This window comes from Vulpes vulpes, chromosome 3, assembly GCF_048418805.1.
Source record: "Vulpes vulpes isolate BD-2025 chromosome 3, VulVul3, whole genome shotgun sequence".
Taxonomy (NCBI): Eukaryota; Metazoa; Chordata; class Mammalia; order Carnivora; family Canidae; genus Vulpes; species Vulpes vulpes.
The window spans coordinates 100,908,923-101,053,101 of record NC_132782.1 but is presented as its reverse complement, the minus strand read 5'-3'; the positions used below and the strand labels follow the sequence as shown (position 1 = coordinate 101,053,101).

The 144,179-nt window shown below is 47.1% G+C and overlaps 1 protein-coding gene across 13 annotated transcripts; it reads right to left on the bottom strand.

The window, feature by feature from the left end:
* Positions 1–29,099: 29,099 nt before the first annotated feature.
* On the bottom strand, positions 29,100–131,575 carry SYT17 (synaptotagmin 17). Of its 13 annotated transcripts, none has more exons than XM_072753760.1 (11): positions 131,282–131,575; positions 127,596–127,613; positions 126,779–126,927; positions 120,264–120,412; positions 116,745–117,364; positions 87,245–87,365; positions 85,525–85,680; positions 40,046–40,211; positions 33,517–33,610; positions 30,639–30,771; positions 29,100–29,415 (listed from the first exon to the last, which is right to left on the bottom strand). In XM_072753760.1, the coding sequence occupies exons 1-11, from the start codon at positions 131,294–131,296 to the stop codon at positions 29,336–29,338; spliced, it is 1,701 nt and encodes a 566-aa protein (XP_072609861.1). In that variant the 5' UTR covers positions 131,297–131,575; the 3' UTR covers positions 29,100–29,335. The 13 variants fall into 13 exon arrangements, with proteins under 13 accessions (XP_072609861.1, XP_072609858.1, XP_072609859.1 ...); XM_072753757.1 differs by having other exon boundaries at positions 127,596–127,618; positions 131,282–131,512; XM_072753758.1 differs by lacking the exon at positions 131,282–131,575 and adding an exon at positions 128,099–128,146.
* Between the last annotated feature and the right edge of the window lie 12,604 nt (positions 131,576–144,179).

The following is a 144,179-nucleotide window of genomic DNA, read 5'->3' as shown; positions in this document are numbered from 1 at the left end:
AAGAAATGAAAGATAGCCTCCCTTTTTCCCATTCCATCGTTTTTGACTTTCAAGACTATTCTTATTTGTGCTGACATGGATAGACACTTCAAGGGAAATATTAAATGAGTTAATCTCTAAATAAGTCAAGCTGAGTATAGGTATTTGGGGCAAGATGATTTAAAAATCTAATTTGGGGGTTAAAAAGCACAGCACTAGGGGTTCAGATAGACCTGAGGTCTCTCCTGGATCTTCTATTCACTAGCTGTGTGACCAAAGAGAAGTTACTCAACCTCTCTGGGCCTCAGTACTTCTTCACTAAAATGGGAATAGTAATAAAATCTACCTTATTGAGATGTAGTGAGAATTAGATGAGACGATGCATGTAAAACACCTAGTACAGATTCTGGGGCATAGGAGGTCATCAATACACCATGGTTTGTCTGTTCCTGGTGACTCTAGTGACATCATTTAATCTCTTGGGGTTTCTGGATTTGGTTGTGTGGAGAGATTGATACAAAGGATGAGAAATTGGGGATCCCTGGGTGGTGCAGCGGTTTGGCACCTGCCTTTGGCCCAGGGCGTGATCCTGGAGACCCGGGATCGAATCCCACGTCGGGCTCCCTGCATGGAGCCTGCTTCTCCCTCTGCCGTGTCTCTGCCTCTCTCTCTCTGTGTGACTATCATAAAAAAAACAAAACAACAACAACAACAAAAAAAACAAAGGATGGGAAATTGCCTTGAACGTTAAAAAAGCACTGGTATCCCTGGGTGGCTCAGTGGTTTAGCATCACCTTCAGCCCAGGGCATGATCCTGGAGGCCCGGGATCGAGTCCTGCGTCCAGCTCCCTGCATGGAGCCTGCTTCTCCCTCTGTCTGTGTCTCTGCCTCTCTCTCTCTTTCTCTCCCTCTGTGTCTTTCATGAATAAATAAATCAATAAAATCTTTAAAAAAATAAAAATGTACTTAAAAAACAGATATATATTTTTTTAATTTTAAATCATTCAAGAATATATAAATAAAGAGCTGAAGGGATTTTGCTGGTTACGTTGAAAGCCAGGGTCCTGGGGGCCACCCAGAGGCAGCAGACATCCATGTTGACAGAAGCTAAGATCTTATTCATGACCAGCTTGGAGTCTCCCAATGGCCTGATTACTGGAAATTGTGTGTAGGATATCATGGTAGATACTCTTAGTTACTTACCTAGGAGACAATTTCCCTTCTTATAAACCATATTCTGGTTTTGTTCAGATATTCTGCAGTCATGAGCTTTAAGGAATGCTGGTCACCTCCCCAGTCCCATTGAATGGGGAGAGTAAATCCTGAATATTTCAAGGCAATCATAGTAATTCTCTGCCTTGGCCAGTGATGGTTCATAAATACACATGTGACACCATTCTGGCCAATGAAGGAAAGACTTGGGGAAGGGGTGGGACTTTGTGAAAGTTTCCACATCTTATCGGTGGACACAAGGAGGAAGTATGTCCTCTTTTCTTTCTCTGTCCTTCGGATGTTGCTTTGTGGAGATGTGATTTGTGGACCTGTGTCAGTCATTGTGCATCCATAAGAGACAACGCTGTATTTGGCAATGTGGAAAGCTCTCAAGAACTTAGGTATTTGATGATATTGTTGAACAATTAGGGACATCTCCCCTCCTCAGGCATCTTGTTACAGGATTATTTTGTATATTGATCCTATTCTGCAACCTCGTTAAACTTATTTGTTCTAGTAGTTGTTGTGTGGATTCTTCAGGCTCTTCTGGGTAAATAATTATGTCATCTACAAAGAGGGATTGTTTTACTTCTCTTCTGGTCTCTCTCTCTCTCTTTTTAAGATTTTATTTATTTGAGGGAGAGAGAGAGACAGAAAGAGAGCATGAGCAGGGGAAGGAGCAGAGGGAGAGGGAGATGCAGACTCCCTGCTGAGCAGAGAGCCTGACTTGGGACTCTATCCCAGGACTCTAGGATCATGACCTGAGCCAAAAGCATATGCCTAACCGACTGAGCCAACCAGGTGCCCCTCCTTTTTGATCTTTATTCTTTTATTTCTTTTTCTTGTCTTACTGCAGTGTCAAGAAGTGCTAGTACAATGTTGAAAAGAAGTGGTGAGAATAAGCATTCTTGCCTTGTTTATGATTTCATCCTGTTATATGAGATTACACCTTTATCATTGCTTAACCTAGTTAAATTGGGTTTTCTGCAAGCTTTGATGCTTCCAGCTGAAAGCACTGTAGCTAATACTGTTATTAAAGGAAATATTGAGGGCCACCTCAAGCCCCACGTTGGCCTCCCAACTTAGTAGGGAGTCTCCTTCTCCCTTTCCTTCTGCCTCTCCCCCTGCTTGTGTTCTTTCTCTCTCTCAAATGAATAAATTTTAAAATCCTTTATTTTTTTTTAAAAGATTTTATTTATTTATTCACGAGAGACACACAGAGAGAGGCAGAGACACAGGCAGAGGGAGAAGCAGGCCCCATGCAGGAAACCTGATGTGGGACTCAATCCCAGGACCCTGGGATCACACCCTGAGCCAAAGGCAGATGGTCAACTGCTGAACCACCCAGGGATCCCTAAAAATCCTTTAAAAAAATAAAGGAAAGAATGAGCCCAGAAGACTTGGTTGTATTATAGATTGGAGTTACCAGTGATATGGTTAAAATAATAATAACTCAAGTTACTTCAAACTGCAGGTCAGTTGGGTTCCATTTGAAAATATAGCTTCTTTGCTCCTGGGGAGCCCTGCTGTTCCCAGTGATGCTGAGAACTGGATTTGAAATGGGGGTGACCTGATAAGGCCAAGATCTATGTCTCAGGGAGAAGCCTGGCTGCATTCCCCACAGAATCAAGAAAGTACTATTACGGCTACATATTCCACTCTCCTAGGAGGAAGGCTGGAATTTGAGCTCACTGATGCCAATTATCCAAAGAGGATGTGATCCAAGAGCAAGATAGGGATCAACAGGGCTCAGCTGGGATTTGGCCTTCTCTAAGTGGAAGGAATAAAATCTTCGGTTGGTTCTGAAAATAAAAACTAAACAAAATCTCAGGCAATCACAGACGCAGTTCTTTGCTATCTGTAAGCTTTTTTTTTTTTTTAATTTAGATAAATGTTAAGATTTTCCTGCATGGATCTTGACTCTAGCTTTTACACTGAAACCCAGCATCACATTCAAAGCACCTGCAAGCCATATGTGCTTCAGCAAGGGCTTTGGGAATGTCAGGTGGTGCCAGTGGGCACGTTTGGTCCCCACCTGCTACCACCTGAATGCCCAGACCCATGGACTGCCAGTGCCTTTCCGAACAGTCACGCAGAAGCCTTGCCAAAATATAATGATGCCAAGTAAGATGAGCAGAGGGCACTTGGCTTTTAGTCGCAGCGGCCACCTTTCTAATACCAGAGGCCTTGAGGTTTTCAGTTCCAAAAGCCATACGGCAGCTCTTAACCTGGAGAGAAAGCACATGGGACAAGTGGCATTCTTCCAAAGCCTTTATTTTGGTCATTTTGGATAACTGGGTGTTAAAATGCTGGTGCCTGTCATATTCTTTCCAGCCTGACATTTTGGAGGAGGCATGTCTAACTTTATAAATTTATGATGCATCATGAACCGTGGAGAAATCATTTCAAAAATGTATTCAGGCGGCTTCTAAGGGGCCACTCCCACGGCTGCTGACACAGGTCGTTGATGGTGCTTGGGTGGGGGTTGTGAACAGTCGCACCGTTTTTGGTTTGCTCTGGTTCTGAGCAGAGCTGAGCTCTCCCTGGCTGTATTTCCTTACGGCTCCGATGTCAGGCTAATAGGGCAATTTCACGAGACTGCGGCCTGAGACAACTGCTCTCTTCTTTGCTTGTTCAAAAACCTCTCTATGGACAGCAATAGCCTTTGAATAAAATAATAATACAGGACTCACAGATCACTTCTCATCTGTCCAAAATAGTTCAGACTTCGTGCCACTGTTAGGATGAACAAATGGATACTTTTTTTTTATTGTGGTAAATCATGCAACATAGAATTTGCCATTTTATACTCAATGCCACTGAATTATACTCAAAATATCCACTGTATTACCGATTGCTCTGTAGCATAGGATTTGGTTAAAAGTAATTCATTTAGCAGAATCTGAATTTCCAGCTGCCCAAGCCAAGGTCAAGGTCGAATGGACATGCAACCTCTCTGTTATTACAATTTTAAATATTATGAGTATTTAGTGTGCATATATAAACCTTTATATATGTTAACAAATTAAAATGTGGGTATTATCAGTATCCCCTTTACAGAGATGAGATCTCAGAGGTTAACTAACAAATCTGAAGGACTATACAGCTTTAAACCCAGACCGGCTCTAGAGTCTGGGTGCTTAACCCGTAGGCAAAATTGGCAGCAATTACTGCTGTGTCACTTCTGGCAGTGTCATTGATTGAGGATTGACTGTGTGCCTTTTAATTAATTAATTAGTTAATTAATTAATTAGAGCAAGTGAGGAGGGACAGAGGGAGAGGGAATCTCCAGCAGACTCCCCACTGAGCAGCAGCCCAATGCAGGGCTCGATCTCACGATCCTGAGATCATGATCTGAGTCAAAACCAAGAGGCAGATTTTTTTTTTAAGATTTTATTTATCTATTCATGAGAGACACAGAGAGAGAGAGGCAGAGACAGAAGCAGGCTCCACGCAGGGAACCTGATGTGGGACTCCATCCCGGGGCTCTAGGATCATGCCCTGAGCCAAAGGCAGACGCTTAACCACTGAGCCACACAGGCATCCCATGAGGCAGATGCTTAGCTGATTGAGCCACCCAGGTGCCCCTGACTGTATGCCTTTATATATATGGTGTGTGTGTGTGTGTGTGTGTGTGTGTAGAGAGGGGGGTTGGTCACCTGGGTGGCTCAGTGGTTGAGCATCTGCCTTCGGCTCAGGGTGTGATCCCGGGGTCCCGGGATCGAGTCCCACATCAGGCTCCCCACAGGGACCCTGCTTCTCCTTCTGCCTGTGTCTCTGCCTCTCTCTGTGTGTCTCTCATGAATAAATAAACAAAATTTAAAAAAAAAGAGAGAGAGAGAGAAGTGCCCAAGATCATAGGCATTGGCAAAGTCAGTATTTGAACTTGGCTCCTCTGCTCTGGCTTTTTCTGTTACTTTATGCTGCCTCTGTTGATGGAATTAGCAAGTGGAAAGAAGCACCTGGAGCCCTCTAAGGGAATCAGGAAGATGGGTGGACCTGGTTTGAAGCCCAGCATTACTACCCACTTGGGGACCAATTCAAATCTGATTCCAGAGAGGAAAAGATGTAAACTGACTTACTGTTTGTTTTTTTTTTTTCCTTCTGTGGATGCTATCACCAGGGTTGGACTGACCAAGACATGTGAGCACCTGAATGGGAAAATGATGAGGTGTCCTGTTGAGTCAGGTGGTCAGGCTTAAAAATCTGGCCCCATCACCTACTAGGTTTGTGACCTTGAGCAAGTTACTTTGGAGCTCTGTGCCTCAGTTTTCCCATCTGTATGACAGTAACAATAAATTGCACCTGCCTCGTAGGGTTGTAATGAAGTCATCTGTATACATGTAAGAGCCCTGTGAGTCATTCTAAAAGATAATGACAATTTTTTCTCTCTGGTTGAATTTCCAGGGATGTATTAGCACCATGATTTGGCACCTACTGTCCCATCCCTTAATTCAGTTTGGACCCTCTGGACCCTCTCCAAGCCCCAGCCACTTTGCTAATCAGAATCTTATCACATCTCAGTCTGGGCTCTCCCAGACCAGGAAGGGAGCCCCTGGGTCCTGCCGGCCTCCTGCCACTGTCTGCATGGCCCTTAGCTGGGGAGACAGAAACCAAATCCTTCCCAAAGATGCTGGGAAATTAGTTTAGTACCGTCTGCCGGTGTGCGGTGACTCAGAGGCTGCCAGCGTGGTGGGGCTCGTGGGCTCTGGGATTTGAACAAGATTGATGTTGTCGTGAATGCAAAGCAGGGTGAGGTTGCTGGAGGCAGGGAGAGCCAGGGCCTTCTGTTTGCTTCTTGATCCCCTTCTAGGTGAGCTGAGGTTTCCGGCAGCAGGGCTGTCTTGGCAGCTCACTACGATGGCAGAGAAACCACAGGGCCCTGCTCTCCCTGAGAAGAGGCATTGGGGTACAGAGGAAAGCTAGCAGTTGGTTGGACTAATGTGAGTGGGCCCCCATCCTGGTTCCTTACTGTGTGACCTTGGTAAGTGGCTTAACCTTTCTGAGCCCCCAGCTCCTTGTCAGTCAGGTAGGTATAATAATAGCAACTGGGGTTGCTGGGAGGATGAGTGAGATCATGGATGTAAAGAGCATAGCTTTAGCACAGCACACAGTAAATGCTCAGTCATCACACCCATCACTAAGGTTGGGCTTTATATATTCCTTGTCTGTTTCTTTTTTTATTTTATTATTTTAAAAAAAAGATTTTATTTATTTATTCATGAGAGATGAGAGACACACACAGAGAGAGGCAGAGACACAGGCAGAGGCAGAAGCAGGCTCCATGCAGGGAGCCCGAAATGGGACTCGATCCCGGGCCTCCAGGATCACGCCCTGGACTGCAGGCAGGTGCTAAACCTCTGAGCCACCCAGGGATCCCTTCCCTGTCTCTTTTTTTCTTCAAACATTCCCATCCCTTTGGACCCTTCAAAACGGACTCTCTGAAGGCAAACGTTCACCAAAAGGATAGAGAAGGAAAGGGCTGGGGGAGGTGTTGTGAGTGAGTGTGCATATATGTGTGTGAATATGTGTAAGAGAGAGAGGAAAGGAAAAAGAGCTAGACACACACACATGGACATACACACACACACACACACACACACACACACACACGCAGAAAGAGAAATGGGGGAGGGGACCAAAGTCTGGCTCTGCCACTCACTAGCTGTGTGACCATAGTCACTCAACACCTTGGTGCCTCACCCTGCTCATCAGTACAACAGGGACAGCCTCCTTTGTAGGAGTGTGTGGAAATTTTTTTTTTTAAGATTTTATTTATTCATGAGAGACACACACAGAGAGAGAGAGAGAGGCAGAGACACAGGCAGAGGGAGAAGCAGGCTCCATGCAGGAGCCTGATGTGGGACTCGATCCTGGGGCTCCAGGATCACACCCTGGGCTGAAGGCAGCTGCTCAACCACTGAGCCACCCAGGTGTCCTGAGTGTGTGGAAATTAAATGCGTCCATAGAAAGCAGTTAGGAGAGAGCCTAGTACATAGGAAGCACTCAGTGAGTTGTGGGCAGGACTCCAGGTGGCACCCCGGTGTGCACCGCCCCCCCCACCCCGGGTCCCCTTCCCTGGAGTGTGGCCTGGATCTGGGCAGATGGTGAGGCATCACTCTGCTTGCTGATTAGGTTACATTATTCGGCAAAGTGAAAGGATGTTGCAGATGTAATTAAGGTCTCTAATAAGTTCAGTTTACCAAAAGAGATTATCCTGAGTGAGCCTGATTTAATCACAGGAACCCTTGGAATCTGGGCCTAGAGGTCAGAGACAGAAGAAATGAGGAAATGCAAAGCCTGGGCGATGCTCTCCAGGTGGCCTCGAAGAAGCAAACAGCCGTGTGTGTGTGTGTGTGTGTGTGTGTGTGTGTGTGTGTGTGTGTGTAGAGGACCAGGGGGCCGGGCGCACAGCTAGGAGGCTCTGACCTCTGTCAACAGCCAGTGAGGCCTGGAAGAGGACCCCAGCCTCAGGGAGACCTCGGCCCCAGTTGGCACCTTGGCCTCAGCCAGGTGAGACCCCGAACCGTTATGGAATTAAGATATTTACCCATTCTACCATTGATAGACATTTGCATCATTTTCAGTTCCAGCTGACACATCTACATTGCAAACTTTAAAATATATATGCACATATATATATATATATTTTTTTTAAAGAAATTCTTTTTTTTTAAAGATTTTATTTATTTATCTATGAGAGACAGAGAGAGACGCAGAGACATGGCAGAGGGAGAAGCAGGCTCCCTGCGGGGACCCTGATGTGGGACTCGATCCCAGGATCTTGGGATCACGACCTGAGCCAACGGCAGATGCTCAACCACTGAGCCACCCAGACGTCCCACATATATATTTTTAAATATATAAATGTTTTTTTATATTTATTGCTGACCTAAAGGAGGCTGCCCTGAGATAGCCCGCCACACAGTGTTCATGTTATGGTTTGGTTCTACTTGGGTAGGAGCTTCAGCTGAACTTACACTGTGGCCCCTGCCGTGAACATGGAGCTGGAAGGAGAGATTAGCACCTAGACCGGCTGCACCCCTGTTGTGTTTGCACAGAGTGGGGAGGTGCCTTCCCTGAGATCACAGAGGAATACACTTACAAGGTAAGTTCATGGTTGAGCTGGCATGAGATCTAGGTGTTCTGGAAAGAGCATGAGCTTTGGAGTTTGGAGGACATAGGTTCCAACCATGCACTAGCTGCACACGATCTGGGGAAATTCCTATAAGCCCTCTGAGCCTCAGTTTCCTCATCTGTAAAATGGGGGATCTAGTAACACCTTGCAGGAAGGATTAATGAGCTGATACTTGTATTTGGGCAGCACAGTGCCAGGCCCTCCGAAAGCAATCAGGGAAGGGGTTCCGATCCACACCCCCACCCCAGTCTGGTGTGCTTGTCATGCCCCCCTTGCGGTCTCCACAATAACATGGAAGGGATCCCACAGTCTTAAAAGCTTTCGGCAGAACTTCATGAGAGCCAGACTCCTCTCAGCCACTTCCCAGAGATAACTATCTATTCATCTGGAAAGATCTATCTAGACTTAGCTACAATGAAGAGCAAATTATGCTCCTTTAACATCTGCCCTTGCCGGAGTGCAGGCAGGAGATGGTTTTTCGCAGGACGGGGAAGGAATGCCCCAGAGAAAGGAAAATCCGGAGCTCTCCCCACCCCATCCCCGATCACTTTGTCTTCTCTTTTCTCTCCGTCTGTAGTCTCTTTCTTTCTTTAAGTCTTCTTAGGCCAAATAATAATACTCTTTTAGCATCTGGGAAAACACTCGAATTTTCAGATCTCTTCACATCCTACCCCATTTTAACTTCACAGCAATTTAGCACTTAGCACAGAGCTATGACATGCTAATAGCTGGTCGGATAATATTTGTGATAAGTGATATAATTATATGACAATATTAATAATGGCTAATATTTGTTGATCATTTATAAAATGCCTGGCACTGTTTTAAGTGCTTTTATGGGTATGAATATTGCTTTTTTTTTTTAAGATTTATTTATTTGAAAGAGAGAATGAGAGAGAGAGAGAGAGAGAGAGAGCAGATGCTTGGGTGCCAGTGGAGGGAGGGGAAGAGGGAGAGAATCCCCAAGCAGACTCCTCACTGAGCGTGGAGCCCGACGCTGGGCTCAATCTCAGGACCCTGAGATCATGACCTGAGCCGAAACCAAGAATAGGATGTAACCAACTGAGCCGCCAGGTGCCCCAATGGGTGTTAATCTTCACAACAACCCTAGGAGGTAGATGCTAATACTGATATCAAACTATAGATGAGGAAACTGAAGCACAGACAGGCTAAGCAACGCACCCAAAGTTGCACAGCTAGTAGAGGAGCTGGGTGTTGAATCCAGGAGGGCAGATTTTCTCCATTTGTCTCCTTGCATCCAAGGCTGCCTTCCTTGCTCTACTCTGTGCTCCCGGACTCTGACCTCCATGACTGGTTTCCCTGTTCTCTGGTTTCCAGTTGGGCTGAGCCAGTGGGAAGTTTGGGGGACAGGAAGAGATCTGGCTGTTTCTCGCCTTCTTGCCCTCCACCCCCCACCCTGGCTGCTGTTTTGTACAACCACGGCCATGGCTCTGTCATGTCTCTTCTTCCCCGATCCTGGCTCTCCTCTGGCTCTGGTGACACATCCTCTCTTCTTGTACAGATGGAGGTGGGTACAGCTCCCTGTGTCTGCTCGTCCTGCCTGCTGTACCACCGAGTCTTTAAATTCTTTTTAAAGTAAACACTGTAGCATGTGCCATATGCTTTTCTGGCTGAGACACCAGGTAATCCAGCCTCAGAACTTGAACACTCAGCCACCACCTGACATTGCCTTAACCCAGAGAGGAAGCTTTAGGATTCCCCATGAAGAGGGAAATGAGAGAGATTCTATAGTCTAATTATCTCATTTCACAAATGAGAATACCTTAGGAGGTGCTGCATGAGGAAATACCTGCCTCCGATTGTAACAGATGCTGGTGTGGCCCTGGGCTCTCAGCACCCTGTACAGACTCACAGCTTCTTACTGCAAAGTGACTTTCTGTCTGGGCCACTCTGTGGCCTCAAGAATCTGTTCTCTAATCACTCCAGCCAAGCATCTTCCAGCAGTGACAGAGGCTGGTGGATAAATGCCCCAACTCCCTCACACCTTCGGTGAGTTTTACACAGTCGCTCAGAAGTCCCCCGCTGGATTGGGTCCCAATTGTCCTAAGCAGTAACCCACTCATGAATGCACCCTGTACTGGCTTCCTCCCCTTCTCTGTCTCACTTCTCATGCCTTGCTGGTGCTTCCTGGGGTTACCTCTCACATAAACTACTTGCATCAAATTCTTGTTTCTGGGATATGATTCTAGAGAACCCAAAGTAAGGTAGGGACCACTTAGGGGGTTCTCTCATCCTATACCTTCTTTCTGTTCCGGGAAGCAGCCATCATGCTCCCACTCCATGGCTTGGATGGGATAGATCCTACTCCCCAGCTCTGAGGATTGGAAGCCTCATATATCACACAGTCAGAATACCCCGTCTGCCTGACTACAGTGATTGGTTCAAGGCTGGGTATATGTGATATTGTGATTTATAATAAGAAATAAATATGTGTTCTTCATCTACAGGTTCCCAGCTTACAGCTGCTAAAACCCTTGGACATTCCTGTGATGGGATCAATTGTTATGCTAATGAGGGACTTTGGCAAGCACCTAAGGATGGAGGCAGGCTGCCAGTGGAGCCGACCTTGGGAATAGAGTTTAAATTTTCAGTGGTTCCCCCATTGAAGTCTCACCCTGTCTCTGGGGAGGGTAGAGCGAGGCTGGAGACTGAGCTCAATGACCAAGGCCAATGATTTCATCAATCATGCCTATGTAATGAAGCCTCCATACAAACCCCAAAGGATGGGGTTCAGAGAGCTCCCAGGTTGGTGAACATGTGGCGATTTGGAGAGAGGGGTGCTCAGAGAGCATGGAAACTCCACTCCCCTTCCTACCTACCTTGCCCTAGGCATCTCTTCCATCTGGCTGCTCCTGGTGGAAGGAGGAGCTTTTATAATAAACCAGTGATCTAACACATGTTTTCCTGAATTCAGTGAGCCTCTCTAGCAACTTCATCAAACCTGCAAAGGGAGTCACGGAAACCTGCAATTTAGAGCTGATTGGTTAGAAGTACAGGTGAGAACCTGGATTTGCAATTGCCATCTGAAGTCAGGTGAGGAGGTGGAGGGTCAGTCTTGAAGGACTGAGCCCTTAACCGGTGAGATGTGATGCTGTCTCCAGGTAGACAGTGTCAGAATTGACCAGAACTGTGGCTGGTGATAGAATCTTAGTGTGTCACTCAAAGCTAGGCTAATAGAAATCAGTAGAAGACTACTACTGGTGGCAAGAGAAGCCCTCCTTCCATGGGGGTCATTGAACTCTACGAAGAGAGCAGTGGGACTGCCAGCAGACCTCTGTCACCTTTTCTTGTCTATGAATGATGCCAGCACCAAGGAAAGAGAGAGAGGAGAGAGACTTTCTGATGACAGTCTGCATCCCTGTTCTTTTTTTTTAGATTCATTTATTTATTTATTTATTTATTTATTTATTTATTTATTCATGATAGACATAGAGAGAGAGAGAGAGAGAGAGGCAGAGACACAGACAGAGGGAGAAGCAGGGTCCATGCCGGGAGCCCGACGCGTGACTCGATCCCAGGACCCCAGGACCACAACCCTGGGTCAAAGGCAGGCGCCAAACCACTGAGCCACCCAGGTATCCCCTGCATCCCTGTTTTATAGGCTTTATTATTATTTGGATGTGGCAAGGTCCGCAGATGAGATGAGTGCCATTAAAAAGATAACTTGTTATGCTCACAGATCTTGAGAGTACATGTCACATGATGGGGGACACCCTGGATGGGGAAGCACCAGGGTCAGTCACCAGGCAGGGCTGGGTGAGGGTCTGTGGATAAGAGCCTTATTGTGGTTTCTGCAGGAAGGAACAGGTGAGGCAGGGTAAGCAGGTTCGAATAACTGCAATGGACTCTGGGCCACTGGGCCTGTCTCTGTTACGTGGCCCTGGAGTGATCAGAGTAGGTTTATGGTGGCCCCCAGGTGTGAGAGCCTGATAAGGGAGGTATTAGGGTGGTTTGTACCTGCAAGGCAATCTGGAGGAGTTCTCCTGAGGAGTGAGGGTGACCAAAGAGGCAGGAGGCCAAGGCAAGGTGACTCAGAGCTGAGGCCTATTATCCGATTGTCTAGAACAAGGTGTGTCCAGCATACGAATGCAGTGCAGACAGACGGTAAAGCAACAAATTTATGAGATACAGAAACACAGTGAATCTAGTCCCTGGCTCCAGCCATGTCTTGATTTGGACTTTGTCACAAGAGCCAATACATTCCCTATTCTTTTGCCAAAGCCAGTTGAAGTGTTGTCACTTGCAAACAGAATCACACAGCTAGTTGAATGCAGGTTAGGGACTAAGAAACCACGCATCTCAATATCCAGGCCAGGCTTTTTTTTTTTCTCCACTGCACCTCTGAATGTGTTCAGTGTGTCCCAGACACATGCCATGTGGCCCCTGGACTGCGAGACACAGTATGGGTGACCTAACTCCGTGGAGATCATTAGGACATCTGGGTGATCGGCCACAGCCTTGCATCGCGGCTTGACGGGAGATGTGCTCAGCAGGGGCAGCAAACCCAGCAGCAGAGGCTGGGCACCTACCCCTGCATTTCAGGGCCCCCCAGGATGACAGATCAAAATTCCAGATGTGCACCTGTTCTGTATTCCAGAGATTGTTTTTGTGCATAGAGAGACCACTTGAGGCCCTGTAAGCAAAGACTTAATGGAGCGGAGTCAAAGTCTGGGAATGTGATGAACTGATGTCCTGGGATAGAGAGGACTTGTGGGCATAAACTAACCGAGCAAATGCTACGGGGTGGTGATGACACTGCAGTTCAAAAGCGCTTTCCCGACCTTTGGGGTCTGCTACCAAAACAAAGCTGATACTCGACCAGAACCAGAAGTTCTCTGAATGCGGAAGAGAGAGGGAGGTATTACGTTGTGTTGGCTAGTACGAGGGTTTGACAGCTGTAACCCAAAGTCAAAATAATCATGGCTCTAACAAGATGAAGGTTTGTCTTTCTCTCTCAGGTGAAAGTCCCAGCTAGTGTGGTGGCTCAGTCTGTGACATCATAGGGGGTGCAGGGGCCTCCCATTCCATTGGCCTGCCTTCCTCTAGATGCTATCCCATCTCTCAGTTCCAAGATAGCCACCACCATGTCCAAATTCCAGACATCAGGGAGTGGGGGGAAGAGGAAGAGGAGGGCATACTTCTTCCTTTAAGGGCATGGTGCAGAAGTCCCTCATAGTACATTGGCCAGAACTTGGTCACACGTGGTCATTATTCCAGGCAGCCCTATGTCCAGCTAAAAATTGAGACAGTGTACCTGTAGAGCTTGGTTCCCCAGCCTTGGCACCATTGACACTTGGGCCATTGACACTTGGGCCAAGTGGGGCGGCTTGGGGTGGCTAGCCTCTATGTTATAGGGTGGTTAGCAATGTTCCTGGGTTCTACCGACTAGACGCCAGTAGTCCTCCTCCTCCACATTGTGATGACCCAAATATTATATGTCCAGACATTACCCAAAGTCCCCTTGGAGACCAAACTGTCTCTGCTTGAGAATCCAACTAATAGTGCTTTATAAAGATAAAGCATGGTCTCTCCCATGAAAAAAATCTGGAGGCAGGTGTCCCGAGTTGGAAAGACAACTTGGCATTGTCAGCAGAGATCCAGGTTCCTCTGGCTTTGTGCCCCACCCTCATCAGCAGATGCCTTTCATTCTCAAGGTCATCTCATGGTTATGAGTGGTCAACTGCTCTCCCACCCACATGTCAAGTGGCAGGAAGGAAGAGATTGGAGCAGAAGCAAGACTTTCACCTGAGCCAGCCTCTTTTCAGAGAGCTTTACCAGAAAACTTATCCAGCAACTTCTACTTCTACTTCCATCTCATTGGCCAGAATTCTCCCTGAGAGGGAATCTGGGAAATATAGTTTTGTAGCCAGGCATAGTGGCTCTCCTGGCATTATCAGAGTTCTTTTGGAAGGAAAAAGGGGTGAATTGATGTTGCGTAGGCAGCCAGAAGTTTCTGCCTCACTTTCCAAGATGGGAATCTGTGAGTGGCCAAAGGAGAGGGTGATAGGGAAGAGTGAGAGAAAAAGAGAAAAAGGAGAGAGAAATCATTGCTGAGTCAAATTCTGAGAGGAGGTACCATTCCCGGGGGCTCCTGGGTCTAGGTTGAGGAGACACAGGTCAGTGTAGAAGCTGGCTTCTCACTCTGAGGCTCTGCTCTTTTGGCTCTTGGCTACTGGAGAGGCTAACTGTGTGGGAGGACTCTTGGCCAGTTAGCTCTTCTTGGGTACACATGACTGACCCATCAACTTGAGCTCAGCTGGGCAGTTCTCAGGGGTGTGGATGCCTGTGGCCTTGGGGATGGGTAAGGGTATCTGGAGCTCTGGATCCTGTAGCCACTTTGTTGGGAGGGCGCAGAGGTCAAGGCGGTAGAATCAAATATCCATGATGACTAAACAGAACAGAGAGGGGATCCCTGGGTAGCTCAGTGGTTGTATGCCAGCCTTCAGCCCAGGGCGTAATCCTGGAGACCCGGGATCGAGTCCCACATCAGGCTCCCTGCATGGAGCCTGCTTCTCCCTCTCCCTGTGTCTCTGCCTCTCTCTCTCTCTCTCTCTCTCTCTCTCTCTGTGTCTCTCATGAATAAATAAATAAAATCTTAAAACAGAGGCTCCTTGGTGGATAAGACCTCTCGCTTTGAAAGGTACCTTAGTGGGGCATGTCTCGTTATTTGATCATGACCTTTGAGGAAAGGGCATGGTGTGGTCTCCTCCCAAAACATCACTGTGTTTTACCTAAATATAGTCAAATTTTATCAAAATGAATCTCTTTCCAATATAAATACAGGAAAATAAAGATGAAATTTCCCACCAGCTCCTGAGGCTTTAACAAAGAGCCCCATCCCCCGCCACCATGCCAGACACCATTCTAAGTGCTTCACAAACATTAACTCATTTAGTTCGCCAAAACCTGCTATTTGTTGGTAACTAAGGCACAGAGAGGTTAAGTAACATGCCCAAGGTCTCCCAGCTAGTAAATGGGAGCTGAGATTCAAACCCTGGCAGGCTGGCCCTGGAGCCTATATGCTTAACCACTACGTCATCTCCCTTTCCATCATTCTGAAGGAAGGAATAAATAAACAGGGATTCCTCGTGTGCTTGCTCTCCATAGGATGCCTTTGCATTTTGAGTGATGTACAAACACATAAAATAGGGAGGGCTCTGCCTCCAGACAGTGGCTTCTCGGGGTTGCTCTAAGGAAGTTCTCAGAATTTGGGCACCTCGGTGAGAAAGCCCCTGAGAACAGCGATGTTATCATGGGAGGGGGACTGGTTTGGGAGGCAGCCAACGTGTGGCCAGAATCTTGACTCGGCCAATCACTAGTCATGAGACTCTGGCCGAGCTACTTAAGTTCTTCATAGCTCAGTTTTCATATCAGTAGGATGGGAATAATATCACTTAACCCCCTGAGTTATTCTTAGAAGGCTTAGCTGAGATCATGCAAACGGAATGCTGGGCACACAGCCCGACCTCAATAAACACTGGCTCCTGGTGTCATCCCCCTATTACAGTATGTGTCCCACTCTGCTGCGAGTCCCTTATTTTTGGGTAAGCACTTGTCTTTCATACTGGATGATAAGTCCCTCAAGGGTGGAGGCTCGGTAGATTCCAGTGTTTTCTGAGGCATACCTGGCAGGGACAAGAGGAGGGTGATAAAACACTTAGCAAACAACATTTCTCAGGATCTGTCCCATCTCGTGCTATAGAAGATCCAGATTATCAATTCCTTCATGACTTGTACTGGGAGGCCCAAGGCGCGTGTGCTCAGAACACAGACCTCTGGATTTTTATGCTGCTTCCTCCATTTGCCTCTTTCTTTAGTGATGGGCTCTTGGAAGGAAATGACTGGATCAAAAGTCATTGAACAACATCCCAACTCTCGACAGAAACTGCCAAATTGCCTGCACCAAAGCATTACAGTCTAAACTACCCAACAGTGTGTGAGGGTGTCCATTTCACCATAACATCCCAGACATTGAATCTTTCCTGTTTTTTAGCTTTTTGCCTATCTGAAGGATGAAACGTGGCATTTTGCTGCTGTTTTGGTTCTCTTTATGATGGAGTCTGAGCATTATTTCATACGGTTACTGGCCATGTGGTTTTCTATGAGACACCTTTCAGCAGTGGGGGACATGTAGCTCGGATGACCACACTGGGACCCCTTTTTCATGTTTTCAAATCTCTGTGCTCCCAAAGCCTACCACAGGGTATGGGACAAGGCTGGCATTCATGTGTGACTGTTGAAGGGCACTGAATCTTTTTGCAGTCGGCAATGGTCTAACTAAGCTGTTCCCTGGGGTTAGAAACCCTCCAGCTCAAGAAATCATACAAGAACAAATTGTAGAGAGTGAGTGGAATAAATATTTGAGCATTTCAGAGCTATGGTGGCTTTGATTGTTAAGCTGAGAGTCTTGCTGAGGGGCAGGTATGGAGATTGACAGATCACAGGCTGTGGAGCCCTTTGTGGGCTAGACCCGCTGTGCTATTTGTCAAGTCTGTCCCCAAAGATTCATTTGGAAGCTACACAGTGAATAGTGCAAGGCTACTGCAGGAAGCGCTGCCTCTGGGGGGTGTGTTGGATGTGACCTTCCCTGTGAGTCAGAGGCTTCTTGGCTGCAAGGAATCCAGAGGGACCAACATGAGCCTCCCCTGATCACCAGCCTCCACGTCATGCCCTTCGCGACAGCCAAACAGCCCATAAGATTGCCCACTTGTCCCTGAGCCTGGCCCTCTGGCCCTGGAAACGGGCCCTGGAGTCTGGTCCCTCCTTCCTTTCCACCCTCTCCTCCATCGAGTCTCATCTACTGTTGTTTCCATTCCCTGCATCTTGAGCACAGGTGTCTCCAATTCCTTGGCTCTGAGCACAAAGTTTGAAATCAGAGACCTCTGCATTCAAACACTGGTTTCACCATCATATCCTGAGTGCTGAGCACGATGCCGGGGGTGTAAGAAGAACTCAATCATTAGCTTAAAAATAAATGATTCCTTACCACTCAGAGTATGGTCCCTGGATCCATGGCAAAGGCATTGCCTTGGAGCCTCTTAGAAATACAGCATCTCAAAAAAAAAAAAAAAAAAAGAAATACAGCATCTCAAGGGCAGCCCTGGTGGCACAGCGGTTTGGCGCCGCCTGCAGCCTGGGGTGTGATCCTGGAGACCCTGGATGGAGTCCCACATCGGGCTCCCTGCATGGAGCCTGCTTCTCCCTCTGCCTGTGTCTCTGCCTCTCTCTCTATGAATAAATGGATAAAATCTTTTTTTTTTTTTTAAAAAAGAAAGAAATACAGCATCTCGGGGCCCTGCTCCAGATCTACTGAAACAGGATATGCATGGGAACAAGCCCCCCAGGTGACTCATATGCACCTTTGAATTTGAGAAGCACTGGCCTAGTTCATATACTTGTCCTGAAAATCAGTGACATCCGGTGTGTACGTGCCTGGCAAACAGCTTGGTATATTACAGATGTTCAATAACATGAGTCATTTCTTTCTCTGTCCCTTCTGCCCTAGAATGCAAAATCTTTGAAGAGAGGGGCCATGTCTCATTTCTCTTGAGGTCTCTAGTCAAGTCTAGCACCTGGCTTGTAGTCATGCTCAGTAAGTTTTTAAGTGCCAAAGACTTAACACAGCTTAGTACGGTGAGTTTTCAAAGTGCAGTTTGCAATCCATTAGTAGATGGGGAAATAAATTTAGTGGGTTGTAACCATTTAGAAAAATAATTAGGGGGTGCCTGGTTGGCTCAGTCAGTAGAGCATGGAGGTCTTGATCTCAGGTTTGTGAGTTCGAGCCCCATGGTGGGTATAGAGATTACTTAACAAATAAATTTTAAAAAATTAAAATAGAAGAGAATAGAAAATATCAAAGTGCATCCCATTTAATAAGGGTAAGTTTTATTTTGTGAGATATTGTTTTTTCTCCGATGTGCATGTGTGGGCACATGGGTATGTACTGGGTCACTATGTCAAAGGTATTTCTTCCTGAGAGTCACAGTCTAACTTGGTCAAGCTGGCCACCCTCAGCAATTCTGTGTGCAGGTTCTGGAATCAGACAAAGATGGATCCTAATCCCAGTTTTCCTATTTACTGACTGTGTGACCTTGGGCAAGTTACTTAACCTCTCAGTTGCTTCCAACTATGAATAAAGTTGTTACAAACATCCATGTGAGGTTTTTGTGTAGACATAAGTTTTCAAACCTTTTAGGTAATGTATGGTAAGAGTATCCTTAGTTTGTGGGGTTTTTAAAAAAGTTTTTATTAAGATTTATTTATTTATTTATTTATTTATTTATTTATTTATGATAGAGAGAGAGGCAGAGACACAGGAGGAGGGAGAAGCAGGCTCCATGCCGGGAGCCTGAAGTGGGACTAGATCCCAGGACTCCAGGATCGTGCCCTAGGCCAAAGGCAGGTGCTAAACTGCTGAGCCACCCAGGGATCCCCTTAATTTTTTTTTTTAATTTTTTATTTATTTATGATAGTCACACAGAGAGAGAGAGAGAGAGAGAGAGGCAGAGACACAGGCAGAGGGAGAAGCAGGCTCCATGCACCGGGAGCCCGACGTGGGACTCGATCCCGGGTCTCCAGGATCGCACCCTGGGCCAAAGGCAGGCGCTAAACCGCTGCGCCACCCAGGGATCCCTGTCTGTATATATTGATATGTTTAAGCCCCTGACTTACCCACAGTGAAAAAAAAACAACAGTCCACTTACCTAGGGATAGGGGCTTGGGGGTGATGGTTAAGGAGTATGTGTTTCCTTTTGGGAGTAATTAAAATATTCTTAAAGTGATTATGATGATGAGTGTACAAATCTGTGAATGTTCTAAAAGCCGCTACACACTTTAAATGAATGAATTTTATGGTGTGTGCTACAGACTGAATGTTTTGTCTCCACCCCCACCCCCAACTCATATATTGAAATTTATCTCCAGTGTAATGGTATTTGGAGGTGGGGTCTTTGGGAGGTGATTAGGTCATGAGGTGGAACTCTCATGAATGGAATTAGTACACATAACAGAGACCCCTGAGAGTTCTCTCGCCCTTTCCATCATGTAAAGACATCATGGGAAGCTGGCCATCTGCGGACCGGGAAGCAGGTTCTCACCAGACACTAAGTCTGCTGGTGCCTTGATCTTAGATTTCACCTCCAGGGGTATGAGAAAGAAACTGCTTTTGTTTATACACTACCTGGCCTATGCTACTCTGTTACAGCAACGGGAACTAAGACAGCATGTGAATTGTATCTCAGAAAGCTTTTTGAAGAAGAAAGCCACCCAGATTTATTTCTGGCACACTCCAGTGGTGGCAGCAGTGCTGGTGTGCAGTGTGGGTCCCATACCCTTGAGTGTGTGGGGTTCACAGCCAGGAATAAATGATGAGGAGCACAATGTGTCCTCAATCTATTGGAGAATGGCTCCTAAGTCGAGGGAAGTCACTTTTACCAATAATAATCAAAATGCCACCCAATTTCCAACATAGTCCCAAGCCATCTTGGCTGCTACTTTGGGCTTTGCCCCTATCTAACCCCCCTGGCCTCCTCCCACACCCTATTCCATCTAGGCTGACATACAGCAACCTACAAGGTAGACCAGCAGGCCAGTTCCTCCTATCTTCACCAGGTCTGGTGGTTGTCCGCTCTCTGCTCAGAGAGACCTCCTCATTCCCTGGGCTTTGTGAAAGGGCTTTCAGATCTTCAATTCTGAGAACTCCTGAGAAGGAAGTGAGTTGTTGATCATTATAAATCACCGAGTCCCTATTATTAATGATCTTTTGGTTCCAAGTGTTAAGAACAATTATCCACACATTTGGAAGAAAAGTAAAAAGACCGCTGTATAACTTTTCAAAATTAAATTTGAACACCATCTGCTTAAAGGTTATCTGATTTTTGAGGGGATGTAACTGACTCTGTTATTGATTGGGCCCCAATTCTATAAAGGTGTTAACTGGTAGAAAATTGACAAGTTGCAAATGATTTTTGTCCCGTGGAGATGCAACTGATTTTTGCCCAGTAGAGATGGTAATCTCAAAGATTATTGACAAGTTATTATCTTATAGCAGGGGTCAGCAAACTTCTTCCGTAAAGGGTCAGGAGATAAATATTTCAGGCTTTGCGGGCCATATATCCTCTGTTGCAACTATTCCAGTCTGCCATTGCGGTGTGAAAGCCTCCATGGACTGCTGTGAACAAGCATGGCTGCATTCCAATAAAACTTTATTTATAAACCTGGAAATTTGAATTGTATGTCATTTTCATGTTACGGAATATTGTTCTTTCTTTTTCCAGCTGTGTAAAAATGTAAAAAAACATACAAATAAAGGTGGTGGGTTTGCTCCCCAGGTCATAGTTTGCTAACTCTTGGCCTAAAGGTTTTATTGTGCTGCTGGTCATTAACTAGTTTCCTATTTAACTTAGAAATATATTTCAACATTCTTTTTTTTTAAAGATTTTATTTTTTTAAGTAATCCCTACACCCAGTGTGGGGCTCAAACTCACAACCCGGAGATCAAGAGTCACACGTTCCACCTGGCATTCCTTTTTCCTACAAACTGTATTGTGGGTGTATATGCGGTGGCAGTGTGTATATATTAGTTTCTTCTATCCTCTGAACCATTTTTGCCATCTAGCTGGTTCCTTCATTAATGAATTAAATACATCTTTGTTTTTTTGTTTTTAAAGATGTATTTATTTATTTATTCATAAGAGGCACACAGAGAGAGGCAGAGACATAGGCAGAAGGAGAAGCAGGTTCCCTGCAGGAAGCCCGATGAGGGACTCGATCCCAGGACCCCGGGATCATGACCGGAGCCAAAGGCAGACGCTCAACCACTGAGGCACCCAGGTGCCCTTAAATACATCTTTGACACATGTTCACCATGTATTTCCAATTCATTTCGAATGTGGAATAGTTGGGTTATCTCTTTTGTTAGCTGGGCTCCTCTCTTCTCCAAGTACTTTATCAAAATATTTTTCTAAAAAAAGTCAAGTCTGTCCCTACAAGAAATTCTGATGCCTACAATTTTTCCCCATCCCTCTATTATTACTATGAGGCCCTTTTTGCAACCACGCCCTCCTTCAAGGAGCCAATGGCTGGGACTGGCAATGGGCTGGCCTGCATGGATGAGAGATAATGAGTTAATGATACTGATAGTGGCAAATGCACAGCGGGGCTTGACAATGAGCGACCAGTGAACGTCAAGCTGCCAGGGCCCACGTGGAGGCCAGCAGGGCGTGTAGAGCCTCTGAGGGCTCCTGCACGGCTTTGCCTGCATCTCCCCCATCTACCCCTTGTACCCATGCTTATGGCACAGCTGGGGACTCATTCCTGTGGTATCATTATAATAGGAACCAGAGCTCCCTAGATGACTTGGCTCTGACAGCCCAGCGTTACCACTGGAGACTTTCTATTGTAAGACAAATAGCATTGACTCCAGTGGGCGTGGGGAGCAGCATGACTCCTGCTGAGGGCAAGTTCACTGGAAGCTTGGTTGTTATTTGGTTCTATGGGGGGTAGGTGTTAATTAAATAGTCCCTGGGTGCTGGGAGGGGGCATCTCCCAGCTGAGGAAGACTCTAGAAACTGGCAGTTCTCCTCCCAATTCAAGATGGCTGAGACCACTATGAACAAATGCTCATCCTCAGCGGTAACCAAAGAATTATTGTTTGGGGGCATCCGAGTGGCTCAGTTGGTTAAGTGTCTGCCTTCAGCTCAGGTCATGATCCCAGGGTCCTGGGATTGAGCCCCACATCAGGCTCCCTGCTCTGTGGGGAGCCTGTTTCTTCCTCTCCCTCTGCCTGCCGCTCCCCCGCTTGTGCTCTCTCTCTCTGTCAAATAAATAAAATCTTTAAAAAGCCCAATTATTGTTTAAAATCAGTACCAGCAATGAATGTTATTATTTTTGTCATCTTTGCATAGATTAGGGTGGAAATTGGTATTCCCTTCTTGAAAGGATTTGGCAATAAATATATTAAACATATTAGCATTTTGTCCTGGTCACTGCGGTTGGTCCTGGGTGCTTGGCCAAGTCGAACCTAGCCTTAGGGGTTATGAGAGAGAATGGGCTGAATTCATCATATTTTAAAAGTAGCTATATAGGGATCCCTGGGTGGCTCAGCAGTTTAGTGCCACCTTCAGCCCAGGGTGTGATCCTGGAGTCCCTGGATCGAGTCCCACATCAGGCTCCCTGCATGGAGCCTGCTTCTCCCTCTGCCAATCTCTCTCTCTCTCTCTCTCTCTCTCTCTCTTTCTGCCTTTCATGAATAAATAAATAAAATCTTAAAAAAATAAAAAAATTAAAGTAGCTATATATATATTTTAAAAGATTTACTTATTTGAGGGAGAGAGAGTGAGTGTCAGGGATGGGCAGAGGAAGAGGGAGAAAGAGAATCTTAAGCAGGCTCCACACCCAGTGCAGAACCCGATGTGTGGCCGGAATCACGACCTGAGCAGAAACCAAGAGTCAGATGCTTAACCTATTGTGCCACCCAGGAACCCCTAAATTATATATTTCATCCATTTTTCTACAACTTGCCTTTAGCACCCAACAATATGCCTTACACATATTTTGTGTCTGTACACAGAGGCTGCACAATGTTCCACTGTCATGTGCCATAGTTTATTTAACTGATGATTTCTTTTAGGGCAATAATTCTCAACCCTGTTTATCCCCCATCTCCCATGCCATAGATAACGGAAAATGTTCACATTTATAACACATTGTTCCAGAAATGCACAGTAATATGTAATAGCCTGGGAACCTCTGCCCTCACTCTGTCTCTTCCTTTCCATTTTGAAGAATGCATATTGGAATGAAAGCCAAGGGTGAGTGTGCTAGAACTGGGGTATAATCTTGAACTCAGTCTTAAAAAATGAGTAAATCCCTGTCAGACCTTCCATTTTAATTATTATGACTATCAAATAGTTTGGGACACCTCACAACTGGTCTCCATATGCTTCCTTAGTCCCAGTTAGTTGGAAAGGGAGAAAAACCTCTCCTCCCACCATGAAACTGAATGCTTCCTTACATAACAGGCCACTTGGTTATTCGAATGTAAGACTGTAGGCTCTCTCGGTATAGAGGAAAAAACAGCTTTTCCAGTGGCCCCATCCTAGCTCCTGGAAGCCATAGGAGGAGGGAATGAGGCATAATTCTGCTTTTGGTGTCTGCACATCAAGAGAGAGGAGAAGGGGTGTTCTGGGCACAGGAGGTGGCCAAGACTGATGAACCTGTTAGGACCCAACCACTTTGGCACGTGTCCCAAGTTGAAATGCGGAGCTGCAGTAACTCAGGCATGACTGAGGGGGCCCCACGTGGGCAAAGTGCTCCGTGTCATTCACTGCACCAAGTGCCTGCACAGGGGGCTCTGTCTCAGGTGAGCAGACTGCTATCCTGATGCCAGGTTTCAGCAGAGGTGTGCACCTGCGTCCCCACCAGTGGTCTGGCAGTGGGGAAGGAGGATGGCTCAGGATTGCCTGTGTTGCAGCAGTACACGAGCCAAGAGGACCAGGACCTGGGTGCTGCCCACGTGGGTTGAAAGGTTTCTTCCTTTGAGGAGATAAACTGGAATGAACATCGCCCAGGGATGTTGAAGTGTCACAGAAAGAAGGATCTGTGGCAACAAGGACATTCTCAAGTACACGCAACAGGTGCCGAGTCATCCTGGTTCAATACTAAATGGGCGGTGTCCTGTCCTTGGCCTAGCTGATGAAGTGGGCATGGGAGTACCAATCAGCATAATGACAGCGGATGTTTATTGAGTGTCTACTATGTGCCAGCCACTGTGTAAGCACTTTTCATGGAGCATCTCACTCTGTCCTCACAGCCTCATTCCCATTTGCATTTCCAAGTGGAAGCCTGGCGAGGTGAAGCAGCTTGCCCCGGGTTAGACCTTGCAAGTGCCGCGGCTGGGCTCTGAGCCACGACTCTGACTCCAAGCTCACGATCCTCACCTTGAGGCTCAGCAGAGCCCCTGTAGTGGGCTTGTTGAGAGGACTGCACCAGTTTCCATGGCTAAGGTCCCTGACAGTCAGTAGATTTTGTTTTTTTGTTTTTTTGGGTTTTTTTTTTTTCAGTCAGTAGATTTTGGCAAGAAGTGCTGTTGCAGCCTAACCTGGATAGAAAAGAAAGCCCTGGATTCTTCTAACATGGCATATTTGTGAGGACGGGCTTCCTCAAGAGAATTCCCCAGCTGGTCCGAGCCTCCTTAAAAGGATGGATGCCTGGCTGTTGGCTCTGAAATTCACTTCAAAATAACAGGTTTGATTTCTCTGTTGTTGTTGTTTTGTTTTTTTAATATATTATTGTTATCCTTTGAATTGGGTAAACCACTTAACTATGCCCCTTGTGTTTATTTTGACAGCTAATAACAGCTCCTGGTTCCCTTTTGCAGCCCTACAGAGAATATGCTACTTGTTACAAGCTGAGAATAGGAAGAAAAAACACTCCCTCCAAAGACTTTTCACGGGCGTGAGATGTGGTCTTGCCCTTCTCTGGGAAGACTGCCCTGAGGCTGCAGTTAGCTTTCTGTGTTCTCATCTTCCTTCCCAATTTGAAATATTTTTTATTTTTTTATTTTTTAAATGATTTTATGTATTTATTCATGAGAGACACAGAGGGAGAGAGGCAGAGACACAGGCAGAGGGAGAAACAGGCTCCACACAGGAAGCCGGATGTGGGACTCGATCCCTGATCTCCAGCATCAGGCCCTGGGCTGAAGGCAGTGCTAAACCACTGAGCCACCTGGGCTGCCCACCAGTTTGAAATTTAGAGTTGGTTTCTCACTGCCTTCTGGTACTAGAGATATTTTTGTTGTTGTTGTTTTCAATATGGCTTCCATCAGCTCTTTTTTGACAAAACATACCTCCAATTCCTTTTGGAAAGCCACATGTCTTCAGCTCTCAGGCTTGATTGCATGGATCCTGCAAGACTGATTGACTTAAGCAATCAATCTTTTCTCCTCCTGGCCATGATGATGGGTTGAATTGGCCAAACAACCCAGGTACAGCCAATGATATGATAAGAGATGGTTGCCAGGGCTTCTGAGAGACACCCCTCCTTCTCTTGAAGGATATGAGCTGTAGAATTAAACTGGCCATTTTTGTTTTCCCAAGTGGAGAGACTGGAGCTTCAGGATCAAGCAGACACCATAGCGGCAGAACAGGGAGACAAATATCTTTGACAATATCATTTAAGCCCCTGGATCGAGCTGCGACTGAAGCTAGATACCTCTGGGCTTTTCAGCTTAATGAGTAAATCAAAGTCTTCTTGGGTTTAATGCCGTTTGGGTTGGGTTTTCTGTCACCAGCAATCAAAACAGTCTCAGTGATGCACTTGCCTCTGAGGACTGGCAAGGGAGCAAAAGGAGCATCCATCTGCTAACTGGGGGCTCAGTCTGAAGGTGGGCCAATGTGTTGGCAAAAGTGCAGGTAAAGAGGGACTCTATACACTGCAGGTATGAATATAAATTAGAACGGACTTTTGGGGGGAGTGTCTCATTGTATTTGAGGTGTATGTGTTAATCTGGGTCCCCTGAGAAGCAGGCACCAGGATGGATTAACTGTGCAAGGATTTTATTGGAGGAAATGACTGTGAAACAAAATACGAAGAGAGCCAGGGAAGGCTGGGAGAGGTGTCAGCCTGTGATGCAAGTCTGGCCCCCCAGGGAAGGACAGAGGGTAGAGGTGTCCTAGACTGGCCTGTGGTCTAAGGCAAGTTCAGCAAGGCCATCTGGTGTCCCTGAGCCAAAGTCCACCAACAAAGGAATGCTGCCCCCTCCCTCCCCAGGAACAGGGCTGCTCAGTCATTGCCTGGGAGCAGCCTATAGGTAGTAAGGCCTCGGAGAAAACAAAACGATGGATTTCAGCCACAAAAGCCAGGGCCCTCAGTCAATTATTTCCCTGGGAGTAGGAGGCCCTCAAGGTGAATTCTCATGGTGCTCACAGTACATAAGCCCAGAAAACACCATCAAAAGGTCAATAGTGGCTAACTCTGGCTGGTGGGATTATGGGAGATACACACGAGGCACGCTGCATATGTTTTTGCAGTCTGCATGCACATTTTTGTAATAAAAAAGTAATCCTATTTCTTAAATGTGCATACACTTTGAACTGGTAATTCCACTTCTAGGAATATATCCCCAGGAAAATAATTGAGGATGTATATACAGAGATATACACAGCTTATTACTGTGTTATCTGTAATAGGGAAAAATTAGATGCAGCTAAAAGATTAACAATAGAAGGAGTGTTAAATACATTTTGATATGTCTGCATGCTGGGACTGTATGCTTCACTTACGACCATCCTATGGGTGATATATATTTATTATCTTGAGTGCCAGCCTCCCTGTCTGTCTGCCCATCTATCCACGTCTAGGTCTCTCTAAAAATATCTCTTGATTGTTTCCACCCTTTCTTCCATGCATGCATCCATCCATCCATCTATCTGCCCATCTATCTACCCATCCATCCATCCATCCATGCATTCATGCATGCATCCACCCATCTACCCATCCATCCATTCATCTATCTGCCCATCTATCTACCCATCCATTCCATCCATGCATGCATTCATGCATGCATCCACCCATCCTTCCACCTATCCACCCGTCCATCCATTCATCCATCTGCCCATCTATCCATCCATCCATCCATCCATCCATGCACCCATGCATCTGTTCATCCACCCATCTGCCCATCCATCCATCCATGCATCCATCACTTATCTATCTCCCCTGCTTTCCCCCCACCCTCTCTCTCTCACTTTCTCTCTCATGGGTTATTCTCAGGCTTGGTTGCCTGGCTTCCCTGCCCACAGCATCTCAGCAGCAACAGTCTAGAAAAGATGGGAGATTCTGTGGGCTGTCAGAGACTGGCACACTGACACCCAGATATGATGACAGGCGACAAAAATACCTGAAGTAGATGAAGCGCACATGACCCTGAATCATCGAGAAAAGACTAATCTTGTTGAATATCATCTGTTTAGGGAAGCAGGGAAATGTATAACACTGTTTAGAAGATTCCTATTCAAAGTAGAAAAAATAGAGTTAGTTGTGATGCTTGCGGAATGAGTTTTAGTTTTCAGGAAAAGTCACCTATGGTAGCTCCTCATTACCCAGAGCTTCCTGATAAATCACAGTCAGAGCTGGAGGGGAATGCATCTCCATTTTTCCAAGGAGAAAACTGACACTCAGAGAGGTTAAGTCACTTAAATGGGGTCACATGGTAAGTGGAAATGGTGGGATTTGAATCTATGTCTTTTTTTAAAAGATATATTTTATTTATTATTTGAGAGAAGGGAGGAGGGGCTAAGGGAGAAGAGAGAGAGAGAGAGAGAGAGAGAATCCTAAGTAGGCTCCACGCTCAGCACAGAGCCCAACTTAGGGCTCGATCCCATGACCCTGAAATCATGACCTGAGCTGAAATCAAGAGTTGGATGCTTAACAGACTGAGCCACCCAGGTGCTTTGAACCTGGTGGTTCAAATCACCTGACCCAGGTGATTCCAGTTGTGGTAACATGGAGATGCCCCACTCAGATCCCCCTCCGGGGAAAGAGGGCAAAGAGCTCTTAGCTGTCAGCTCCTTCAGGGTCAGCATCAGCCCCGGAGAAGTAACATCCTTTCTGGGGAAACCTGTGTCACTGACTGAATGGCCTGGCCATCTCAGCCCCATGTGGTCTGCTCCGATGTCAATATTTCTCCTGGATCTCCCTGCCAGGCTGGCTGATAATTCACCAGGTCACATCTCAGGTCCACTTGTTCCTCTGCTTTCCTCTCACAGGTATTGATTCCTAATAAATGACCTCTATGCCAAACTCTGTTTCAGCAACTGCTACCAGAAAACCCAGTCTAGAACCACTGATACTGGGAGTGGTCTGAAGAAGCAGGCAACAAGGCAGAGCTTAGGGGCAGGATGGCTTCCCTCTATGCTGGCAATTGGTAGTGGTGGGTAGAACCCAGACAGGCCCTGGCACAAGGTGGTTGTAACTCGATGGACTGAGCTGGGAGGATGTACTGGGGGGCAGGGAATGCTGTAGGAGAGGCCATGTATCAGGCAGTCGATGAACAGAGAATACAGTACCCCTGAGCATAACTAGGTTGGATGGCTGTTGCTACAAGGCTTTGATGCTCTACAGAAGGATACTCATCAGCCAAGGACAAGTAACAGACCCTTGCTCTAGAAGTGAAAGCCAAGAAACCTCTTTGGTTGCAGACAAAGAAGCTGGCAGGAGGGCAGACCAAGCCCAGGATTCAGAGGGATCGAACTTCAAAGGCAGTTAAGCTCCCAAGCAAGGCTATGGTCAAGGGCCCTAGCTGGGACCCTGACCCATGGGATGAGGTCATCTGGGTGGTACCCCCAAAGATGTTTCCACTTTGGGGGCCATTGTGAATAATGCTACTATGACCCTTCACCTTCGAATACCTGTCTTCAATACCATTGGGTATATATCCAGCATTGGAATTGCTGGGTCATATGGTAATTCTATGTTCAACTTGTTGAGGAAGCACCATGTTGTTTTCCAGGATGGCTTCACTGTTTTATTCTCCCACTGGCAATGTATAGATTCGTTAATATTTTTGTTTTTCTTTGGGGAACCACCCACCTCTTTAGGCCCACGTGGTTCAGATGGTATTGACTCCCATCCCTTCCTGCCCAGAGATGTGCATCTAGGCAGGGCCTAGCCAACCAACATACACCAAAGTGGAATGTGCTGAGCCAGGCCAATGAAATTCAAGTCTGAATCTAGAACAACCTTGGACTTCTGTTTACTTGGGGCAACAAATCTGCCGCCCCTTTTTATTTATCAAGCCAGTTTATCTTGTGTATCCTGTCACTTATGACCAAGTAACCACTCTGTATCATTAAAGCTTGTTTGCTTCAAATCTCTGCCCGGGAGCTCTATCTCATCTGTGTTTCACATTATTGTTTGATCTATGTTATGTACAGCTACAAGATGGTGTTGGAGCTGGGCTCACTGTGAGGGGCCAAGACTGGATCAGTGAATGGTCAGAGAGGCGATCTTGCAGACAAAGGGGAACTTGTGGTTGCAGGTGTTATCATTCCAGGACCTCAGAGCTGTGATGGAAAGAAGCAGAGAATCTGGGTGAGGGTCCACCTACCACAGTAAAAGTCACCTCACCACCCCACTGGAGTAAAAGCCCTCTCCAGTGGCCTCACATCTGCACTGGCACCCCTTTCTTGCTGATGCTTGATGAGGCTGCTGTCCAGCCTTTCTCTCTCATAAGGCTAGTCTTGACTTGCCACTGTGGATAGGGCAGGACAAACTTCACCCTGATACTAGGCCCAGCTCTGGCTCCCAGGCTCCAGCCTGGTCTCCAGGGTAGCAAGTCCCTGTTCCATACCTGCCTCTCCTGACCAGGAAAAGAAAAAGAGCACCCAGGGAGTAGCAGTTGAGTGCTTGAATCTGGACTTCAGTAAATCTTTGTTTGAAACCGCTTCACTACTTGCTGTGTGACCATGAGCAAATCACTGAACTTCTCTGAGCTTCCGTTTCTTCATCTGCCAAATGAGAATATTGATAGTTTTTACTTCTCAGGGTTGGTGTGAGGAGTGATGATACCGTTAATCCTGATGGCGGCGATTGCTAATACCGCATGCAAGCCATAGTGGCCACCTTATGTGCATTAGCTTCTTTCTTCTTCACAGCAACCCTGCAAGTTAAGTAGCATTAGCTCATTTTGCAGATGAAGACATCCAGGTACCAAGAGGTGAAGGCGTTCACTTTGGGCCCCCGAGATTAATAAGGGGTGGAGCCGGGGTTCCAGGCCGGCCCAGCTGTATCTCCTATAACCCCCAGATCTGCCCTGTGGGTAGGAATGCTTACTAAACCCATTTTACAGAAGGGCACACGGGATGTCCGAGAGCACACGTAATTCCCTGCAAGGACACAGAGCTGGAGAGCAGCAGGGCTGGGGCTCGAACCCTGGTGTGTATTCTTTTCACCACTTACACTTGCATGCTTCTGCAGCCAGGTTTCAGTTCCAATCCTCGGGAGCCTGGGCTAGGGTTGCACGTGGGTGCCCTGGCCAGCTGACACAGAAGCACCATCCTGTCCTTTGCTCCTTGTACAAGTGCTCCCCGCCCTGGCCCCACCCCTACCACTAATACCTTTTCATTCCAATCGCAGATTGCAGCCTGCATGTCAACCACGCACTGCCACATACTGTTTAAACTGCATCCACCGTGGAGAAGGCCCCTGGCGCCCCTAGCCACCTAATTGGCTGCCCACGGCACCTCCCCAGCACCCCTGCAGGAGCCCTGCTCCCTGGGGCACCCACCGCTGCTGGGCCGGTACCATATCTGCACGCAATCCTCCTCTTCGGGGTCCGCGTGGACGCCGTCATCTGGCTGGCTCCCGTCCCAGTAGCTGTAGTCATAGGAGGAGCCATCCGTCCACTCAAACTGGCCTTCCTGGGCAGTCCCATCCCGAGTGGAGGAAGCAAGCCCACGAGAGAAAGATCTGGCATGAGAGCCAGCCCCAGCTGGGGAATGACACCCAACACCTCCCTGTGGAGCAGGACAGAGGTCCTCGGTGGCTGTGAGATAGTGTCGTGCTACCACTGCCAGCTGCCGCTCAGTGAAGCCTCATCAGGGGCCACGCCAGGTGCTTTCACCTCGCTGTCCTCAAGGTGGGCACCCTTATCCCCATTTCACAGGTGAGGAAACCGAGATCAGAGTGGTCTAGCCAGCCAAAGTCGTACAGCTTCATAAAGCATTAGTGCTGGGATTCGAACCCAAGACCTTACCTACTATACTTTTTTTTTTTTTAATTTACCAGCAGACAGGGGTCACCCTTCATTTCTTTCCCTTTGTCCACAGAGGGTGTATTTTTCTTGCCCGATGTGGGACTGCTCTGTCCAATTACAAGAGAACGCCTGTCGGGAATTTGATTGGTGTTAAAATAAATGTGCAAATTAACTGTGGAGAGGACTACATCTTTGCAATGTTCTGGAACACAAGCCGTTTCTGCATTTATTCAAGTTCTTAGAAAAGTCTCCCCCGGAGCACTGATGATTGCGGAGGGGGCGATCACGGGCATGGCATGCGCCTCCCAGAGAGGTCAGAGCTTGTCCCTGCAGCTCTACCCACCTCTTCACCGCAATCTGGACAAGGGACCTTACCTCTCCGCGTCGGTTTCTGCACCGTTACCACGGGGCTGATGTCTGCCCCCAGAAAGGTCCTGGGGGACTGATGGGGTAAAACCCATGGAGGACTTAGCTGGTACCCAGTTCCTGGTGCCCCAGCCCCGAAAAGAAAATTTAAAAAAACAAGCCCCTTTACTGTACTATCATTCTTAAATGTTGTAATACAAGTTCCTTAAGCCCCAGTTGAGTGTCTTCATCATCCCATTTCATTTCATATATATATTTTTAAAGGTTTATTTATTTACTTAAGCACTCTCTATGCCCAATGTGGGGCTTGAACTCATGACCTCAAGATCAAGAGTTGCACGCTCTTCTGACCGAGCCAGCCAGGCACCCTTATAATCCCACTTTATTTTAACATTTATTTATTTGAGAGACACAGAGAGGGAGAGAGAGAGCGAGCGAGAGCATGCATGTGAGCATACACACACAACTGGGGAGAGGGGCAGAGGGAGAAAGAGAATCTTCAAGTAGACCCCTCGATGAGCAGGAAGCCCAACCTGGGTCTCGATCTCACGACCCTGAGATCAGGACCTGATTCGAAACCAAGAGTCAGATGCTTAACCGACTGAGCCGCCCAACACCCCCCCAACCCACATAGTCCTATTTTAAAGTTACTATTACAAATAGAAATGTGGTTTGTTTTTTTTTAAATTACAACTTCTATATAGGTTCTTGCCAGATGAACTCTATGGATTTAAAAGATAGATCTCTATTGAGTTTGGCCACTATGGTTACTTTTGCTCCTTTGACAGCAGCTCCCACCAGCCTAATGAGCTGTGATAGTGTGCCAAGCACCAGGCTAAGCTCTTTACTTTTTTACACCAAGGCATTATTGTCATTGTCCCAGTTTTGTATCTGAGGAAACTGAAGCCCAGAGAGGTAAAAAAAAAAAAAAAAAAAAAAAATTGCCCCAAGTCATCTACCCACCAGTAAGTGACAGGACAGGAGCTGGAACTGGAGACCTGTGCCCCACAGTACTCTGGGGTGAGGCTGGCAGCACAGGTGCAGAAGAGAGACAGTATTCAGCTCACCCAGGGCAAGTATGGGGACACAATGTCCCCGTGAAGTCTGCAAGGATATCGCCAGCTATAAGGTCTGGTGCTGGCTATCCTTTTTGGCCCAATGCCTCACCATTAACCCATCGACCCCTGCCCCACTCTGCATCCCAGACTCGCTTGTCTTTAAGGTCCTTGAATGGGTCACGAGCGCTCACACTTCAGGCCTTTGGCCCATGCTATTCCCTTTACCTACTTCTTCCTCTGGCTGACTCCTATATATCCATTAGACACCAGCTTAAACGTCTCTCAACTAGGGGGCCGGGGTAGCCATGGAAGGACACTGCTGAGAGCTCCTTTAGGAGGACCTGCTACAGGGAACATAGCTGACTGACGGCCTGAACTCGCCTGCCCCCTTGGGTCCATTCCTGCCTTCACAGAGAGACCTGGCTTCCTCCAGGCTGTGCCCAGGCCCTGTCTCAGCAAATACTCGAGGGTGCGATGGCTGCCCCATTCCTGCCGGGTGCAGCACTCCTCTAATGGCCTTCTTGCCCGAGAGACAACTCAGGCAACTCCCCACTGGCCTAACCAAATCTTTCTCAGATCATATGCTGTGATCAGAGGCTCTTCCTCTCCAGCCTTCCTTCCCCTGCTCCCCTCACAGGTCTCAGACCCACATTTCTGCCTGGACACCTTCCCTGCCTCCTTTTTTTTTTTTTTATCCTCCCAGATCTTTCCCCACAGAAATCTCTTGCACATGTAATTACACATTTGTGTATGACTTTTTGGGAACTCAAACCCAAATGGAGGCTTCTCTGACCATACTGTGTTCCCATCATATGCTCTTTTGCACCACTATATTCTAACTGGGACGTCTTGGTGTCTGATTTCTCTCTGTGTGTGGGGCACATAGCAGTCACCTGGCATTTAGATGCCATGCGAAAGATTGGCTAAATCGAAGTGGCGTCTTGGCTGAAGCTTCCAAGAAGGCCTGATGGCCATTGCTTTCTTACCTGTCTATGATCATGAAGCCCTGTCCAGATGTCAGCTGGGATCCCAGGCACACAGCTGTTCACCAGGTCATATACAAAGACATTCTCTTCCCAGCTGCAAATGTGAGCAACGCCATTGCATGTTACTCCTTGCCTCTTTTCATAGGACAGAGTTGAAAATTGAAAGCAATCCTTGTTAACCTTCCTGGACCAACGTCAATTGACGGTATGATGCAATCCTGCTCTTTCTTTAATTACATCACCCAGATGTGACTGTCTTTTCTTCTTCTTCTTTTTTTTTTTTTTAAAGATTTTATTTATTTATTCATGAGAGACACACAGAGAGAGAGAGGCAGAGACACAGGCAGAGGGAGAAGCAGGCTCCATGCAGGGAGACCGACATGGGACTCGATCCCGAGTCTCCAGGATCACGCCCTGGGCTGAAGGTGGCGCTAAACCGCTGAGCCACCTAGGCTGCGTGACTGTCTTTCATAGGCACCCCTGGATTGGATTCATCCTGGTTCAAAGCAGATCTCAGCACTGCGATTCATCTTAAAAATTTAAATCTGCCTCCAAAACACAAGTGAACAAGCTGGAGTATATTGACAATATCGTGAAGAGACAAAGAGGTTTATACTACATTATGCACATGAAATAATTTAAGACAAATCTCTACTAGACATTTTTGTTTTCTCTCAAAAGCCCTCCTTATGCAGCGAGTCTTTACTTATCATACTAATTTTTTTTTCTCACATTCCATCTCCAAAATCTTTTGCTTTTCTGGAAAATTCAGCCCTGGGCTTGAACTTAGCAGAGCCCACTCAGCAAAACCAAAGCTCTTCAGTTAACAGTCCACTCTCCTTACAAAGTGTCTTTTCAGGCTGCTATATCTAAATGCCATCGACTAGATGGCTTTCCAACAACAGAACTCTATTTCTCCAGAACAGTTCTGGGGGGTAAAAGTCCAAGGTCAGGGTGTCAGCATGGTCAGGTGAGGGCTGTCTTCTGGGTCACAGACTTCTCACTTTATCCTCACATGGAGGAAGGGGTTAGGGGAGCGCTGTGGGGTCTCTTGCATGAGGGCACTAATCCCATTCATGAGGGCTTCAGCCTCATGGCATAAGCACCTCCCAAAGGCCCCACCTCCTAATATGATCACACTGGGTGTTAGGATTTCAACATACGAACTTGGGGGGGGGGACACAAATATTCAAACCATAGCAGAAGGCATTGGGGTCTTTTGGGGGATTCTCACCTCCTATTGCAAAGAGCTTATAAAATAATTCACCTAACAAAAGAAATCAGTGGAGGACACTGAAGGTAGTCTGCTGCCAAAAATAACAAAGAAATAGAGATGGATGGATGGAGAGATAGACATAGAGATTTTCATTTGATCATTAAAATGTTTTCTGCGCACTGTGCTTGTTTTGCACCCATGAACTCAGTGAATCCTCGCATCAAACTGGCACTCGGGCACAGAAATTATACTACTGGTTGCTTACTCCACAGCCATGTCTAATCCCTTTGCCTGTTGCCTGCAGAAGTTAGGCAAGCTAGATTTCACTTTCCAGCCTCCTTTAGAGCTAACGCTGGCCATAAAACCCAGTTTGGCCGATTGGATGTGAGGGGAAGTTTGTAATGGACACTTTGGACATACTCTCCTTCCTGATAAACAGACACAGGCATCTGGAAAGGGCCCAGCTCCCACCACTGCCTTTCCTTCTTGGGTTGTAGTCATGTGGGCACATGGTACATGGGGTTGCTGCAGGAAGACCGTGGAGGGTGATGACGGCTTACCCAGTGCTCTGACGTCAGTGAGCCTGAGAAATGCCATTGGCCAAGGTCAGGAGGGTGGACAAAGCAAGTGAAAGCACATGGCTGAACAAAAGCCACACCGCACTCACAGGGTTCCCAGACCCAAAGGCACAGATCCCACTGGACAGGGGATTCCCAGTTTTGGCTTCCACCTGGCATTTAAAGGTAAAGTTTGGTGTGATGAGGAAGTTATTATAAGGTAGTAATTATCAGCCTCGGACCTAACACCTAGCGAACAACTCACTTCAAAACAGGACTATGTGGACGGACCCTCTATGTTGCCACAAAGTATATCTGCTCTCATTGGCTTCATTGGAATGGCCACCCTCCAAAGGCTGCCATCTTGTCGAAAATGCCCACCATTGGATTGCCTTTGTCTTGAGCCATTGGTAGCAAATCAAAGCACCCACTTTTATTCTCCTTAATTTTGTGTTTGTGGAAGAAATTACTACTCCATTCCAGAAGCACTTAGACCCCTGGCCCTCAGCATCTTTCCTGACATGATTCTCCAGGCAGTCACATTCAGGGAGTTGCTTAGCAAATACTGTTATAAACTAAATCTTAGGGTCCCTCTCAAATTCATATGTTGAAACCTAACCCCCGATGTGATGGTATTAGGAGGTGGGGACTTTGAGAGGTGATTGGATCGTGAGGGTGGAGCCCTCAGGAGTGAGATGAGGGGCCTGAAGAAAGAGGTGCCAGAGAGCGCTGTCACCCCTTCCATCTTGTGAGGATGCAGCATGAAGATGGCCCATTTGTGAACCTCAGAGCGAGCTCTAACCAAGAACCCAGCTGTGCTGGCACCCTGATTTTAAACTTCCAGCCCCTGGAACTGGGAGAAATAAATTTCTGTTGTTTATCAGCCCCCCTGTCTGTAGTATTGTTGTAACAGCAGCCTGAATTGGAGGAAAGGGAGGGAAAAGAGGGTGAGTGAGGCAGGGCTTGCGTGCCCTCGCAAAGATGAGCTGACATGGGACCGCTAAGTAAGAACTGACGCCCTGAGATGTTTAGGATTCTAACAAATGAAATCATTAACAGCTCCTACTATTGAGCACTCAGTCGAGCTAACCATGGGAGAGCTTCACATGCTTGGTCTCCTTGGTTAGATGGTGTGAGGAGGACGAGGCTGAGGTAGGACTAGTCCAGGACTGTCTGACTCTAGTGTCCTTAGTGCATATAACATCTCCTCCCATGGGCTTCTCCAACTGGAACATCTGATGTTCCCATTCCTTAAGTTTCCTAAATTCTTCAAGGTCCTGGATCCAGGACCAGCTCTTCCAGGAAGTCTGCTGTGAGCACCCATAACTGCTCCTGGACCACCTGGAGCACACGTTTCTGACCTCCCAGGGGTAGGCTGGTTGGTTTAGTTCTCTATTTCTCATGGTCTGGTCTCTCCAAATGGGCCACAAGGAACACACAGACCAATAGCAAGTCTTATATCTATTTGACATTTCCTCTCATGCCATCAGCAGGCTCCATTCAATATCAATGTTCCAAGAGTGTGTGTTCTGACATGTGAATGATCCAATTTCTGGGGACAAAGTGTTTTTCAGCCCAATGGGTCTTTGACCTTGGTCCTACCCAGCTGGGCAAGTGCTGGAATCCCCAAATGCCTCCCTCATTCACCGTGTGGCTACACTGACGGCCGAACATACATTTTGAGGAGTCATCTGGTGGAGTGGCTGTCCAGTCACTTTTAGTGATTTTTGCCCTCTTTGTTCAACAACACTTGCTTGGGAAACTATTTCAATATTTTATTGCATTTCCCCCATATCTAGTCAAAATAACTGGAACAGAGAGAAGCCCAAGTTGCTACCGTAAGTATCCAGGAGCACGGATTAGATGAACTTAATTCAATTGAACAAAGATGGAAATTATTAGGTAAGCAGAAAGTATGAGGGTCTGAAGCTTCAATCAGATGCTCCACAGACATAAGCTGATTGTGTGTTTAATTATGAAAGAAAAAAAATTAAAAACCATGGAGAAAACACCAGAAATACAGAATCGGGTTGTGTCTCAGAGACAAGATATAATTAGGGATTTTACAATGGTGTCTGGCTTTCTGCAAACTGAATTCCATGTATAATAGCTGAATAAATTGTTCAGGTTTAACTTTCCTACGTGTTTGCAAGAAAGTTTTATATGGCCAAATGGAAAACAACCTGTAAAGGAGAAGGAAGGGAGAGAATGTTAGTATGAGAAAGGCAAGGAGGGGCACTGGCAGTTGAGAAGACAGGAAGAAGGTAAGTTGAGGCAGAAAAGAGCAGGAATTGGGTCAGGGGTTGCCAGAAGCATCCAGGTTTGCCTGGAACACTTTCTGGTGCCTGGCTAACCAAGGTTAAGGTTATAAGCACCATGAGCAGGGTGAGCTGCCCTTCCTGTGGGCTGGCTAGAGGGAAACCTTCATTTGGATTTTTGGTTTGTTTGTTTTTTTAAGAAAGAGAGTGTTCTGGGGTGGAGGGGCGGAGGAAGAGGGAGACACAGAATCTCAAGCAGGCTCCATGCTGACATGGGACTTGAACCCATGACCCTGAGATCAAGACCTGAGCTGAAATCAAGAGTTGGACACTTAACCGACTGAGCCACCCAGGTGCCCCTGAAATCATTTTAGAATTTACTTTTTATCACATGTATTTCATTTTCCTCCATAGTCTCGTAATTTTTTTTAAAAAGATTTTATTTATTTATTTATTTATTTTTAATTTTTTAAATTTATGATAGTCACAGAGAGAGAGAGAGAGAGAGAGAGAGAGGGGCAGAGACACAGGCAGAGGGAGAAGCAGGCTCCATGCACCGGGAGCCCGATGTGGGATTCGATCCCGGGTCTCCAGGATCGCGCCCTGGGCCAAAGGCAGGCGCCAAACCGCTGCGCCACCCAGGGATCCCCAGATTTTATTTATTTATATGAAAGAAAGAGATAGAGCATGGGGGGAGGAGTGGGAGAAGCAGACACCCCATTGAGTAGGGAGCCCAATGCGGGGCTGGATCCCAGGACCCCGGGATCCTGACCTGAGCTGAAGGCAGGTGCTCAACTGACTGAGTCCCTGAGGCACCCCCCGGCTCGAAATTTTCGAGAGCTTCTTTGACTCATCCTGGTAAGTGCCAGTCCTGTGCTCTGTTCTATATCACAGAGGATTTGCCCTGAAGACCACTTTTCCCAGGTTTTCTTGTCAGCTGCCCGGCAAGTAGTTGGAGGCATGGATAAGGATGGGAGGGAGAGAGAAACCAGGGTATGTGTCTCCCTCTCTGCCTTGGGAGTCGCTGGCAGGGGCTGCCTCACCTGGGTGGCTCCAGCTCCCCTAAGACTAGTTTGCCCTGGGGCAACTGGGGAGCTCAATCAGTTAAGCATGTGTGCCTTCAGCTCAGGTCATGATCTTGGGGTCTTGGGATTGAGTCCCATCTTGGTCTCCCAGCTCAGCAGGGAGCCTGCTTCTCCCTCTCCCCCCTGCTCCTGCTCTCTCTCTCTCTCTCTCTCTCTGACTCTCTCAAATAAATAAATACAATCTAAAAAAAAAAAAATAAGAAGAAGAAAAAAGACTAGTCTGCCCTCCCCTTAGAGGTGGGATTGGCTTCCCTCCTTCCTGCCGTTGTGAATCTCTGGTCTGCCTCACTGTTGCCTCTTTCAGTTCTTAGATTCCATCACTTATGCGTGTTAAATTCTCTGTTTTTCATATTTGTAGTGGTTCCTCTTCTCCTGAAGATCTGACTGCCTCCCTATATTCTTGAGCACCCCTGAGATTACAGGGGGAGCTCTCCATATCTGTTGGATGAAACCATGGAGGATTTGCTTAAAAATTAAGATACCTGACCCCTTCTCTGTTTTTAACAAAATTCGGTGACTCTAAAGCATAAAGCACCAACTGTCTTTCTGAGATTCTTGAGAAACAGAAGCAGGGTTGTGAAGCTGTGGTTGGGGTACCATTGGAACGTAGCACTCTTGGCTTCAAGGAACCCACAGGTCGGCGAGGACGTCTGATGTGAAAACAGGGTGATGAAAGAAAGTGCTCTGGGAGAGGCGGGCAATGAGTGCAATTAGGATGCCAGAGTTGGGGTGACTTCAGTGAAGAGATGAGCCTTGAAGGCTGAGGAGGTATTTACTGGGGAATGGCAATTCCCAGCAGAGGGAACAGAATATGCAAAAGTATGGAAGAGTAAAAGGGCTGGACCAGACTGGAGAACTTTGAGATGGTCAGTGTGACTGGGACTTATAAGGGAGACACAGAGGAATGTGGAAGGAGGCCTCGGTGGGTGGGCTACGGAATTTGGCTGTTTGGGTTCAAATCCCAGCTCCACCACTTTATAGGTAGGTAACTTTGAGCAAGTCACCGTCTTGGAGGATCACATTCCGTGTCTGTACAATGAAGATCCCTACCTAATATGGTTTGAGAGACAGCTTCAACATGATGATGTCTATAAACACCCAACAAATAAATGTCAGTTGTCATTCCTCATATCATATTCTTTGCATGTATTTATGTGAGTTTTTCACAGGGTCAAGCCCCCCTGTGCCGTAGTGCGGGCCACAGCACAAAATCAGCGCTTATGAAGACGGATCCTGCAGCATGCCATTTGCTACCCAAGCTAAATGCTTTGCCTTCTACTGTTCCAATGAGAATTCAGGCTAGATCAAATTAGCTAGAATTACCAAAGAGAAACACCAGTGAGAAATGCATTTCTCACTCCCCTTTCCAAAGGGGGTGCTCAGTCGGGCTGTGGGGGACAGACGTCCACTCACCTGTGGATGGAGGCCAGTTTGGCGGACTTCCTGCCGATGGAGAACTCAGAACAGTAGAAGTCAGCCTCAGCCCAAGTCTTATTGAGAGGGAAAAATCTGTAGCAGTGGCCTTTGAACTCCATCCAGAACAGGGGGCAGAGGGAAGCCCGGGGCAGCTCCGGCATGGCTGTGGGCAGAAAGAACACAGACTGGCGGGAGGGTTGGCAGTGTGCAAACAAGGTTTGCAAACAGCTTCTGACACCTTTTCAAGAATGAAAATAAAACATGGCCCATTATGATAAGTCAAATTCCATGCCTGAGGTCCAAAGAACACAAGCATACCCAAAATTTACCAAATGACAAAAGTAATATGTGCTCATGATAGAACACCTGGAAAATGTTACTGCTCTAGTGTATTTTTCTTCATGTGCTGCTTGAATGCAGTGATTTGTAAAAATTCAATTATTATATTGTACTCTACATACCTGTCAGTATTCTGTATCCCAAAAGTGAGAATATATTTCCCCCATGTCATTATATAAATTTTTTTGTAAACATTGTTTTTAAATAGCTCTTGAATACTCCACTGAATGGCCCCCCCTAGAGTTTATTTAATCATCCCCCTAATTTGTGGATAATCAGACTGGTTCCCCTCTTTAAAAACAATTACACCGAATGCTGAGACGAACAGCCCTTGTGCATCAAGCTTTTTCAGCATTTCTGGTGATTTTCTGAGGAGGGATTTTTAAGGCTTTGATACAGTTTGCTAAATTGCCTCCTGAAAGCAATTTATACTCCCCAGTAATGCCTGAGAGTGCCCACCTCACAGGGCCCTTGCCAGCGCTCCATGTTATCACTTTCATGGCAATCTTTGCAAATTTTATAAGCAAAAAATACTATCTTGTTTCAATTTGCAATTCCGGGCTCTCTGTTGAGGGCGGAGATTTTTCCAGGTGTTTATTGACAAACGACAGCTCATCAAACTATTTCTATCTGGAGCTCATCAAACCACTGGGGTTCAAGATGTGTTCCTAATTCTGAAAAAAGCACACAAGGGAAAACCCATGATTGGGGCAATAAAGTTTTCCCAAGTGTTGGCCTCCCTTGAAGGCCTCTTAGGAGATACTCTTTTTGGAAACCACAACTCAAGATGACTCGTTAGGGGTTGGAGGGCATGCCTAAAACCTTCCTTGAACAACGTGAGGTGGCTCACCCGTGGCAGTGGGCAATGGTGAAATCTGTTGGACTGGGATCTGGGGGCCTGAGTCCCAGCCACCAGCTCTGCCTGACGTGTCTTGTGACAATGGCACATTTCCTCCCTTCTCAGCTGTCAAACTGGCTGGTCTTTGGGGTCCCTTTTGCAGTCACCTAAGGATGTGGGGTCTTCGCCTTTCAAGCCACTGTAACAGCTGGCTGAGCTCCTGAATAATTAAGTAGTGGACAACAATTATGGAGCATTTATGATGTGCCAAACACATACAGGGAAACTGAGGCTTACTTAGGTTAAGTGACTTGCCCAAGGTCATCCTGCAGATGGGATTTGAACTCAGCCTCCTGACACCAAAGTCTTGATCTGAAAGTCCGCAGGATGCTTCACCATGGGCAATTAACAGGGCTGAGACTGGTTGACAGTCTTTTAGCATCTACTTCATGAGGTGGCCAGATAAATTCGCAGAATGCATGGCATATATGGATTGCCCTGTGATAGTATGATTATTAATGATAAGCTCAGGTTTCACAACCAGGGTTAACGGGGCTCCCTGAATCCCCTGAAATTAAATGCAAAATCAAAAGTGCGTGTGTGCGCGTGTGCTCATGCTTCTACCTCTGTGCATTTATTTGGGGGAAAGAAAGAGTCAGTTGTTTTAATCAAGGGGGCTATGCTAAGTGCTTCCCATCACCACCAGAGCCACTGGCCTTTCTCATTTGACCAGAACCGGCCCGTCCCCCATCCCAGGCAGCTGTGTCAGTCCTGTCTACGTCCCCTTACAGTGCTGGGTGTTGCTGAGTTCTTTGTGGGGACTTTGTGGCACTAACCTTTTATCTAGTAGAGAGACAGCAATAATCAAATGAAAGGGCCTGGAAGGGGAAAGGAGGAGGCAAAGGCCCGAGCTCCCCTCTCCCTGAGGCCCAAGGGCTTCTCCTGGGCCCTAAAATCTGGTGGATATTTTTAATCAAGTCTCCCCAGGGGAAAACAAGCTCCCTCCTCCACACTGCTAGTTCCTTTGACTTTTTCCACCCAACAAATGGTGGTTATGGATGCCTGGAGTGAAGCACACCAGAAAATGGGGCTGTGACAGGTCACTACTCAATTACTCCCTTTCCACCCGGGCAGGCAAAGGCCTTTAATTAGCAGTCTGGGAGGCAAACAGGCATGAGTTTGCCCTGGGACGATAAGGAACTTCACCCTGCCTGGTATCCCTGCACCCCCTTTGCCTCTGGGATTTGTGAAACGGAGAACAGAAGGATCCCAGAGGTCTCTCATCAGCCTGAACCCCAAAGTAGCCTGCACTAATCCGGGTCTCCCTCCTGAAGGGATCTCTCTAGGTTTATGGCTTTTACAGATAAGGATGGCAATGTGATAAACATGACCAACACTGCCCAGCTTTCTTCTGACTCAGACATTGTGTCAAGCTCTCTGTACCCATTGATTCATGTAGTGCCCACACATCCTACAAGGTAGGTACCACAATCACTCCCACTTTACAGAGGAAGAAACCAAATGACAGAGAGATTGAATAACTTGCCCAAGATCACACAGCTCCTTTTTTTTTTTTTTGATCACACAGCTCCTAAGGGGCAGAGGTGGTTTTTAAAGCCAGGCTGTGTGGCTCCAGATCTAATTTAGGGATTCCTGCTCCATTTTTTCTTCTTTTTAAAAATATTTTATTTATTTATTTATTTGAAAGAGAGAGAGAGCATGAGCAGGAGGAGGGGAGAGGGGTAGAGGGATGATAGCCTGAGCAGAAGGCAGAAGGCTGATGCCTAACCGACTGAGTCACCCAGGTACCCGGGTTTCCTGCTGCATTTAAGCCCATTTCCTTTTGTCTCAATCTTGATGGTCTGGTCCTTCATTCATTCTCTTTTTCATTCAACAATTCCTGTTTGAGCACCTACCTGGGCTCAGGCAGCTAGTTGGCTACATGCTGGAGATATGGTGGCTTCTGAACTCTTGGGTCTTACAGTCTAATGGAGATTGACATTAAGAAAAATTAGCACAGGGCTGTCTGGGTAGCTTGTTGGTTAAGTGTCTGCCTTTGGCTCAGGTCATGATCTTGGGGTCCTGGGATCGAGCTCCATGTCATGTTGGGCTCCCTGCTCAGCAGGGAGTCTGCTTCTTCCTTTCCTTCTGCCTGCTGCTCTCCCTGCTTGTCCTCTCTCTGTCCCTCTCTCTGTCAAATAAATAAATAAAATCTTAAAAAAAAAAACAAAAAGAAAAAGAAGTACAGATATAAAATGTCATTAATATGTCATTTGTGGATGTGTGTCCTGCGAGCAAAAACTTGAGGGAGCAGCCCCCTAATTATTGTGGAAGCTGGTCGTTTGTTTGCCCCCTTTTCCTCCCTAGTTGAACTGGGGGCCGCCACAACCCTCTCTTCAAGGAGCCTGTGGGTGATTACGACGGGGCACAGAGTCCCCTTTCCAGATGGGGGAATTTCAGGGAGTTGTCACAGGAGCACCTAAAAGGGGCATAGACGGATTTGGAGATCTGGGAGTCCTCCTGGAGGGGATGATGTGTCATCTGAGACCTGAAAGACAGGAATCAGAGAAAATGTTTCAGGTGCTCAGACACAGGAGGTGCAAAGGTCCGGAGGTATGAGAGAATGGAACCTTTGGAGAACATCTGCAAATGGCTCAGCTTGCTGGGAATCTGAGAAGGGTGGGAAGGCAAGAGATGAGGCCAGAGGTGACAGAGGGAGGGTGGAGGGATAGAGAGGGGAAGGGATGCACAAAGGAGCTTGTTGCTCTGGAAACCAGGAGGCCAAACTGCAAGGTCTTTTACTTCAATTAGCAGCACTAAAGGCCACCAAGGTCTCTCAGCTGGGGTGGGAGTCAAAGTCTTTAGGAGCTCTGAGCTTATGAAGAAAAAAGCACACACCAGTGGAGTTCAGGGCTCATTCCCACCCCCCCCCCTCTCTCTTTTTAAAAGAATAAATTGTCACCTTCCCACTCAATCTGGCTGCTGGCTCCCCTGGCCCCAATCCAGCCGCCTACAAATGCACTACCCTGCCGCCTCCTGCCCAGATCAGCCTTGAGAGCCGGCCAGGAGAGGAGGTGAGGAAGGCTCTGGGGTCCACATCCCAGCCCCCACCCCACTCCCACTACAGGGGCCCAGATCCCAGGAGACAGGAGGAAGTGCTTAACCTTCCTGGAAGGTGGCCCTTGGGAGGGCTCTGTTGCCCTCACCGCTTTTGCTTCCTGCTGCCTCCCTGACTACACATCCCACTATCAGGCCATCCTCCTCACCCGTGAGGCCTGGCTCTGGTTGCCAGAACCGGGGGTCCTGGGCCTCTCATGCCTAAGCTTTGCTTTCCCTTCTCTGGGTCACCCTTGTGGCCACATGATACAGAGGAAAAAAGCACTGGGTGACTTCTTGTATTGTCCAAAGAGTGGCCATTCATTCGGTGGTGAGTATGTAATTGCTGAGACCAGCCTAGGAGGGCACCAGTATCCCCATTTCACAGCTGAGGAAACTGAGTCTCAGAGAGGTTAAGTCACTTACTCCCACAGCTGGCAAGTGGTGCTATCAGGGTGAGCTCAGAAATCCTTAAACAAAGGGCGCCTGGGTGGCTCAGTCAGTTAAGAGTCTGCCTTTGGCTCAGGTCAGGATCCCAGGGTTCTGGGATCGAGGCTCTGCATCCAGCTCCCTGCTCAGCAGGAAGTCTGCTCCTCCTCCTCCTCTCTCCTCCCGTCTCCCCCTCCTCTCGCTCTCTCTCTAATAAATAAATAAATCTTAAAAAAAAAAAGAGAAAGAAATCCCTAAACATTAAGCACTTCCAGAAAACATATTTTTTCTGCCCTTGGTTTTCTCATTTGCAAGACAGATATATTAAACACCAAATTTAACAGTGTCATGGACTGAATGCTTGTGTCTCTCCCTCTTCAAAGTCATATGTTGAAGCTCTAATCCCATGTCTTTGGAAGCGGGGTGTTTGGGAGGTGAGTCGAGTTAGATGGGGTCATGGGGGGCACCCATGATAGGATAGGTGCTCCTATAAGAAGAGAAAGAGGGCCCCTGGGTGGCTCAGTTGGTTGAGCGTCTGCCTTCGGCTCAGGTCATGATCCCAGAGTCCCAGAGTCGAGTCCCAGGTTCAAGTCCCAGGGTTGAGTCCCAGGTTCAAGTCCCAGGGTCGAGTGCCTGAGTTCAAGTCTGGCTCCCTGCTCCATGGGGAGCCAGCTTCTCCCTCTGCCCCTCCCCCTGCTCTCTCTCTCTCAAATAAATAAATACAATTTTTTTAAAAAAGAAGAGAAAGGAGAGGGACCAGAGTACCCCCCGCCCCCCCATGCACCCCCGCCCTGCCACCACCACCTCTCTCTCTGCCAGGTGAGGACACAGCACGGTGGCCATCCGAGGGCTGAGTACTCACCAGGAGCCAAGTTGCTCAGGATCTTCATTTTGGACCTCCCAGGCTCCAGAACTGTGAGAGATAAATTCCTACTGTTCAGGCCTCCCAGTCTATGGTATTTTCACTATACATTATAGCAGCCTGAGCCGACTAAGACCAAAAAAGTTAATCAAGCAAATAATTCAATGTCTCCTGGGTTCCTATTCGGCTTTGAGGTCTGTGCCCTCACAGTCTCACCGTCTGGGGAGAGGAACCAGGGCCAAGGCCACGAGTTATCCTACCCTAAGGCGCATTCCAGTGATATGCAGACTCCTTGTGCCCATAGAGGAGGCCTGGGGAGTGGGTCAGTGTCCGCGGGGCACTCTGGGATCTGGATCTATGATCCAGGCCCCAGAGTGTATTCTAGAAAGTGGGGACATCAGGTTGCTCAGACCTCTATGCTCCAGCTTGGACTCTCGAGTCCAGCGGCCCCGTTGGACACTCAGCTCTCCGTGCCTCTGTTTTCTCATCTCTATAATGGACACGATGATGATGCCTACTTCACAGGGCAGCCACGGCCCGGCTCGTAGTGGGCATTCCAGAAAGCACTGAATATTACTAGAGCAGAGACAGCCTGGGACCTGCCTGCAGCAAGGAGCGCAATGCCAGCTTCCTGGAGGGAAGGACAGGCCTGATGCCTCGCCTACTCCCGAAGCCCTGCAGAAGCAGCCCCCCCACCTCCACCCCCACCCTGGCTTCAAACGCGCCTTGCCGAGCCAGGCACGGAAACTTGACGGTAATGGTTGAAGAGCCCTAATAGCAAATATTTATGCCGCTTCTACGACATGCCAGGCTCTCTTCTAAAGCGCTCTACACTCATTAATCCACTTGAACAATGTGATGGAAGCCAGGTTTGGAGGAAAGGGTTTGGGAAAAGGCCGTAGTCTGGCTAAACCCTCCCAAGTCTCTCAGAAGCATCTAAAGGGATTTCTTTCCAAAGCAAATCCAGAAGTATGGCTGAGTCGCACTAGGTGCATGTATTTGCATGTTCATGGAAAGTCGGGAGCCATGGGATGAGTGATGAAATGACTGATGCTCTGTCCTGCTTTGCACAGAAAGGCTGAGATCCGGGGAGGAAGACGACTAGGCCCATTCTCGGTAAGGAGGGCTCCTGGCTGTGCACTCACCTTTGTGGTTGGCAAAGGCCCAACCATGACCCTAGGGAAGCCCTCCCTGGTCCACATCAACGTGCACACTCTTGCTCACTCTCTCTCTCTCTCTCTCTCTCTCTCTCACACACACACACACACACACACACATGCTTACACTCACACACTCCCTTCTGGGTTGAAGTCACTTTCATCTAGAAGATCTGTTGCTCCGGCTCCAACTAGGCTTTCTGCTGGGCTGGGAACCTGGAGAGCAAGAGAACCACCACTTGGACGGAGGATGACCTTGGCAGGGTCACTGGCCTCCGCAGGCCTCAGTTTCTACAACTGTAACATGGGAGGGGTGGGCTGACCGGAATTCCAAGCTGTGTCTCCTGACCATTTCTATCACATCACCAACAGCTGCTGCAGCAGAAGAGCTGGCAGTAATAACTCATGTGCTAAGCACTTCCTCTGCAGGATCTCACTGAAGATCCCCAAAACATTTAGTAGGTGCCATTATGATCCCCAGTTTCCAGGGGAGGAAACCTGATGCTCAGAAAGAGGTGTCACAGGAACAGGCCAGTGAGAGAGACTTCCCACCTGTTCCACTTGCAGACTCAGCCTCTGGCCCTTCCCACACACCCCAGACGGAAAGGCAAGGCTGTGGGATATACGAGGCAGACCTCAAGGATATTTTGTCCACCTTCTCCCCTGCTCGCCCATTGCATGGATGAGGAGACTGAGGCCCAACAGCAAGGATGCAGAGTCACTGTGAGGGACTGAATTTCTGTGTCTCCTCCTACCTACTTCATATGCTGGAGTGTTAACCCCCCATGTGATGGTGTTTGGAAGGGGGGTCTTTGGGGGGTAATTAGGGTTAGATGAGGTCATGGGGAGGCCGCCATGATGGGATTAGTGTCCTTATAGGAAGAGGAAGAGAGGCCAGAGTGTGCACATGCCCTTTCTCTCTCTGCCATGTGAGGACACAAGGAAGGTGGCCATCAGCAAACGAGCAAGAGAGCACTCACCAGGGCACAGAATCAAGCAGCACCTCAACTTCCCAGCCTCTGAACTGTGAGAAATGACTTCCTGTTGTCAAAGCCACCCAGTCTATTGGACTTAGTGATGGCAGCCCGAGCGAAGACAGACACTCAGAGAGTTTATGACAGAAGCTGAGCCCCTAATGCTTGCCCAAATGAACAAAGACCGCCACTCACCTGCCACCATCAGGGAAGGATGCCCAGGTACATCTGAATTTCAGACAACACATCATTTTAAGCTTATGTCCCAGGCAATATTTGAGACATGCTTATACTAAAAGATGATTGCTTATCTGAAATTCAGATGTACCCGGGCATCAGGTATTTTATCCGGCACCTCTATCACCCCACTGTTTAAATTCACCCTAGCGCAGTAACAGCCCAGGAATGGGGTCTTATGGGAATCTTATGAGTATTTCATTATTAGATGCGCTTTAATGGGGATCCGAATAGTATCCCTGTCATAGACTTATTGTGGAGGTTAAATAAATCAAATCCATATACAAGGAGATCCCTGGGTGGCTCAGCAGTTTAGCACCACCTTCAGCCCAGGGTGTGATCCTGGGGTCCCGAGATTGAGTCCCGCATCAGGCTCCCTGCATGGAGCCTGCTTCTCCCTCTGCCTGTATCTCTGCCTCTCTCTCTCTCTCTCTCTCTCTGTCTGTGTGTCTCTCATGAATAAACAAATAAAATCTTTAAAAACAAAAACCAAAAAACAAATCCATATACAAAAAGTGCTTAAAACAATGCCTGGCACCAAGTGAGGGCTATGTAAATCCCAATTGGTTATAGGTATTCTTATTATTTTAGATATTTTAAACAATGTTTGGGAAGAACCCACAGGGTGGAGGTGACAGGCAAGATCCTCAGTCCAGGGCAGACTGAAGGATTCACGAATCTTCCCACCCAGACGGGTCCCTCAGAGTGAGCACCCGGGTCTCCACATGGCAAAGAGGAAGAAAGTGAACTCATTTGAAGCCCTGAGTCTTTCAAGTGGGACTGTGGGGGGCGGGGGGGCGGGGCACATGCCAGAGGCTGGCAAGTTCTATTTGCAGGGGACACAAAAAACCCACAGAAGTGGGCCACGGAGCAGTGACCTCCAGGGAGGCCATGAGAGGGACAGCTGTGTCCCCTTGCATGCCCAGCCTGTGGTGGCACAGCAGCAGGTCTGAAAGGTCCCTGGGAACAGCTATCACAGCCAGGGTGGGGGTGGGGGGTACCCAGATCCAAATCCCTACCCGAAATACCCTTTTCAGACTTTCCTGTGGTGCCAAGCTCCAAGCCTGAAGCACTTCCCCACTTTATCTTCCTCCCTGTGCAGAGTAGCCCCAAAGGGTGCCACTCTGACCTCCATTTTCCCAAAGAAGCTGAGCTCAGAGAGATTAAGACATTTGGGTGAAGTCACACAGTTTTTAAGATGCAAAACTAGGATTTAAAATCAGGACTCTCGGGGTGCCTGGGTGGCTCAATTGGTTAAGCGTCTGCCTTCACCTTGGTCATGATCCCGGGGTCCTGGGATCGAGCTCCATGTGGGGCTCCATACTCCGCAGGGAATCTGCTTCTCCCTCTCCCTCTGCCCTTCCCCCTGTTGTGCACTCTCTTTCTCTCAAATAAATACATAAAATATTTTTTAAAAAATAAATTAAATCAGGACTCCGCGTCTGAGCCTGGGACAAAGCCCCCTGAGTGGGGGACGGGGAGCCGGGGGTGCTCCCACCACTCCCCTCTGCCCAGCAGGCCTGCAGAGCCAGCCAGGCCTCACCGACAGAATCAGGTGTCCGTGAGGTGCCCTCTCCACCTGCTCAGGCCTGGCCCCGTGCTCACCTGGGCTGATACTGATGTCCGTCTGTGGAAAGGCCTGTGCACACAGGAGGGCCAGGGAGGCCGCGGCCCACGACCCCCACCTTTGCATCCTGAGCCCCGAGGAAGCCACCTTCAGGCCTGAGTGGAGGAGACGGGCCCTGTCACAGGAGCTCTCTTGGGAGCAGGCGAGAATTGCTGAGCTCAGGCCACTGGGATAGACCCCAGTCTCCTCCTCCTCCCCTCCCATCTCTCCTCCCTCCTCTCTGCACCGCTGGAGACGCTCAGGCTCAGAGGGACAGCCTGAGAGCTGCCCTGCTCGGCGAAGAGAAACTACCGCCCTGCCTCGGGGCCGCTGCGTGGCTTTGGGCGTGGGTTCGCTTCTCTGAGACTCAGTTTTCTCCTCTGTGAGATGGGAGAGTAACAGAGCTTGCATCCTGTCTGTCACAGGAGATAAAGCATCTGGGGCTCCCTCGGAGGAAATACATAGCAGAAGGTAAAAAGAGAGGTCGGAGGGGGCTGCGTGCTTGGGCTCAGCTCGTCCCCACCTCACGCTGGCCCTGAAGGCAAATGTTTGAACACCGCTTGCCTAGGTCTAGGTGGTTTACCCTCCTCCCTTCCCCTTCCCTTTTCAGGGTTTCTTAAGAAGGGGTTAAAGGAGGGGCCAGCAGAAGGTTCCTGATCCAGAATAAGCATCCTACCAAGAGAAGCACATGTTATCATTTGTGCAGAAGTCTCATGTGTGGTTTGCTCAGACTTCGAATAACTGTTTTCTTTTGTTAAAAAAAGATCTTATTTATTTATTCATGAGAGACACAGGGAGAGAGGCAGAGACTCAGGCAGAGGGAGAAGCAGGGTCCCTGTGGGGAGCCTGATGCGGGACTCGATCCCGGGACCCCGGGATCACGACCTGACCCAAAGGCAGATGCTCAACCACTGAGCCACCCAGGAGTCCCAAAATAAATGCTTTCAAATCCACTGGTGTTTCATGGGGAGTGTCACTGCATTTATGAATTAATATCTCTAAATATCGGAGCTTTACTCTCTCCCACGTCATGTGTTGTCAGGGAGTCACTTTGCTTTCCTGAGACTGCAGCTGCTTCCTTAAGACAATAGCAGCTAACAGCAGTCCCTACCTAGCAAAGATGAAATGAAATCACCTGTTTGTAAAACTTAGCACAGATGCTGGCAAGTAGTAGGTGTTCAATAAGTGATAGCAAATTTCACTATCGTACCACTGATCCAGAGTAAACCTTTTCCTAGCAGACGACCCTGCATACTCTCCACCCTACACCCCCCCTTCCTCTCCTGAAATGCTCCATCAGGTGCTCTGACACTGTGTGTGGCTGGCACCCGCAGGGAGGACTTGAACCTGTCCCAGCCACTCGTTTTTTCTCTGGAACACCCGCTGCTGTGCCTGTGAGGCATAACTTAACTCGTGCCCACGCAGCATGCGTTGCCCTGCTGGCACTGGCTGGAAAGCCTGCCAAGGCCTGACTCAGGCTACAAGCACAGCTCAGGTTCAGTTTCCTCCTCCTGCCTCATGTCTACCAGTTGCCTCAAAACTTTGTGCTGGTGCACACCCCCAGAGCACGCACATGTATTTATTTAGGAATGACATACATTTATTATATAAGTGATGTGCATGGATTACCTACGGTACTAGCAGGTCTGTTATAATAAAATTCCCCTCCCCCCAAACTGACAATTTTTTTAAAGGTTGGTACAAAACATAAATAAGTTTGGAGCTTTTCTCCCCACGCTCCATCATCTGGGGCACTGCATTTCGGGGGCTCCTGCTGTCACAGAAATCAAGCACCCTCTGAGTGTGAACTCACCAGGTAGGGGAGGAGGGTGGTCGGACAGAGGCCTTTGGAAATCCTTTGGGAAAGTGGAGGATCCTGTGATTTGGCAAATAAACTAAATGATGTGTGTCGATAATGTGTTGGCAGGTGATGGGTGAAGGTTTTGATATATGGGTTCATGCCCCCTCTCTGGATGGAAACAAGCAAAGTGTTTGTTATATGCTCAATCCCATGCATGGTCTGTCGACCAGCAGCACTGGTGTCTCCTGGGAGTTTGTTCAGAATGCAGAATTTCAGGCCCCAGGTCAGACCCACCGAATCAGAATCAAGGGGCTCTGTGTATGTTAAAGTTTGTGCAGCATTGCTCTAGACAGGGTAGGCAAGCTTTTTCTTTTTGATTCTGTTTTTTAGGGGCACCTGGGTGACTCAGTGGTTGAGTATCTGCCTCTGGCTCGGGTCATGATTCTGGGGTCCTGGGATCGAGTCCCTCATCAGGCTCCCCAGAAGGAGCCTGCTTCTCCCTCTGCCTGTATCTCTGCCTCTCTCCCTGTGCCTCTCATGAATAAATAAAATCTTCAAAAATAAATAAATTATATTTTTAATAAAAATTGTATATATCTAAGGTGTGCAACATGATGATTTGATAGACACACGCACAGTGAAATGGTCCTGTAGTCAAACTAATTAATATATCATCTCACATGGTTACCGCCTTTTTGGTGAGGAGAGTACCAGAAATCTACTCTCTCAGCAAATTTATTTGTATATTTTATATATTGATGTATATTTTGTACTCATACTCATCATATTCATGATACTCATGAGTGTGCCATATTCCTCATGCCGTACATTAGCTCTCTAGACTCATCCATCTCACATTACTGTAATTTAAACTTCCATAAAGAGCCAGATAACAAGTATTTTAGGCTTTGCAGGCCACATGGACTCGGTCACAACTACTCAACTCTACCAAAGACTATAGGAATGGGCCTGGCTGAGTTCCAATACAACTTCATTTACAAAAACAAGCAGCGAGCTGGATTTGGTCTATGGGCCATAGTTTGCCAACCCTTGCTTTAGACCCCAAGTTTACCGACCAGAAAGCACTTAACAAATACATTATCTGCTGTCATTTGGAGGTTGTGGAAGTCTCTTCGTAACATAGTGTATAGATTTTTCTGACTTCCTAAAGCCTTTATTCATTGTGTGATGGCATGACCCACCCTCCTGCCCCCATACACACATCCACACACACTGTGCTCATGGTGGTCTGGGGATTCAGTGATGATTGTCCCCCCACCTTCTTTGCTCTCTATCATCTATCATCTCTCTATCATCTATCATCTATCTATCATTTATCATCTATTTATTATCTATCATCTATCTATCTATCTATCTATCTATCTATCTATCTATCTATCTATCATCTATCTATCACCTCTTGTAGTTTCTTAGCTTTTAAAAAATTCTGTTTATTTATCAACAAAACAAAGTCCCCTGCCCCTTTACCACCATTATAAAAGGGACAGTAAGAGGCTGGTTCATTTCATGGCTTTCCCTTCAGGCACCCACTGCAGTACCCATTATGTAAGTACATACTGATTATGTAAACCCATAAGCCTCAGTTTCCTTATCTGCAAAATGGTAACAAATCAATGCTGGCCTCATAAAAGTGCTTAGAGCAGTGCTTGACATGATAAGCACTTAATACACGTTAGCTACCATTAGATCACTATGCAACTTTCGAAAATACTAGAGGGGAAGGTATGTGGTTGAGTGGTAAAACCACCTCCCAATGGATAACTCCTGCCAGCCTTGATGGTAATGCCGTCGTTTTTGTCCCTAGGCATTTAATTTTTAGTTTTTACATAGCAGTGATCGTTCCTGAGCTTTTTTTTTTTTTTTTAGATTTTACTTTTTATGTTTTTAAGAATTTATTTATTTGAGAAAGAGAGAGAGAAAGAGAGCACGAGCAGTGGGGAAAGGCAGAGGGAGAGGGAGAAGCCGACTACCCACAGAGCTGGGAGCCTGATGTGGGGCTCAATCCCAGGGCCCTGAGATCATGACCTGACCTGAAGGCAGAGCTTAACCATCTGAGCCATCCAGGCACCCCTTTATTTTTTAAGGATTATTTATTTGAGAGATCTCGTGTGCGTGCCCTGGCATGGGGGAGGGGCAGGGGGAGAGAATCTTCGAGCTGACACCCCCCTGAGCATGGAGACTGATGCAGGGCTAGATCTCACCACCTCAGGAGCATGACCTGAGCTGAAATCAAGAGTCGGACACCTAACCGAATGAGCCACCCAGGCCCCTCTAAGATTTTATTTTTTTAAGTAACCTCTACATCCAACACAGGGCTCAAACTCACAACCCTGAGATCAAGAGTCCCATGCTCCACCACCTGAGCCAGCCGGGCGCTCCAATCCCTGAGTTATTTTCACTGGTCTTTTTGAATATAAGAAAGAGCACGTAGACCACTGGCAGTGGAAGATTGGCCATCCAGAAGGGAAAGGAGTCCTTTCTTCCCCTGCTTTGATTCCCAGCATTCCAGAAGGGAAATATCAGTGCACCAAACAGCTGTTCCCAGTGCCCCGAGACTCAGCATGTCTGAGCTGGGCTGGCAAAGGTCACAGTTTCTGTCAACTCTCAAGAGTGGAGAGACAAGAGACAAGAGCCTCAAGGATTCGCTGTGGGAAAACAGACTTGGCTTTCAAAGGTCATCCCGTCGCTCCCATCCTACCTCCTCCCTTTGAACTTGGGTCTTCACGTCCCAAGAGGGTGTGTGCAGATGGCCCATGAATCTCCTTTCCCATCTTCTAGCTGAGGAAGAGGAGGAGGATGCTAACGAAAACATTAGCCCATAACAGGGCACCTTGGACCCAAGTTTCTATAGAAACCAAGTCATTCCTTCACCTTCGACACATTTCCCTCATCTCTTGGCAGACTCTCTCCTTGGAGACATGGACGGCTCTGACATCCATCCTACAACTGTCCCCTCTGGTCAACCAGCAAACATCGCCTGACATGTGCCTCGTAGGAATAGCCAGCAAATACCGCATGGGTGCGGGCATCATCCAGGATAATCCTATTAACCATATGGAGTAAGAAGAGTCCCCCTATTTTCAGACAGGATAGTCCAGCAAGCGTAGTTGGTCACACCAGCTCTGCATTCGTCTCCAGGCCTGCTGAAGCAAAGTGCCACAGACAGGGTGGCTTAAACACCAGGAATTCATGGTCTCACATTTCTGGAGGCCCAGAAGTCCAAAAGCAAGGTGTCTGCAAGGTTGGTTCCTTCTGAGGGCTGTGAGGGCCGGATCTGCCCAGGCCTCTCCCACTGTCTAGTAGGTGGTCATCTTCTCCTGTGTCTCTGCCCATCATCTTCCTTCTGTGCGTATCTGTCCTGGGTCCTAATCTCTGCCCCTGCCTCATTTTTTAAAAAAAGATTTTATTTATTCGTGAGAGAGAGAGAGGCAGAGGGAGAAGCACTCTTCCTGTGAAGCAGGAACCCTATGTGGCACTCGATCCCAGGACCCTGGGACCATGACCTGAGCCAAAGGCAGACATGTAGCCACTTAGCCACCCAGACGCACCACCACCCCCCCCCTTTTTTTTTTTAATAAGGACACCAGTTATACTGGATTAGGGCCGAGTCAATGGCTTCACTTCAACTTGACTACCTCTGTGAAGACTCTGTCTCCAAAAGGGTCACACCCTGAGGGCCTGGGGGTCAGGACACCATATTTTTGAGGAGGCCACAATTCAGCCCATAACAGCCTCTAGAGTCAGACAGGCCTGAACTGGTATTCTACTATCACTTACTGGCCACTTCATCTCATTAAACCCTGGCTTCCTCTTTTTTAAAAGGGGAGTCATGACATCTCCAGTGTGGGTTTCCGCGTGAGGACAACATGTTTGGCACTTCACATTGTGCTCAGCCCTCTTGTTATTACTGATGAGGGAGGCCGATGCTGGGGATGCTCCACCTCAGAGTGAGCTCTCAGGCCATCTGATCTTCCTTGTGGCTGCTGCAGGCTGGCTGGGCATGCAGCCCAATAGGACAGTCCTCGTGTGCCAAACATTTCACATCTCCAGGGGTGGACCTCAGATCCTGAGGAATAGGCGTTGGGCCCCATTATGATCACTTTTTAAAAAATATTTAAAATTATTTTTTAAAAAATTATTTATTTATTTATTTATTTGAGACACAGAGAGAGGCAGAGACATAGGCAGAGGGAGAAGTAGGCTCCCTGTGGGGAGCCCGATGCGGGACTTGATCTCAGCACCCCCGGATCATGATCTGAGCCGAAGGCAGACGCTCAATCATTGAGCCACCCAGGTGCCCCTACCATGATCATTCTCAAGTGTATCCTACGGGGACCCAGTGTGCCTAAGCCCCAGTGACCCACAGTTCGAGTCAATGCAGCTTTTCTCTGCATTTCTCCTTCCTCTTTTTCTTCCATTTATGCTTCCTGGAGTCACCTCCCCAGTAAACAAGCTGTACCCAAGTCCTAGCCTCAGGGTCTGCTAGGTAGGGACCCTAACCAAGGTACTGAGAAGACTGTAGCTCAGAGAAGTTATAAGGCTTGTGCAAGGATGCACGGTTAGGGAGAGGTGAGCCCACGATTTGAACCACAGCTTCTTTGGCTCGAAAGCCCATGGGCCCAATCGCTGCTATTCCCTCTAGTGCCAAACGCCTGCTACGCTCCCATCTTCCTCATTCTGTTTGTTCTCTCATGCTTTTATCCGCTTCTGTACAACCATGATAAGTCATTTTAAGAAAAGGGAAATGTCTTCTCTTTTTTTTTTTTTTCTCCTGAGAAACTTCACTGAACCTAGCCCTCCCACCTTTCACCTTGACCTCTATGCCCTATCAGTGCTCTGAGTCATTGGGATGGTTTGTTACACAGCAGTAGTGGCTGAAACACCTCACACTCTTTGTGCCCCGTGTTCATGAAGAAAAAGAGAACTCAAATGCATGGCACAAATAAATAATCTTTAATTTCAATAAATAGCTCCCCATTATGCCAGACAATAGGCTGTGGGAACGATACAGAAGCATCTAACAGGGAGAGATCTATTCTAACTACACTAATTCCTTAGCATGAGAAAAATGACTTTGGGTCACACACAAATACAGAGATGCTCAGAGTATGACAAAGGAAGGAGTCATCTTGGATGGGAGTGTGGTGGCCATTTTAATCCATGTAGCTGTCCTTTGCAGGTCTTCTGGGTGCCACAATCACCACGAATCGGTCAAATAAGGTTACTTTTGCTCTATCATATTCTATTTACTTGACATACACACATGCTGTTACTGAAGGTGGGGTCTTGACAGACAGGAGGACACTAGGTAAGATTTTGCTGGGAGAGGCAGAGAGAAAGAGGGCTGAGGACTGAGGTCCCGCCGAGCGCCTTGCTCACCAGGAGGACACACAGGGACACACACGTGTTCACCTGGGAGGGCACACACATGAGAACGTTCACATACATACCCACAGGGGGTCCTTAGGAGTAGGCTAACATGAGGACAAGTTCAGTTAAGCCAGGGAAGTTTCTTACACCGGCATATTTTTGGATGCCACTTGGTTTCTTCAGAGTCTAATCTATCACGTCCACTAAAGAGAAGACAAAGTACTTACATTTTGGGGGAAAGGTATCAGGTTTGAAGAACCCCAGGGAACAGCAGCCTGTTCAGAAGCCACCCAGTCAGCAGCTGTGCATTCTGGGTGTGGGGGTCGGGCCTCCCACACACTGGCCAAGCTCTTGGAGAGTTTCATCTCAATGGAGGCTGGCACCCTTGGGGAGGCCCTTTCTCTGGCCTGAGGGTTGAAAGTGCATTTGGGGGTAGGGGTATCAACAGGAGCAAACACTGCCAGTAAGTCTCACAGCAGAGTCCACTCTGCTCGTGACATATAGATGGGGTTTCCAGAGAGTTCTCAGGCTTTGCTCATTGAGAGCAACCATTTTGTGTTCAATAGTCAGCTTCCTCTCAGTTCTGAGAGGATTTAGGGTGTGTGTGTGTGTGTGTGTGTGTGTGTGTGTGTGTTTGCGTTGTGGATATAATAGGCATGTGACACATTTTCTGTCTTAAATTTTCTTCCTTTTTTTTTTTTTTTTTTTCCCAACAAATGAAAGCTGCTTTCCCTGCAGCCCTCAGGTCACCTCCAGCGAGGCGGGAGACACGCGGTCACACTCAGCCCGGGACCTCAGGCTGTGCCACTGCTCCACGGCGGTGCGATGAGTGTTGAGCATCCGCCGCCAGTGGTTGGATTCAGAGGGGCCCGAGGAGTACTGGCCGATGACAATTCTTCCGATGAAGTCATTGCTGCTTTTCATGTTGTGGCCAAACACTAGGGAGCCAGAGGGGCGAGGGCAGCAGGGAGGAGGTAAGAAGAAGGAGAGAAACAGAACAGGGAGGCAGGAACAAGACAGAGGTCGTTAGTTTACAAAGTCCTCAACTGCAGGCGTGGGCTCTTTGCTTTTAGGACATAATCTGTTTCTTTTATTTCTTTTATTTTTTTATTTTTTAAATTTTTATTTATCAAAAAAAATTTTTTTCATCTGTTTCTTTTAATGGTAAGAACTCCCACTTCCCCTCATCTCATCCTCCCGTGAGTCCCCTCACTCCAGGTGCACTGGGTGGCCTCCTGTTCCTCACCACGCCAGGCCTGTTCCAGCCGCCCGGCCTTTGCACTGGCTGTTCCTTCTGCTGGAGAGCTGCGTCCTCTACAACATGCAACATTAAGCTCATAGCCATCGCCCTGCCACGCTGTCTACAGGGCCCTGTAGTTGGGTAGTTCTAGGGGGACAGTCAACCATCACTGGAGTCTGGTTGAGTAGTTAACCCGGGGGTAACTTGGGGGTTCCCAATTGAGGCACTGCTGACATTCTTTGTTGTGGGCGCCATCCCGTGCACTGCACGATGTTGAGCAGCACCTCACGCCTCCATGCAGTGCATGCCAACAGCACCACCCCCATCAGCTGTCACAATTCAGAATGTCTCCAGACAGAACCCAATGTCCCCCGCAGGGCCAGTTCACACTGGATAAGGGCCGTGGGCCATGGGGCCAGACGTCCTCGGTGACCATTAGGCTAGCTCTGGGAACCTGAGACAAGGGAAGGCATCTCTCTGAGACTCAGTTTCCTTCCAGGTTAAATAGGACTCTTGACAGCACTTTACCTCATATGTCACTGTGAGGTTTTGGTGAGATACTGTATGTAATGTCTCAGCACACTGTACCTAGAGAAGCCCTCGTTGAAGGTTATATTGCTCTTTTGATCCCAAATTTCTGTCTGTGGACCTTTTATAAAAGAGGCTTTATGTCTCCTCTGTTCTGGGCAATGGAGGCAAGCTTCCTGCGAGAAGCAGCCATGGCAATTTCTTCTACCCCTTGATGTACTGCATGTCTCTTTGGAAGGCTTCTCTGTTAATTCCAATGCAAAGCTTAATTTGTGTCTTTCAAGCCTAATGAGATGGTTAGCTTGATTTATCTTCCCAGCCAAGTTCTGCCTAATTCTTTATATGCGTGTGGGTAGTCCGGGCATGCCATCTCGCTAACGGGAAGGCAGGCTGTGTCTGTGTTATAAATGAAGGACTGCAGAATGGGAAATATCACAGATTCACCCAGCAGGAGCAGAGCAAAAGCGGGCTGGATCCCAGGAGGGATGCCGATTATCAAATAAACCAGCTAAAATATGCAGCCAAAAACAGAGCTCGAATGCTAATGAGCCTCTGTTCTCCCCTGTGGGGTTCACATCAAGAATTCTAAATGATAAAAATTGGGGGAGGGGCAGGGAATGAGAAGAAAGAAAGAAAAGTAGAAAAACAAAAACAAAACTCCATCCATTGCCTAAATACCAAAAAACTCAGGGTGAACAAGGCTAGCCCATTCCAACTGAGTCCAGTACCACTCAAGGGTCCAGCACCTGTCAGCAATGTGGACAAAAATTGGACCATGTATATTTTTTGTAACTTGCTAAAGGGTTCAGTATGCACAGGGAGACCTTGTGAAGATCCCTTGCTGAAGGGAAAAATTATTTTTTTTTAAAGATTTTATCTATTTATTTATGAGAGACACAGAGAGAGGCAGAGACACAGGCAGAGGGAGAAGCAGGTTCCATGCAGGGAGCCCGACGTGGGACTTGATCCAGGACTCCAGGATCACGCCCTGGGCCGAAGGGAGGTGCTCCACTGCTAAGCCACCCAGGCGTCCCTGAAGGGAAAAATTAGGACAGGAATCTTTGCTTAATAAAGGATATTACTAAGGAGTATTTGAAGTTTTTGTTTTTGTTTTTTTTTTGAAAAGGTAACACTTAGGAACCACACCCGAACCATGTCTAGTAGGCAGTGTAAGGTTTTATCTCACCAAACAAAAGCAAATTACCAGAGTCTCCTTCTCTGTGGGCCTTGATAAAGCAAGATACTATCAGGAGGCCATTTCAGGCTTTACTTGGGTTTTTTCCTTGAGGGCAAAATACTCTATCTTCCGCTGACTCTCCAAAGCTCAAGAATTAAAAAAAAAACATCCAAGTAAATGACTGTAGGTTTTCCCTGGGAAAAGGTTTTTAAGAAAGGAAATCTCAAACATTCTCAGGTATTGTTGGTGAAAGAGGAAGCTGGTTCAACTTTGGGGAAAGTTTCACAGTATCTACTTGAAATAACTTGTGATCTAGCAATTCTAAGAATTTATCCCACAGAATTATCTGCACAAATGGACAATGATATACATCAAGAATGTTCTCTGGATATTAGATATTGGATAATATCTGGGTATTAGAGCCTGCCAAATCTGGCCTGCTGTTTTTTTTTTTTTTTTGTAAATAAAGTTTTATTGGAACCTTCTCAAACCCATTTGTTTACACAATGTCTACAGCTGCTATTACACTACAGCAGCAGAGTTGAGTAGCTTTAAGAGAGACTGTGCGGCCCATAAAGCTGAAAGTATTTCCTATCTGGCCCCTTATGGAAAAGCTTGCTGACTTCTGCTCTAGAACATTGGGAGAATAAAAAATGTAAATAACAAAAAATGTCCATGAAAAAGTGTATCTGAGGCTGGAGTGCCCTGTTTACTCCCTTAGCCCATCCTAGAGGCTACCCACAGCTCCTGAGCACCCAGAGCCCTCGGCCGGGGCCACACCAGTCTATGCTAACTATGACTTATGGTGGAGTCCTTGGGCCACTCAATAGCAGCTTGACCTCTGCAGGGGCTGGAGACTAGCGTCAGCCACTTGAATGCCTATGGGACTGATCCTCTGATCAATATCCCAGACACCAAGGCTTGTGTGAACTTCCCTGACTGGTTACCCTTCAAGTGTGTCTCCATACATCCTTCCTGGGACATACAACTCTACTGGGAGAGGGCAACCAGAAATTTGTGTCTGGTCTCTCCTGGACTCCTGGACTTTGCCCTCTGTGCTTCTTTCCTTTGCTGATTATGGTCCGTTTCCTTTTTCTGTAATAAACTATAACCATGAGTATAATGGCTTTGGTAAGTCTGTGAGTCCTTCCAGGGAATCACTGACACTGATGGTCTTGGGGACCTTCCAAGCTGCAGTTACTGGATTCATCAAATGTCCCCGACTGGCTTGCTTCCCTTTCTCAGTAAGGGTCATCTCCTTAGTAGCCTACTTGAACCCAAGTCATTGTCTTAGGATCAGCTTTGGGAAGGATCCAGACAGACTGGCAGAGACTAATTAAATCATTTCTGATGTAATAATGCCATGGAAACCAATGTCGCTGTAAAATGAGATAGACCTATATATATGAAATAGAAAAATCTCCAAGACATATTGCTAGGAGACAAAAGCAAGTTGCAAAATAGTATATGTAAACATAATCTCTTTTTGTTTAAAAAAAAAAGTTAATATATAGAATAGAAAACAGTCTGGAGGAATTTCACCAAACTGTTAAGAGTGGCTCTCTCCAGGGAGGGGAAACAGGGAACTTTCTGCTTTCTGTATTATATAAGTATAGTTTGCACTTCTTGTAAGTACATATTGTTTTGGAAAGAAAACAAAAGAAAAAAAAACAAGTTGCCATTAGAGAATCCACATCTAAATCGCCATAAGGGAAAGAAGACTAAAAGGAAGTCTAATATCCTACGCTCCTTATCCCAATTTGCAAAGTTACTTGGCTTGGTGAATCACTTGGCCCTCGAAAGGTAGGAGCTCCTAAATGATTCAGCCTTTCTGATGGGAAGCAGTCGCTGCTGTGACCATCTGAGTTAATTGGCAGGCTTTGGCACTTGCAAATCACTTGGTAAAGTTATGGCAATCTTGACAGTCTTTTAAAAATCGAACATTTAAAATGCAAATTATAATAAGCCAAAGCTGAATAAAACTAATGACTTCTATTATAAAAGTTGCCTCAGAGAATATCAAGATTTGCTATCACTGTAAATTCTAGGGAGTGTGTTGTTGGAGAAACAGGGAATTAGGGCTGAATACCTACAGAATCCAGATAGGGGCCAGATACCCTGACCCCTCCATTTTACAGCTAAGGAAATCAAGTCACTGAGCTAGTTGGTGATAAAACTTGAAGTATTTGCAGCAAATATCCTGTGAAGGAAGTTAATTCTTCATAACTAGATCCCTACTTTCTCTCTCTTTAGAAACAATCCCAATCAGAAATTTTGTTGTAAGGCATCCCCAAATATCCCTGCTGGTTGTTATGGGGGACTCATTCTACTGCAGTCCCCAGTATATTACTGGACTATGTGCCCTAGTTATCTGGAAGCAATTTCCCAATGACCTATACAATCTAGAATAGCACAAAGGCATCACAACAGTCAGAATAGATTCAGAGTCTGTGCACAAAACCCATGGAGAGAACTCCTCACATTTTCTCTAAGAACCTATTCACTCTTCATGGATTTAGACATACTCAATAAACTTGGCCATCTGAGTTCCCCATCTGTAGTAATTCATTTTTAAAATTTTTTCAAGATTTTATTTATTTATTTGAGAGAGAGATCATGAGCAGGGGGAGGGGCAGTGGGAGAGGGAGGAGCAGACTCCCCACTGAGCAAGGGAGCCCAATGTGGGGCTCGATTCCAGGAGCCTGAGATCATGACCTGAGCTGAAGTCAGATGCTTAACTGATAGAGCCATCCAGGCACCCCCATCTGCAGTAATTTAATTTAGCGGATTTTAACTACCAGCAGATACAAGAACTTTATTTTTTTTAAAGATTTTACTTATTTATTTATTTAGGGAGCAAGAGATAGTATGCAAGTGGGTGGATGGGCAGAGGAGAGTGAGAGACCATTTTAAGCAGATCTACGCTGAGAGCGGAACCTGTCCCAGCTCGATCTCTTGATCCTGAGATCATGACCTGAGCCAAAATCAAGTCAGACACTTAGCCGACTGAGCCACCCAGGCACCCCAAGAACTTTAAGAAGTCCAGTAGAATGGGGCCATCTGGCGAAGGGGCAAACAAGAGGCAAGGTATAGTCACCGTGTGATCATTTATTTTTTATAGTTGTAACTGAATCAGTCAGAAAGCTCAGTGCTTTGGTTAATGGGTCAAAGTAAGTGTGAATAGTTCACCAAACAGTTAAAAATTTAAAGCGATTTTTAACATTGAAGGGAAGGGGATTCATTCAGTGGAAGATACACTTACACAAAACCCCTTTGGTGCCCCCCACCCCCACATGGAGCAGAGTCACCACCTTGCCCTGTGTTCTCTCACCTGTCACACTGTGTTGTCTCCCTAGCCTTGACAAATCTCAAGCGCCCATGCTATGGACGCATTTCTCTGTGCAGACAGGCAAGCCACCAAAGTCCAGTTCCACTGCCAGATGGGAGGCATGGGTACACCTGGCATATGCCACTTTCTGGAATTTTAAGCTCACCTTATCTCTAAAGAATTACCAACATATTTGTCTGCTTCTGTGGCACCAATCACCATGGCAATTTAGGTGAGGGAAATCCCTTTGGCAAAACAAAGCATGATGAGGGGTACTCACTGGGCTCAGGGACAGGCTTTGGAGGAGCATGGAGAGTTAACACTGCTTTATTAAGTGCCTACTAGATGATGTACGGCCCAGGGCTAAGCATATCACGTGGATTAACTTGCTAAATCTATGTATCAACCCTCTAGAATAAGGTTTCTCCCCTTTAGCACTACTGACATGTGGGGCCTGGTCATTCTGTGTTGTAGGGCTGTTCGGAGCCCTACAGGATATTTAGATGCACCAGACGCCACTAGCAGTCCTCTCTCCAGTTGTGACAACCCAAAGTTACTGCCAGGCATCGCCATACATCCCCTAGCAGCATCACCTAACTCTTTTCCATGGAGAACCACTGCTCTCAGGCACTTGTTATCACTGGCCCACTTTACAGCCAGGGGTGGGGGACCGAGGCCCAGGGAGGTGCAGGGGGGCATTGCTCACTGCTCCAGTCAAAATCTAGGTGCCCTGAGTGAGTCAGGGGCAGTCTGAGGCTTTCACATGTTGATATTTGCTGTGAAAATGAATCTGTTCTTCCCCGCAAGAGCTAAACTCTTTTGGTTGCTAATTTAGTTCGCAGAGGCAGCCGGTCTGGAAGGGAAGCTGGATGACTTAGCATGTGGGTGTCATAAACACTGCAAATTAAAAGGAAAAAAAAAATCTCGACAGCTCCCCATTTCTGCAAGTTTGGTTCACAAGGTGATACCCTCATATGCAACTTTGAGGGTGACAACACAGTGCAGGGGTGCCCCAGGTCATGGTCAGAACCCCACCTCATCAGAGGCCCCACAGTCTACCTTCTTGGGTGCTGAGTTAAGCTGTTCCCCATTTCTGAAAAAACAAACAACCCCCCCCCCCCCCAAACAAACAAACAAAAAACAACAATGCATTAAGCCAGCAAAACCCACCCTGGGCTGTTTGCCAGTCCTCCCTAATTCCTCAGTGTGGAGGGATCCCCACACTTTGTCTGGATGTTCAGGAGTCATCATCTCTCAACCTTCAGAGGAGCCCCCAAAGCAAGCTCCTTGTCCTCTTTCCCTCCTGTCCCCTCCTCTCCATACATGAGCTTTTTTTTTTTTCTTTTTTAAAGATTTTATTTATTTATGAAAGAGAGAGAGAGAGAGGCAGAGACACAGGCAAGGGAGAAGCAGGCTCCATGTAGAGAGTCCGATGTGGGACTTGATCCCGGGACTCTGGTATCATGCCCTGAGCCAAAGGCAGGAGCTCCACTTCTGAGCCACCCAGGCGTCACCATACATCAGCTCTGACACACCCCAACAATGGTACCCACTCTCTCATCAGCTTTTGCAAAACTTCCTCAACCTATAGCTCTCGCTCTTTTTTTTTCCTCTCTGAAAGCTAGAAGCTGTTGCAGGTGCTTCTTCCAAACAAAGTAAATTATATCCTTTACCTGGGCCTCAATTTTTCCATTTATACAATGTATGGGTAAACGTAGGTTTTAAGACTCTTTTCAACTATGACATTTCTTTGGTTCTAAGAAGTTTCATCCATGACGGAAGAGTGAGGTTTCACTTTGTGATTCACAGCAGCTGCTCGGACAGAACGTTTTTTCCCATGTTCCTTCTTCCAATGGTCAAAATGGCAGTTTAGATAACAGTATTATAATTAAAAATCAGCAAAACCAGGGCGCACCTGGGTGGCTCAGTTGGTTAAGGGTCCAACTCTTGATTTAGGCTCAGGTCATGAGTTCAGGGTTATTGGATCAGGCTCCGTGGTGGGCATGGAATCTGCTTACGATTCTCCTTCCCTTTCCCTCTGCCCCTCCCCCACCATCCCCCCTTGCTCATGTGCACATGCACACGCTCTCACTCTTTAAAAAAATAAAATGAAAACTCAGCAATACCAAATCCTGTGTCCCCTACACTAGGCACTGAAAAAAGTAGTTCATATACATTTTTTGACTCAATCCACACCACAGCCCTATTAGGGAAAGTACTACTTATATCCTTTTGCAGATGGAGAATTAGAGGCTCACTCACAGGGGTTAGCAGGCTGAGCGCCCAAGGTCATAGAGCTGGCATGTGGCACAGTTGGGATGGACACTCAGTCCAGCAACATTTTTCCTTCTCTTGTCTCAGCAAGTCTCACCCATTCCCCATTCCACTGACTCTGCTATATGACAAAAACAAGACTCGGAGTAGAAATACAGTGCACGTACGCATTTGAGTTAGGTCCTCAAGCTGGCCTGTAAGGCAAGAAGCATCAAGAGTCACAACGGGCCTCAAAAACCCCTCACAAAAGTGCCATGTGGGAGACCTTCCCATCATCCCCCTAGGGTCCAGCAGGGTCAGGTTTGCTTCCAACATGAGAATGGACACTCCTTCAGGTGGACAGTGGACAAGGAAGCTGTCTTACGTGTACAGGGGACTGATCTGAAAAATATAATACTAGCATCTAACACTTATATAGTACTTATTAACGTGTCAGCCCTCGTTATATGGATTCTTGATTGCACTAAATGATTTTATCCATGTGTTGATTTACAAGATCAGCCTATTATTACCTCTTGGGGCTAGAGGTCACATACTACCATCATGGCTCGCTTTCCTGAAGATGCCTAGAGAGAGCCCCGGGCATGTGGTGGGCATGTGACCTCGACTCCTTGCACTTGCCTCCACACCTCTTGCCCCACTGAAAGCATAAGGCCCCAGGCAGAGGCCCCTTTTGGCCAGGTCTACAGGAAATACTGGCTTAATGGGAGTTGTTCAATTTCTTTAATGCAGGGGTTCTCAGCTGGGCCCATTTTGCTCCCCAAATATGCCAATGTCAGGAGATGTCCGAATTGTCACCACTAGGGAGTAGATGTGGCTAAACTTCCTACCATGCTTGGGATAGCCTCACAACCAAGAATCTCCTGGCTCAAACTGTCCACGTGGACTGAGGCTCAGGAACCCTGCCTTAAAGGGAAAGCATGTGACCTGGGGTTTTCCCTCATTAATCCACTACACAAATTGGAGAGTAGAGAAAGAGGCCTCTGAGACCTGTCACTGTGGCTTTAGATCAGGTCTCTTCCTGCTTCCTCAAGACACAGGAGTCAAAACTGAAATTCCTTTTGGGGTGCCTGGGTGGTATAGCTGGTCAAAGACCGGCTTGGTATAGCCAAGAGTCTTTGGCTCAGGTTGTGATCTCAGAGTCATGAGATCAAGCCCCAAGTCGGGCTCCATGCTCAGTGTGGAGTCTGCTAGAGACTCTCTCCCTCTCCCTCTGCCCCTCTCATCCTCTCTCTCTCTCTCTCTCTCTAAGAAAAAAAAATAAATCTTAAAAAAAAAAAATCAAAGTTCCTTTTGAAATTCCTTTGGACCACTGCTGGACCATTTCTTTACTCTTCTGTGTGGAAACTGAGCCATGTGGAGCCTGCGTTTATAAAGATGACATATGGGTTGAAGAATCACTTTCAGAGCTGAATCACACCGTCTAGGAGGAAGCATTTAAAAGTGTGACGGTAACGTAATGTGCTTGTTTTTACATGAACAACCAAAATTTATATATCTGAAAGAGGATCATCCTTGTACACTTGTCTCTGAGATGCTGGCATTGCTCTGGGGGAAACGTTCGCTACAAACTGGCTTCAGAGCTACTTGCAAGACACCTGTTGAAGCTTCAGGGGGACAATTAATCAAATATTCCCTTCTCCATCTTCTAAAACAATTGAGAAATAATTGAGAAAATAAAGGAGAAATACCACAAACATGTGAATCACTCACAAGGCTTTTAAAAAATACCAGTGCCCAGACCTCAGCGCAAGAGATTCTGTTGACTGGTTTAGGATAGGGGACTAGATGCCAGTGTTTTTCAAATGCTTCCCAGGTGCTTCTCATGGGGTCAGGTTAGATATACTGTGTTAGATGTAGAACAAAGTATCAGTTGGATTGGTATCTTGGCTGGATTGTAGAAAGTGGCCTGACCCCACTATTTGTTCTTCTGGAATTAAACTTATCTGACTACTGGAAAACAGTATGGAAGTTCCTCAGAAAGTTGAAAATAGAGCTACCATATGACCCAGCAATTGCACTACTAGGGATTCACCCCCAAAATACAAACGTAGTGATCCAAAGGGGCCTATGTACCCCAATGTTTATAGCAGCAATGTCCACAAGAACCAAACTACAGAAAGAGCCCAGATATCCATCAACAGATGAATGGATAAAGATGTGGTGTACACACACACACACACACACACACACACACACACAAAATGGAATCCTACGCAGCCATCAACAAATTGAAATCTTGCCATTTGCAATGACATGGATGGAACTACAGGGTGTTATGCTAAGTGAAATAAGTCAATCAGAGAAAGACCATTATCATATGATCTCACTCATACGTGGATTTAAGAAACAAAACAGAGGATCATAGAAAAAGAGAAGAAAAAATAAAACAAGATGAAATCAGAGAGGGAGACCAACCATAAGAGACTCTTAATCACAGGAAGCAAGCTGAGGGTTGCTGGAGGGGTAGGGGTAGGAAGACCGGGTAACTGGGTGATGGGCATTAAGGAGGGCATTTGATGGAATAGGCACTGGGTGTTATATAAGACTGATGAATTACTGACCTCTACCTCTGAAACTAATGATACACTATATGTTAACAAATGAATTTAAAAAGCATTTAAAAATAAATAAATAAATAAACTTCTCTGACCCAAACACAGAGCAGGCCTTGAAGCGGCAGGGTCAAGCATGATCAGCAGGCTCACTGAAGGAGCTACAGAGAATGCTACCCGTTGTGGGCAGGAAGGTACCACACAGGAGAGGAGGGCTGGGAGATCTCTACTACCTTAATCCTATCCAGCAGAGGACCGTGGACCTCCACATGAAAACTCACCAGGTTCCCAGACAGGTAAGTCAATTCTTCCCTGGGAGGAGTGAATACAAGACAACAGAGAATAAATCAAATAATAAAATGAATACAAGAGAGCCCAGAGGTGTTACTTTAGTGCAAAGGTAGGTGGACTTTAACCATAAAGAGCCAGACCGTAAATATTTTAGGTTTCAAGGGCCATCTCTAGTCTCTGTCCCAACTCCTCTGCCGTTGTAGCAGAAAGCAGCCACAGACAATATGTAAATGGATGGCCATGAAAGTGACATAATAAAAATATATATATTGGGTCTCTGCCCCTACTTCCTGACACAAAGCTCCTAAAACCCTTGTAATTTCCTATGTGATAGGGGTGATGGGAGCAATTTGTTATAATATTTGGTCGTAGTCCCTGGTTCATGACACAAGAGCTTCTAAGACCCATGGAATCTTCAATCGATGAGTGTCTTCTTGTATACTCATGAGATAGTTTCCAGATAGTTTCAGGGTGGGGGCGGGTTGCCAGAAAGACCAGGGCAGGATTTAAGGGCTGGACCTTTCAGCCCATCCCAACCCCCCAACCTATGTATCAAGCCCATGTAATGCTTTTCTGTATGTTAAACTTCAACAAAAAGTCAACTTTAAAAAACAAATGAATGGGGTTACTGTTTGCAACTGATCTTGAGATACATGAAAAAAATATAAACTGAAATATGGAGAGATGGGTAGATGTGTGATAAAGCAAACAGCAAAATATTCATTGTAAAATCTAGATGGTTGGGAATAGGGGTGTTGACTGGATAATTCTTCCAATATTTTTTAAAGGTTTTCAATGAAATGTCGAGATAATAAAAAATAAACACACAAATTCAACTGTTTTACTTTTATAGCCGTTAACCTGCTTCTTCCTCTTTTTTAAAAAGCAGGCTCCATGCCCAACGTGGGGCTTGAACTCACCACCCTGAGATCAAGAGTCACTTGCTCTTCTGACTGGGCCAGCCAGGTGCCCTCATTAATCTGTTTTTTTTTTAATGCCACAGAAATATCAGCTTCTAGGTCTGTGTGGCTACCCTGTTCACAGGCTGGCCACAGGGTTGTTGGATCCTAGAGCAGAAGGGAGCCTGGTAAATCGTGGGGGACACAGGAGTGAACCAGGCTGCCCTATCTGGAGAGATATTGAGGACCTCCTGGTGGGTCCTCCAGCCAGGTTATCCATCCAAATGACCACAATAACCAGATGACACGTGGCCAGAAACACTGGCCTGGGCCTGAACAGAAGGGTCTGGCACCCTGATGCTCTCTAATCACAATAGCAAACAAAAGATTCAAATCAAGGGGCACCTGAGTGGCTCAGATGGTCAAGCATCTGCCTTTGGCTCACGTCGTGATCCTGGGGTCCTGGGATCGAGTCCTGCATGGGGCTCCCTGCAGGGAGCCTGCTTCTCCCTCTGCCTGTTTCTCTTCCTCTCAATCTGTGCGTCTCATGAATAAATAAATAAAATCTTTAGAATAAATAAATAAACTTAGTTATACTAGTGGGCGTGCAGTGGATCTTACTGTGGTTTTACTTTGCATTTATGATGACTAATGAAGCACAGCATCTTTTCAGGCGCTTCTTTGTCATTGCTGTGTCTTCTCATGAAGTGCGTCTGTTCAAATCTTTGCCCACTTTTTATTGGATTGTGGATTGTTTGTCTTATTACTAAGTTTCTGGAGTTCTTTTTTTTTTAAGACTTTATTTTTTTATTTGAGATTGAGAGAGAGAGAAATAGAGTGTGAGCATGAGCAGGGGGAGGGGCAAAGGGAGAAGCAGACTCTCTGCTGAGCAGGGGGCCCAATGTGGGGCTCGATCCCAGGACCCCAGGAATTGTGGCCTGAGCCAAAATCAAGAGTTGGATGCTTAACTGACTGAGCCACCCAGGCATCCCTGGACTGTAAATTTTGACAATAGCTATCCAAATGGACAAGCACATATGCTTTGACCGAGCAAGCCCACTGCTGGGTTTTCAGCTCATAGTACATCTGGACACATCCAGGGAGACATGTTGAGGGTGACCACTCCAATAATGTTCCTAACTGCAAAAAACCCTGGAATGAATCCCAATGTTATCAACAGGGGACTAATTAAGTAAATTCTTCAACTCCTGGAGTTAATGAAACATCATGTGGTCATTAAAATTAATTAGAGGGATGGGACGCCTGGGCGGCTCAGTGGTTTAGCATCCGCCTTTGGCCCAGGATGTGATCCTGGAGTCCTGAGATCGAGTCCTGCGTCACGCTCCCTGCATGGAGCCTACTCCTCCCTCTGCCTATGTTTCTACCTTTCTCTGTGTCTCTCATGAATAAGTAAGTAAAATCTTAAAAAAAAAAACAAAAACAAAAACAATTAGGGGGAATCTGTACTCCACATTAGCCACACTGATCTCCTTGCTATTTCTCTCGTGTAAGGGCTTTTGCACTTGGTATTCTTTTTGGCTACAATGCTCTTCCTACATCCACATCCACATGGCACACCTCCAACTCCTTTACAACTCGGCTCAAATGTCACCTTCTCCGTGAGGCCCTTCCTGACCACCTTGGAAAAAACTGCAATCCTCACCCTACTCCTCCCTGTTCTCCTTCCTTCATTCTGTTTACTCCTTAGCACTGAACATCATCTCTACATGGCATCATACAGTGACTCGCTTTGTTTACTACCTGTCTTCCCACGTTCAGGTCGTCATCTGATGAAACCAGGGATTGTGGTCTAATTTGTTCATTATTGTATCCACAGTGCCTGGCTCTCATATACACATATAAAATATGCCAGTATGAAAAGATGTCCAAGATGTATTATGTGAAAAGAGCAAGTTACAGAAAAGTATATATATTCTGGATACTAGAGGTAGCGGATGGAGATACACACACACATTCGTGTACACCTACCATGTATACACATACGTACATGCACACACTTACATACACATCTGTGCATATATTCCTAGAAAGAAGCCTTGTTAAAAGTAAATTACCTTTAAGTAGGGAGAATTAGGGACTTTTACTTTTCATTCTACTCTCTCCTATATGGTTGTACTATATATACACATGTATATGTATATATGTGTATGTGTATATATATATCCTTTCTAATAACAACACTGAAAAGCCAGGAGAACTCCTTTACCCTTATAAACCCTTTGTGTCACCACATGCAGGTGACATGCACCCATAAATCACAAGGTAGGGAGGAATAGAGCCCAGATTTTAAAATATTCTGCTTCTCTCCTGCGGAGCCAGGCTGCGCCCCATCTGTGCAGGTCACATCACCTGGGAAAGGGGCTTGTTTGCTGAGCAGGATGCTTCTGTCTGCCCAAATTTTTATGGGTGGAAGCAGGGAAGCCATTTGAAAAATCTATACAGATGAGCACAAATTGACTCAAGTTTCTGCCCCTGAATTCTTCACACTCAGGCGGCCAAAGAAAAACCACTAGAAATGAAGAGAGGTTAAAATGCCATAAGGAGAATAAACATGCCTCAAATAGGTGCATAACTGGAGCAGAATGGCTCTGAGCTGGCGTCAACCTGCCCTTCACAGCGGTCACTACTCCCATCCCCCAAACTCCAAGACCAGCAGACCTCATTGCTCTAGCTCAGGGTGTCACCATCCCAGGGGGGCGCTGTCCATGCACTGTGGGGTGTGAGCAGCATCCCTGACCTCCACCCACTGGATGCCGACAGCACCCCTGGAGTTGTGTCAACCAAAAACGCTTCCAGACACTGCCAACCATCTGCTGGGGGACAAAATCAGCCCAGCTGAAAACCGCCAGTCTAACTATTCTTCTACGTCAGTAGGTACACTGTGCTTGCCAGCCAAAAGGAGTGTGGCGAATTCACTACGAGGACCACTCTTGTAAGCTTGAATTCCTCGAGCCTGGAGTTCAGTGAGGTGGGATTCCCCAGTGCTGATGCTCACGGTGAACTCAGAGGCAACAGGTGCTTAGGAAGGCAGCACAGCAAGATTGTCCATGGCCCAGGCTGGCTTTCATTTGCACCCTTGGGTGTCTGTGGCCGAGACGGCTGTGAGGTCACCAAAGCCTCTTCTTCCTGGACAAGCAGCTGGACTACAATCCTCCCCCTGTACAGGCCTCCCCTGTAGAGGGAGCTGTAGCCAATACGGTCTGAGTCGAAGTGGAAGGGACAGGTAGAACTTCCAGACCTGGTCTATTAAAGCTTCCCACACAATCCTCATCTCTCTCTCTCTCTCTCTCTTCCCCTCCCCTAACCACCAGCTGGAGGCGAAACCCTCCAAGGCCTGAGAAGATAGCAGAGCCACAAAACGGAAGGGGCCTGGATCGCTGAATCCTTGCATGGAAGGCAGCTCATGAAAGGACCCACAAACACCAGTGTGCAAGCAAGAGATAAGCTTCTACTGTGGCAAACCACAAACCAGTGTGGCTGACCTACTACCACAGCCTTACCTGACCTTAGCTAATACAGTAACCTTTAGCAAGTCACCTGAGCTCCCTGAGCTTCGGTTTCCTCCTCTGTAAAATGGGCATAACCCTACTACCTCCCTTGTTTAGTTGTTGAGGATCAACTGAGAGAGTCCTGGGAATGTGCCTGGGACTTACTAATAAGCCTTAATGAAGCCTGCCTCTTACTATAAGTGGAAAGAGTGACCATCGAATTTCTGCCCTTCTCTTTTTGCCTCTTGTGCCTTCTTTTCTGAGTCATGCTCAATAACCTGAGAAAGAATGATTTGCCGTAGTCCTCAAACACCTTAGCGCCACACTGGGCTTTAGGGAAACATCCTGTAGTAAGGCTGGGGACCCTCACGTTATCACACGGTTGTCCGTGCATCTTTTAAGTGTCCTGGCCCCTCCTTACCAAAGACATCACTGAGAGGCCTGAACAGGAATGGAAGAGGATCCCACCCATGAATCACCCATAGGCTGCCTCTCCTCTGCTTCTCCAGCCCTGATCAAATTAAACAGAGTAAGACCTAAAAGCAATCACATCATGAGAACTTTGACACTGAGCCAGCGGACACTCTTCCCAGGCCCACTCTGAGACTGAGGATCACAAAGAGAGTGGCTGTGAGTCAAGCCCCAAAGACCCTACCTCGCCTGGCCTGGGCAGGGCATTAGCTCCCGGACAGAGAGGGAAGGCCGGCCCCTTCTGCTCACTCTGCTCATCCTTCACCCACCTGTTCGTGGGTGAATAATGCCCTTGCCCAGCCCGTCTCTAGAAATGATTGCCATTATAAGCCAACTACATCCTACTTTAATGTGGGGGGTTGGGAGTTAGGCAGAAACCCAGGGGAGCATTTTCACATCAACTTACACACAGGGAAAGAGAAAAGCACACCCACTGAGCATCTGCTATGTGCTAAGTATCCCCGCACGCATGTCATCTCACTCCTTCGTGAAGGCAGAAGCCACATCTGTTGTGTTCACTGGTTTCCCCGCTGCCTAACAGTCTCAGACACACAGTAGGTGTTCAATAAAGACTTGTCATCTGAGCTTACCGTGACCCCTACTTGTTGCTCTGACCTCATGTGTATTTCACTTACAGCATTAACTAGGCTCTGGCCATTTGTGCCTTCTTGCTCATTCTGGCCCCAGGGCCTTTGCACTTGCCCATTCCTCTGCCTAGAATGCTCCTCTCCTTCATCTTTGCACGGCCGCCCCTTTCTCAGCTTATATTACCCAGTTTAAAGTGATGCTCCAGCCCCTGTCCCCATATTCTATTATTTTTTAGGTGTTGATTTGTCTTGCCCCAACTAGCATACCAGCGTCAGGGAAGGATTAATTATTTCTGCCTTTCTGCTATTTCTCCAGCAACCAGGCACAACACCTCAACATAGTAGGGGCCTGATAAATATTTGAACCTGTGTAACTCCATGACCGAGAGCCCAGATTCTAGACCCAGATGACCTGACTTTGAATCCTGACCCCAGGACCTTGGGCACACTACTTCTGCTAGCATGGCCTCAGTTTCCCCGTTCACAAAATGATGGTAATTCCTACATTACAGTGCTGCTATGAAGGCTAAATGAGTTAATTCACACAATACACATGGAGCAGCCCCTGGCATAGAGGGAGTGCTGTGTATTTGTCTACTGTCACTGTCCAAAACAGAAGGGTCCCCTCAAGGTAGACCTTAAATGCATCCGACAGAAAATGGAGGCTCAATGAGACGCAAAGGTCCTGCTTGAGATGCTTCAGCAACCAAGTTCTTCGGACCTGGCTCTCTGACGTCTAAGCCAAAGCTATTTTCACAATGTTTCCCTGAGATGCAGGGAGAGGAGTGACACTCAGCCTGTGCTCTGCAGTCCCTGGGCTTTTAAAGGTTAAGCCTTCTCCTGCTGACTGGCAGCTCGGGGTTGGGGCAAGGGACAGAAGGGCTGTCCGGAAAGGATATTCTTGGTTTCTGATTTATCCTCCTTGCCAGGCCTCATCACGCAGCTACCAGGTGGTGGCCTGGGCTGCTTCTCGCCAGTAGGAAAGCACAGGCAAACTGAACCTGGCCTCCACCAGCTCCCCTTTCCCACTCCTAGCCAGGGGCTCTTCAGGGACACTTTGGTTGGATAAATTCCCAGCCCCCTGATGGTTTCCCCCGTGGGGATTTGCCTGGAATGAGGCTCCATCCAAAGGCACCAAATCATGAGACAGCCATGCAAATGGAGTAAAACTCCCCAGGAGCCCTGGCAGCTGGCTTGGTCTTTAAAGGCTGCCACCGGAACCCAAAATGAATGTTTAAGATCCAGCCAAGTTTTCCCGCCTGGGTGGATGGACTTTGGCAGCCTCAAGGAGCTCTCTGGAGGAAAGGAGAGGTTGGGGGTGCCATCGCGGCCTCTGTGCTCTGCCAGGAGAGCCCCAGGGTGGCAGGTGTCTGCTTCCATCTCCTGACTGCTTGGCTGGAGCACCACCTCTGCCCACACTGGGGCTCAATGCCTCAATCCACTGAGCCCTCACTAAGGGCTGAGCGCTGGGCTAAGCACATTACATACACCATTTCCTTTTATCCCTACAACATCCTAAGAGTTGGGGGCCTGAAACCTACAGGCAAGGAAATCTTCATTCAGGAGAGTTAGGCTGCTTGCCAAGATAGACAATTGTCCTTTACATCTAATCCATGAGCACTTTCTGTTGACTCTGCCTCTTACATTACATCCCACTGAGTTTACTTCTTTGAAACCCTTCCACCACCTCCCTGGTCCAAGTCACCATCTCCTTTCCTGCAGACCAGCACTGTAGCCTCCCAGATGGTCTCCTGGCTTGCCCTCTTGTCTTCTGATGATCCTATTCTCCATTCAACAGATGGAGTGATACTTTATTTTTTTTTAAGATTTTTTTTTTTTTTTTTAATTCACAAGAGACACAGAGAGAGAGGCAGAGACATAGGCAGAGGGAGGCGAAGCAGGCTCCATGCAGGAGCCCTATGTGGGACTCGATCCCAGGACTCTGGGATCATGCCCTGAGCCGAAGGCAGACGCTCAACCACTGAGCCACCCAGGTGCCCCTAGAGTAATACTTTAAAACATCACCATAGCACTTCCCTGGTCAAAACCCTCCAAAGGCTTTTCAATGCACTCAAACAAACAAACAAACAAACAAACATGAGCTTCTAATCCTGCAGGTTTTACTGGGCCTGCCCTGCTGCTGTTCCAAACTCACTCTGCCTTCTGTGCCCTGGACATACAGGGGTAACATGGGAGAACAGATGAAGTGTCTTCTTGTTTTTCAAAGTATGGTCTTCAGACCAGCATCAGTGTTACCAGAACTTACTGGAAATACAGATGCCTGGGTCTCTCTCAGACTTACTGACTCAGAATAATCCACACTTTAACAAGATCCCCAGGAGATTCATATGCTCATTGAAGTGTAGTGGCTAAGAGTGAGGGAGACTCCGGAACCAAACAACTTGGGTTGGAAGCCTGGCCTGGCTGCTCACCAGCTGGAGGACTTGGCACAAGTGACCAGTTACTTCCTGTGTAGTGAAGAATTCCTCTTCTCCAAAGAGAGATCTTGGTCTACGCTCTTGGCTCCTGGGAGGTCATCTCTAGGCTTCTGGACTATCCTGCAGGTGTCTTTGTTTGCCTAAGAGCTCTGGCCACAGATGGTGTGACTTATGGTGAGAGCTTTAGGGTTCCTTAGAGGTATTAGCTGGACCTCTAGGAGACACTGGAGACTGGAGTTACCTACCAGAGAGTACAGGATCGAGCCCCAGTAAAAGCTCTGGATGCCAAACATCAGTAAGCTCCCCTCATTGGCAATACTCTGTGCATACTGCACACTTAGTGACCGGGAAGAGGCAACACCGTCCATTACTCCATGGGTACAAAATGACTGGAAGCCTTGCATCTGGACCTCTTCTGGACTCTGCCCCATGTGTCTCATCCCTGGGCTGATTTTATTTTGTAAAATAAAATGTGTTCTGCCATCATAAAACTGTGCTTATATAAGTAGCACCTTCCTGAATCCTGTGAGTGATTCTCATGAATTACTGAACCTGCAAGGTCACAGGGACCGTGAATTTCTCGCCAGCTGGTCCGAAGTGAGGGCAGCCCTGTGGGGACCAGTCCCTCAGACTTTGCAACTGGCTCCACTCACTGCCATTCCCTTCTTTGAACTTCGGTCTCCCTAGCATTTCTCCCCATGAAAAATGGCCATAGAGCAGATCACACCTTATATGTTAAGTGAAAGATTAAATGCAATTAACGAACACACAGGGGATTCAGATAAATGTAAGTGCAATGTCCCCACAGTTCAGTCAAGGAAACTGGGGTTCATGGAGGCAAAGCCACGAGCCCACAGTCAGAGTCTGAAGCTAGGTCTGGCTGACTTGACCCACAGTGCGATACCGCCTCGAGACGGGTTAATGCTTTCCACAAAGGGGAGGACAGTCATGGTTCAGCTGAGCCGGTGTTCGGGGAACCTGGTAAGGAACTCATGGGACCCCTGAAGGGAAGTCACCCACTGCCATCCTTTTTTTTTTTTTTTTAAAGATTTTTATTTATTTATGATAGACATAGAGAGAGAGAGGCAGAGACACAGGAGGAGGGAGAAGCAGGCTCCATGCCAGGAGCCCGACGTGGGACTCGATCCAGGGACTCCAGGATCGCACCCTGGGCCAAAGGCAGGCGCTAAACCATTGAGCCACCCAGGGATCCCCCCCCCCCCCACTGCCATCCTAATGCTATCTACTGCTTCTCTTCTCTCCTCTCTTTGAGATTCATGTGGCATCAATATTAGGCTCCATTGTTCTCTTTTTCCCCCCTTCTGTTCTCCTTTCCCCCAATCTTTTTATTCTGTCGTTTGCAGTACACAAGTGCTCTTCATCTATGGGTTTGTTCATTAACTCTTTCCTCGATCATCTACATTCTGCTAGAGTCCATCCAGTCCATTTGATTTGTTACTGTACTTTTCTGTTCGAAGTTTTTCACCTGGTTCTATCTTCTATCTTCTGTTTCTCTACTAATCTGCAATATTCTCTTACCATTCTTTTCAAGAGGATTCACCCTTCCTTCTTGGAGCATGGTTCATAGCAACTGCTTTAAAGTCTTTGTGTGATCACCCCAACATCTAGGTCATCCTGTGGTTGGTGTCTGCTGATTATATTTCCTCTGAGAATTTGCCAGGCTTTGCTGGTTCTTTGTGAATCAGGTTATTCTGGATTGTATCCAGGACGTTTTGAATATTATGTCATGAGACTCTAGGTCTTGTTTGAATCCTACTAAATATATTGATTTTTTTTTTAGCTGTGCTGAGCAACTGACCAGGTTCGGTTCAGACCACATGTTCTGAGCTGCCCTCAGTGTGCTGTTATGCCAAAGTCAGTTCATCTCTAAAGTCTCTGTGGTGCTCTTCATATCTGTCCCTCATTTGTGTCTTCGGGAGCCCACTACAGACCCGGGCAGTAGTCTACACCACAGTTTAGTTCTCAAAGTCTCTTGTATACTGGTTAGGGTCATACCCACTTGTGTGTAGCTCAGGGGTGAGCCCAGTTCACATATAAGTTGATGGGCTTCCTTCTGGGCACTGCTCTCTCCCTGCAATATTCCTTATGCTCTGGTTCCCAGGGGCCCACTTTCTGATTACCTTCTGCCTAGAAAGTGGAGGCGTTCATCTCCTCCCTCTGCTACTTACTTCCTGTGACCGAGTCTGGATCTGGAGCCAAGCACCTATTGCCAGCTCCTCCCACGCACCGCCAACCCCAGGGCACTGTGGGGAACGCAAACCGGTCTGGTTCTGTGGCTGAGCTGGCACAGCTTTAGTGTCAATCCCTGCCTCCTGGACACTGCACCAGCTGGCAGCTTTGGGGTGATGATGATTAGGTGAGGGCCCTGGTCAGGAGGCAACCAGAGGAGCTAGGCTGAGTTCGTCACCTCAAAAGTGCCAGCATAACTCTTAAAAACAACAGGCATGATTTTCCGAGTGGCTAGCTCTAGGATGGACAGGTCCACGTGTTGATTTGCCTTTAATGCTCATAATAGGAATGATTTGCTGCATTTCACACAAGACAAAGTCCAGGACCCAGAGAGGTGGAGCCATCTGCTTGGAGTCACACAGCTGGCTAACAGTAGGGCCAAGATTCAAACTCAAGTGTGAATAATTCCAGGGTCTGCTCTTCTGTGGCAAGGTCCATCAACAACAACATCATCACCATCATCATCACATTTGGTATTTACTGAGCACTAACTATGTACAAAGCGCTGTCTAAAGCTCTTTATATTATGTCCTGAGGTTGGAAGGTTGGAAGAGGAGGAAATTGAGCTACAGGAAAGAGAAGTTGTTTGCTCACAGTCACACATGCTTGCTGAGCAGTAAAAGTGACATGTGAACCAAAAACTGTATCTCGCTCCAACCCATACTCTGAGTGGCCATGCAACCATTTCTCTAGCAGGCAGAGCTGGGCCTGAGGCCCCCATAAGTCGGGCAGGAGAGAAGACAGAGGCTGTGGGCAGGCTACAGGGAGGACGTGAGGCCAGATGCTGGGGAACAGTGCAAACCCACAGCATCTCTCCATCCATCTCAAGGGACTTTCTGGCTCTTGCAGAATGGCTATGCCCCTCTCAGACTGGTTTCCTCATCTCTCCTCTGCTGGAAACCCTCAGCGTCTCCACTGTCCTGCTTCCCAAACCCCAACGCTTTCACAGCGTGTCCTCTGGTACCCATTCGGCCCTGAGGCCTCCCCAGGCGAGTGGGTGGCAGCGCTGCTCCATCCTCCCCTCTCCTCCTGTGCCACGCCTCCCCACCCGCCTCATCTCACCAGCAGATTCAATTAACCAATTTGATGCTGTAGCTGCAGAAAGCCAAGCAATTATGGAAGCAGACCAGGTGCCTTGGAACTCACTCTCAACAGAGAGGCCTGGGAGGCCTCCAAGCAGACATCGGGGTGGGGAGGGAGGCAGAACAGTGTGGGCAAATGCTGCCAACCCAGGCTGTGCGAGAAAGCCAACTGGAGAGCTGTGAAAAACACACCCCTGTCCCCAAATGCAGATGCCCTGGCTGATTTAGCTGCTCTGGCCTGGGGCCTGGGAATTGGGATTTTTTTTTTTTAAGTCCCAACATCACACCAATGACTGATGGCGTTAGAAGTCTAATTGATATGCAGGGGGGGGGATCACTGCTTGAGTCTGATTCCTTCTGATGTGCATGCACTATCATTCCCCCAGACGCATGTCCAGGGGCTTCTGTGTATCTGCTCCCCAAAGCGTGGTCTGTAGACCCACAGCACTGGCCTCACTGGGGTGCCATCAGAAAGACAATCCTAAGCCACAGCCCAGACCAACTGAATCAGAATCTGCATTTTAACAAATCCCTGGGAGATGTTAAGGATGAAGGTGCCACGCTCTCTAGCCCTAGCTAGACGCATTAAGGGTTGGCAAAAAGCTAGGAATGTCAGTCACTGGTCATTGCCCTGGTTTCTCTTGTGTTGGGAGGCTGCCAGAGGCTGGTTATCACTAAGCCCGTGCCCAGGGCAATTCCTGCAGCAGCTGCCTTGAGAAATTCTAACAGGACAGAGGGATGGCCGAGCATGGGTCCTCCATACTGACCCCTGTTAGCCCATTAGCTCCCAGGGTGAAGTAGGGGGTTGGCCTTAATTTCTCTCCCTGACCTTAGCTTCCCTTCTGGGCTGGAGGCCTGCCCGGTCTCTCCTCACTCCCTCCAGGCCTCTGCGCCCAGCTCACGTATCACCTTCTCGCTTTCCAGACAGGGTCGGGCACTTGCAACGTACCTCGCTTTGCTCCTTCATAATCCTCAGACCAATTCACAGTTGTATCGTGATTGGTGTGGCATTTAGTCTAATGTCCAGCCGTCCCCCTGCTAGATGTAAATGCCATGAGAACACGGGTCATGAATGTCTGGGTCTCTATTGAATACACAGCACATAGTAGGTGCTTGAAAAAAAAATTCAATCCATGGAGACTGATGTTTGGTCAGCTCCCGCCCCAGGGAGCTGACCCTTACCTGCTCCGCCCCTGCCATCAGAGGCTGCCTCTGTTCTATCTCCATCAATCTGTCTACGTGAGATACCCCATATAGACAGAGTTCTAGGAATACCTGGGGGGCACAGTCAGTTGAGCGGCCGACTCTTGGTTTCAGCCCTGGCGTGATCTCAGGGTCATGGGATCGAGCCCTGCATCAGGCTCCCCGCCCAATGCAGAATGCACTTCTGATTCTTTCTCCCTGTCCTCCCTGCTGCTCTTCCCCACTCGCTCGTACTCACTCTCTCTCAAATGAATAAATAAGATCTTAAAATTTTTTTTTAAATAAATAAATGGAATTCCACAGTATTTGACCTTTTATATCTGGTTTATGTCACCTCACAGAATATCTTCAAGGTTCATCCATGTGGTAGCATGTGACCATTTCCCTCTCCTGAAGGCTGTGTAACAGTGCACTGAATGAATAGATCACATTTTCTTTATCCATTTATCCTTCTATCAATGGACGCTGGGCTACTTCCACCTTTTTTGCTACTGGGAATAGTGCCGCTTATGAGCACGGGTGCACGGATGTCTGTTTGAGTCCCGCTTTCCATTCCACTGGGGATATACCCAGAAGGGGAATTGCTGGATCACATGGTGATTCTTTTTTTAATTTTTTTGAAAAGCCATCATCAAGCTGTATTTCTTTCTTTTTTTTTTCTTTCTTTTCTTCCCCCACTTCTAATAATAGCCCACTAACCTCAGTAGCCAATTCCACATTACTTTTCTGGAAGGCCTCTGGGCTGCATGTCACTCTCACAAGTTGAGGAGCAATTTTCCCTCTTTTTTTAAACTTCAGCTGCAGAAAATCACCTGATTGAAAATTGCAGTAGAACCCTCATCCCACACAGGAATGGAACTGCTCAGAAAGCCAGGCCCGCCAGCTAATTACAGGCTTTTACCAGGATTCTCGGCAAACGCTCCAAGTGCAGCTCAACCTTACTTCTGTTATGAAGTGTTTGGAAACAAGCTAATAGGCTACGTTTCAGATCCTTAGCCTGGAGGCGACAGCTCTTTCCCCTAGCTGATAAATAAAGCAAGTTAGAACATCATGGATTCTAATTCGGCACCATTGCTGCTTTGCCTAGAGAGACACCAGCTCAAACCACACTTCTTTTGTAACTGCAGGCAGGGCCCTTCATGTAAAATGTCATCCCAGCTGGGATTTCCACTCATAGCTATGGTTCTGAACCCTGACTGAGCACTAGAAATATCTAGGGTGCTTTAAAAATACATATACACGGGGGCGCCTGGGTGGCTCAATTAGTTCAGCGTCTGCCTTGGGCTCAGGTCCTGATCCTGGTGTCCCTGGATCAAGCCCCATATGGAGCTCCCTGCTCAGCAGGGAATCTGCTTCTCCCTCTCCTTCCACCGCTTCCCGCTTATCTTCTTTCTCCCAAATAAATAAACAAAATGTATATTTTCAATGGGCTTTAACCTGACAAGAGGCACCCCTGAGCTAGGGGCACAAAACCCCAACATTTAAACAAGAGAAGCTTGCGTTCCACAAATGGAGAGCAGGGGCCTTGCCTGGTGAAGACTGCTACCTGAAATGTAGTGAGTTGAATGAGAGATGTATGGGGGGCAGGGATACTGCCCCAGTTTGAGGCTTTGGCCTGATGGGGTTCACATATGGGATTCAAGGGGTTCTAAACAACGTCTCAATGGAAGGCAAAACTTCTTATTGTTTAGAGTATTTCTCTCGGAAGGTGCTCCAGAGTTCTTATCACATTATCTTAAGCCCCATCACATATCCCTTACCTCCCCGTACCCTCCCCTACTCCCACCATGTGTAACCTCTGCCTTTATCACGGTATCACATCACCAGGTGATGGTATATAGCGCAACTATTAAAGAGCTAGGTCCATTCACATCTGCATCACCCTGGAGGGACTGGACACATTCATTTGTTAATGAAACAAAAGTAAGTTTGAGAGTGGGGTCCACAGAATGGTCTGAAAAGCTCCCCAAACTGGAGGTCTGATTTGTTCACTGCTATATTCCGAGCACCTGGAAACAGAAAGTGCTTCATACATACTTCCTGAATTAATGAATAACTTCTTAAAAGAGCTGAATCTTCTGTATGTGGATGATGTTTGTGGGAATGAGGAAAGAAGTGTGAAATCAGCAGTGTGTGTGAAATGAGGAAAGAAGTGTGAAATCAGACGCTCAGCGGTTGAGCGTCTACCTTTGGCTCAGGTCGTGATCCCGGGGTCCTGGGATCGAGTCCTGCATCAGGCTCCTCATGGGGAGCCTGCTTCTCCCTCTGCCTGTGTCTCTGCCTCTTTCTGTGTGTCTCTCATGAATAAATAAATAAAATCTTGAAAACAAAGTGTGAAATGATACATACCAAGACACTGAGGTGGTGATTTCAGGGAGAAGGGAATGGAAGGGGGATGAAGAAGAGACTAACACTGCCTTTTAATAATAGTTCATAGTTACTAAGTGCTTGCTGTATACTAGGCACAGTGCCCAACACAGATTGTCTTCTTTTCATCTTATCCAAATAACAATTCTTCAAGACGTCCTTGTGTGGTTATACCCATTTTACAGATGAGAAAATCTAAGCATACAGATCTTGCTCAAGGCTACAGAGCCCAGACCCAGGCCCTGGCCCTACAGCCCCCACATTTAACCCCTCTACTTTTCTGATTCTCCATCCAAACAAACCTTTTGGTTGTGTCATTCACTGTGACAAGCATGTAATACTTTTGTCATAAAATCTTCAGTAAAATATAAAAGTGTCAGGGCTTCCCTTCTGGGCACTCAATGCCCCCTGGGGTCCCCTCCCAATCTAAATGTGCAACACTCGGTCATTTATTCTCAGTAGGGACTTGGAAATCAATATTCCATGCTTGGATCTTACCTTGGTTCAATTTAGTTCCCACTGCCTGCTCCCTACCATTTAAAGATTCAGTGCAATCATTGTCTTCTGCTTGACCCGAAACCTTGGGGACAGCGGGACCTGTGGACAGCAGCCATCACGGCTGCAGATAGGACTGTCATACCTGCTTAGGGCAGGCAGCTCCTGATTGGATGCAGACTCTCTGGGTGACAGGGCCTAAGAAAATCCAGAACCAACCTGCTTCAGAGGAGTCTTGGAGCACAGAGCATTTGCAATCTTAGTGATGAGAAGCAGTTAAGCCTGTGCAGAGAAAGCCTTGCATACAAGGGTTTTTTTAAGCCATAGCCTTCTTTCTTGGGGGACCTGCGGGTAAGGATTTTAGACTAGATCTAAACAGATTAGGCTAAATAAAAAATTAAAAAAAAAAAATTTAAAAAAGGGATCCCTGGGTGGCGCAGCGGTTTGGCGCCTGCCTTTGGCCCAGGGCGCGATCCTGGAGACCCGGGATCGAATCCCACATCAGGCTCCCGGTGCATGGAGCCTGCTTCTCCCTCCGCCTGTGTCTCTGCCTCTCTCTCTCTCTCTGTGACTATCATAAATAAATAAAAAATTAAAAAAAAAAATTTAAACAGATTAGGCTTTACTAATTACTCTGGAGCACGACTCCTCAGTGTGATGTCAGGTCACCAATGCCAGCACTACCTGGATGTTTGGGGAAATGCAGACCCCTTGGTCTTCAGAGCTAGTAAGACCAGAGCTGGAATCTTGACTGTACCAGTCTGAGACCACGTGTATTACTTGGGTTTGAGGCCTCAGTCTCCAGCCCTGTAAGCTGATGAGGATTATGCTGATTGGACAGCGTGAATTATGATGAATATTAGCAATAAAGTATGTGAAGCCCCTGCTGTGATCAGGACACAGGAAATAATAACCATTACTTCCATTAACTCGATGTTGTGGGAGCCAGCTTCTAAAATGGCTCCCAATGATCACTAACTCTCAGGATTTATGCCACTCTGTAACCCCCTCCCCTGGATTGTGATGAACCCCTAGTGGGTTGTTTCTAATGAATAGAATATGGCAAAAGTGAGAGGATGTCATTTCTAAGATTAGGTTATGATAAGACTCCGGCTTCCATCTTGCTCACTCTCTCTTGCTCCCTCACTTGCCCACTCTGACGGAAACCATCCGCCACATTGGGAGTTGCCCTATGGAGAAGTCCACATAGTGAGAAATGGAGGAAGGTCACTGGCCAACATCCAGGAAGGAAAGGAAGCCTCCGATCCAATGCATCTCCACTGTGAGGAACTGAATCCTGCCAACCACTATCAATGTGAGTAAGCTTGAGAACAGATCCTCCCCCCCAGATGAGCCTTGAGATGAGACTGCAGCCCCAGCCAATACCCTGACTGCAGCCTTGTCAGAGAACCTCAGTCAGAAGCACGCAGCAAACCTACGTCTGGGTTCTTGACCCACAGGAACTATGAGCTTAATAAATGTTTCTAAGTCACTCAGTTTATTATGCAGTAATAGATAACTAATATGCATTGAAAACAGCAGATTACATTCAACCAGAGTGGCACATGAAGCCTCTACTTAAAAATTATGTTCTCTGGGAAGCTTTCAAAATCCTCCTCTCCAAGTTAGGTGACATATTTCTCACATTTCCCTGTTGGACTATAAGCTCCTTGAATCACCACATCATCAAAAGTAACAGAGTGAGCACTTATTATTTCAAAGTTGTAAGTCACTTAATCTCACAAACCTCTGAAGGAGGTACTAGGATTGCCCACATTTTACAGATGAAGAAACTGAGGCTCAGAGGTGTCAAGTAACATGTCCAAGGCTTCAGCAATTATGTGGAAGTGTCAAGGAATCTGGCTCCAAAGTTTACATTTGTAGTAAATATGCTTTATGGTTCTATGAATCTCACCCAAGGTCACAAGTGGTAAATGGATTCAAACCCAGGTAGCTGAATACCAGACATTACCCTGTCTAAACCCCTTCTATCTCTAGGACAAGAAGTGGAAGATGTCTCACCTGTTCATCAGGGTCTGAACCACTGCCTACCTGTAAACACTAAGCTGGCATTTTCAAGTTCTTCTTGGGGAACTTTGAAGCTGAAGGATTCATTGTAAAAAGGATCGATTGTGCCTCTTAAGAAGGATGTCTTCTTTGTTTTCACAAGCTTGAGTCCATGTACCAGCTGGATTTTCACAAAGGGGTCTGAGAATCGGACACAGCATAATAGAATGTTGGAACTCATGAAACTCAATCCATCCATCCATCCATCCATCCATCCATCTTCCCATCCATCTGAAAATCCAACTACCGACCCATCCTTTCATCTCTTTTATCTCATCAGTCCATCTGTCTTTCCATCCCCCAGTCCAGGTATCCAACCCTCCTTTCATTCATCCATTCTCCCATCCATCCACTATCCACCCTTTCTTTTTTCCCATCCAGCTGCTTGTCTGGTTCATCCCTTTCTCTCCTCCTTCAGCCATCCAAAATTTTTTGAGCTCTTCCCACATGTCAGGCATTGTATTAATTGTACAGATGAAGAAAAATTAAAGACTCAAGATAGGAAATGGTCTGCTTAAGATCAGACTAGTGGAAGAAGAGCCAGACCCAGAGCTTGCCCTGGTTTTTTGTCCCTAGAAACCCATTATCATGTCAGTGAGCCCACGGCTCCACACACAGGAGTACGGAGATGGCTGATTAATGACTATCATTCTTAGATCCCTTTACAGTTTACAAAGAGATTCATGTACATTATCCAACTTAATATTTATTTAAACGACCCAGTGAGATGGATACTGTTGCTATCTCAATTTTTCAGATGGAGAAATTGAGGCTTATGGAGGTTAAGTATCTTCCCCAAGGCCATGTCATTTGTAAGCAGTAGAATGAGAACTAGTTTCCAGGCAGTTTGATTCCAGAACCCTCAATCATTTTATCAAACTCTCTCTCCTGTTGTGCTAAGTCTGAAACTCTCCAGCCTCAACATCATTCCCTCCACTGGCCCCTTCAAAACCTCTATTTTTATAATGTGGTTTTTGAGAATGTAAGTTGTCTTCTAAATGCAGCTGTCACTTGATAGCAAAAGTAATTTATTTTAGCTACTGTACTTAGAGGAGACAGTGGTTTCTCCACTGAGCTGAAGAGGTCTCAGAGATCCTGGCTACTTTCACGATAATATCTTTTGCTGTCATGGGAGAAGCTACATACAGATGGAATGTAATCTGTTCCATTTCATGAAAAGTCATGTTTGAATTGGTTTGCTATAAAGTAGACACTTTAAATATAACAGTCTTTCCAGAGCTGATTTATAAAGATTCAAGGTGCATTTGAAATGAGCTGGCAAAAAAACCCTCAGGGCGTGCCCAATACCCCCTCAGATCAGAATGCGTGATTGGTGCCCGCTGTTCCCACCACCAGGAGCATGGCATCTCCATCCTGCGATGGAGCATCTGGAAAGGCAGGTGACTTCCTCAGGGCTGTGTGTGCATAGAGGATCCAGGTCAGTAGTTATCCCACGAGGTCTCGGTCAAATCCCCAGTTCGAATGGGGCTATGGAGAGAGCATCATTTACCTGCCTCATCTTAAGAGACATCTGAGTGTTTATTTTCCCTCTTGATCTAACATCCTAGTTCTAAATGCTCTTTGTTTACCCTCACAGGGTTTTATGAATAGTATCCAGAATTCAGGGGAAAAAAATCGAGGCTCTGTATCAAACAAACATAGATGCCTCGTTAAGGAAATGGGGAGTGAAGGGGTTACACTGTACCTGAACCTTGGCTCACATCGGTCTGAAGAAGTTGCTTGGCTCGAATGACATCCACATTCAGTCTCCCAGCACTTGGGAGATAATTCAGTGACAGAAGCAGCTCACCCAGCTCCACTTCATTCTGCAGAGCAAAGAAATGATCAGAAAGTTGCTTTTTTCTTGTATTCCTTTTTGTACCTATCATGCAGTAAAGTGATTCTTGCAGCTCACAAATGGGCTTCTGTGGGTGGATCAGTTGACAGTGAGCGATTCTTCCTTTGACTTCTTTTAGCCTCTGTCCCCAATTATTCCCTCTATCCCAGAAAGTTCTTGTAGCACCTGAGTGGCTCAATCAGTTAAGCATCTAACTCTGGATTTTAGCTCAGGTCATCATGACCTCAGGGTCGTGAGATCGAGCCCCACGTCAGGCTCTGCAATTCAGCGTGGAGTCTGCTCCAGGTTCTCCTTCTCCCTCTGCCCCTCCCCCTACTTGTGCTCTCTCTCTCTCTCTCTCTCTCTCTAATGAATAAATAAAATCTTAAAAAAAAAGAAAATTCTTTCTGTTCTTAGGATGCTGAACAGCAGCAACAACATACTAACAGCAAGGTATCAATAATAATAAATGCTAAATGTCAAGTTCCGAGCCTAAGCACTTTATACGTGATAACCAGTTCAATCTTCATAATAAATCTGTAAGATGTTAGTATTACTCTTATTTAATAGGAGAAAGTGAGGATCAGAACAATGAAATGACATATCCAAGACTACACAGAAAGTGGTAGCACCGGCATTTAGACCCGGGGAGGCTGATTCCAGATAATCTGACTGCGATGCTATTTTGCCTCCCACCAGGATCACTGGGAGCAGGATACCCTACAGAGCAAGTATGTGGGTGAGAAATCTGTTCTCAACCTCCAGTCCACAGTAGACCCCATGCTTCTAGTCTCACTGCTGCAACACTCAGCCCATGACACTGCTTGTTAAAAAACATGCAATCCCTTGATGTCGATACTACCACACTGGTGGGAAATAAATCCAGAGCATGGTGCCTTCCACACTTCCAAAAGTACCTAGAAAAGAGGAGGCCTCCACTTCTCTGTCCCACTTTTTCAAAAATGTTTATTGTAAAAACTTGCAACCATATACCAGTTACACAGGCCAGCATAAGGAATCTCCATAGACCCACCACCTAGTGGTAACATGATCAGAATACTTCCTTTGCTAAAGGATGTTTCATTGCGTCTTACTCTGTATTTATCTTGGTCCATATAATAAAATACCATAGACTAGTAGCTTATAAACAGAAATTTCTTTCTCACACTTCTGGAGGCTGAGAGTCCAAGATCAGGGCACTAGCATGGTTAGGTGCGGTCACAGACTTCTCGTTGTGTCCTTGCTTAGTGGAAGGGACTAGAGAGTGCTGTAGGGCCTCGTATGTAAGGCACTAACCCCATTCATGGGGATTTCAGCTTCATGACACAATCACCTCCCAAAGGCCCTATCTTGCAACACCATCACATTGGAAGTTAGGACTCCAACATGTAAACTTTGGAGGAGACACAAACATTCAGATCACAGCACATCTATACATTGACTTGCAAAAAATTTTAGCTGAATATTTTAAACCACATCCCAGACATGATGTCACTTTACCTGTATATCCTTCAGAGAGTATCTTTAAAAGATAAGGACATTAAAACAAATATTTATAGTATGGGAAATTTCTGATCATTCAAAAGAAGGCAGAAAAGTACAAGGAAACTCCTCATATCCACCACTACTCAGATTCAACAATTATCGTCTCGTAGCCAATCTTGATTTACCTATACCCTCATTCAATGCCTCATATCATTCTGAAGTAATTCCCAGATATCATATTATTTCTCAATATTTTAGTATATATCTCTAAAAATGATTGATCTCTTTATCCATCTAACCATCCACCAGCTATTCATTCTCCAACCACCCATCCACCATCCATTCATTGATCCTTCCTTCCACCATGCATCCATTATCCATCTACCCATCCATCCATCCATCCATCCATCCATCTACTCACCCATAATCTCTGTCCATCCCTTTTGGTTATCAGTGATTCCAGCAAATTTATGCCAAGTGGCAGCTCTAGAACATAGCTTGGCACATGGGAGATACTCAATAAACACGTGTTGATTAGACTCCTAGTCAAACCAAAAGATTTCTGTACTAAGTGACAAGTCCTTAGACAAGAAAGAATCTTACACATTAACTCAGAGGTTGCAACTTGTCAGCCTGTAGATGTGTTTTATTTGGCCCACATCAAGCTTAAACATAACTAATTGATAATTATGATAAAATTCAAGAATCAAGATACCTCACACTTTCAAAAAAAAAAAATCTGGATTTCCTGCCTTTCTTAAAAAATTGGAAGGTCCAGCATGGCTGGACCCACATTCCCACCTGGCAACATGTGGCCACAGTGCGGTGTCCCCCTAGATGGGACCTGCCTCCATTTCATGAGGTCCTCATCCTTCACTGCTTTACACATGAGTTTGTAGGTTTGTCAAGACAGAATGGTCAACTCAGTATCCTGAGTAATCAAGGAATTTCAGAGCCCCTGTACACAGTGGCTAGGAGTCCCCCCCCCCCTTATTTTTTAAGATTTTATTTATATTTGAGAGAGAGACAGAGAGTGCAATCATGTGTGCATGAGTGGGAAGAGGGAGAAGCAGGCTCCCCACTGAGCAAGAAGCCCAATGCAGGGCTCAATCCCAGGACCTGAGACAGAGGCAGATGCTTAACTGACTGAGCCACCCAAGCACCCCTCCCTCTTGTTCTTAAAGGCCTGGAAGATGTAGTCCTCAGGACCTGATTCTGTAGACGTATTTATCCTGAGACAAGAAATGCTGAGAATTCTGCTGGCTCCCAGGCCAAGGAGAAGCCATTCATATCCCTGTGGACTTAGAGCGAAGCCTTCCCTGCTTTTACAAGTAACCAGCTGCTCAACTCATGACATAGCTTTATAGGTAAGGATCATAACTTGTAATTTAGTCTGCTGAGTTGGTGAAATATGGATTCAAATCTAGTGTCATCATGGGTGGTTCATTTAGAGAGGGAGAGAGGGTTGCAACTGAGGAACAAAACAATATGGTAGGAAATTAGGGGGTTTGGGGTTCTCAAATGGGGACAGTTTTGCCACCACCACCAGCACCGATGTCTAAAGACATTCCGGATTGTCACTCCTGAGGTGAGGGATGCTCCTGGGATCTAGTGTGTAGAGGCCAGGGATGCTGTTCAACACCCTGCAACGCACAAGACAGCTCCTCAGCCCCCCAAACAAAGGATGATCCAGCCCAAAATGGCAACAGCGCTCAGATTGAGAGACATGGGACAGAAGAGAGGAAGGAGGACAGATGTTTCTTTTACAATAGCAAAAAAAGTACATATCCGTTGACTCAATATTTCCATTTCTAGGAACTTACTCCACTGACGTACCTCACTGTGCGTCACCTTGCATGCACAAGGACAAATGCACTATCGTGACCTTGACAGATTAACTGTGGGCCATGGTATGTAAGGAGTGGGGAGCAAGATAGTCCCTGCCTTCATGGAACATATACTTTGGGTGAGGGGGTCGGAGACAGAGAGTAAACAGACTAAAGGAGACACAAGTGAGGTGATTTCAGATCATGCTGAGTACTAGGGAGAAAAATCCAGCAGGATACGGAGATGAAGGGCCCTTCTGGGGTGAGGGAAATACTCTGTATCTTGATTATGGTGGTGATGACATGGGTGCATTTGCCAAAAATCAACTATTTAAAATGTACATATTTATTGTATGCAAATTACACCTTGATAAAGTTGATTAAATTGGGGAGGATCCAAAGTAAACCAAATAGGACAGAATATTTATCAGCACTTGTCAGATCTGGGAGATGTGTACCTGGGTGTTTACTATTTTATGTTGGAAATGCTTCATTTAAAAACATAAAATAAGTATTAAAAAAGCAAGCACGACAACCTAGGCAGGGTAACAGAATGGGGACTGATGAGGCGCACGTGGGGGCCACCAGGTCAGCCACGGTGGTCAGGCAAGGACTCAGAGGTGAGGTTGGAAGAAGGGCTGAAGGAAGTGAGATGGGCAGGGGGACACACGAACATGGGGGTGGGAAGAGGGAGAAATCCAGGAACACAGCGAAGGCAGTATGGCTGGAATGTGCTAAGAGGTGGGTTCTGGAAAGGTCCATGAGAGCAAGAGAAAGCTACCAAGAGGGGCAGACCTGTGGGAGCATGCCCACTCCCAGCTTTATAGGAAATGGTAAAAGGAGTGAGGCTGGCTACCAGGCTCTCACTGCCTAAGGGAGCCCTCAAGCTCCTGTTCAGAGTGGAGAGAGAAGCTCTATTCCTCCCCCCCAGGGGAGGGGGGCATTGACCAAGCTTCACCAAGGCAGATGCCTGGTGTCATCTTCTATCTTCCCCTTTCTAAGAAGATTGTTTTTCATCTCAAAAAAGGGAAAGCTCTTTTATTCTTTCTTCCCTTTGAAGGATACAAGCTGCTGCTCTCTCCAGCCCTTCCTCACCCCCAACACAAGCCTAACAAGGTTTTCAGGAAGTATTTTTCCAAGAGAGGTCATCCCACCGACCCAGCCATTCTTTCTCTCTGCCTGGCCTTGGGGGTGATCAGTTTGTAAGACAGCTGTCTGGAATTCAGGGGACAGTTGGTAGAAACAAAAAAGAGGGCTAACCTAGCAACATGCAAGGGTTTGCTGATTTATTCAACATTTATTCTACTGTTACTCAGTCCTAGACACCAGGACATCATGATCATAATAATTATGGAAGACTTTTATCTCAAAATCACCCTAGGCTGGGGATTGACTCGGGCATGCTAAGGCTGAATCTCATTTCTTCCCCTCAAGAGCTCTAGAGGTTCCCCATTTTACAGATGAAAGAATTCAGGCTCAGAGAAGCCAAGTGACAGCTGGAGATCACATTCTTTTTTCTTTTTTTAAAAGATTTTATTGATCCACGAGAGACACAAAGAAAGAGACATAGGCAGAGGGAAAAGCAGGCTCCCTGGGGAAAGCCCGATGCAGACCTTGATCCCAGGACCCCGGGATCACGACCTGGGCTGAAGGCAGATGCTCAACCACTGAGCCACCCAGATGCCCCTGGAGATCACATTCTAAGAAAGGACAGGTGGCAAGTGCAGCCCATGCTTTAACTCTTATACCATGTCGCCAGTAACAAAAGCATCATGACACCAACAATTCAGTCTTTTGGTGGGGAGCAGGGAAGATTATATATATATATATATATATAAATCAAATCCCCAGTGGTCTCATACTCATAAGGTCAACTATAAAAACACAACAACAAACAAAATAACAGGTGCCTTGTGGAGAAGGCTGAAGACTGTGCCCTGATGGTGGGAATGTAAGATGGCCCCACCACTGTGCTACGCGGGCTGATGGCTGTTCCTCAAAAGGTTCACCCTAGAGTTACCATGTGGACCCAGTGATTCCTCTCCTTGATACTTCTGTTCTCCCAAGAGAAGACAAAAACGTGTAGGTGAATGTTCACAGTTGTAACTGTTCACAGCAGCCGGAAGGTGGAAATGGACCGATAGCCACCGATGGATGAACGGATGAACAAGATGGAGCCTATCCATACAATGGAATGTTATGGAAAGGAATGATGTACTGGTACACGCTACAGTATGTGTAGCTGAACCTCGTTAACATTATAGTAGGAGAAAGAAGCCAGACGCAAAATCATGTACACTATGATTCTACTTCTGAGCTATCCAGAACAGGCCAATCCATAAAGATAGAAAACAGATCAGTGGTTGTCAGGATCTGGTAGGAGCTTGGCTGAGGGGTGGGGGGCAGATATGGGGGGTGACTATTTAGTGGCCATGGGGTCTCTTTTGGAGTGATAAAAATATTCTAGAACTAGAGAGAGAGGGGGATATTTACACAACATCGAGGATGTACTAAATGCCACTGAACTAACTGTATGCTCTAAAATGGTTACATTGACATGATGTGAATTTTGTCTCCAATAAAGCAAATTATGGGCCCTGGGTATTAACGAGCCACACAAACCTGACCTAGTGCAAGACAGAGTGAAGCACAACCCTGTTCTCAGGAGGGGCATGGTCAGGGAAGGCTTCACGGAGGAGGCATTTAAGTCTTTAAAAAGAAGTAGGATGTGTTAACTAATCATATCGTGGTAATCACTTCAATATATATATGTGTATGAAATTATGACATTGTATACTTGCAACCTACATTATAAGTCAACTATATCTTAATAAAACTAGGGGAAAAAAAGATATGTAGGATTTTGTCCAGCACATATTTTAGGGAAGGACACTCTACATAGATGGAACAGAATGAGAGAACCTTTACCGCAGTCCCATTACCCTTTGCTGTTCTGGTCCTGAGGTTCTTGATTTCATAACATAAAGTCCCAAGTAAGCAAGCAAAGGCAGTTAATAATTTGGATTTCTAAAATAAGACAGTGAGCTCCTCCTTACAAATAGCATTACCCTCACTCATTTGCAGTCTTGGTTTTTGTAAGTTCCTTTGTTTTTTAAATGGGAAAAAGAATGCTAGTTCACCCTTAGGCAGAACAGGTGTGCGTTCTGGATGCCCTCAACCTCCGTTTCAAATTAAAAAAGAGAAATAGGGGCCTCCTGGGTGGCTCAGTTGATTAAGCCTTTGGCTCAGGTCATGGTCTCAGGGTCCTGGGATCAAGCCCTGAGATGGGCTTGCTGCCAGCAAGAGTCTGCTTCTCCCTTTGTTCCTCCCCACCTCGTGCTCATGCATGCATTCTCTCTTTCTGTCAAATAAATAAATAAAATATTTAAGAGAGAGAGAGAGAGAGAGAGACATGCCTGGGTGGCTCAGTGGCTGAGCGTTTGAATTTGGCTTAGGGCATGATCCCAGAGTCTTGGGATCCACATCAGGCTCTCTGCAGGGAGCCTGCTTCTCCCTCTGCCTATGTCTCTGCCCCTTTTTCTGTCTCTCTCATGAATAAATAAATAAAATCTTAAAAAGAGAGAGAGGGATACATTTTTGGGCAATAATTTAGTATTTGATATTTAGAAGTAGCAGTGAAGTCATCACTGTGGAGAAGTTAAGCCACTATAGTCATCCTGAATGACATATGACGAGAGTTTCCCTAATTTTCAGGCTTAGGATCTCAAGATCATATCTTAACCCAGCCTAGGAGAAAATGGAAGGTTGTCACTAAACTCAGGGCCTTTGTCCCAGAAGGTGTGACACATCTAAACAACAACATCCACTCAGACATCGAAACTGCTCTGAGGGCAAACATGTCCCTGGAGGATTCCTGAATATGGCATCTTCTTTGTCCTTCGTCCCTAGAAACAGCTGATGCTAAATTTAAGAGCTGACCAGAGGCCAGATGGTTAAGGAGCTTAGATTATGGGAACAGAAAAAGTAAGACCATCTAGTTCAGTAGCTCTCCAATCTGTACTTCCTCCCTCAAAAGAATCATGGAATTTATGGTGATCTTTGTGGACACTCATTAAGTATTGGCCCTTTATCACCCTGGGGCAATTTTTCCCTTGCCCACACCTCCAGGGACATTTGGGAATGGCTGGAGACATTTTTTTGTTGTCACAAGCGGGGAGGGGGTTGCTGCTGACATGACACCTAGTGGGTAGAGGCCAGGGATGCTGTTAAAAATCCTACAAAGTGCACAATGCTCCCACCCGCTCAACAGAATGATCTGGCCCAAAATATCAGTTGCACTGAGGCTGAGAAATCTCAACTGAGATTCTTTTCTTATCCATGATTTTAGCCTGAACAAATGTTGATAGCAACCAAAGACTTCGAATTTTGCTCCAACAGATATGAGGGAAAGTCCATTCACTAGCTCAGCTGAGCTTGTCTTGGATCTTCCACTGACCAAAAGAGGCCTAAGAGCAAGCTACAACTCCATCCTCTCGCTTCCTCCCGGGTCTTTCTTGTTGGCTGCAGGCAGAAACCCCGGAGCACCCGATACAAAACCCCTCCCAGAAAGTGGGCTCAGCCTCCCCAGAAAGAATGGATTGCTTATTCTGGGAGAATCTCCAACTCTATGAAGTCTCCCTTCTCCCGCCCAAATTTAGTCAGATAAGGTTGGCATGTCAGAGCAAGAATAATTTGGTCCCACACTCTAGGTTTATAAAAGAAAACTGAACCAGGACATTCTCTCACTTCCCTATGTAACACTCTCCATCCACCACTCTTAGAATGAAATCCAACATCCTCATCTAGAGGTGTCTGGCTGGCTCAGTCAGAAGAGCATGGGACTCTTGATCTTGCGGTTGAGAGCTGAAGCCCCAAATTAAGTGTAGAGATTACTTAAATAAATAAACTAAAAAAAAAAAAAAAGTCCTTAGTCTCATCTACAAGATTTATCAGCCTTGGCACTATTTGGAGCTAGATCATTCTGTGTTATGGGTGCAGTCCTGCACGCCCTAGGATGTTAATGGCATCCCTGGTCTTTACCCTCTCGATGCCAGTAGCATACCATCCCCCATTGTGACAGCCAAGAATGTCTCTATACTTTGCCAAATGTCCTCTGAGGGCAACCCCCCCCTACTGAGAACCATTGGTTTACCAGGATCTAAATAATTTGACCTCAGCCTCCATCTCCGACCTCATCCACCAGCCCCATCTGCCTTCTTTCTATTCCTTGGAAACACAAGACCATCCCTGCTGCGGGGGCTTGCATCTGCTATTCCCTCAGCCTGGGAATGTCAACTCAAACGTCACCTCCTCAGCTATGCTTTCCAAGACTACCCAACTGAAAATAGACCCCTGCCTACCTCACTTTTGATTGCTTGTCTTTATCACCTATTTTATTTCTTTCAAGGCACTTTGTCCTTATGTGATGTTTGCTAGCTCTCCATGAAAGCAAGGACAGTATCCATCTTTCCACCACTATGTTCACAGCATGTGAAGCAACTGCAATCCTAATGACCACGAGAACAGGCTATGCAGCCCCTACATGGAGGCTTGCCGCCACTACAGCATGCTCCGGAGAGGGGTCACCCCTGTGTCTGTGGCCTGCCTCATCCAACCTCGAGAGAACTGAAGCCGTGTTGGGAGAAAAAAAACTAGGTAACAGGTGCCATTTCTACCTTTTCCCTTTTTAACGCAATGTCACAAACAAACAGGCCCGGTTTCCTTTTTTAAGAGCCTGATGAGCTTAATTTGGTTGAACCACGTGGGGTGGGCTTGGGAGAACCGAAATAGACCATCTGTAAATTACTCAAATGCATCCAGAAACAACCCTGCAAGCCCCCGGCAGCCGGCTTGTACAAATGCTGCTCTGCTCTCTACCCAGACAAAAATTCTCTCTCCCTGCAGCCTTTGAAAACAGCTAAGTTCTAATCAATAAAAAGGAAGTCAGAGAAAACCATTTGGGACAAAAGACACTTTCTGAGGAAAACAACAGCCTGGCTCTCCTCCCGATACACGTCCTTTGATAAAGGTGCTTCGAAACGGCACTCCGGCTCTCACTCACCTGGTAGAGGGTTTCAGATGTGTGCACACAACTTTTAACGAGGCCCAAACAAGGCTGCTCTGTGCTTGCCTGTCTTTGTTCTCATGGGCTGGGAGAAGCCTTTTGTCTCTTAATTTACTGCACAAACAACATTGAAATAGGAAGGGATTTTTTTAAAAAGCAAAATCCAACGATAATCCCAGTACTTTTTACACATTGCATCAAAGGCTTTCTATTCTCCACTGCCCTCACCCTGTCATCCTTTGGGATTCTTCTCCAGTCCTTGTCAATACACAAAAACAGTATTTGTATAACTGCATCGACAACACAGGCAAATTCTGAACCACTTCCCAAACTTAAATAAATAGACATGTGCATTTCTCACATTATCACCTAGACATCACGAGTGACTTATTCATTCATTCATTCATTCATTCATTCATTCATTCATTCATTCATTCTTCCCTAGGTTCTATGTCCAACATGGAGTTTGAACTCATGACCCTGAGATCAAGAGTGGCATGTTTTACAGACTGAGCCTGCCTGGCGCCCCATAAGTTTCATTTTTAATGTCCACACAGAATATTCCATTAGGCTGAAACACACTGTAATTTATTTTAAGCATTTTTCTATTGCTAGGTACTTAGGTTATTTTTAATGACCTAAAATTGGGCATTTTGACATTTTTCTTCTTTTCTTCTTTTAGATTACTTTAGATTCCTTTTAATAAAACCCACTGGTGGGATTACTGGGTCAAAGACTAGATCAAAATATATCAAAAACATCGGATATTTTTCTGCTGCTGAACATGAACTGCCAGACCAGCCAAAAGGGCTGCACTAGCTTGATGGCAAGCAGCAGAAGGATAGGAAGGACACAAGTCTCCCTGCCAAGTCACTAGGACTGAATATTAACATTTTGACACACAGGCATGGGATCAGTGGGGCTGCTAAAATATTTTTCGCTTATATTTCTTTGAATGAATATCTAGTCATGTATCAATTTAACTGCATTTCCTTGCTTGCACAGAAATGTTGACATTCTGTTTTTCTGGGTGAGTTTAATGCCCTTCTATATGTCTGTGGCACAACTGACAATATACATTTCAGACTGGACTGTATCTGCCAGTTACTGTCAGGCTTTCTAATTATTCCTGTCCACTGGATATCTTATTTTGGATTTAGTTTATTTCCCTGGCTGTTTTCATGTTCATTGGCTCTTTATACTTTCTCTGTTATGAAAACCCTGTTCGATTCTTTGTACTCATTTTTCCCTCCCTCCCTCCCTCTCTCTCTCTCTCTTTCTTTCTTTTCTTTCTTCTTTCAGATTTGTTATTTATTATATTTATTCATGAGAGACACAGAGAGAGAGAGGCAGAGACACAGGCAGAGGGAGAAGCAGGCTCCATGCAGGGAGCCTGATGAGGGATTCGATCCAGAACTCGAGGATCACACCCTGGGTTGAAGGAGGCGCTAAACCGCTGAGCCACCCTGGCGTCCCTGTACCCATTTTTTCTACTGAGTCCTTGTCTTCTCTTATTCATTTACAAAAAGGCCTTTAAATATTATGGATAGTCAATTACCCATCTGTTATGTGTTGTTATGGGTTGAATTGTGTTCCCCTCCCTCCACCCCCAGATTCATGTTTTAAGTCCCAACCCCCCAGGATCCCAGAACATGACTTTATTTGGAAATCGCATCCTTACATATAGGATTACTTAAGATGAAGTCATATGGGAATAGGATGTGCCTCTAATTCAATATGACCAGTGTCTTTATAAAAGAGAAATTTGGACACAGACATGCATATTAGAGAGAGAGCAATGTGAAGACTGAAGTTATGCTTCCATAAGCAGTGGAACCATCAGAAACCAGGAGAGAGGACAGCAACAGATCCTTCTTAGAACTTTCGGAGGGAGCATGGCCCTGCTGACACCTGGATCTTGAAATACTCGCCTCTAAAACTATGAGATCATAAATTTCTGTTGTTTAAGACAGTTTTTAGTACTTTGTTACAACAGCCCCAGCAAACAAGTACATGTGTATAGCAAATATATTTTCCCAGTTTTTTTGTACTGTATTTTCTGATGAACAGAGTGCATAATTTTAATGTGATAGACTGTACCCAGCTTCTTCTTCCACAGTTTGCACTTTATGACCTTTTCAGAAATGCTTTGCTACACTCAGGTTATAAAGACATTCTTTTTTTTTTTCCTTCTAAAAGGTTAGGCTTTTCAAATAAATCTAAGTCCTTGGGCCATCTGGACTTGGTCTGGTGTACGGTGTGAGGTAAGGCTCCTTTCTCATTTTTGAGGTAGTAACAATCTTACCTGCTGTCTTTCTGCTGCATGAGACAATGACCTCATTAAGGCTAGTGACTTTATATGTCTCCTACAGGACAGACTCTTGATGAATGCTGATGCAGAGAAACATTTGTTTATATCCTGCAAATGAAGCTAAACCTTCCAGAGAAGATAGGAAAGAAGCTCAATCTTTTCATATGGAAGAGTTTCTGTCTAGCGCTCAGTGGCCATCTAAATTCAGTCAACGTACTTCAGATCCACTCAAGCATCTCAAGAGTGAGATACTGACTCTATTGTAAATTGAGCTCCCAGTGAACATCTTATAGCAAAGCTGTTTGTTCTAACAGAGATTGCCTCAGAACATGCAACACTATCAACCCGAACCTGAAATGACAGCAGGAAGCCCTCCCTGTCTCCCCAGCTACCAAGTGTCTGTAACAAAGGACTAACAGTGGACACAAATTATGTTAGAGAGAGTCCCGCTCAAGTAGAAGCAGCAGCAGCCAGGATGAGCCACAGCACCTATGGAGACATGGCTGGGAGACGTTCTGTAAGCAAAGGGACAGCTTTTGAGCCAGCAGGGCCCAGCCCCCAGATTCTTCTCCCATCTGCTCATTCCATTTCTGTGTCAAATGTCCCCCCTCTGCTTCTCTGTGTCTCACCAACACCTACCCAACCTCAGATCCAGCCCAAGCATTCTGTCACTAGTTATTTATAGACTATCTACTACATGTAGGGCATAGGGCTGGCATATAGTAGGTGCTCAATGAGTATCCCGACTGTGCTAGACACAAAGGACACAGCAGTGAGCAAGACAGTTATGATCTCTGTAATGCAGTTCCTGATAGTAAGCATTAATTAATATGCATAACTAATTAATACTAGATTATTTGATTAGTACAGTGGTATGTGCTATGAAGAATAATGGAGTGCTATGGGAACTGACCTTCCTAAGACTCCCCTGCAGAAGTAGGAACAGGGGTTGGAGGGTCAAGGAACAGGTACGCACGATAACCACAATGGCCAATATGGACAAGTAAAGGGGGCCAGGGGGCTGGAGCAGGGTCGGGTGCAGACCTGAGGCTGCCAGGTAAGGAGTATGGACTTACTTGAGGAACAGGGAGCCACAGAAGGCTTTAGGCAGAAAGTCACCTAATTAGACATAATGTTTTAAAAGGATGTCTCTGGGGATGCATGGGTGGCTCAGATCATGATCCTGGGGTCCTGGGATCAAGCCCAACTTTAGGCTCCCTGCTCAGCAGAAAGTCTACTTCTCTCTCTCTCTCTCTCTCTCTCTCTCTCTCTCTCTCTCTCTCTCCCCCTGCCCACCACTCATTCTCTCTCAAATAAATAAAATCTTAACAAAATAATAAAAAATAAAAGATACAATAAAAGGACTTCTCTGGCTATACCTCATTCCTCTTCTGATGGTTCAAGCCATCTCTCAGGATGCCTGGATGGCTCAGTGGTTGAGCATCTGCCTTTGGCACAGGTTGTGATCCCAGGATCCTGGGATTGAGTCCCACACTGGGCTCCCCACAGGGAAACTGCTTCTCCCTCTGCCTGTCTCTGCCCCTCTCTCTGTATCTCTCATGAATAAATAAAATCTTATAAAACAACAAAAAAAACAAACCATCTCTCCTTCTGACTCCCTCTTCCACTCACATTGTACTTATCTGCTTCTCCGGTACCTGTCAGAGCAAACTCTTTTATGGGGCTATTGGACTTTTCATATACTGTAATTTCTGTGGGGAGGGACTCCATAGTCTGTGTTTTCATGCACCCCTCTTTTCTGCCCTACCATTTGGAGTTGGGGTAGTTGTCATGCATTGGATTGTTTCCCTCAAAAGATATGTTGAAACCCTAACCCCTGACAAGGATGAATATGACCTTATTGGGACATGGGGATCTGGTCATCTGTAATCAAGTTAAGACAAGACCATATTGGATTAGGGTGACCCCTAGGTCTAACTGGTGTCCTTAGAAGCAGACAGACACAAATAGAAAAGAACACCACGGGATGATGGAAGCAGAGATCCAGGTGATACATCTAAAGCCAAGGAACACGAAGGACCATGACACCGCAAGAAGCTAGAAGGGCATGGAACAGGATCTCCCTCAGTGCCTCCAGGAAGGAACCAACCACTGCCAACACCCTGATTTTGAACTTCTAGACTCCAGAATCGTGAAAGAATGAATTCCCGCAGTGGCACGCCATCCAATTTATGGGAACTTGAGATGGGAGCCCCAGGAAGCTAACACGGTGGGTGATTAGGCAAAGGACTGAGGTCACACACCTATAATCCAATGCCATCTCTAGCATGTACTCACTGTGTGGGCCTTGGACTTGCTGCTGAGCCTCTCTGGGCCTCATTTCCTATCCTCCTGGGGAAAATGAGGGATATAATATACACTCCGTGAAATTCTAGTGGGGAAGAGCTCTTCTGGAAATCCTTCTGTTGGTTGGCATGACTATGCTCCCTTCTAGCTTCCCTCTAACCTCCTAGCTTTCAAGTCTTGGTCTTCATTGTTCTCATTCCCTTACTTTTGCCCTTAAATGCAGTTTTCCCCAGAATGCAACTCCTGGTTGCCTCTTCATCTTACATTATCCAGTGTTTCTGGGCAATTTTGTGCCAGGCATGGGATTCTGAGTGCTATCCTTTATTTTCTCATTTAATCTGCACCACAAGCCCCTGGAGAGGAGCTATCATTATCCTCATTGTACATATGAGTAACCTGAGACAATGGATGGCCAAAGGTGGGTGCCTGACACCACACAGTGAGCAGTTGGCAGGGCTGCAGGTGACACAATAATACATATTTGGTTTTTGTCCCTAGCTTCTGGAGCACAGCTTCTAAAATCCTTGGAATCTCTGGGAGAGATAAGAGTGTCTTTTGTATGCTAATGAGATGACTAAGGGCTGGGGGTTCTCAGATAGCTTTGGGAAGAAGGCTGGTTGCCAGAAAGACAAAGGCACAATTAGAGGGTTGGAATTCTTGGCCTCAAACCCCAGCCTCTGGGGAAGAGAGAGTAGAGGCTGAGCTCAATCACCAATGGTCAATGATTTAATCAATCATGCCTACAAAATGAAACTTCCATTAAAACAAACAAACAAACAAACAAACAAACAAAAAAACCCTCTTAACTAACAGGGTTTGGAGAGCTTCTGAGTTAGTAAACACATCAAGGTGCTAGGAGGGTGCTGGACCCCGAGAGGGAATGGAAGCTCTGTGCCCCTCCCTCCAATACGTTGCTTTACGCATCACTTCCATTTGGCTGCTCCTGAATTCTATCCTCTAAAATAAATAAAGTGTTTCCCTGAGTTTTGTGAGCAATTCTAGCAAATTATGGAAGCCGAGGCAGAGGTCAAAAAGAACCCCTGATTTACAGCTGGGTCAGTCAGAAGTATGGGGACGCCCTGGGACTTGTGATTGGATCTGAAATGGGAGCGGTCCATGAGACTGAGGCCTTCACCTGGGTCAGGGGTCTGAGCTGATTGCAGGCAGTGTCAGTACTGAGCTAAGTTGTAGGACACTCGGTTGGTGCTTGCACATATGGAGAATTTACTGTGTGGGCCCCCCTCCCATACCTTTAATGTCAGAAGTGTTATGGACTAAAAGCAGCTTACAGGGTATGAGCCTAAGGAGGCTGACTCTAGATTGTGCATTCTTGACAACTGTGCTCTTTGGCTTTTTATCCCCATTTTCTCCCACTGAAAACTGAGGCTCAGAGGAGTCAAGTAACTTCCCCAAGGTGACACAGTGAATGTCCCCTGTGACAACGAGTGCCCTGCCCCAGGGCTCAGTAAAAACTTACTGAATGGATAGAGGGGTATGTGGTCAAGTCAGGATTTGAACTCAGGTCTGTCAAACTTCAAAGCCGATCCTCTTACCTAGTCCAAGGCCTGGCACATGGCAAGAGACTAAAATACCTACTGATTGATTTTAGAAAAAAGAAGAAAAGCACAGACATCTCTTGTAGCTACTTTCCTTTTTTTTTTTAGGATTTATTTATTAATTTATTTGAGAGTGAGAGAGAGAGAAAAAGAGAGAGAGCACAACCAGGGAAGGGGGGGGGGGGGAGGGAGAGGGAGAAGCAAGCTCCCTGTGGAGTGGGGAGACTGATGTGGGGCTCCATCCCAGGACTCTAGGATCATGACCTGAGCCAAAGGCAGATGCTTAACTGACTGAGCCGCCCAGGAACCCTGCTACTTTCCTTTCTTACGTCAGCTGCCCGCAGAAGCCCTATTACCAAAAAAATGCACTTTTGGGGCTTCTGGGTGGCTCCGTCCTGGGATTCCTGGGAGGTAGCCCCCCATCCGGCTCCCTGCTCCATGGGATGTCTGCTTCTCCTTCTCCCCTCCTCCCAGGTCATGCTCTCTCTCTCTCAAATAAATATAATCTTTAAAAAAAAAAAAAAACTCACAGTTTCTCTCAGTCTCAGATTTTGGGGGTCCTATAGGCAGTATATGTTGTTGCTGTCTATTCAGCATCTGTCCCCACTTATTCTGGTATTAGAACCTCTTTGGCTGTGGTTTGGGTGGGGCTCAGCCTGGGCATCTGACCCCCGCCCCCTAGAAGTCCATGGAGCTCTGCTCAAGAAAGTCCCAGAGCTGCCCAGATGCCTCGTGGTTCAACTCTTCCTTTGCTTGTATTCTTTCCTTTCCTTGCTTCCTTTACTCCACTACCCTTTCAGGACTGCCCTCTTTCGCTCCCAGAGAGCCTGGTTTGAATCCCGGCTCCACCATTTACTGTGTGACCAGCTTCCCCAACTCCCCAACCTTCGTGTTCTCACCTGCGGAATGGGATAGTAAGAACACCCATGAGGCAGAGTTGATGAAAGAATTAAATGGGTTAATATATGGGCAGAGCTTAGAGCCCAGCACTTAGTAAGTGAATCTGTTATCATTTTATTTATCACTTCCCTTAGCTGGCCAGATTCACTTCTGCTGCTGCTTGAACTGAAGACCCTTCTTTCAGGGCCCCACTAATTTCTCCTAATTTTTGATGGCCATGACTGCTTCTCAGAGGCCATGCCAGGAAAGGAGGAAATACTGAGGGCCAGAGTCACCTAAGTTCAAACCCTGGCTCTGCCACTGATTCCTTGAACATGCAAAGCAAGTCATTCACTGACTGGGACCTCTGTCTTCTCATGTGTAAAATGGGGATGATCACTGTACCTCAAAGGCTTGTAGGATTCAACGGGTTTATGCACGGAAAATGCTTTCCATGACATCAAGAAACACGGAGCATTGACAAATACTCAGTATTTGTTATACTGAGAGTCTTGAAGGAGGGGCCTGGGTCTCACTCTGGTTTGTAGTCCCTGCCATCGGTACAGGCTCAGTCAGTGGCAACAGCCCACTGAAGTCTTCAACCTTTCCTCTGAGCAGAGCCCCCACATTCTCTCTGAAGCTTACTGTCCGCCTCCCGAGCCCCCCAACCCACCAGCCACTCAAGCGCTAAAGCCTCATCTTCTCAACCCCAGTTGAGGTAGATGAATTACTTGCTGGCAAATGTTTTAATCTCCTTGGTCAAACTGAGTCACAGTCCCTTGGCTAAGAAGATTTTAGGGCAATTATTGTGGTAATGACTGACAGCAACATTTACTTAGGGCTTGCCAGCAGGAAGCACCCATTAACAGAGGCCTTGCGACGGGCTGGGCCACCATGAGCACCATAGGCATTATCAGATGCCACCCTCATTGCCATTTTTGAGGTTGAATTTGCTTTTCTTATTTTCCACAGAAGGAAGCCAAGCCTCAACAAGATGGGGGGAGGGGGGGGAGGCCAGGAGCAGTTGCCAGACTCTGAATGCAGACTCCCCCATTCATTAACTACATAGCCTTGGGCAAGTTCCTCAGACTTTCCATGCCTCCGTTTTTTAATTTAATTTAATTTAATTTAATTTAATTTAATTTAATTTAATTTTTTAAAGTAATCTCTACCCCCAAAGTGGGGCTCAAACTCATAACCCCAAGATCAAGAGTTGCACCTTCTACTGACTAAGCCAGCCAGATGCCCCTGAGTTTCAGCTTTTTAAAATGAAAACTGAAGATAATGATAGTCCCTGCTTGATTTTAAAATTGATATAGAAAGCCCTGAAACAACAGCTGGTCTATGGGACACACTCAAGAAGAGTCAGCAATTGTCATTATCAGCAACAACGAGTAACTGCCCAAGGTCGCACCGCTGGAAGGAGCGGGGCTAATGCCAGCCTGAGGATCGTGGGACTATAGGCCTGTCCTCTTGATATGGCACCACTGTATACATACATCAAGGTTCTGTGCTTTCAGAACCAAGCCAACTGGTGGCCCACAAAAACACCCTGAAGTAAATACCACTATGATCAGTGATGTGCGGATATTTAACCCTGCAGGAGGGGAAAGGGCTCTGATTTGTAGTATTTGTCTATTTCATACACAATGGCTGGCTCCAACGTGAAGTCAATCAGCTTGCGAAATGCTTGAAAATTTAAAATGAGCTCTGCAAGCCAATGCAAGCTAGCTCCGGCATGCTATATAATCTTGATTTTATACACAAAGAAACCGAGGCTTAGAGATGATAAGGTAACTCTAGAGGGTATAAAAGCCAGAACTTGAACCCAGGTCTGTATATTCTCAGCCACCACAGACCCCTTCCTGTGTGAGGTAAAACAGTGTGGCACAGTGGCAAGACCTCCTGCCTGGAAGTCAGGCAACCTAACCAGGCTCTGAAAGCTATCACTGAAAGCTGTGTGACCTTGGACAAGTCACTCAACTGCTTTGTGCTGTAGTCTTCTCATCTAGAAAACAGGCTTGGTCCAAATCATCTCTGGTTTCCCTTCTAGTTCATACTATAACCAGGAACCAAAAGCTTAGGTTGAGGTCTGAAATGTAAACTCCATTTCTCCATCAGAAGGAGGAAAACAAGAAGGACCACATGAAAAGAGACTTCTAGTTAATGCTGCCTTTTAAGGCTCTGGCCTGGGCTGGGCCCTGGCTGCACAGTGTTGCCAAAACACTCTGCTCACCAAAACCTGGGCAGGAAACCCTTTTAACACACACAGAGGCCAGCATCCTACTGAAAGGGGCAAGGCTGACAGCAGCTCAGGATGAGTTAAAGAGGAATGCTCATTAAAAAACTGACATTTGCCTTGTGGAGGGCCTTGCCTGTTATGGGATCACATGGGGAGCGATCTCAAAAACACAATATGCGGGCAGGAGACGCTGGGGGCGTGTATCACTTCTGGCAGTTTCCAGGTGCTTGGCCCAATCAACACAGAACTCTGGGTGCCTCAAATCATTACCTATTTTTCCTTCCAAAAAATGAAAATTTTTTATCTAAAAGATGAAATTCTTTCTATCTTTCTATCTCTGTCTGCCAGGGACATGGTAAGGTCAAAGTAGCATGTACTGAAACCCAAATCAGATCCCCTGGCCAGTTCCTCACGGCTTTGATCTCACTTGCTTCCCAATGTCTTCTTCCTCTTTCTGGTTCTGGTTCCCTCTCTCCTTCTTCCCAGTGCATGAGCCCCGAGTCAGTACTTACTCAGCATATACTATATGTCAGGTGCTTTGCCTCCCTGATCTTGGTTTATCAAGATGGAATGAAGTGAAGCAGAATGGCTATCAGCACAGCCTCTGGAGCTGGACAGCCTGGGTGCAAATCCCAGGTGTGTGGCCGTGGGCATGTTACTTAAGGTATGCCTCAGTTTCCCTATCTATAAAGTGGGATGATAATAAATACAATAGAAATGCCTGGCACCATGCCTCACACACAGTAAGTACTATGTCAGAGTCAGTCCTCTTTGTCATTATATTATCCTCACAACACTGCCCCAACTCCCCATGATGAGTTGGACTCAAATTCACACAGCTGGTACAAGGTGAAGCTGGGACCTTTACCAGGTCAGTTTAACTCTAAAGCTAATATTCTTTACACAACAATATTTATTCAATTCAAAAAACATCTAATGAGTTCCTTCTTTGTGTCAAAAATACCAAGAATAAATAGAAGCAGAAGCTGATGTTATGGAGAGTCTGGCCAAGCCTTTAGTTGTACCTCAATAGGATGCGGAGGGGGGCCTTCCCTGCTGGCCCCAGAACTGGCAGCCTGGGCCCAAAGCTGGGGACAGGGGACACCAACCAAGGTGCTAGGAACAACAGGTGCTCAGCACCTCCCTCTGGGATTTGTAAAAGGCAGAGATGGGATCCTGCATTATTCAAAACCATTGACGTTCCCTGCCTCGATGGGCAGAGAGGAGATGCTGGCTGAGTGGGGAAAGCCGAGGACTGTCCCAGTCCATCCGCCCCAAAGCTGAGAGAGATGGCTGCCAAGAGAAACACTCTCAGAGATCGCATGCCCCTCTAGGAAGGGGAGACTGGCACCTTCTTCTCTATGGGCATCTGTTCCGCCAGTGGTCTTGCTCGCCTGCTTTTCACCCTTCTGACCAGAGGAGAGGAGGGATCGAGAGAAGTGGCAAGCAGAGGGAAGGGAGAGCCCAGAAGACCTTGCACTCGGGGTGGCAAGAGTAAGTGTGGGGATGCAGAAGGGGCCACTCCAGCCCCCAGGCCTGACCAGCATCACTGCCAGAGGCCACCGAGCTTCCTATAGCCAGCCCCACATCTCTCCATCTGAGGAGTCTCTCTGGCCACCATGTCCAAGAAACAGGATAGAGGAGCCTCAAAAATTAAGGGTTTCTGGAAGCAGCCCTCAACCTCTATCTGGAGGGAGATGGTGAATAAATGCTCTGTTGCTGCCACTGCCCCTACACTGAGTGCCCAGGAGGATCGTGACCCAGTTGCCCGTGGTGGGAACCTGCCCAATAACAGGTCTTTTAGTGGAGGTCTCATTCCCCTGCTTCCCTTCTGGTTTTTCTTGGCATCACCCCCAAATAAAATACTTGCACTCAAATCTTGGTCTCAGGGTCTGCTTCTAGGAGAGTGCAGCCTAGGACATAGATGAGTTTCTCATGGCCACTGAGCCCCAGAGAAGGTAGGATCAGGCCATCTGACTAGGACCCATCCTTGAGAGCTCCTCCTCCAGGGAGAAGCTGCCCAGCTTTGCTGCCCAACAGTAAGAAGCCATGAGGTATACTCCCAGGGCCCGGGCAGCCCCCTCTACTTCCAGAAACTTCCAAATAGTTGGCATCCACCTGCTACCAGGGCCAGCTCTTGAACCCCTGCCTGCCAAGGTTCTTCAGCAGGGACATTAGCCAGGGAAGTGCTAGTCAGGGAAGCAGCAACAAAGAATCCCAACCACAACGGTGGCAACTGAGTAAGGAGATATTCACTCTTCCTTCCCCTAAACCACGCTCCCTCCCATTGCAAGGCTCCTGAGTGGTGACCACCAGCTGGAATGGGGATGTGGTGACAAACAATCTCCCACCACATGGACAAGGTTAGGACCCAAGGAGGATGGGCCCCTGAGAATCCTCCCTGGGACTTCTGGAACTTTTATTTGATTTTTAAAAAAGATTTTATTTATTTTGAGAGAGAAAGGTAGGGGCAGAGGGAGAAGGAGAAGCAGACTCCCCACTGAGCAGGGAGCCCAATGCTGGGGCTCGATCCCAAGACCCCAGGATCATGACCTGAGCCGAAGGCAGATGCTTAACCAACTGAGCCACCCAGGTGCCCCAGACTTCTAGAACTTTTAGAAGAGAGGACCTGTCTCCCCAAGTGCATGTCCTGGCTGGTGGGAGGTAGGCCTGGGGTAACTTGTAGCTGCTTTTGCTCCTGCACACGGGAAGCATCTTCTGAGAAGAAAACCCATGGAGAAAGGCAGAGCTGAGGAACATTCCAGCTGAGAAAGATTCCCAGGGCACAACCGAAACTCTAGAGCCAGGGATGCTGGGAGCCCACGCTACCACAAACCTTCCTCTTTGGCCAAAGCTAGTTTAAGATGGGTTCTGTCAGTTTTAACCAAGATTCCTGATAAAAATAGACATTTTGGAGCACCTGGATGCTCACTGGTTGAGCATCTGCCTTCAGGTCAGGTCTTGGGATCGAGTCCCTTATCGAGCTCCCTGTAGGGAGCCTGCCTCTCCCTCTCCCTCTGCCTATGTCTCTGCCTCTCTGTCTCTCATGAATAAATAAAATCTTAAAAAAAAAAAAAAGACATTTGGGGGGCCACCCAAGAAAGTAAATCTCTTTACCTCAGTCATACAATTTTTTTCTATTCCTAAAAAAAAACTCACAAAAACAAAAAACCCACAAACAACAATCGCTACATAGACACCTATCTTTGTTATCAAATAAGACTGTCCCACAGACATTTTCAAAAATCCAGTCAGTTTGGTGCTCCTGAGGAAAGCCATGAGCACGCCCCTCAGACTCTGAAAGCTTGCTGAAACAACACAGAACAAACACAGAACTCCTTCTAGGAGGATAAATCCAAGGGGGGAAGGAAGCAAGGTACATAGTCATATTAAAATGTGGCTATACTTATGGGAAATACTGTCTTATCACTCTTGAGTTACATGATGTAGATCAACTTTCAAAGCCACTGGCCAGGGCACTCCCTAAATTGATTATTTCATAGAGGTTATGGGTGTGGGCTCAGAGTTAGTCTCAGGTTCAATTCTCCATTCCAGCTGTGCAACCATGGGCAAGGTCCTCAACCTCTCTGAGCCTCAGGGTCCCCATCTATGAAATGCAAGTGTCATTACTATCCATCTGATAGGGTAATGTAAGTATTGCATGCAGCTCAGGGTCTAGTTAGTATGTGTGAGTCCCAGAACATATTTATTGCTAAATGTGAATCCCCGAATCTTACTTGGCAAAGGCAATATGCACAGACTTTGCTTCCTAAGCCACAGGGCCCAGAATGCTAGGCATCGAAGATTTAAAAGGCGTTCCTTTGGTCAGAGCAAATCTCAGGTTAAAGCAATTTTCAGAAACATAAATATCCAGCATTGCAGTGTGCAAATATCACTTTTGACGAAACACATTTTCTTCTTCTGAGTGCAAATCAAACATTTCTCCTTGGTGGAAAATCTGGCTTTGTAATAAGAGATGCTACACCCCTATGTAACTCAGAATTATCCCCCAAGACCTTTTAAGAGCATGGTAACCTGAGTCTACTCCTTCCCAAATGGCTCCATAACACATAATCTTAATGGCAGCCTATGTTGGCCACTCAGCTCATTCAACCAACACAACAGCCAATCAGTGAGTGGCAGAGCCATGCTCCAGCCCCATACGTCCAGCCTGGACAGCTAACCCTTTCCTTCTACGGTCACCCAGTGCTGCTCAGCTGGAGGACCACAGCTCACCTGCATTAGAATCTCCCAGCACATTCGCTGAAGTGTAATTGATTCATCTAAGACTCGGGACCTTGGAATCAGCGAGGCTGATTGTCAAAATAAGAGAACAGCCAGCATGATGCAGAACCCCTACTCTGTCAGGAAGCCTTGTTTATAGCACCCCTGAAGCTGGAGTTGAATGTCTAAGGGTTGGTCCCAGACATGAAACACTGCACCTTCAAATGGTCTCTCCGGCTGGCCCCGTATGTTCCTGCACCTTACATCCAGGTCCAGGAGATCATATCCTGCCTACGCAACCATGGCAAATTGCTCCTTACTAGGGTCTCTGTCTTCTTCTCTCTTTGCATTCCAACATTTTATCATAAAAACTGTCGCATACATACAGAAAAGCTGAAAGAACTGTACAGTCACCTCCTTTATACACACCACCTAGCTTCTGCAATGCAGTTAATATTAATAATTCTACATTAATGTTTTTAAATTATGCTATACTTGCCTTATTGCATGTCTACTGATCTTTCCTTTTGAGATTTATTTATTTCTTTGGGGGGGAGGGGCAGAGGGAGAGGGAGAGAGGATCTCAAGCAGACTCCCACTGAGCACAGACCCCAACATGGGGCTTGATCTCATGACGCCGAGATCGTGACCTGAGCCCAAACCAAGAGTCGAATGCTTAATGACTAAGCCACCCAGCATCCCCCCACCATGATCTTTTTTTGAAAGCATCTTAAAATAAGTTACAGGCATTAGTACACTTCCCCCTGAAACACTTCAGCAGGCATGTCAGTAGCCAGAGTTCAGTGTGTGTTTATGGCTCTTCCCCCCCCCACCCCCCCTCGCAAATAACATTTACATCCAACAAGATGCATAATCCTTAAGCGTACCTGGTGAGTTTGACAACACACACACCTGTCCCATCAAGATGTAGAACATCACTGTTAGTTCAGAAATGTCCTTCTTGCTCCCTTCCACTCAATCCCCTTCCCTCCTGTTCACGTCCCACAACTATTATTCTGGTTTTTCACCATAGACTAGTTTTGGTGGTTCTCAAACAATATAAATGCAGATATATATATATATATATATATATATATATATATATATATATATACACATATAGTTATACATATATATATACATATACATATATACACACATATATATGTATATATTAAATTATATGTATATGCATTATATATAAATGCAGTCATATATATATAAATGTTAAATTATAAATTATATATATATAATGTTAAAGCATAATGTTCTGTTTGTGACATTCATCCATGCTGTTGTGTGCATCAGTACTTTGTTCCCTCTTACTTCTGAATAATGCTCCATTATATGAATATATGACAGCTTGTTATCCTTCATTCTGCTGATGGGACAATTGGCTGCTTCTAGTCTGGAGCCTGTGACATGTAAAGCTGCTGTGAATATCTGAGTCCAAGTTTTTGTGCAGACATAAGATTGTCATCTCTCTTAGGCAAATACCTAGGAGTGGCTATTTATGGTTCATGGGAGTAGATAAATGTTCAGTTTCACAAAATACTACTAGAGCTTCTTCCTAAGTGGTTATACCACATTATACCCCTCCACTGCCCGAGAGTTCTGGTTGCTCCACATCCTCACCAACGCTGGTATTGTCAGTCTTTGTAACTTTTAGACATACCGGTATCTGGGTGTATAGTGCTATTTCGCTGTGGTTCCAATCTGCCCTTCTCTGATGGCTAATGACGTCAAGCACCTTTTCAATGTTGAGGGCATGAGGCTGAGTGAAACATGCTGGTCACAAAAAGACAAATACTGTATGACTCCACTCACGTGAGGTACCCAGAGTAGTCAGATTCATAGAGACCCAAGGAATGGTGATTGCCAGGCACCGGGGGGCAACGAAAGATGGAAGCTATTGTTTAATGGGTATAACGTTTCAGTTTTGCAAGATGAAAAGAGTCCTGGAGACAGATGGTGATAACGGTTGTAATGCTATGAATGTACTTAATACCACTGAAATGTGCACCTAAAAAGGGATAAGCTGTTGCACTGTATGTTAACTAACCATAATTTAAATAAATATTTTTTAAAAATGGATAACCTGGTACATTTTGTTAGGTGTGTTTTGTCATAATTACTAATAGTTTTTTTTAAGATTTTATTTATTTATTCATGAGAGACACAGAAAGAGAGAGAGAGGCAACTAATAATTTTTTTTAAGAAAGTAGAGCCTATGGGCACCCGGGTGGCTCAGTTGGTTAAGCATCTGTCTTTGGCTCAGGTCATGTTCCCAGGGTCCCAGGATTGTGCCCTGCATGGGGCTCCTTGTTCAGCTTCTCCCTCTCCTCCCTGCTCGTATTCTCTCTTGTTCTCTCTCATATAAATAAATACAATCTTCAAAAAAAAAAAAAAAAAAAAAGAGTAGAGCCTACATAGATTTCACATTCAATGACTACAGTGCCAATTCACTGCAGTCCACTTGGATGAGCAGAATTTCTCTTAGTGGCAAGAGTAACTTTGCACCTGTTTAATCACTCCAGAGGCTTCATATTTCTCTGTCTTCACTTTCATGATCTCCTAGCCAAACCTTATCAACGAGACCAAAAAATTTACAGTAGCCCCATTAGCTGTTGTGTTCTGAAGGCCAAGGTCAAAGACACAATGCTCAAAGCCACAAAATAGCTGGGACATCCCACCGTGAGCCAGGAGATGAGGAGGCGTGGCCCTGCCAGCCACCATTCCCGTGGGTTCTCCAACACACAGAAACCGAGAGCTAACCTCTAAGAGTCATGTGGATCCCACACTAGCAAAGGTGGGCTGCAAACAAGAACCTGTCGAGCTCTGCTTCCACCCCTGGACACCGCTGCATCTTCCCCTCCTGTTCAACTGACCTCCACGTGATTTGGTGAAGGTAGACCTTGGCTGCTGTGAAAATCAGCATCGACATCCCGTGGCCTCAGTGCATCACATGAGGATTTTGTTTTCTGTCTCTAACACAGGCCTACTTTGCACAATGTGGATTTTTGTTCAGAACCAGTGTCTCCTTTTCCACAGATGGCATGAAAAACAACACCGTTACCTGGATATCTGCTCCTAACACCCTCCATCCCTGGCTTTCCCTGCTTCCCAGCAACTGTTCCTGCTGGAAGAAAACTCCCAGCCTTCAGGGACCAGCCTGGCCCTCATCCTGCCTGTGTGGCAGACCGTGCTGCCATTCTTGAATCTGTTATCCCCTTCTCTCATCGTGGGCTCGCCCCCTCTGGCACAGACACTTCTGGCTAGAGCACCCTTTGTGGTGGGGGCTGTTCCGTGCACCGCAGGTACTTAGCAGCATCCTTGAACTCAATTCGCTGAACCCACAACATTTCCCAGCCCTGCCAAGTGTCCCAAGAGCAAGTCTGTCCTTGGCTCAGAACCCCTATCTTTAGGACAGAAGCTATATGTAGGCCCATGGCCACCCAGCCAATGGCTGAAAGATGTGGGAGGTCAAAGGCTGGCTCTGGGTCTGAAGGAGGAAGGACACTGCAGCTCCATCCACCATCCGCCATCTGGGTGGGGATCCATCGTCCTTTCTCCAACCACCCATCAGGCTGAGGCTATGACCATGCTCTCAATGGGCTGTCACTCTTCCCCTAGACTGCTTCCCTCTCTCCCCTGCAGGGCATTCTCCTACAACCCCCCACCAAAAGATATGTTATCATCCTCACTCCCACTACCTTAGAATGTGACCTTATCGGGAAATACGGTTATTGCAGATGTAATTATTTAAAATGGGGACATAATGAAATAGGGTGGCCCCCTTCATTCAACAGGACTGGTGTCCTTAGAAGAAGAGAAAAGACACAGACACGGACAGACAGGTCCTGTGATGGATGGAGGCAGAGGTGGGAGTGGTACAGCTGTCAGCTGAGCAATGCCGAGGATTGCCAACAACCACCAGAAGCCAGAAGGCGGCAAGGAAGAGTTCTCTCTGACAGGTTTCAGAGGGAGCGTGGCCTTGATCTTGGACTCCTAATGTCCAGACTGTGAGACAATGAATTTCTGTGGTGTTAAGCCTCTAATGTTTGTTTTGTCACAGCAGCCCTACAAGCAAATAAATTTACACCCAAATCCTTATCTCAAGCTCTGCTGCTAGGGAACCCAACCTCAAACAACTGGCCTTTCCACTAGCCTTTCTTCCAGAGAAGGAAGGAGGAGAGCAGGGGGCAAGGTGGCAGGTGGGAGAAAGAAATTCACTCCGGGGAATCCTTCATTCATTCCACAAATAGTGCTCGATTGAGCACTACTACACACCAGGCACTGTTCTCGGTGCAGGACACACAGAAGTGAACAAAACAGAAATCTGTTCTCATGGGGTTTCCATACTAGCAGGGAAGACAGACCACAGAATGTATGGTCTGCAGGATGATGGTTAAAGTCTCTAGAGAAAAGCAAAAGCAGGAGAAGGAGACAGGGAGTGCCTGGGTGCTGGCTACCGCGTCAGCAGAGACATGCAGTGGACACCACCTCCGGCCCAGCTACAGACGGTCCCGAAGTTCTGCTCGGGCTTGGTCCTGGCCTTTCTTTCTCCTTCCCAGTCTTTCCGTGAGGGTGTGGGGGCCCACCTGACGAGCACGCTAGGGCTGGAATGGCAACCTGAAAAACCACTATTGATGTTCCCTCCTTCCCTGTGTCCTCCTTACCCCTCATTCCTGTTCCCCGGGATAGCCTCCTAAAGAATCTACCTGCACCCAGGTCCTGGCCTTTGGCCTCAGATTTCAGGAGAATCAAACTACAGCAGATGTGCCAGAAAAATCTTCGCTGAAGTTGTGACATTTCAGCCAAGACCTAAAGGAGGCAAGGTGTGTGGATGTCCAGATTCTCTGATGTGCGCAGTCAAGCTGGCGATACAGAGTCGATCTTGTCCGGTGGGTCTCCCTCTTTCAACCCTCTTGATGGTCGAAAACCCAGTGATACCAAATATTGAGGAGGCTACATGGAAAGCGCCCAATCTATTCTGATAATGTGATGGGAAGGAGGATACGGGATTATAGCAAACACAGCTAACACTTTGACCATCACCTCCTGGTCCTGATCACTTCAGTGCACACAGGCCTGTATGTAGCTGCCAGCTCTTGCACTTTTTTTTTGCATCTGTGGATGTCAAAGGTCTCTTTATCAACCAGTATTAACAGGCCAGAAATGCCAGGGAAGGAACGTCTCCATACCCCTGCCAACAGCCTTCATTCAGTGGCTGATAGGAGTTGGTATATACACACCCCAACTCCCCCACCACTCAGGTGGAAAGACTCTAGACATGTGTCTAATCCTGGCTTCCCATTTCCCCAGCAGGTTTAGGGCCTGATCTCCCCAAATTGGTGGCCAGCTGGATAATGCATACTTTATGTCAATTTCCCACCCTCCTCCTGGTGTTTCCTCTGCTGTCACCTCCCTAATAAATGACTTCCTTTGCCTCAGGATTCTCTTCTTCCTAGGGGGATCCAAATGAAGAGAAGGATAAATCTATCTTTGAATGGAAACACACACACACACACATACACACACACACACACACACGAGCAACCCCTCCAGTCCCCATGTTTAAAACCTAATACTCCAGGTGTGATGCTGGATCATCAAATCCCTGACCAGTAGAGTTCAGCTTTGAAAAGCACCTTGGCATGTTTGACATAAAATAATCCCACCTGCATTACACAGGATTGTCACCGTCAGCCTGAATGGACTAGAATGGCCTCCAGCTGGCTGGGTCTTTTCCTTCCCTTGGGCTCCTACCTCGTCCTTCTCTGCACAGTTCGTGCATTGTCATCCACATAATGCCCAAGGGAGGGACTCTATCAGCCCACTGGGGACAGAGCCTGGTCCGTGGGTGGCTTCCCAAGCAGCCAGTTGCAAGTCTGTGGGCTGGTAGGGGGAAAGAAGCCAATCTCACAATTTGCCTGAAAAACATCCATATATCATCCTGTTCTGCAGCCCTCATTTTATTTTTCCCAAATCAATTTCTGAAAGTCAAAATAACTGATAGCTTCATACCCTGGACAATCATTCTCCTTATTAAATAACCCGGCATCAATGACAAAAAAGCTCCCAGGGTGGTGGTGGTTACACGAATCTATACATGTGATAAAATGTCCTAGAACTACACACACACACACACACACACACACACACACACACACGCACACACACAATGGTGCATGTAAAAATCTGTGAAAATTCTATAAGGTCCGAAGCTTCATTGCCAATGCCAATTTGCTGGTATTGCTAAGGTACTCTGCTTGTGTAAGATTTCTCATTGGGGTTGCTAGATGAAGAGAACACAACCACTCTATATTACATCAGCAGCTTCTTGGAAGTAGAAAATTATTTCAAAATGAAAAGTTGTTAAAATACAAAGACGATTTCAATAATAAAATAAAAATAATCATCTTTTTTTTTTGCAAAGATCCCAGCAGGAGACACCGCCAAACCACCCCTTACCTGAGAGCTGGGGACCAGCGCCTTCCACCAATGCCCGCCTTTCACCAGGTCAACCTCGCACAAAGGCACGGACACCTTCCCAATGACACAATGGCGGGAAAACTTATCAAAATCCACCACAGTTAGCAGTAGGGTCCTCCTCTGAGCTTCGAGGAAGGGGATCTCGAAGGTGTAACGCTCCTCAAACACAGGCTTCTGGGTCTTGCGTTTGACCCCCGTCTGCTTAGAGTTCTTCTGGTCTGGCAGGAGACAGATCTTGACATAGGGGTTCGAGTGGGCCATGTCCTGGCGCGATCCGTCATGGGAGATGGGCGGTGGCAGGTCCCTGGCCTCGATCACCCGTACCGTCAGGTGGTTGTGCAGCAGGTCATATTGGGTGCTGAAGTGCAGCATGCCCAGCTGGTACTTGGACAAGATCTCCTCGTCTGTTAGGAAGTCCACATCGTCACTGTTGGAGTCAAGGGAGTACAGCTGGGGCTCGAACTTTCTGAAGTAGTCATCTGGGGTATAGGTCCGTCTGAGCACCGAGGGCTGGATGGGCTCCTTTTTGGCACTGAGAACGCCAAACTCGATGGGTTTAATATCAATAAGTGGGGAGCTGGGTCGTCTGGATTCAAGACCTAAACAGTCACCAGAAATAATAATTAAGACCGCCATGTATGGGACCAAACCTGGGCCACTTTGTGAAATTAGCACCATTTCTCAGATTCTCACATTGTTCACTCTGTTTCATGATGCTCTGTGCCATCTGCTCTCCACACCCTGAGATCCTCTTATTTATTCTATGAGAGGTAGCTTGGTGGCATTATCACCTCCGTCACGGCCAGGCACTGTTCTAAATGCACTGACATATCAAGTCATCTTCACAAGCTTTTAGATAACGACTATCCCTATTTGACAGATGAGGAAATAGAAACCTTAAATAATTCTCCAAAAGTGACCCAAGTAGTGAGAGGAAGAACCAGGAGTCAAGCCCAGCCTGCCTGGCTCCAAAGTCTTGACGCTAACCATTACCCTATACTGCCTCCACTTTCAGAGAGTGGACCCTGAGGCCAGAATTTCTGGGACTCAGTTTCCCCATCTGTAAAATGGAGTCAGTAATAGCCCCTACTTCAAAGACTGTGGTGATTCACAGAGCCAATGCATGGAAAGGGCTCGGCATAGAACGTGCACATGGTAAGAACGTGCACATGGTAAGAGGTCACTAAATGGTTACTATTATACTTTGTCAACGATCATATTTGAACTTCACCACTTGTGGGGCACCTCACCCCTCCCCATCAACCAGCAGAGTTCATGTCTTCCAAGTCCACCATTTGAATTTGCTCATTCCTCTATTCTAGCAGTGAGCTCACGGAATTTTTTTTTTTTTAACTATTTAACTGAAGAAAAAAAAAAACTATTTAACTGAGGCACAAATGGCATACAAAAAGCTGTGCATGAGTTTGGAGGTAAGTATGTATCCATGAAACCATCACCACACTCTGTGCTATCTATCAACATATCCATTATCTCCAAAAGTTTTCTACTGCTTTATTTATTTAATTTTTCTGGTGATAAAAATCTTTATATAAGGTCAAGTCTCTGTAAAATTTTAAGTAATAAAATATTGTTAACCATATGCACTGTGCTGTACAGTAGATCTCTACACCTTATTTATCTTGCATAGTGGAAACCAACACCTCCCCAGTTCCCCCACCCTGGCAACCACACTTTACTCTCTGCTCCTAGGAGTTTGACCATTAGATTCCTCATTTAAAGCAGGGTTATATACTATTTGTTCTCTCATGACATTGCCCAAACACCTGTCGTGTCTACTAAAATCATGACACTTTGGTCTGGTGCTTGGTTGGTATTCTGATAACTATGGACTAAATGAAAATCATCTGTGTCTAGAGCTGGGCATGCGACCTGGGACTCATCTAGACTGGTGAAACATCATGGGTTTCAGAAATACAAACCACGTAGGGAACATAAAATCTTCCAGGATCCCCGTTTTTTAAAGGTGCAAAGTAACAGGTGAAATTTTTTAACATTTTCAACATATAATCAAAATTAAAACATTTTAGTGATAGACGGTTTAAATTTTCTTTCAGTTCCTGGCTTCAAAATCATGAGTATAGCGCATATGAGGCGTGTCTCGATTGGGCTCAGCCCCATTTAAATGCTCGCCAGCAACATGTGGCTAGTGGCCACTGTCCTGGACAGAGCAGGTCAAGAACAGGCCTCTCATTTTACAGACAGAAAGACTGAGGTCTAGAGAAGCCTCACATGTCTGCTGCTTCACTCTATCAAGCCCTTGAACTTTCTCTATTTCCCCTTCCCCCCACATTTGCCCCCAGGAAAGATCAGACACCAATATTTCCACCTTAGTGGATCTACATCATGAATTTTAAGCTTTTCTCCTCTGTTAAGTGAATAGCAGACAGCTGAAATGACTGCAGAGATACTTTCGGGATGTAAGAGGAGGCTGGGACTCTTTGGTTTCATCCTCATTTTTCCTCCCCAGCCAAATCATGCCATTGGGTCAAACAAAGACGCTGTACATCAGAGTGGACAAACTGGGTGGCCTGTGGACCCAGTTTGACCCAGAAATCTGCTTTGTTTGGGTTTAAAGCTAAGAAAGTTTTATATAAAAACCAGATTGCCAGTTTCTCTTTAGAAAGGACAGGCAGGGGACACCTGGGTGGCTCAGTGGTTGAGTGTCTGCCTTTGGCTCAGGTCGTGATCCCAGGGTCCTGGGATCAAGTCCTGCGTCAGACTCCCCAAAGGGAGCCTGCTTCTCCCTCTGCCTATGTCTCTGCCTCTCTCTCTCTCTGTGTCTCTCATGAATAAATAAATAAACTCTTTTTAAAAAGAAAGGGCAGGCAGTACTGAGCCCACAGTCTCTTTCTCTCTCTCCTGCAGCAAGAGTTGAGTAGCTGCTGCCCCCCGTGACTGGGGCATCAGCTCCCCAAGTCCCCACCCTGCCCTGGTAACTGAGGCCGAGTCAGCTGCCACTTGTCACTGCATCAGAACGACATTCAGCTCTGTCCAACCCTCTGCAACTCATCCCCCAACATAACACACCCAGCCCCTGAAGTGACCTGAATTTGCAAGTTCTCCTGTATGACACAATAACACACACCTTTTGGGGTCTGATATGACATATATGCTGGCCATGTCAATCAGTTGAGCTAATTCCATGAAACTCGTGATTAGTAAAAAGAAAAATCAATCAAAATAATCGCTTCTGATTGAACTCAGCAGAAATCAGGTGTAATGCACTCCTATCACATTGTGATTATTTCTCCATCCTCTTGTCTTCCGGACTGTCACCTCACCCTACCCCCTCCTCTGACAACCCCTCCCCTCACATCTTTCCTTGGGGATGCTGCTGAGAATCTGGGAAAGCCAGATCTCTTCTTTTGTCCTGGGGCCCCCGCTAATGGGATTTTAATTCATGGGCCTGAATGGAGGTGCAACAACACAGGATTGCATGAGCCATGACCCCTAGACAGTCACAGCAAAAACACTTACTTGAAATCCTCCGGGTCAGGCTGTACGTAGACTTAGATGTGTCTGAGGATGAGCATCTTCGATCTGGGGAGTTGGTCCGTGGGGTCAGAGGGACTTCAGTGGCTGTGTGGACAGAGTCCCCGTCCTTGTCACTGCTCCGGCTGGCCATCCTATAGGAAGGGAAGAGGTATCAATGGTTGTCAAAAAATCGCCAGGGACTGGCATCTCCATCCCTTGGAGGGCAGACCCACAATGAAATAGCTCTCAGATCCAGTTTAGACAACTTGGGGTAATACAAACCTGAATCAGCATGGCAGCCCTAAACTCTTAATAACGAGTGACTTTTTGCACAAAATGTGAAATGATATGAATAAATGCTTTCCAATTTAGAACAATCTGTCAAGAATGTGCATAATTCCAAGCTAAGACTGTGGGAAGGCTTATGCAGGCTATAGCCACATGGGGGCGCCACTTTGGCTACGCCAAGCCCAGACCCAGATCTTCAGTCTGGGAAGGAACCAAGGAGGTGTTCATACCCATCTGAAATTGGGCAAGTGGCTTTTGGTGAGAAGTGCTCTGCTGTTTCAACCCTCACTGTGTCTACACTTTAACATGTTTTAAACGTATCGTACAGCAGTGTCACTCAAGAGTTCTTTGTGTGGCAGGGCTATAGCCACAAAACGGCCCTGAGAATCAATGAAGAGACCAATAGTTCAATGTGAAGAAACAGCTAAAAATGAGTAGCAGCCATGATTCAATGTGCTCCCCATGAGGATGAAAGATACTAAAAGAAGAAAAAGCACTGGGTAAGGGATGGGGAGATACAGGGTAGTAATTAAGAGCACAACCTCTTGGCCTGAACCCTGGCTGGGTGACCTTGGGCAAGGCCCTTCTCTCTGTGCCTCCGTCTACCCATCTGTAAAATGGGAATAATACTAGTACCCACCTTATATGGTTGCTCTCAACACTGAATGAGTTAACACATATGAAATGCTTATTAGAATAGTTCTTGATATGTAGTAGGTATGTGTTCAACACATTCTAGCTGGTATTTATTACAATCTTTAAGATTCCCCAATCCCCATAATGCTAGGTAAGGATGCTGGGGGGTGGAGAGAGGAGGGCAAAAAAGCTGGCGGAGTAGTACCAGGAGATGGATGCTGCTATTGACATGCCCCTAAGCTGTCGTGGCTATAGACTGATACCTTCTGAGACTGCATCCCCCTCTCCCCCAAACTTGACATTTAAGCCTGTGCAGAAGCTAGTCTTGAAAAATGCAAGTTTCCAATTCTAGGAGGTCTTTAGATAGATGCAGCCTATGCATGAAATGAGACCTATCTAATATTCTTCCAAAGCAATATAAGGATCACAGCTAGGACAAGACAGGGCATGTTATGGGGGGGCAGAGGGCAGGGGAATACCCAGTCTGCTCTTGGTCTGTAGCAGATAAAATGGGGGGAGGGGGAGGGCAGGGGAAGGCACAGAAATGCAATCATACTGTATCGTTCATCCTTGGCTCTCCCTTAAACAAAAGCTGCAGCATCTTCCCAAGGTAGTAGAACCACCTCAGGCACCTCCGCCTGCATGCCTGTTACCCACCTGCCATACGTCAGTGCAGCAGCCACCTCCACCTGTAAAGTCCCATCCGATCTTCAAGGCTCAGCATAAGCGCTGTTGCCCCCCAGAAGCTTCAGCTGAATTTTCTCAGTCGTCTGAACCACTCCTGCCTCCTCTGCACCCACCAGGCTTCCCAGCCCTTCCTCCAACACACCGAGCCAAGCCATGCTGTTCCCACTGCCTGGAACGCTCTTCCAGTCTCCATCTCCTGTTTGGTTCCTCCTCATCAGTCAGGTTTCAGCTTCAACAGCACCTCCTCAGAAGTTCTGTCCTGTCCCCATCACCTCTTCCCCCCATCAGCCCTTCTTTACCTCTTCAGCAACACACATAACTACTACCTTTAGTGGTAGCTTATCTTCTGCATCTGACACTAAATCCTTGCTTCATGGGGGCAGACCAATGTCTCCTACCCACCAGCAAGGCTGACCTCACCCTAGCACAGCATCTTCCACGTTTATTTTCTCAGTAAATCAATGAATGGATACACCCTTCTTGTGATTCTTATCTGATTTATCTTATCTCAAGGTGATCTGAGTGCATATCTTACCACCCTCCACAGCAGCCCCTTCTTAATGGGGCGATCTGTTCTTATCTTGATCAAAGGTACCAGCTGCTTAGCACCATGTATGTGCCAGGCACTATCCTTTTCTTTTTGAAATATTTTATTTATTTATTCTCTCCCCAGAGAGAGAGCACATGAGAGAGAGAGAGAAAGAGAGGGAGAGCAGGAAATTGGGGAAGAGGGGGAGAAAGAAGTAGACTTCCCACTCCTCAGGGAGCCCGATGCAGTGCTTAATCCCAGGATCCTGAGATCACGACCTGAGCTGAAGGCATACACTTAACTAACTGAGCCACCCAGGCACCCCTGAGTTTACTTGTTATTAATAACCTCACCCCCCTTCCAGACTGGGGAATGGAAGGCTGGTGGGGTGGGGAATGGGGTGGGTCATTATTTTGCACCACTGTTAAACTCCCAATGAAGTCCAGCAATACCAAATTTGAACTACATGCTCTAAACTACTGAGCTGGGCATCCCTGGTGAGATCCATCAGAGCTATGCATCTAGTAGGTCGACACATGCCTGATAAACAAAGAAGTGACCTGACTTTAGTTCACCCTTCAATGAGGGTCTTTCTGGCATCGCTCCAAAAGGAGCCAGTCGGATTGTATATAGTTTTCCTGACCTTCACTGGCCCAGCCCAGCCAAAAAAAAGCTGGGGTACCCAGATGACAGGATAATATGTAACAATTAATGGTGGTGTCCCCCAAAATACCCCACACATAAAGGACTAGCTCATTTGCCACATGCCACCCCACAGAGAGGCATGTCCTGTGGTTCTTAGCTCAAATGTCACAGTAGGAACAGCACTGCAGAGCCTGCACACTTGACATTTCTACTCCCTGACTGTTTGATAACATGCAATGCCCACTTGGTAAATAAATCTGGGGAAAGCACAAGCTGTAAATTCACTTTTTGAATGATTTAACCCGCCTCCCCTTTACAGATTTTTCTTAACATTTTGCATTATGTTGAGTGCCAAAAATATACTAAGTTGCTACCTGGGATTCAAGAAATTCATCTCAAGAAGTATGGAGAGTCGTGTACCGTTGTTCAGGCTCTAGACTGCAAAGTTCTAGGTGGTATCATTCATAATGACCAGGAGGTCAATGGAGTCTTCCAGAATTGTGTGGTGTGTTGGCCCTACTGGGAAGGTTCCAGCCCTCTTTTCTGCTTGTGGCAAGACCAAAGTGTCTTGCCAGAGGTTCCCAACCCCTTGCCCCCAGAAAGAGTCCTCCGCTTGCCCAATGGGTCCACAGCCAGAGTACAACCGTCCTCCGGCTCAGTGCCAGGACCTGGGCATGCATCTGTAACACTCAACATTTGGGTATTGAGGGCAAACAGTACCTGACTGTGATTTTCAGTGTCCATCAGGATTCTCCACTGGTTCAGAAGCTAATTCAAAGTCCTTAAAATTTGGCATTCAAGACCCTACATGACCTGAGCTTGCAGGCTCATTTCCCGTGATTCCCCCAACTCTTCCTAAATGTTGTAGAGTTTGCCCATTCTGGGTCCAGTCCCTCCTCTCTGGTTACAGCACCCAAATTGTCTATTACAAAGACTGGCATGGGGCACCTGGGTGGCTCAGTCAGTTAAACATCTGCCTTTGGCTCAGCCCCACATCGGGGGAGGGGGGTGGTCCCCACTCAGCAGGGAGTCTGCTTCTCCCTCTGACCCTCCCCCTCTCATATTCTCTCTCTCTCAAATATATAGAGTCTTAAAAAAAAAAAAAAAAAAAGAATGAGGCCAATATAGGGGTGCCTGGATGGCTCAGTCACTTAAGCATCCAATTCTTGATTTTGGCTCAGGTCATGATCTCAGGGTTGTGAGATTGAGCCCCACATTGCTGCTCAAGATTCTTCTCCCACTCTCCCTGCCCCTCCCCACCTCAAAAGAAGAATGAGACCAATACTGAGGAAACAGAGAGAGAGAGAGAGAGAGCATAAATGCATGCCCATGACAACATTTGAACCCCTGGATCCAGCTATGCCTGAAGCCACTATCCTTGGATTTTTTCCAAAATGAGACTCTATGCAGAACTATCATATTGGAGTACAGGATGTGAATGCACAACTCTAGCTAGACCTATGTACCTGCCTTATCTGCTATATGATATTTAAAATCTCCTGAGCACAGTAATAGGACTCTAACTAATCTCTGCATCCTGCAATGCTTAGCACAAAGAGCAGTCAAGAAATAATTGCCAAAGAAACTGAGATTAAGTTTCCAACCAGATGACTGGCACTTTGAAGATTCAATTTCTGCTTGCAGGTCAGCCAGTTGGTCAATAAATAATTTTTTGGAGTGAACGACACAGATAAAAACCCTGCCCTCACAGAGCTGGCATTCTTCTGAGCATGGCTTTCAAGATACCAGGTGGGCTGAGCCAATCCCTGCCACACAGGGCTCTAGAAAATGGGAACAATCTCTCTCTCTTTTTTTAAAGATTTTATTTATTTGAAAGAGAGCGAGAGAGAGACATAGCGAGAGAGCACAAGCAGGAAGGAGAGGGAGAAGCAGGCTCCACACAGAGCAGGGAGCCTGATCCCAGGACCCCAGGATCTCAACCTGAGCCGAGGGCAGACACTGAAGGGACTGAGCTATCCAGGCAGTGAGGGAATGATCTCCTGATCAACGAATTGGTTTCACCACACATCTCACTCTACACATACCTGCAGGATTCAGGCTACAACCCATGAGTAACGAAAGCATTTCTTAACACTATCTTTACACCGTTTAAAGCATCTCTATCAATACGTACAAATTCAGAAATGAATAAATACTACTCTATAAAGTATGTTATGTGCACATCTCATTGCTCTTAATCACAACCCTATAAAATAGGTTCTATTCTTGTTCTCACTTCACAGATGTGGAAACTGAGACCAGGGCAGCCCGGGTGGCTCAGCGGTTTAGCGCCACCTTCAGTCCAGGGCGTGATCCTGGAGACCCAGGATCGAGTCCCACATCAGGCTCCCTGCATGGAACCTGCATCTCCCTCTGCCTGTGTCTCTGCCTCTCTCTCTCTCTCTGTGTGTGTCTCTCATGAATAAATAAAATCTTAAAAAAAAAAAAAAAACACCTGAAACTAAACAGGATGAGATGGTTTACATTTATGACTTACATTTATGACTTACATTTATGACTGCCAACCAGGTGTCAACCATTCTTAAGTGTTTTTCTGTGTACTAATTTGTGCGGTCACCACAATAACCATATGAGATAAATACTATTATTTTGATCATCCCCATTTATAGATGTGAAGTCAAGGCACAGAGATCTAACAACTTGCCCAAGGTCACAGAACTAGAAAAAAGGTAGGAGAAACAGGATCTGAATGCACGGAGATTGACATAGAGGCATTTTGCTATGGAAATATCTGATGCTTGTCTCTAAGAAGGGCAAATGAGAAGATTGAGGCATGACCTCCAACTTGGAGGGAAAGAGGGGACATCGTGGACTTCCAGAACCTCAGAGCAAAGATTTAGCTGGACCAGCATTGAGGCTCTGGCTGTGGGCCTTTGCACTGCCTCTTGCCCTCTCTGGGCCTCCCACTCTGTGTCAGGAGAAGCTGTACTTGATGATGGTCAGGACCTTCTCAGCGCTGGCCTTTTCTAGACTCAACCCAGACTCTCTAGCCATGTGCCTCTCTCAGCCACAGAGAGGTGGACTGGACACGTGGCTGAGAGGCTTCAAAACTGCATTCCCAAAATATCTGAGCGACTGGCAGATGGAGATGTTGTATGCAGGCGCGGGAGGAGCACGAATTGGAAATAAAATGAAAGATGCCAGAGAGAACATAAACAGCGTTGGAGGACAGGATGGAGCTTGGAGGTGCTCTTCTGCTTCCCTGTTTCCGAAGCTCTTGTTCAGACCAGCAAAAAGGCACTTGTTTGTCCGTTTGGTCTACCACTCCTGCAGCAGTTTCTACTGAGCATCGACTGTGTGCCATGCACTGGGTCAGATGCTAGGACAGTTCGTCATACTGACTTGGACGGAAAGCTTTAGAATTTCGACATCCCTTGAAGAATACAGATGCTCACAGATCTCTTTTCTGACTTGGAATGACACTCAACATGATTAATAGTGCCCACATGCTTAGCAGTGTACAGTTCACATCTCAGAAGAGCCGATGTGAAACTAGCTAAACTTGAGCCCCGCCACCAGCTGGTTTCAGCAGCTTGCCAAACAAAATGAGAGAGGCACAGAGCAGGTCCCCATGGGCAGCAAAGAGGTCCACAGCCACTCAGCCTTTCCCTCGATCATACCTCAAACCCTCCTGCCCTCACCCCATCTCACAAACTGAGAAAAGAAACCTCCTGAGATTGCCTTCGAGGAAGTTCAGAGCAGTTTTACTTACAGCCAGGGAGGAGTCTGGGCAGGGAAAGGTCCCAGAATTTCAACTTCATCTTCACTCGACTGGCAACAGCTGGACTCATAGCACTTCTGACAGCAGTGCCTGCAAGTCCATCTGCACAGTAGCAGATCGGAGATTCTAGAAAGAAAACCCTGAGGCCATCGGGGGGAGGTGGGCAGTGGAGAGGGGGAGTGGGTGGGGGATGGGAGGGGTGGAGAGGAGGAGAAGGAAAAACACTCGAAATTACAAGCAGCCGATCCCTGCTGAGAAATAAGGACATTCGGGAGGTCTGTCTCTGCTGCTGAACACTTAGAACAAAATGTTTTCCGTTTCTATTTACCAACTGCAGGCATAAAGATGGCAAACACCAACTCGCTGGAGCCATTAATAGTGAGCAAAACATTTGCAGGTATTTTCTTGGGTGGTTTATGTGAACGTCTTTCTCGACAGGTGGGTGGTTTATACAACATCATGAGGGCTATACAGTATGTTCTCGAAACACAATGAATATTACTGTCTTCTTGAAAGCAAAGCAAAAAGGTTTTTTTAAAAAAAAAAATCACCTCAGTTACATGAAAGTAAACAGAGGTAACCAAACGGAGTAAGGAGGGGCCCGGGGAGGGAAATCTATCCTGTCTGCGAGCATCTCTCCATCGGGCTCTCCCTCCCTGCCATAGAAAGGCATCAAAACTGTGCCATTCTCAACATCCAGTTATCGTTTAACATTGAACATCCCCACAGCCCCACATCAAACTCCAAAATGAAAGGCAAGCACCTCTTGATCAGAAACAAGACTAAATGAATCATCGAATTAACCCACCTCGTTTAAAGGTTCCAACTGCCCTTTTAGAGATCCACGAAGAAGCCAAGGGGCGTCGGGGGTGAGAGGATTACAAAAAGAGAGACAAGACCAGTTTAGCAATATTCCAGCAACTCAGAAAAGAAAAAAGAAAGAAAGAAAGAAAGGAAAAAAAAAAAAAAAAAAAAAAAAAGCCCTGCATCTTTCCACTTACCATCCTGGGAAGGGAGCTGACTCCCTAACAACGTACTGCTATCTGCGGGGCTGCTGGTAGCCTCCTGGCTAACCAACACCGAATAAATGGGAAACTTTAGCATTTCGATTTGATTTGCACCGTATGCTGTTATGAATCAGAGCGGGTGGATAGATAGTCATGCTATCCAATGCAGCCACACTTCAGAAGAGCAAACCTTCCTATACAGAAATAGCCATGAAGCCAACCCAAAAGGACATGATTAGCTAAACATGCAGACTGGCACAGAGTGGATGTGACTTGGCTTCCCCCACCCTCCCAGAGGCCCTACCTTATAATTCTGCTCCAATGGTGATGGTGGGGAGTTTCATATTACCACCCACAAACACAGGGAGCAGAAGAGGAAGCCATAATCTGGTCCTGGGAGGGAGGGGCTGAAAAGGGAGGTAGCCCCACCCCCCACCAGGACTCCTCACAGGTTCCCAAGGCACACAGACTCCCTCCCCCTCTTCCAGGGAAGAGTCACAGTGGTTTAGGAATGGATGGGCCATGTAAACCCCGGAGATCAGGAGTCCACCTGCATCTCAGCCTGGGATATATTCCGGAGATGAACTCAAACTCAGAACACTCAATCAAGATGAAGAAAGTTATCCTCCTTTTCAGTTCTCTCCCAAAATGAAGGTCTCAGTTTGGTACCACTGTACGTTAACGTGTTTCTGACACTTGCACATCTCACCCCACCACCATCCCTTCTTCCTTTTTAAACAGAGAACAGACCCTAGCTCAGAGCCTTGGACATAAGTAATTATGTGACATTATTATCATTGTGTTTATCTTTCCAGCTGCCTTCTGCTTATATCAAGTGACCATGGTTTTCTACTATCGTAGTGACATAAAGTTTCCTTTTCATATGATTTTAAGTAAAGAAAAAAAATAGTCCATTTATAGGAAAAAGTATTAAGTAAATACAGTACAAGTGGTACACGGCTCATGAAAAATTCAAAATCCTTGAAGTGATGATAAGGGAATGGTTGCAGCTTAGGAAAGAAAGTGTCAGGCATTAATCACAAACTCTTCCAAATGCAAAAGTCGAACCACACACAGAGCAAGACCCGAAGATGCTTGGGGGTCACGCAGAGCTGAGTGGGTAAGTGTTGGTGCTGGCTTCACCACCAGCCAGTCCTGTGACTTGGGTAGGTCAGGGGGCTACTCTGAACCTCAGTTACCTCTTTTCTTTAGTGGAAGGGCTAAGCTAGGACTCTATGAAAATTCTTGCCTGTGCTGCCCAGCCGCAGAATATCTGCACTCTTTCCGTGGTTTTATGAGAACGAGGTGGTTTGTCAAGACCAGCTGGAACCTATTAGGCACCAGAGACTGTCCTGGCCAATACAGCAGTGAAAAAGGAGCAAAAAGCTATGCCCGCCTGCACTTACATGTGAGAAAGTGCTTGAGGACTTTTTTGTAAGCACAATAAAGTGCAAGGATAAAGTGTGGCTTTTTCCTTAGACTACAGTCCATGCCCATTCTTTTCTGAGAGGAAAGCATTTCCTGGGTGTGTGGTGATCAAAAGACACCGTTCATAAAACCATGAGAACAGAGACAAGGCTACCACCACAGGGCCCAATCATCCAGCTGTCTCAAACCCCAGGTATAAGATGAATGTCAGGGAGCAAAGAGAAACCTCCACAAAAAACCAGGGAGCGAAGATGTTTTTATGTTTCCAGCATGCTAAGTCTTTCCTTACATTGGGTCCACCGGGTTCAGGTATTTGGATGGAGGATCACTGATTTAAGCCAAAAACACCAAGGAGAATTCAGATCTTCTAGAACAGGGGTTGTCAAGCTATGACTTGCAAGGCTAAATCCAGCCCACAACCTGTTTTTGTATGGTCCTCCAGTTAAGGATGGTTTGTACCTTTTTAAATGGTTGGAAAAAAAAGAAAATGAATACTTCCCGACTAGTACAAAGTTGATGATATTCAAATTTCAGTATCCACAAATAGTTTTCTTGGAACACAGCCACGCCCATGCATTTACTATTGTCTATGGCTGTTTGACATCACAGTCAGAGTTGACTATTTGTGACACAGACCGCGTAGCCCTCCAAGAAAATAAATTTACTATCTGGACCTTTATAGAAAAAGTTTCATACCTTGTGCTAGAAGGAAAGTCAGTATCACAGAGCCAGTCTCATTTTAGCTTAACAAATCCCCCACTGATCCCCACCATCCTCTCTCTTTTAGATCCCACCACACCCCCTAAGCAGCTGTGTGACCTTGGGCAAGTCACTCATCTCTGTCCTAAAGGTGGTTATTAAAAAACCACAGAGGCGGGTTCTAATGTCGTGCATTTCTCACTGGGTTGTGCATCCTGAGGGGCAGACTGCTGTTTTCACAACTGTATCCCCAGCGCCCACACAGAGTAGGTAGTCACTCAAGTGTTTGTTGAGTGAGTATCCAATAGCCCCACGACAACATTCAGCACGCAGTAAGCGTACAGCTCAGCGACGTGACCTTCACTGAACTTGAGGACCTAGACATTCCATAGAGGCCAAGGGAGCCAGTCTAAGCCAGGTGAGGGATGGAGAGACCACCACCGGTGACAGACCACAGAGTTCCTGCCAGGCTGAAAAGTCCGAGGACAGGATATGAGTCAGTGGGGAGCTAGGAGACCAGCACCCCCGCCCTGGCGGGCTGTAGCCGAGGGTAAGAGAAGGGAGTCCAGATGCACCCTAAAGGGGGGAACCTGTAGGCTTCTCTGCTAGGCAGAGAGAGGAGCCAGCCCCAGAAAGCAGGCAGCTCAACGGGTCTGACTGCACGACCTTGGCGCTGACCTGTCGCCACTTCCCCGCCTTGTATTGAAGGGAAAGGTCTCAAGCAGCCCCCCACCCCCCAAAAAAAGGATGCTCGGAAATTATTCCCTTCCTTCGCAAGGATTCTTGCGAAGTTTCCTCCAGGTGTTGGGGTTCCCAACTCGCAGACCCCAAGGCAAAGGCCGGAAACGATCGAAGGCGCCCGCCCCCCGCCCCCCAGGCCTCGGCACCCCGTGCCCGGGAGGGGCGACGTCCTTGTCCCTCCCGCCCGGAGCAGCTGCCTCTGCCTCGGGCCCGCTCCGCCGGCCAATTAGCCCGAGCCGTCACCACGGCAACGGCAGCTGGCGGGCCCGCGGCCGGCGCGTCCCGGGCCGCCCCGGCGCGGCCCCTCCCCGGGGGTGGGGTGCGGGGGGCGGGCTGCGGGGAAGTCGGCCGCACCCCCCGCGCTGCGGGGAGGCCGGGGCGCGCGCGGGGCCGGGGGGCCTCCGTCCCGGGGGCGGGGTCCCCAGCCCGCAGCCCCCAGCCCCCAGCCCGCAGCCCCCTGCCCCGGGGCGCGCCCCCCGCCGCACAGGGGGCGCGCCCCGGGGCGCCGCTGCGGTGGAGCCAAGTTGGCGGGAGCCCGGCCGCGCGCCGTCAGCCGAGGGGGCGCCGCGGCCCCGGCCCCCCGGCCCCCCGGCCCCCCGGCCCCCGGCCGCAGCCCTACCTGGATGTACGCCATCTTCGCCCTCGCGCGCTCACTCCGGCCCGGGCATGGCGCCGCCACGGCCGCTCTGCCCTCGCCCGCAGGGGCCGCGGGGCACAGCCAAGGGGGGAAGGAAGCAGGAGGCAGCCGGGCGGCCCCAGACGTGACCGGCGTGGCTGATGAGCGGCGCCCGCCCCTCCGCCGGCCGCCCCGTCCTTGCCCTTCCCCGCGTTCCTGCTCCCGGGGCCGGGGCCGGGGCCGGGGCCGGGGCCGCCTCCCAGGCTGCGGGCGCTCGGGGCGCCCGGGGCCCCCGCCGCGGCCACGCTCGCCGGCCGCCGCTCCCCCCAGGCGCGGGCCGGGCTGCGCGGAGCCCCGGGCGGCCGCGGGCGGGGCTGGAGGCGCCGGGGCCGGGGCGCGCGGGCGCGGGGGCGGGGGCGGGGGCGGGGGCGGGCGGCGCGCGGGGCGGCCCCTCCGCGCGGCTCGGGCCGGCCCCTCCGAGAGCGCAGCCCCCAGCGCAGCCCCCGGCACAGCCCTGCAGCCGGCGGCGCCCAGGCCTGCCCGCCGAGGAGGCCGGGGCGGGGAGGGGCCTCCCCATCCAGCCCTCTCCCAGTCCCGGTCGGAAAAACTTTATTCCCGCCCCACCCGAACGGTGCACGGCGCGCCCGGAGCTGCTGCGGCGAGGATCGCAGGGGCCGGGGGCTTGGGAGCCCCAAGCTCAGGCGGCGCAAGGGGGCGCCCGGGGGGCCGCGGGGGCGCGCGCCGAGACCCGAGCGCCCCCGGGTCCCGAACCTGCCCGAGTTGCGCCCGGGGCGCAACAGGTCGGCGGCGGGGCGGCCCGGCAGCGCCACCCAGCGTCGCGCCCGCGATGTGCGCGCGTCCGCCGCCTCGGGCGGGCTCCGGGGCCAGCGAGCGAGTGCGCCCCGGGACGGGTCCCGCGGGTCCCCTCGGCGCGCGTGGCCGGGGCGCCCGGGCCTCGGGAGCGGGGGAGTCAGCAGTGGAACATTGCCCTCCGCCGGTTCTCTCGTGAGCACGTTATGCAGCCTCTGCCGCCCAGCGCCTCCCGTCTGTCTTTTCTGCACTAAAAAAAAAAAAAAAAAAAAAGGCATAGAATCTCCGTCCTTGCGTCCTGCCTTCTCTCCAAGGCTGCTTTGTGGGGATACGTGAGCAAATGAGCGTGGATGTCATAAATAAAAAGCGTAACGTGCCTCTGGGTAGGTATTTGGCGTGAAAATCCAGCCGGCACACATTCGTTAGCACGGAAGATTTCATTCGTAGCGCGCGGCGTGCAGCACAGCCCGAGCACGCATAATCCGCCGGGCAACGTGCTCCGCTGTCCACCAGCACGGTGTCATGCCCTCGTCCCCCTGCCCTGCTCACGATACGGCCAGCACGGTGCCTGACCCGAGGAGGCACTCAAGAAATGTTTTTGTGCTTGCAGGGGGGGTTCCTCCTGTTTGAGGGAGGCGCTGCAGGCGCCCCCCCCCCCGTTCACAGATGAGACTGGGGTGCAGGAGGTAGAGACCCCTCAGAGAAGCGTGACAGCTGGCGTTGCAACCCGCACAGTGCACCCTCCTAACCACTTTAATGGTATTTATCCCTGATGTTTCTTCAACACTGATGGAAAAGGTGCTGGGTGGGGAGAGGGCCTCTCTGGGATTGGGCGCTTTTGGGGGGAACTTGAGAGAGGTGGAAGAGTTAGCCAGGTGTTCCCAGGTGTTAAGAACAGCTAACCTGGGCAGCCCAGGTGGCTCAGCGGTTTAGTTCCCCCTTCAACCCAGGGCCTGATCCTGGGGACCCAGGATTGAGTCCCACATCGGGCTCCTGCATGGAGCCTGCTTCTCCCTCTGCCTGTGTCTCTGCCTCTCTCTCTCCCTCTGTGTCTCGAATGAATAAATAAGTAAATAAAAATCTGAAAGAAAGAAAGAAAGAAAGAAAGAAAGAAAGAAAGAAAGAAAGAAAGAAAAGAACAGCTAAACTTTTGGAGATGGTGTGCCAGGCTCTGCTTTAACCCTTTTTCAAATTCAGCTTTGACTGAATTTGAATTCAGTCAAATTCAGCTTTGACTTCCCTGATAAACGTAACGTGGGCATTGTTGCCATCCCAGTCTCTGGATGACAAAAGAGGAGGCATGAAGCGGTGGAGTAACTTGCCCAGGGGGTAGATGGTATTGGGGAACAGTTGGGATTCAAACCTAGACAGCCTGCACCAAATCCTTCCCCCAGTCACGGCACCGCACTGCCTCCCAGTGCTGGCTATTGGGGGAAAAGGGAGGGAATCCTTAGGGTTAGTTTAATACCTTAATCCCTAAGGACTTAAAACTGAGAAAACCGGGCACCCCTCCCAGTGAAGGTTATTTTATTTTATTTTATTTGAGCGTTATTTTAAATGGGCATAATAGAACCTACCTCTGAGGTTATCAAATACTTTCTGGTGTGTAAGCACCTGGCACACTATAGGTGCTTAATAAGTGCTTGTTGAATGAGTAAATGGATGGTAACAATAGCTAATATGGATACTGCCAACCTTTGAGTCATTATTATGACCGAGAGCTGAGCATTTCACATGCATTCACCGGAGCATTCACAAGCTAGGTACTATCGTCATCCCATTTTCCAGGTGCAAAAGCTGAAGCTCTGAAGAGAGGAAGTGACTCACTGGAGTTAAAGAAGTGAAGGGCGACAGGGACAGGACCAAAATACAAATGTGTTTAACTCTGGAAGCCCAGCTCCTCAGAGCTGCACCATCCTGCCTCCAAAGAAAGAATGAACAAGAAGTCAGTTGTAAGTCATTCATCAGATGTCACTCGAAGCCTGGCTTTCAGGGTCCCTACCTCCTCTGTCTGCCCTTCACAGGGATGTATAGTCTGGCTTTCTTTCTTTCTTTTTTCTTTTTTTTTTTTTTAAGATTTTTATTTATTCATGAGAGACACAGAGAGAGGGGCAGAGACACAGGCAGAGGGAGAAGCAGGCTCCCTGCGGGGAGCCCGATGTGGGACTTGATCCCAGGACCCTGGGATTACGTTCTGAGCCAAAGGCAGACATTCAACCACGGAGCCACCCAGGAGCCCCTGTAGTCCGGCTTTGAAGTGTAATATGGACTCAGAGCAAGGCTGTGCCTGTCTGGACAAGGCAGCTGGCACCCACCCAGCTCTCCGTAGAGAAGCCCCTACTTCAGAATTCTGCAGTGTTCCTGAAATTAGGAAGGAAAAGAGTTACACCTCCATTGTCACTAGCCTCTACATGAAATTCAGTACATCCTTTCATTTGGGACGCAGACAACAAACCCCAGCAGATTAAAACATTTACCTGGATTTGTGACCAATAGAAACAGAAAGAGAGTAGAATAGAAATCGAAGTCAGGGGATGCCTGGGTGGCTCAGCGGTTGGGCACCTGCCATTGGCTCAGGGCGTGATCCTGAAGACCTGGGATTGAGTTCCACATTGGGGTCCTGCATGGAGCCTGCTTCTCCCTCTGCCTGTGTCTCTGCCTTTCTCTCTCTCTCTCTCTCTCATGAATCAATGAATGAGCAAATAAATAAATAAGTAAAATCTTAAAAAAAAAAGAAATAGAAGTCAATTGAAATCAAGTACATTCGTATCACATTACAGTTGTTGCGAATAACTTGAAGTTTTATTTGCACTCTTTACTGCTTGAAAATCACAACTACTAGGTCTATCTAATGCATTAGTGAAGAAGCACATACATTACCATATTTAAATTGGTTTTAATATTTTGATCAGTGTCTATCAATGGAAGTATCATTTCATTATAATCCTAGGTATCCCACTCTATGATTGATTGATTGATTGATTGATTTATGATAGACACAGAGAGAGAGAGAGAGAGGCAGAGACATAGGCAGAGGGAGAAGCAGGCTCCATGCACCGGGAGCCCGACGTGGGATTCAATCTCGGGTCTCCAGGATCACGCCCTGAGCCAAAGGCAGGCGCTAAACCGCTGCGCCACCCAGGGATCCCCCACTCTATGATTTAAAGGCATTATTCTGAGATGCGGTCTACAGGCCTCAGCAGACTATTGGGGGGTCCATGGCACAGAAAGGATTAGGAGCCCCAGCAAGTAGCATTGTGTGTTAGCCTAGGGGTGAGAGTGAGAACTGCCAAATAATTTTCTGGCGAGAGCAAGGGGAGGACGGTGCCAGGTGAGGTTCAACAGGTAGGAGAGGCCAGATGCCCTGCAGCCTGGGAAGTTACTCCACAGAAGAGCAGGAAGGGTCAGGCCCAGAAGGATTTTGGCAGGGGTGTGTGTGTGTCTGTGTGTCTGTCTGTCTGTCTGTGGACATGGAGTAGACAAGCCTGGAGGCGGGGAGGATATGGTAGTGATCCAGATATGAGGCGATTTTGAGCGTGAATGATGGTCACGGCGGTGAATCAGTGGCTGTAACTGAATGAGCAGTGAGGCTGTAGAAGGCAGCTGAGGCTAGATGAAGGCAGGTTTGCTGGGGGAGGAGTTGGGGTTTTCTATTTGCATATGTTGAATCTCAGACACATATTATGTAAGGTTCCTGCAAGAGACTCATGTCCATCCAGCTTGAGCGAAAAAGAACTTGTGGGCTCACTGACTGGGAAGTCCGAGGGCAAATCCTAGAGTCGTGGCTGGATTTAGAGATGCAAAAGAAGTCCTAAGGACTCACTCTCTCCATATCTCACCTCTTCACGGCTTTTCTCTGAACACGTGAAGTTTTTCTCCTGGAGGGGGTTTGCTTCCCCTGGCAGAAACACGGCCAGTGGTGAACGTGAGTGTATGTTTTAATAGTTAATGCTCCAAAAGTAAGAGAGGCTTTTTATGAAATCTTAAGGAAAAACTCTAATTGGTCCTGCTTGGCTCAAGTGCCTACCTCTGGACCAAGCACTGTGTCCAGAGGAGCCAGCACTCTGCTGGAGTCCACCTGGACCAGGTGAGCAGAGATCATGAGCCACCATCCCATGAAGACCACATAGAGAGGGGGAGGATGGGGTTCTCTAAGAAAGACATTCTGGAAACCAACTGACATGCCCACAGTGATGTGGCTGTGGAACATCAGGTGGAGGTGTTCAGTGGGCAGATGTGTTGGTAAGGGAGTTCAGACCTTCCTAATGCAGAATGGGGCACAGAGTTGATCAGGAGATAAGGCTTCAGTCACCTCCTAGGCTCACCTCAGTCCACAGCTTCTCGAAGGAACCTGGCCCCTCACCTTCTCCCCTCCAATCCCAGGTGGCAGACACATAATAATGGTTTTCTCTTCGGGATCCTTAAGAAGGTAGTTAGAAGTGGCAAACCACAGACCTCAGGATATCTCTTATAATTTAAAAGCGCCAGAAGAGCAAAAAGCTGTCTCTGGCAACCATATGGGCAACACACATTCTGGTTAGGTGACTTTCTATTTCTGCCAAACAGGCTGACGGCACTTGTCTCCTAAGTCAGTTTTAATTATACAGCTTCCTGAACATGCCATTCAGATCCTGTTTTAGCTGTGCCCATAACCCACAGGCAGTGTTTCTGAACTCTGGGGAGTAAGAAGGCTCTGGGCTAATTAAATAGCTGGTGTGGCAATAAGAAGGGCAGCCACCTGTTAAGTATGATCCCTAGGGCTGACGTGATGAGTAAACCCACGTAGGAGTCAGACCCCTTTCTTCTCTGGGCAGTGTGGCTGGATGATAGCAAGAGATCTGGGTTCCAGTCCAGCCTTGCCTACAGAATGGTTTTGTGGCCTCAGGCAGGCTGCTTCATCCCCGGGAGCCTCAGGTTTCCTCACCAGCAGAATGGGTATAATGCTTCCCTTTGAGGGCTGGTGTGAAGTTAGGTAAGTGAGAACAATGCATGTGAAACTCTAGTGGGTGTTCACAATTAGTGGTTCTCTGTTTCTTTCTCCCACAACAGATACAGAATCTGGGGCCGTGGCTCCTCTTATTCTATTCTATAGGTGGAAGGAAATGTGTTAGGGAGGAGGAGGGGACAAAGTAGAGGTTCAAATCCTGGCCTTGGGCATCAGCCAAGCCTGGATCTAAATCCTGCTGCCTGCCACTTAGCAGCTATGTGACTTCAGACATATCTCTCTGCCTCAGTTGCCTCTTCGTTGAATGGGATGCTAGCAGCCACTATTTCATGGAGGTGAGGATTTCATAGGCCAGTCATATTCATCCCTTGGCACAGTGCCTGCCACTGAGGAGCTGCTCAAGAAATGCTATCATTATTTTTTATTTTCAAAATGGAAACAGACCAAAGTTGCTTTTATTACTAATACCCATACTAAGTGCTTTATCTACCCTGACCAGTTTCTCTTTTTTGTGGGTGGCCAACCCTAGGAAGAGAGAGAGCCATATCACACACTAGCACAGTCATTCTCAAACTTGAGTGTGCAGAGAAATGAGGGGATGCCATCTTGTTAAAATCCCTATTCTCAGACTCCTCATCCAGAGATTTCGATGCAGTAAGTATAAAGGTGGGGTCTGGAGGTCTGCATTTCCTTACAAGCTTCCCAAGAGAGGCTGATGCAGGTGGTCCAAGTTTGACCTTGACCTTGGCATACTAGGACATCATCTTTGTGATGTCCACATACTTCCTACCTAGGAGGATCATCACCACTGGTCTTGATCCATTGGCTGGAATGAGTCCGGGTGGGAGATTGCCCTGGGGCAGGAGTGAACCCGATGGTGCCCATAATCCCTGAAGACATTTGGCTCACCCGTGACATGTCACCTCCAGCTGATCTCTGCATGACACCAGACATGTCATCTTGCATGCTGTCTGCTGGCATCACTTCTAAGGATCTTGCTGAGATGAAGGAGTCCCATGGTCTAGCTTTTGAAGCCCCCCACCCCATCTTACCTCTAGCCTCCCTGCTGGTTTAAGAATTTCCACCACATCTGCCCCTGTCTGAGGCTGGTAGCTACAGTCAGCCAAACCTTCTCCACTCTGTGATTCAGAAAAGGGGGGCTAATTATTTAGTCTTCAAGAAGGAAAATCTGAGGGCGATTTAATAATGGGCTGCACACATCTGAAGAGCTATTAGTGGGGCACTGGTGACCACCTGTTCCCTCTCTCTGCCACAGCTAGGAGAAACAGATGAGATTTAACTGCACAAATAGAACGGAGAGCCAGGGTAGGCACCAGTGTGACCACACAGATGTGGTTTTAAAGGACAGCACAGAAAATCTACCTTCCTAGGACTTATGACAAGGAAAGAGCTTTGGGTCTGAAATGTCATGTTCCCCCAGAGGCCAGAACAGGGTCTGATGCTCTGAACAGCTTCAAGGGAAGGATTTTGTCTTCCTCATCCCTGCACCCTGGCACCAGGCACACTGTAAACCAGTGGTTCTCAAACCATGGTCCCTTGAGCAGCAGCAGCAGCAGCAGCAGCAGCAGCAGCAGCAGCATCTCTGAGACATTGTTAGAAATGCAGAATCTCAGTCCTCCCCCTTGAACCTACTGAATCAGAAACTTCTTGGGGTTGGGGAATGGCGACCGGCAAACTGGGTCAACAAACACTCTGAGTAATTCTGATGCTGGCTGCAGGGTAAGAACCACCGAGGTTCCAATTTTACTGGGCATTCCGTTCACCTAGGGGTCTTGTTAAATGCAGTCTCTGATGCACTAGGTTGGGGGGGGGTGTCCTGAGATTGTGCATTTCTAACAAGCTTCAAGGGTGATCCACAGACCACAGTTGGAGGATCGAGGGTCTAGAACAAATGCCAGCTCATGTCATCCCTTTGCCGGAAACTCTCCAGTGACTCATATCACTTAAGGTAAGAGTCAAATACGTCCCACATAACCTGGCCCCTCATTACCTCCTCCGCTGTCCCCATCTCTGCTCCCCTGCCCCTTGCACATTCCACTCCACACGGACCTCCTCACTGTTTCCTGAACACTCCAGGGCCTCTGCACTTATTTATTCTGCCTCTTACACTCCTCCCTCTGAGCTCCCCCATGGCTCACTCCTTCACCTGTATGACAGGCAGCATACGAGATGGCCCATAATGATTCTGCCTCCTGTTGACGCCCTCACGTCATCTCCTCCCGTTGAGTATATGCAGAACTTATCACAAGTGATGAGATGTCACTTCGGTGGTTAGGTTATGTAAAGCAGTAATTTCTGCCTTGGTAGCTGCCTCTTTCTCCATGACCCAAGTTCCCATGTTGGAGAGATCCACATGGCAAGGAGATGAGGGTACCCTGCTAGAAATTGAGACCCCAGTCCAATACCCGTAGAGGAGCTAAAGTTCTGACAACAGCCAGGTGAGCTCAGAAGTGGATCCTTCCTTGGTTGAACCTTCGGGTGAGACCCCAACCCGCCGACCTCTTGATTAAAGACTTGAGAGAGACCCTGAAGCAGAGGATCCAAATAAGCCATGCCCAGACTCCTGACCCACAGAAACTGTGAGATGATAAATACATGTTATTTTAAGTAGCTAAGCATGTAGAAATTCATTAGATAGCTTTAGATAATACAACCTCCTTTAGGTTTTGCTCAAATGTCACCTTTGCAATCTGATCTTCGCCAACTTTCCTCTTCAAAATAGCAACCGTGGGGATCCCTGGGTGGCTCAGTGGTTTAGCGCCTGCCTTTGGCTTAGGGTGTGATCTCTGAGACCCGGGATCGAGACCCGCATCGGGCTCCCTGCATGGAACCTGCTTCTCCCTCTGCCTGTGTCTCTGCCTCTCTCTGTATGTCTCTCATTAATAAATAAATAAAATCTTTAAAAAAAAAACAAAAACAAACAAACAAAAACAAAATAGCAACCTTTCCCCTCTCCCAGGAACTTTGTTTGCCTTTCCTGCTTAATTTAATACATATCACCATGTGACGTAGCTTATATCTTCCCTATTTTTTATGGTCTGTCTCCCCAACTAGCTCTTTGAGCTTAGGGGTTTTGGGCGGGTTTTTGGTTTCTGTTTCTCCCACACCTGTATCCCTAATACCTAGAACAGTGCCTTGCATATAGAAGGCATTCAATAGTATTGTTGAATGCATGAGTGTATTTTGCTAAGTCTCCTTCCACGTAGAGGACAAGTGGCACTAGTGGGCACCAACTTTACATTTTCTCAGCATAGCCACCCCCGTGAGAAAAGAGATTTTCCCAGACATCCATATGTATATCAATCCAGGGAGGAATTAATGGGCCCCACCTCATTAAGAGAGACATGGGGAAATCTCCGGTACAGGGACTGAGATTTTCTGACATCCCCTATAACGATTTTGCCTTCTCCAGGGTAGCAGATGAATTTTATCACTTTATCCATTATTCAAAACAAGGTTCACGAAGTCCCATGTACTCTTTCAAGAAAGAGCTTGTTTCTCTCTACTGAAGAAGAATTTAACATTATCGAAAGAGCCATTGCTCTGCAAGGAAACTTGTATGCCATCATTCACAGGAGCATTATTCATAATTGTCCCCAAAGTGGAAACAATCCAAATGCCCATCAATGGGTGAATGCATAAACAAAATGTGGTGCAGACATACAATACTTTACTGCAATAAAGAAATGAACGATCGGTACATGCCACAACATGGGTAACCTCAAAAACATTTTCTAAGTCAAAGAAGCCAGATAAGAAAGACCACATATGATATGACTCCATTCATATGAGATGTCCAGAAAGAGCAAATCCTTAGAGAGAGAAAGGAGGTGGTTGCCAGGGGCTGGGAGTGGAGATGTGGAATGAATGCAGATAGGCACAAGAGAGTTTGGGGGGGGGGGGTATGGGGAGGGGAGCAGAATGTTCTACAACTGTTTTGTGGTGATGGTGGCATGACTGTGAATTACTGGAAATCATTGAATTGTACACTCAAAATGGGTGAGCTTTATGGTATGTAAATTACATGTCAACAAAGCTATTTTTTAAAAGAAAATAAAATGAAATCTCTTGCCAAAAGATGACGTAGCTTATATCTTTCCTATTTTTTACTATTGTTTTACTATCTTCCCTGTTATTTTTATTTTTTGTTATTGTTGTTCTATGTCTAAAGGCTCTCCTCTCAAATTCGCTTTGAGAATTATGCTTCCTCGCTTTTTAGTTATGTGTTTCTATGAAAGACCAATGAATGCACCCATTGGTGTCCCAGTTAATACAAATGAAGTTTATAAGTAGTTCTCATTTCTGCCCTCAGTAAGACCCAAAAGAGTTCATAACACTCTGGCATTTTGAAGTGGTTTTCTGGTCGTGTTCAGAGACCCTTGGTTGTCTGACCTGGTCACTGAGTAAACTGCACCAGCTCCAGGGATCTGTGCCCATCGGAGCACCGGATAAATCCCACATTCACACAGGAAGTAGGAACAGTACAAGTAAAATCTTACATTGTGATTATAGGGGACAGAAGACGTGTGAAATATTCTGAGGAGTCTGTTTCCAGGTGACCGGTCATTTCCATCTCAATACCATTAGAGGACAGAGGTAGCTTCAGCTTTGGTGTCCCCTCTACTGCCACCAATGGTCCAACGCAGAGGGAGAGGAAGATGGAGCACTGACTGGCCTAGCCCGGGTCACGTGCCCAGGCCAATGGTGGGAGACAGCACACCATCAGTGGCAGACCCACTGGAAACACATGGAAAAGTAAAGGGCAGTTTTCACAGAGGCAGTGAGAATGGTTGAAAGGCAGAAGCACCAGACAGCCAGAAGATTACCCACCTCGTGCAGAAAAATCCTAACAGGGCAAGATGGTCCAATGGTCCAATGAGCCAGTGTGGACCTCAGAGTATTTCGGTGATGGTCTCAGGTCTCACAGGTGCTCATAGGGAAAAGCCTTCCTGGTTATATTCAGATCCACTCCGATGAGGGCAGCAAGATTTTCCCTCCTCCTCCCCCTCCTCCTCCTCCTCCTCCTCCTCCTCCTCCTCCTCCTCCTTCTTCTTCTTCTTCTTCTTCTTCTTCTTCTTCTTCTTCTTCTTTTTTTAAGATTTTCCCTTCTTAAAGACAGTGCATACCCATCTGCATCCTCTCTCTTCATTCAAGAGGATGTACAAGTGTTCAATGACTCTGGGAAAGCATATGACCCAAAGAGGATGGTCACTGGATGGTCCACGTGGGCAGGCAGCTCAGCATCTGCTGAGCCCCCTCTGCTCCTCATCCCTCCACTTATATGGGACCACATAAGTGCATAGTTTTCAGGATCAGTGCAAAATGAAAATGTGGGGCCCCTTGTTCCAAATTATTAACAATTTCAAGATGATAACGACAACAGATCTTTAAGCCGGGCTCGCGATCTTTCTGAGCACATGATCTGGACCACTGCCAGTAAAGCCAGCCCTGTCCTCATGACATAAATCTCTTTTCCCTTGTCCCGCCAGGAGGACTCCAGTACTTCCTCCCCTTCTCTGAGTCACTCCTACACCCCTTCCTCCTTCACCCCCACCTCTACTCTTATCTAGTATTGAAAGCTAAAACCACCTTCCCCTGCAAGCTTAAATCCAAATATCTCTTGAGGCCGGAGAGCTCTGTGAAGAGAAAGGGATTTTTATTTTAAGAGTTTTATTCTTTAAAAAAAAAAAAAAAGTTTTATCCTTAAAGTGAGTCTCATGAAGTTTATTCTCAGCCTTGCCCAGAAATAGCCCCAGTATCTTTCACAGGCCTTGGATCGAAAATGTCCGGTATCTTTCTGAACAGAATCCCAATCACTAGGGCTTTTGCCACTGAGGGGGGAGAAGGGGGTGTTACTCAATAACTACTCTGATTATTGAGCCTTTACCTTGTGACCAAGCACTGCCCTAAACACTTGAGTACCTGTCTTCCTTACCATCCTCACAACAGCTCTGTAAGCCAGACACAGAGGTGGTGCTCACTTTTCAAGAGAAAACTGAAACCAAGAGATATTTAGCAAATAGTCTCAGGTGAGAGAGCTACTAAGTGGCAGGGCTGGGATCTGGGTGACCTGCCAGTGAGCAGAATTCTTGCTCTTTCTATTGTACCAAATAACACCTGATCATTCCATTTCTGACCCCACAGAATCCTGGAGACTGACCATGGGACGAATGAGGGCATTATCTTAGGATACTAATGCCTTTTACTGTGCTCTAATTCCATTAAACTTGATCAACTTGGAAGGTTATCATAAAAAAAAAAAAAAAGAAATCAAAGCCACATCAATCACAGTGCTTTGGGGGAGGACCAATATCCAACCCTACTAGACTACCCCTTGTTCTAGGTATTTCTGGGTTCAGAGATAAGATCGGTGAAACCTGAGCTGCCAATCTGGCAGAAAAAAAATCAAATACACCATCAGTAGAAATAAGTACAAAGCATCCTACAGCGATAGGATGGGTCAGAGATTGCTTTAGGGCAGTGGAGAAGAGGCTGTGTTAAAATAGTGGAAACTTACCCAGTTCTTAGAACACAGCATAGATCATGGGTCTACCAAGTGGATTGAGCACACATTTCTACAAACCAGGCATTGTCTGGGGTGAGGGTGCGGGAAACACTAGCCACGCCAGTGGTCAGCTCGAAGCCCGCCGAGGTCCCCACTCCCTGCAGGATAAATGCCAACGCCCTCCCAGGCGTGCAAGGCCTTCCTTAACCTGACTTCCTCCTGTCTGGCAGAGGGAAGGCATCCAGCGCTGGGAAAACAGGACGAGGGGAGGGATCCTACAGGGAGAGCTGAATATAAAAGGAGAGGCGGCAGCCCGTGTGGCTCAGCGGTTTAGCACCACCTTCAGCCCAGGGCCTGATCCTGGAGACCTGGAATCGAGTCCCATGTCGGGCTCCCTGCATGGAGCCTGCTTCTCCCTCTGCCTGTGTCTCTGCCTCTCTCTCTCTCTCTCTCTGTCTCTGTCTCTCATGGATAAATAAATAAAAATCTTAGAAAAAATAAATAAAAGGAGAGGTCAGGCATTAAGAAGGGGAAGTATCTCCTGCCTCTCACACCCAGGTTAAACTAGTGGATCTTCTTTGTGGCCGGCTGACTTCACTCCCAGGACCACATTTTTGCCT

What these genes read in the sequence shown, in the direction of transcription:
- SYT17 (XM_072753754.1), bottom strand. Translation starts at nt 127,891, where the DNA reads ATGCTAAAGTTTCCCATTTATTCGGTGTTGGTTAGCCAGGAGGCTACC. An exon ending in GGCTTCATGATCATAGACAG is followed by an intron (nt 30,772 to 33,516) that starts GTAAGAAAGCAA and finishes GGGACTGCCCAG; the next exon opens with GAAGGCCAGTTTGAGTGGAC. An exon ending in ATGGTACCGGCCCAGCAGCG is followed by an intron (nt 29,416 to 30,638) that starts GTGGGTGCCCCA and finishes TTTCCATCACAG; the next exon opens with CTCTGAGGTCCTGGAATGAT.